The 122,434-nt window shown below is 36.6% G+C and overlaps 1 protein-coding gene across 1 annotated transcript; it reads left to right on the top strand.

Annotated features, from left to right (window-relative positions):
* The first annotated feature begins 17,357 nt into the window (after positions 1-17,357).
* PSPC1 (paraspeckle component 1) lies at positions 17,358-96,477 on the top strand. Its single transcript, XM_055317258.1, has 9 exons — positions 17,358-18,436; positions 25,777-26,078; positions 42,158-42,253; positions 47,065-47,261; positions 54,505-54,589; positions 63,944-64,049; positions 80,933-80,990; positions 84,240-84,409; positions 86,680-96,477. The coding sequence occupies exons 1-9, from the start codon at positions 18,071-18,073 to the stop codon at positions 86,863-86,865; spliced, it is 1,566 nt and encodes a 521-aa protein (XP_055173233.1). The 5' UTR covers positions 17,358-18,070; the 3' UTR covers positions 86,866-96,477.
* Positions 96,478-122,434: the final 25,957 nt, after the last annotated feature.

Here is a 122,434-nt window from a genome sequence, read left to right as displayed (position 1 = left end):
GTGGTTTAGCGCCTGCCTTTGGCCCAGGGCGCGATCCTGGAGAACCGGGATCGAATCCCACGTCGGGCTCCCAGTGCATGGAGCCTGCTTCTCCCTCTGCCTATGTCTCTGCCTCTCTCTCTCTCTCTCTCTCTCTCTCTCTCTTTCTTTGTGACTATCATAAATAAATAAAAAAAATTACATCACACTCACAAATTTAGTCAGTTAATGAAAGATTGGTATGTGCTCCTCATCTGGAGAACCCTGGAATATGGAAAGTTTACAGACAAACGCTGTGCCATCTGATGCAGAGAATGGTCAAGGTTCCTTGAAAAGGGTGATAAGCAGACTCAATAAAGAGCAGGAGGACCTATGAGAGTCTGTGAAACATAATGCATATTCAGAGGGCCAAGAAAATGGAAAACACAAAAATTAAGCACGGTATCTACATGTGTTCATTATTCCCATTTTGTTTCAGAAACAAAAAAAAAAAAAGAAAGAAACAACAAAACAAAACATACCTATAAAGAATTGAGTTTATTTATGAAAAGAATAATAGAAAAAGAATGAATGTTATATCTTGACCTTTTATTTTTTTTGGTAGGAAGAACTCTTTCATTCCAAGAAACTTCTTTTCTTTTTTAAAGATTTAATTAATGTATTTATTAATGAGAGACAGAGAGAGGCAAAGACATAGGCAAAGGGAGAAGCAGGCTCCCCACGGAGAGCCTGATGCAGGACCCGATCCCAGGACCCCAGCATCATGACCTGAGTCAAAGGCAGACGCTCAACCACTTAGCCACCCAGGTACCTAAGAAACATCTTTTCTTTACTAAACAATAAATAAGGTTATATATTTGATATACCTTCCTCAAAGCTCAAAATATTAAAGTGAAAAAAATGGCTTTCTTAGACTCTATAATCTCAGAACATTCACTTAAGTTTCTTGTGGGCTATCCTTAATTTGCTGCTAATATAGACCAATATTTCCTACAGTTTTCTCAGAAAAACAATTACTGTTTTCACAGATTTGGAGAAGTGTTCTTAAACTTCAAGGAGCCTAAGAAAGACTTTGGGAGCTTGTTTAAACTGCAACTGTCTGATGTATGGCCCTGGATTATTCTGTACTCTTACTGTACTGTAGGGGATTCTGGTGCAGGCTGTCACCACATCACACTTTGAGAAACACTGGGCCAGGGGAACTGATTCCTTGCAACCAAATTTGGCATATGTGTGCTTCCTCTTTTCTGTTTTTGCTGCTGCTTATGACAATAAAATCCTACCTGCCACTGCTGAATTTTTGTGTTCTACAAGTTCCGTAGCTATTTTTTATGCATACCTAATGTATATACTGTGTTTTATTACCTTCCACTCTCTATAGGCCTTAAATTGAATTTAAGAGATGGATTTTTTTTTTTGAGAGAGAGAGAGAGGGAAGGAGGGAGAGAGAGAGCGAGAGAAAGCAAGCGCATGAGCAGGAGGGAGGGGCAGGAGAGGGGGAAACAGACTCCTCACTGAGCAAGGAGCCTGACACGGTTCAATCCCAGGACCCCAAGATCATGATCTGAGCCAAAGGCAGACACTTAACAGACTGAGCCACCCAGGCACTGCAGGAGATGGATTTTTAATTATATGTGTACAACAAGTAACAACCTATTTCTATTTCATTTTAGTTTCTAAATATGAAGTGGAATATATTTTTTCCTAATTTGTGACCAAACCAACCAGTTTAGTTGTTTCAAAGAAGATCCTGTGTTTTGTAGTTTTCAACGTAGCAGTCTTTTATCTCATCAGTTAAGTTTACAACTATGTATTTTATAATTTTTTAAAAAGACTTTGTTGGGATGCCTGGATGGCTCAGCAGTTGAGCATCTGCCTTTGGCTCAGGGCGTGAACCTGGAGTACCAGGATCGATCAAGTCCCACATTGGGCTCTCTGCATGGAGCCTGCTTCTTCCTCTGCTTGTGTCTCTGCCCCTCCCTCCCCGTGTTTCTCATGAATAAATAAATAAAATCTTAAAAAAAAAAGATTTTGTTTATCCACTTGACAGAGAGCACAAGCAGGGGGAGTGACAGGCAAAGGAATAGGGAGAAGCAAAGAGCCTGACGGAGGACTTGATCCCAGGACTCTGGGATCATGACCTAACTCAAAGGCAGATGCTTAATCAATGTGGCCGCCCAGGTGCCCTGTATTTTATAATTTTTGATGCTGGGATTATCTTTTTAGTTCCAATATGCCAATGCTCTGAACCATTTTCAGAATCCTGACTAAAATGCTGCCCTAAAGCTAATAGGGTTGACTCACTTCACCTGTCTTCTGGTTTATCCTTGAGGTAATATACCTCAGCTGCCTCTGCTCTAATTTTATTTCTTTTGTTTCCTTTCCTTTCCTTTTTCCTTTTTCCTTTCTTTTCCTCTTCTTTTATTTCCTTTTTTTTTTTTTTTTTTTGACAGAGATAGCCAGAGAGAGCACAAGCAGGGAGGAGAGGGAGAAGCAGGCTCCCCACTGAGCAGAGGCTGAGGTGGGACTCAATCCAGGGACTCTGGGATCATGACCTGAGCCAAAGGCAGATGCATAACCAACTGAGCCACCCAGGTGCCCCTGTTCTAATTTTAGTCCTAATTAAAATGGTCCATATACACAGGTGACACTCTGGTGCTTTTCTCAATTTCTTGGCTCTTTCTATAGTGCATGTCTCTTCTCCTTCTACCTTCCCCCTGCCAAGACAACAAGAGATCAAATCCTACAGATTTTTCCTCCATTTTTTCTTGAAATAAGCCTTTCTTCTACATGCCCACTATTCCTTTGGTCCGAGGCTAATCATGTTTTTCTTACCCTTCTGCCATAATTTCCTATACAAGATATATCTCCCTGATATCTGTGTCTCTCCACTATTGCCCGTCCTTCACTCTACTACCTAAAAAACAAAGGCAAGCTCGTCCAGTCTTCTGCCTTAATACTTCTATTAGCTCCTGTATTAGTCTGCTAGGGCTGCTATAACAAAGTACCACAGTCTAGGTGCCTTAAAGAGCACCTATTTTCTCACAGTGGTGGAGGGTAGAAGTGCAAGATCAAGCTGTCAGCAATGTTGTTTTCTCTTTCTTTTTTTTTTTTTTTTAGTGTTGTTTTCTCTTGAGGTCTATCTCCGTGTCTTGCACGCGACTGTCTTCTTCCTTTGTCTTCACAGTCTTTTTTCTGTGTATCTGGGTCCTAACCTCACCTTCATATCATATTAGGATTCACCCTAATGACTTCATTTAAACTTAATTACCTCTTTAAAACCTCATCTCCAAATATAGTCACATTCTGAGGTACTGAGGGTTAGGACTTCAATATATGAATTTTGAGAGGACACAACAGCTCTTGAGCTTAGTACAGAAGGACATTTACTCCTGGCTCTACCAGCCACTATGAGCTTCATCTTTGATTACTTCCTTTTTTTTTTTTTCTTTTTTTTCTTTTTCTTTTTCTTTTTCTTTTTTTTTCTTTGATTACTTCCTATCACATCCTTCACAGCCTTGCATTTCTAAACTTCTTCCTGTTTTCCTGTGAGACAGATCTTGTCATGACTCCAAGTTTTGTATAAGTTATGCCTCTAACTTACTTCTGTTTCCTCTCCTCCCTTATTTTTACTTGTTTATTTATTTGAGTGCATAACACTGCTTTGTGTTAATTGATAAGTTTGAGGAAATGGTGTGTGTATATATGTATATTTATGTCTATAAATAATATAAAATATATATAGATATTTATAGACATATAGTTCTAGATATATATATATTTAGATATAGGTATATATCTATCTAGATCTAAAAATCTACTTTTTTTTTTTTTTTTGTAATTCACAAGGAGATAATTGACAACGTTAAAAGGCATTGGGGAGGCCCAGAGCACCCAATCTTTGTTACAACAGGCTGAGATCCATCTTCATACAGGCCATTTCTGAACAGGCAAAAGGCATGATAAAGAGGTAGTGCTGAAGATAGAGCTCTAGGATTCTAAGCAGGAGTGATTCTTCTAATATTAAGGCTGGTTTGAATTGTGATCATAACTGTCTGCAGATTCATATTGCTTTCCTTGTACTGTATAATCCAATGTGATCTCTTTGTGTTCTTCCCTAAATAGCTCCATTGAACCCTTAAAAACTGGTAGGTCCTGAATCGTCTTCCTTTTATGGGTGAAGTTTTGTTTATCCAGTAAGTCACCAGCTTCACTGGTATCCTAGATTTGTATTCCCCGTACAGAATGCCTTGGAATTTTTGATGCATTTGTCTGATCAGGCCCTCAGGGAACCCCATGTAAGGAAATGTTGTTAATATTGTGGGCATGTAGAGACTTCTGCAGAGGAGCATCTGAGATTTCAGGCCTCTGAAAGGAGTCCTGGAACAGGGCAGGTGTTCTGGGCTGACAAGTGTTGGAGAATGCCAAGGCACACCCTTCCCCTGGAAACCCTAGCACTGGACACCCTCCACACTGGGCTGCTGACCCCAGAGGTCCATCACTTCAGCTTGGCCCTTCCTAGGTTCTGGCTACAATGTTGATTTGTGGAGCCCCGTTAAGACAAATTGCAGCTGGTTGGTACCAATCATGTCACTTGGTCCTTCCTGCCCAGCCTATCTTTACCTCCTCTAGGTTCGGAGCCACTACCTCATTAGCGCCATTTGCCCAGGCCGGGAGTGGGACAGTGTTGTCTGCTGTCTCTGGACCTGAGGGCATCATTCCCTAAGGGTCATAGAGAAGGCTAGGTGTTCGGGGATCTGAACAACTTAGTCACAGCCTCTGGTTGTGGCATGGACTGTGGAAATGGGTCCCTGAGCTGTGGATTACCACTTGAGGCACCTCAGAGGCACAGGGTAGAGGGGGCTGTTAAAGGGCCAAGGGATGTGGTGGCCAGTTCCTTTGTGTTGTCCAAAGCCGCTGGGCCAAGCAAAGCCAGACAAGTGGTTCAATCTCACTTTCTCTGGGAGGCTTTTTCTGAGTCCCCAGGGCTGCAATTATTTGATTTATATCTGTATGGATTCACAGATTCTTATTTAATTCTATTGATTAGAATCCATTACTGTCAGGATGCCTGGGCGACTCAGCAGTTGAGTGTCTGCCTTTGGCTCAGGGCATGATACTGGGATCTGGAATCGAGTCCTGCGTTGGGCTCCTTGCAGGGAGCCTGCTTCTCCCTCTGCCTGTGTTTCTGTCCCCCACCCCCGTGTGTGTGTGTGTGTGTGTGTGTGTGTCATGAGCAAATCTTTTTTTTTTTAAAAGAAAACATTAAAAGAGTGGCACTTTGGGACACCTGGGTGGCTCAGTCCTTTAAGCTTCTGCTTTTTGATTTCAGCTCAGATCATGATCTCAGGGTCATGAGGTCGAGCCTTGCATTGGGCTCTGCTCTGGGTGTGGAGCCTGCTTAAGATTCTCTCCATCTCCCTCTGCCCTTCTACCCCTCTGCCCCTCCCCCTCTTTCTCTCAAAAAAAGAGGGGTGCTTGGGTGGCTTAGTTGGTTAAGCATCCGACTCTTAATTTCATCTCACATCATGATCTTAAGGTTATGACATTGGGCCCCACATAGGGCTCTGTGCTCAGTGGGGAGTCTGCTTGAGATTTTCTCCCTCTCCCCATCTCTCCCCTCTAAATAGATTTGTTCAAAATAATAGTAATGATGTATGCAATTACACATAAAAATATATGTTAACATATAAATTAAATGAATGACAGCAATGATAAATGTAATGGGAAGCAAGAATCAGGATTGTTTTATTATTAGAAGTCATTCACACTACTTGTGAAGTGCAGTGTTATTTGAATGTGGTCATGGATTAGCTGTAAATGTATGCTGCAAGCTCTAGAGCAACCACTTAAAAAAGTAGAGAAATACAACTTATATGCTAAAAAGGAGAGAAAATAGAATTGTAATACCCTCAATTAATCCCTCAAAGGCAGAAAAAGATTGGTATACAAAAATAAGAATTAAGAGTAAGGGCAACAAATGTAAAGCATAACAAATGTGGTAGATAAAAAAAAAAACACAAATGTGGTAGATATAGTAGCCCAACTATACCAGTAATCACTTTGAACATCATTGATCTAAATGCACCAATTAAAAGAGATTGTTGGGATGCCTGGGTGGCTCAGTGGTTGGGTGTCTGCCTTTGGCTTAGATTGTGGTCCCAGGGTCCTAGGATTGAGTCTCACATCAGGCTCCCCATGGGGAGCCTGCTTCTCCCTCTGCCTATATCTCTGCCTCTCTCTGTGGGTATCTTATAAATAAGTAAATAAATAAAGTCTTTTTTTTAAGATTTTATGTATTTATTCATGAGAGACACAGAGAGAGAAAGGCAGAGACACAGGCAGAGGGAGAGGCAGGCTCCATGCGGGGAGCCCGACGTGGGACTCGATCCTGGGATTCCAGGATCATGCCCTGGGCTGAAGGCAGACACTCAACTGCTGAGCCACCCAGGCATCCGATAAATAATCTTTTTTTTTTTTTTAAGATTTTATTTACTTATTCATGAGAGACAGAGAGAGAGAGAGGAGAGAGAGAGGCAGAGATACAGGCAGAGGGAGAAGCAGGTTCCATGCAGGGAACCCGATGTGGGACTCGATCCCGGGTCTCCAGGATCACGCCCTGGGCTGAAGGCAGCGCTAAACCATTGAGCCACCTGGGCTGCCCTCGATAAATAATCTTTTTTTTAAAAAAGATTGCTTTGGCTATTTGAAGTCTTTTTTTGGTTCCATACAACTTTTAGGATTATTTATTCTAGTTTTGTGAATAATACCATTGGTATTTTAATAGAGATTACATAGGATTTGTAGATTGCTTGGAGTAGTATGGACATAATAACAATTTTAATTCTTCCAATCTGTGAGCATGGTATCCCCCTCCATTTATTTCTGTCATCTTCAATTTATTTTATTAATGTCTTAGAGTTTTCAAAGTATAGATCTTTTACCCACATGGTTAAATTTATTCCCAGGTATTTTGTTCTTTTTAAGCAATATTAAGTGGAATTGTTTCCTTAATTTTTCTTTCTGCTAGTTCATTATTAACGTATAGAAACACAACAGAGGGGCGCCTGGGAAGCTTAGTTGGTTACACATCTGCTTTCAGGTCATGTTTCAGGTCAGTTCAGGTCATGATTCCTGGGTCCTGGGATCAAGTCCCACATCAAGCCCTACCTTGGACTCCCTGCTCAGTGGGGATACTGCTTCTTTCTCTCTCTCTCTCTCTCTTCCCCTCACCCTACTCATGCTCTCTCTCTCTCTCATATATAAATAAAATCTTAAAGAAACAAAACCAATGGATTTCTATATATTAATTTTGTATCCTGCGAATTTACTGAATTCATTTATTAATTTTCATATTTAAAAAATATTTAAGATTCTTTATTTCCTCTTTTTTTAAAGATTTTATTTATTCATGAGAGACAGAGAGAGAGAGAGAGAGAGAGAGAGAGAGAGAGAGAGAGAGAGGCAGAGACACAAGCAGAGGGAGAAGCAGGCTCCATGCAGGGAGCCCGATGTGGGACCCTGAGATCCTGATCTGAGCTGAAATCAAGAAGCAGAGGCTTTAATGACTGAGCCACCCAGGCACCCTTAAATATTTAGGATTTTTTGCTTATAGTATGTCATCTTCAGATATTGGCAGTTTTACTTCTTCACCAATTTGAATATCTTTTTTTCTTCTTGTGTGGTGCTTTGTCTAAATCTTTCATGGATATCTGCAATAATAGGGATGAGTGTCAGCATCCTTGTTTTATTCCTGATCTTGGAGGACATGCTTTCACCTTTTCTCTATTGGGTATGATGTCAGCTTTGGTTTATCATATATGGCCTCAATTTTTTAAAGATTTTATTTATTTATTTGAGAGACAGAGCATGAGTAAAGGGCGGGGCAGAGGAACAAGCAGACTCCCCACTAAGCAAAGAGCCTGATATGCGGCTCAATCTCAGGACCCTGAGATCATGACCTGAACCAAAGGCAGTCTCTTAACCAACTGAGCCACCCAGACACCCCTCATAAATGTCTTCTATTATGTTGGGATATGTTCCCTCTATACTCAACTTTGTTGAGAATTTTTATCATAAATACATGTTGAATTTTGTCAAATGCTCTTTTTGCATCTACTAAGATGATCATATGATTTTTTTATACTTCATTTTGTTTATGTAGTGAATAACATTGACTGATTTTCCAATATTGACCCATCCTTGCATCCCTGGAATATATTTCACTTGATCATGGGAATGATCCTTCCCATGTATTGTTGAATTTTGTTTGCTAATATTTTAGTATGTATTGTTGAGGATTTTGCATTTTGTCCATCAGAGATATTGGCCTGTAATTTTCTTTTTTGTAGTGTCTTTGTCTGGTTTGGTATCATAGTAATGCTGGTCTTGTAGAATGAATTTGGAAGCATTTCTTCCTCTTTAATTTTTTGGAATAGTTTGAGAAGGATAAGCATTAACTCTTCTTTAAATGTTTGATAGAATTCACCAATGAAACAGTTTGATCCTGGACTTTTGTTTGTTGGGAGCTTTTCGATTACTGATTCAATTTCACCACTAGTAATCAGTCTGTTCAGATTTTGTATTTATTCCTGATTTAGTCTTAGAAGATTGTATATTTGTAGAAATTTGTCTATTTTTCTAAATTGTCCAATTTGTTCCAAATAATTTTTTGTAGTAGTTGCCTATAATCCCTTGTAGTTCCATCATGTTGGTTCTGCCTCCTCCTCTTTTGTGTCTAATTATAGTTACTTAGGTCCTTTATATTTTTCTCTTGATGAGTTTAAAGATTTATCAATTTTAGCTTTTCAAAGAACCAGTTCTGATTAGTTCTTTTGAATATTTTCTATCTCTTTGTTAAAATTCTTGCTGAGTTCATCTACTTTTCTCCCAAGTTCAGTGAACAGCTTTATGACCATTACTTTGAACTCTTTATCAGGTAGATTGCTTACCTCTCTTTTGTCTAGTTCCTTTTCTGAGGTTTTTGTCTTGTTATTTTGTTTGGAACATATTCCTCTGTCTCCTCACTTTGTCTGAGTCTCTGTGTTTCTATATATTATGTAGGTCAGCTACATCTCCTGGTTTTGAAAGTAGTGGTCTTACATAGAAGGTACAGTTTCCCCCTGATTACCAGAACCAGCCAGTCCAGTGGTGTCCCCTGTATGGGTTACATGTGCCCTACTATTGTGATTGGGCCATGACTGCTGCAGATGTACTGGTGGGCAGGGCTGACTCTGATGCTTGACTATGACTAGTATGGGTATGCTGTTGGGCCAGGTTGGCTTTCCTTCTGTGAGAGCAGGAATTGCTTTGGAGGGGTGATGTTCCCTGCTGAGGCTGTCTACTGGTTGCAGCAGAGCAAAAACTGCTTTTCAAGGGGTGAGCAGTGCTAGCATGTTAGATGTAGAGTATCAGAACTGGTGTACATCAGCATGAGGTTAGCTAGGCTAAAAGAGGGCAAGAAAAATGGCACCCATCAGTCATCCTGTTCCCAGAGAAAATTCTGCAGATCCCTGCCCCTCTGGCACATGCCTTAAAATTAGTAAGTCTTCACTTTTGGCCCAGGCCCTTTTCACACTGCTGCCTCTGTGTTGGATCTTGGAGGGAGTGAGATTATGTGCAAGATCTTTAAGAGTAGAGTCTTGGTTTCCTCTAGCCCTCTGGCTCTCCTGGAGTTAAGCCCCACTCATTTTCACAGCCAGTCATGATGGAAGCTCATCTACCTGGTTTAGATCCTCCAGGGCAGAGATTGCCCAATATGAAGCTTGAACTCTCACTCCTCAGTGATACCTCTATGCCAGTGACATCCTGTTTATAAGTTGCCATGCCAGGAATTTGGTTCCTGATTAGACAGCGTGTTTGCCCCTCCAATGCTATGGCTTTTTCTTTATGTCGTCAGCTGTGGAAGAGCTGTTCTTCTAGTCTTCAGGACATTCTCGGAGAGAATTTCTCTATATGTAGTTACAGCCTTGGTGTGTCCATGGGAAGAGGTGAGCTCAGGATCTTACTACTCTGCCATCTCCCATTTTTCTTGACATTCCATAATTATAAAGGGGACATTTCTCCCAAGAATACATACCAATCCTTAACTTTCAATATGCCTCACAATAGAGCATCAAAATACATAATGGATAGAACTGCACTGAGAGGTAAATGAATCCACAATTACAGTTGGAAACTTCAACACTTTTATCAGAAATGGATGGATCTAGCAGGCAGAAACTCAGTAAGGATAGAGTTGAACTTAACAATACCATCATTCAACTGGGTATAATTGACATCAATAGACTATTTCATCCAACAATTGCAGAATACACATTCTTCTCAAGATCACGTGGACCATGGGGCAACTGGGTGGCTCAGTCAGTTAAGTGTCTGACTCATGATTGCAGCTCAGGTCATGTTATCAGGGATGTGAAATCAAGCCATGCATCAGGTTCTGTGCTGGGGATGGAGCCTGCTTGGGGTTCTCTTTCTTCCTCTCCTCCTGCTCCTTCCCCTTTCTAAAAGAAAGATCACATGGACCATTCACCCAGATTTATCACATTGTTGGTCATGAAATATACCTTAACAAATTTAAAAGAATAAAAATTGTATGTCTCCTCTCAGATCACAGTAGAATTAACCTAGAAATCGATAATGGGAAGATAATTGGGAATTCCTAAAGTATATGGAGATTAAATAGCATACTTCTAAATAACACTTGGGTAAAAGAAGGAATCTCAAGAGAAATTTAAAAATATTTTTAACTATGGGAAAATTAAAATGCAACTTCCCAAAATTTCTGGGATGCAGCAAAACAGTGCTTAGAGAAACATTTATAGTGTTGAATGCATAAATTTAAAAAATCTTGTATCAATCATCTAAGTTTCCATGTTAGAAAACTAGAAAGACAAAGGCAAATCCAAAATTAGCAGAAGAAAAGAAATAATAAGAATTAGAGTAGAAATCAAATAAACTGAAAAGCAGATAGTAGGGAAAATCAATAAAATCAAAACTTAGTTCACTAAAAAGATCAATCAAATCAATAAGCCTCTAGCCAAACTAAGAAAAAAGAGAAAGGACAAAAATTACTAATATCAGAAATGAAAGAGGGGGCATCATTACAGAGCCCATGGATATTGAAAAGATAATGAAGATATACTCTGAACCATTCTATGCCCACGTATTTGATAGCCTGATGAAATGAACTAATTCCTGGAAATAAACCATGTGTCAAAAATCACAGAAACACTAATAGACAATCTGACTAGGCCTGTATCTTTTAAAAAATTGAATCCACAGTTAATAATCTTCCAAAACAGAAAGCAGTTGGGTTTCACTGTTGAATTCTACCAGATATTTAAGAAAGAAGTTATACCAATTTTCTATAATCTCTTTCAGAGAATAGAAGCCGAAGGAAGGAATTCTCCCTGACTCATTCTATGAGTCCTGCATTACCTTAAGTCCCAAACTAGACAAAGACATTGCAAGAGAAAAAAACCACTACAAACCAATAAGTCATAGGAACATAGAGGCAAACATCCTCAACAAAATATCAAATTTAATCCAACAATGTGTAAAGCGATTGGTACACCACAACCAGGTGAGTTTATCTCAGGTATGCAAAGCTGGTTCAACATTCAAAAATCAATATAATTCATCACATCAAAAGGTTAAAGAAAAATCACACGATCTTATCAATAGATGCAGAAAAAATTACAGAGTCTAACTTTCTTTTATCATAAAAACTTTTAGTAAACTAGGAATTAATGGTTACCTCCTCAACTTGATAAAGAATATCTACATGAAACCTACAGCTTTATGGTAAGAAACTCATAGCTTGGGCAGCCCTGGTGGCTCAGTGGTTTAGCGCTGCCTTCAGCCAAGGGTGTGATCCTGGAGACCCGGGATGGAGTCCCACATTGGGCTCCCTGCATGGAGCCTGCTTCTCCCTCTGCCTACCTGTCTCTCTCTCTCTGTCTCTCATGAATAAATAAATAAAATATTAAAAAAAAGAAACTCATAGCTTTCTTGTAAGATTAGGAATAAGGCAAAGATATCCTTTCTCTTCACTGTCATTCAATGTTCTAGAAGTCTAGAAATGCAAGGTTTGGAGACTGGGAAAGAAGAAATAAAACTGTCTTGGTTTGCAGATGACATGATTGTGTATGTAGAAAATCTGAAAGAACTGACAAAAAATAAAGTTGACAAAATTATAGCAAGGTTGTAAGATACCAGGTTAATTTTCAAAACTCAACTACTTTTTTTATATACCAGAATGACCAAGTGGAATTTAAAATTAAAAGTACAATACCATTTACACTAACATCCAAAACCATGAAATATTTAAGTATAAATACAACAAGTTATAAGATCTATATGAGGAAAACTACAAATTTCTGATAAATGAAATCAAAGAACCAAATATATGGAGAGATATTTCATGTTCATGGATAGTAAGACAATATTATCAAGATGTCAGTTCTTTCCAATTTGTATAAATTTAATGCAACCCCAATCAAAATCCCAGCAAAATTTATTTTTGATATGGACAAACTGCTTCTTAAGTTTATTTGGAGAAGAAGAAGACCCAGAATAGCCAGCACAATGTTGAAGGAAAAGAAAGCTGGAGGACTATTGCTACCCAACTTTAAGACTTGCTATAAAGTTACACAAATCAGGATGCCTGGGTGGGTCAGTGATTGAGCATCTGCCTTTGGCTCAGGGTGTGATCCCGGAGTCCTGGGATGGAGTCCCACATCCGGCTTCCTGCATGGAGTCTGCTTCTCCCTCTGCCTATGTCTCTGCCCTTTTTCTGTGTCTCTCATGAATAAATAAAATCTTTAAAAAAAAAGTTACACAAATCAAGAGAATACTGTATTGGAGAAAGAACAGACAAATAGATCAATGAAATAGTCCAGAAGCAGACCATCATAAATATAGATCAACTAATCTTTGGCAAAGAACAAAGGCAGTGCAATGGAATAAAAATTGTCTTTTCAACAAATGGTGCTGGAACAACTGGACATTCACATATTAAAAAAAGAGAGAGTGAAAATCTGTACACAAACCTCATACCCTTCCCAGAATTTAGCTCAAAATGGATCACAGACCTAAGTGTAAAACACAAAGCTTTAAAAATCTAGGAGAATAATTGAAGAAAATGTAAATGACTTTTGATTTGGTGTTGACTTTTTATTTTTATTTTATTTAAAGATTATTTATTTATTTATTCATGAGAGACAGAGAGAGAGGCAGAGACACAGGCAGAGGGAGAAGCAGGCTCCATACGGGAGCGGGACGTGGGACTCGATCCAGGGTCTCCAGGATCACACCCCGGGTTGCAGGCGGCACCAAACCACTGTGCCACCGGGGCTGCCCTGGTGTTGACTTTTTAAATAACACCAAAGATATGATTTATGAAAGAATTGATAAGCTAAAAAAAAAAGAATTGATAAGCTGAACTTCATTAAAACTTAAAACCTGTGCTCTGGGCAGCCCTGGTGGCTCAGCGGTTTAGTGCCGCCTTCGGTCCAGGGTGTGATCCTGGAGACCCAGGATTGAGTCCCATGTTGGGCTCCCTGTATGGAGTCTGCTTCTCCCTCTGCCTCTCTGTCTCTCATGAATAAATAAAGTCTTAAAAAAAAAAAAACCCAAAAACCTGTGCTCTGCAGAAGACAGTGTAATGAAAATAAAAAGACAAAAATGTTTCAAGAAGCAAGATGGTTAAAGCAGCTTCATTCTTTTTTTTTTTTTTTTTTTTTTTTTTAAGGCATAGAGAGAAGCAGTCTCCATGCAGGGAGCCCGATGTGGGACTTGATTCAGGGTCTCCAGGATCACGCCCTGTGCTGAAGGCAGGCACTTAACCACTGAGTCACCCAGGTGTCTCCAGCAACTTCATTCATAATTGCCAAACTTGGAAACAACCAAGATATCTTTCAGTAAGTGAAAGGATGAATTAATTGTAGTACATCTAGACAATGGAATGTAATTCAATATTATAAAGAAATGAACTACTGAGCCATGAAAAGACATAAAGGAATCTTAAATGCATATTACTAAGTGAAAAAGGCAGTCTAAAAAGGCTACATACTTTATGATTCCAACTATATGACATTCTAGAAAAGGCAAAACTATGAAGACAATAATAAGATCAGTGATTGCCAGAGGTTGGATGGGGAGAGGGATGAATAGGTGGAGCACAAAGGAGTTGTAGGGCAGTCAAAGTGTCTAAGGGAGTCTGGGTGGCTCAGTCAGTTAAGCTGCTTAGGTTATGATCTCAGGGTCCTGGGGTTGAACACTCAGCAGGGAGTCTGTTTGTCTCTCTTCCTCTCCCTCTGTCCCTCCCCCCACTCATAGTTTGTCTCTCAAATAAATAGATAAAATCTTTAAAAAAAGAAAGCACTCTGTATAATACTGTAATGATGGATACGTGTCATCATAAATTTTTCCAGACCATAGAGTATACAGCTCTGATTGAACCTGATTGGACTCTGTGTGATCATGATGTGTAAATATAGTATGATGTAAAAATATATGTGAAACAGATGTATTATTCTTGTGGGTTGATAATGGGGAAGACCACATATGTTGGAGCAGGGAGTATATGGGAAATCTCTGTAGCTTCCTCTTAATTTTGCTGTGGATCCAAAACTGCACTAAAAAATAAAGTCTAAAAGTAACAACAATATCTCCCTTAAGAGATTGTTTTGAAGATCAATGAATTAATAAGTGAAATGCAATTAGAATAATGCTTGGCAGGTTTTGCTTTGTCACGACCCGGAGTGGGGTGCTACTGACATCTAGTTAAGCACGACTGGTAGAAGTCGGTCATGCTGCTAAACATCCTCTCACAACAAATAGTTATTTGGTCCAAAATGCAAATAGTGTTGAGGCTTAGATAATCTCCTCTAATGCTTTTGAGGCACCTTGATGTGGATGATCTAACCCAGGGAATGAATGTAGCTGAGGAAGAGAGGACTTAGAGCTGTAGCTTGCCAACATCCTGAAGATTCTTAAGGAAGGTATAATGACTGAGGAATGGCCAAGGAGGTGTAAAAGTTCCAGGAGAATATGATAGTACAGAAGACAGAATGGTGTTTCTAGAAGGTAGGAGAAAAGTGAGCAGTAATAATGATAACACTCAGGTTATCAGAATATTTTCCAAAGATTATGCTGTAATTCATTTACTGTGCTCAATAACTCTGTTAAGTAGGTATTATTCCCAAATGATACATGGTGACACTCAGGCATGGATCTAGTGTCAAATGCTGCTGAAAAGTTTAAGATTTGACAGGTAGGGATGCCTGGGTGGCTCAGCGGTGAGCATCTGCTTTTGGCCCAGGGTGTGATCCTGGAGCCCTGGGATCAGGTCCTGCGTTGGGCTCCCTGCGGGGAGTCTGCTTCTCCCTCTGCCTGTGTCTCTGCCTCTCTCTCTGTGTCTCTCCTGAATAAATAAATAAGATCCTTAAAAAAGAAAAAAAAAAGATTTGACAAGTAAAGTAGAAGCCGTCACGCATTGTGTCAAAAGAGGTTTCAGAGAGATGGAATGTGGGTATAGATATCTGATTAATGTAATTTGAGATATCAGATGATGAGCAAATGGAGACAGAAAATATAATCCTTCTGCTTTTTCTTTCTAGAAGAGAAATAGCAAAAGGACAACATTCGTCTAGGAAGGCTTGTTTTCTTTCCTTTTTTTTTTTAAGTGAAAGTTGTATCAGCAGTTTGTTTTGTTTTGCAGATGAATATAGTTGAATACAGATCAAGTGACTGACCACTTGGGACGGTGACTAGATAACTGCTGAAGCAAAGTGCTTGGAATAAAGATGTTATCTAGTGGGTTGGCCTTAGAGGGCATCATTGGTAATTCATTCTTGTAACAGGAGGGAAGGCTACATATTAAATTGGGTTAGTTGATTGGTGCTGATCAAGTGAGGCAATTTTATTCTTTTTCTTCAATGAAGTTAATAAAAATGGACAATATCAGCTATGAATGAAGTAGGGAGGAGTATTGGTTTGAGCACAGAGAAAATAGTTTGAAATTATTAGGTGAGAAAAATAAATAGGGACTAAGGTACTACCTCACATTTCTGGTTATAAGTTTAGAGTGGTGAGAAAGTTATTACAGGGAAGAAGGGAGAGTAAAGAAGTGGTAGAGCTGGAGATGGAGCATAAGTTCATGTTTATGTTGGCATGAGCTTTTTGGAGCTGATTTTTGCCAAGGAGAGGGCAAATGTTCTCCAGCTTGCAAGGTATCGTGGAGAATGTCTGTGTTTCATCCTCAAGTCGAGTGACACATAAGATGTAGGAAAATGTCCAATTCCAGGGAGGGCTGGGAAAGCAATCTTCAGAGGAAAACCATGTTCTAGTTAAAGCACAAAGGTGAAGATGTTTGGAGAAAAAATTAAAGATAAGGGATTTTGCTGATGACAGTGAGTTTCCAAGCACTCAATAGAAGGCTTTGGAGCAACTGAGAAAGGGGTGAGGAATTGGTCAGACTCAGGAATTTACAGAGCTATATGGGGATTAGAGTCTGGGTGATTAGAATTTGGATGATAACTAAGGTAAATAGGGATTAGTCTTGATGGTATTTTATTTTTTTGGATAGTTTAAAAATTTATAAGGCATAATTTACAAACAGTAACACTGGCCCTTTTAGTGCACAGTTAACCAAGTTTTGACAAATGCATATAATTGTGTAGCCACCATCTCATCCCAGATATAGTTTCATCATTCCAAAAATCCCTGTATCCCTGTGTAGTCAACCGCTCCTCCCATCTCTCATGCCCCACTCCCAGCTCCTGGCGACCACTGATCTGTGTTCTGTAGTGCATTCCTTTTTATTGCTGAGCATATTCTATAATATGAATGTACCACTGTTTACCTGCTTGGATTTTTTTCCAGTTTTTGTTGATTACAAATAAAGCCCCTGTAAACATTTGCATATACACAAGTATTCATTTCACTTGGATAATTAAGTCAGCATATGTTTAGGGTTGTGAGAAACTACTGAAGTGTTTTTCAGAGACTTAATTTTTTTTTTTTTTACACTCGTTGAAGAGTGCCTGCCCATATCTCAGGAGAGATACTGAGCAGAACTGGGTAGTTCGTCAGATGATGTATGGCTCACAAATCTTAAAAATATTTGCAATCTGGCCCTTTACAGAAAATATTTGTTGACCATTGTTATAGAGTATGGTCCATAGGAATTAAGAATTTCATAAGCAATTTCATGGATCCTTCTCTGAGATGAATAATCAGCAGCACAATTACTGTATACAATGGGATAATCTTTTTTAAAAAATATTTATTCATGAGAAACACAGGGAGAGAGGCAGAGGGAGAAGCAGGCTCCACGCAGGGAGCCCTCTGTGGGATCGGATCCCACAGGATCATGCCCTGTGTCAAAGGCAGACGCTCAACCCCTGAGCTACCCAGGAGTCCCTAGAATAGAATAGTCTTATCAGTAAATATACTAAAAACCTTGCTGTTGAACCGGGCGGAAATAAATGTTTATACGTGTTTCAATTACTGGGAAATATCTTTTTTATTCAGTGCGATGCATAGAATCTGCAAGTCCTCAATTTTTCCATAGTCACTGAAAATTGAGCTGGATATTTAAAAAGAATATGGATATTCCCCAAATCATTGTATTTTCACACCCGCTGCAAACATACAATTTTTCTTCCAAGTGCAATTCAACAGTCTAACTGAGGAGATAATTGAACAGCTAATTGAGGACGACGGGCAACCGCATTTCACAAGAGCCTGAGGCAGGCCTTGGCTCGGCGGCCCGCGTACGGCGGTGCTCCAGCGCCCGCCCGGTAGCCTGCCGTTGGCGCCAACAGTGCGCAGGCGCCTTGGCCCCGGCGCCGGCCTTTGCGGAGGGGCGGGGCCTGCAGTCGGCGTCTCCTCCTGGAACTGCGGCTGGCGGCAGCGCCATTTTGAACGTGCAGCTCCCGCAGCCGCCGGCGCGATCGTAAGGGCGGCCGCTGGGCGAACCAGCCGTAGTCTCGGACTTCGTCCGTCCGTGGCTCGTCTGTGGGTATATACAGAGACGCGGCTGTAGCTCTAGAGTTGTGTCTGCTACCCGAGGTGAACCCCCAAGATGATGTTAAGAGGAAACCTGAAGCAAGTGCGCATTGAGAAAAACCCGGCCCGCCTCCGAGCTCTGGAGTCCGCGGCGGGCGAGAGCGAGCCGGCGGCCGCCATGGCGCTGGCGCTGGCGGGGGAGCCGGCGCCGCCCGCCCCTGGGCCCCCGGAGGACCACCCTGACGAGGAGATGGGGTTCACCATCGACATCAAGAGCTTCCTCAAGCCGGGCGAAAAGACGTACACGCAGCGCTGCCGCCTGTTCGTGGGGAACCTGCCCACAGACATCACGGAGGAGGATTTCAAGAGGCTGTTCGAGCGCTACGGCGAGCCCAGCGAGGTTTTCATTAACCGGGACCGCGGCTTCGGCTTCATCCGCCTGGTGAGCGTGGGGCCTGGCCGCGGGCGCGGGCCCCCAGGGGAGGGGAGGGCGGTGCGCGCAGGGGGCGTCGCGGGCGAGGGGAGGGACCCCAGGGGCCCGGGGGCGGGGAGGCCGTGCGCGGTGGGGGCGCCGGAGGCGAGGGGAGGGACCGTAAGGGCGCAGGGGAGGCCGTGCGCCGACCGAGTTCCGCGGGCTGCCGTCTTGCCGTTTTCGGCCGCCTCGGAGCAGTCCTTGGTCACGGCTGCGGCCTGGGCTGGGGCACCGCGGCGCCTCCCGCCCTCTCCTTTCCGCCGCTCTGGCCGTCTTCCCCCCAGAGCGGCGTGTAGCCTGGTGCTTGCGGTGAGCGGACTCAGTTTCCCGCCGCTCCGCGCGCCTGGCCTCGCTCGCACGGCGCTGGGGGTTCTAGTCGTCTGCCTCTGACGGGTCACGGGTGGGGCTGCAGCGTTCTGCGGGGAGACTGCTTCCAGGCAGAATTGTGTTGTAAAGGAAATGAATTCGATCGGAATTTGGAACGGAAACTTCGGGTTTACCGGAAGTTTCATTGGGCATGGAGGACCAACCAGCGGACTCGCTTCTTAAAAATTTTCCAAATCATCTTGGTTTCAACCAGACTTGCATGCGTTTGACCATAAACCGTGTTTACCGCCTCAGCGCAGCCTAGTTCTTAAACTGCAGTATTGGAACGGTATGGAATTCTTAGGTATCTAACGTTCCGGTTATTTCCACATTTGGAGGGGGGAATGAATGCTGTACTATTTTATATTTTACGTGGACATTTTACTTTTTTTTTAGTCTGTCTTAAAATTTTGTTTTCCAATAACATGGAAAGATTGTGCCCCTCTTAAATTAAAAAAAAAATTGAAACAGTGAGGGTTTACTCTTAAAGGATACAGCATACCCTTTATTCCGTTTTCTTATGTGCTTTGTGGGGAATTCCATCAGTGTCAGTGTCCGTTACATACAGCTTTATCGTAATTCGTTATTTAAATGCTGTATTTTTTTTTCCAACAGAATATTTTTACACAAGTGCTTTTGTGTGTGTGTGTTGCCTTTCTATTTCTAATTTGGCCCTCAAGTTTTTTTTAATATTTTTTTCTTTTTTTATTTATTTATGATAGTCACAGAGAGAGAGAGAGAGAGAGAGAGAGAGAGAGAGAGAGGCAGAGACACAGGCAGAGGGAGAAGCAGGCTCCATGCACCGGGAGCCCGACGTGGGATTCGATCCCGGGTCTCCAGGATCGCGCCCTGGGCCAAAGGCAGGCGCCAGACCGCTGCGCCACCCAGGGATCCCCTGGCCCTCAAGTTTTATGTGCATAGTAGCATTTGTGGAAGCTTTCTTACAGGAGTTTAGCATTCGTGCATTCGTGTTTTTTTTTTTTTTTTTGAGGTTAGCATTCGTAATTGGGTTCTCTTTATGAATGACTGGGGCAAAATTTTAATATGTAGACAGAATTGATTGTAATTTTTTTTTTAAAGATTTATTTATTTATTTATGATAGACATAGAGATAGAGAGGCAGAGACACAGGAGAAGGGAGAAGCAGGCTCCATGCCGGGAGCCCGACGTGGGACTCGATCCCGGGTCTCCAGGATCACGCCCTGGGCCAAAGGCAGGCGCTAAACCGCTGAGCCACCCAGGGATCCCGAATTGATTGTAATTTAATGACATTGTATTTTTTAGGGAGAACATTTGAACATTTAAAATCTAAATGGCTTCAAGAGAGAAGAGTAAATCTTGGTAGAGTATTAATAAGACCTAGACATTTCCTTAAAATTGAAGTTAAGTAATCAGTGTGTTTTGAACATAAAATTATAAATATCTTTTGGACATTATAGAAACCATTTGTCATTTGGTAAAATTATTTTTAATATAATTCCAGCGCTATCTTAAAGGAAGTTAGGTTTCTACAATGAAGTATTTCAGAGAACTTTTAGTAAATTTTTCCAAAAAGATGTTCTCTAACATTTTCATAGTCTTTAGCCTCTGTCACCATGTTGGTCTGTTCTAAGGTTGACATTCTGGAGGAAGAATGGTTTTCCGCAGGGCTGGAAATGCTATGCATATGTTCTGTCCAATGTAGTAGCTACTAGCCCAGCCCTTATATGACTAATGAGCACTTGAAATGTAGCAATTGTGCCTGAGGATTTAACCTTTAAGTTTTATTTATTTTTAAATTTAAATAGTCACATGTGGCTACTGGCTACTATGTTTAACAGTGCAGCTCATTGTTTTTAGTTTTTTTATTTAAAGTCTATGGGATTATGAAACAGGGAGGTGAGAAGGACTGGACTACTCTTGTCTGTTGCTTTGGGATATGCTCCTCCAAGCCTATCATGCTATATTTTTTGTGTAGTAATGTTAAAAATATGTCAATGGGAAATTCGAATTAGCTTACAGGATTTGACCTTATAGATAACTTTCCTGTTTAAGCTGAGCTCTATGATTAACAGGTACATACCCAAGCTTTAAATATTTCTTTTTTTTTTTTAATTTTTATTTATTTATGATAGTCACAGAGAGAGAGAGAGAGAGAGAGAGAGAGAGAGAGAGAGACAGAGACACAGGCAGAGGGAGAAGCAGGCTCCATGCACGGGGAGCCCGATGTGGGATTCGATCCCGGGTCTCCAGGATTGCGCCCTGGGCCAAAGGCAGGTGCCAAACCACTGCGCCACCCAGGGATCCCAATATTTCTGAACTAATACATATCTTTTTCTACTTAGGAAAATCATATAGTGTATACTTGATATGAATGTAAGTAATGGTGAAGTGGCCCTCAAATAATGGTGTAATTTTGTTTGATTTATATTTTTAGAAGTACTTTTTGCCTTTTCAGGAATTAATCTTTACAATTAAATTTTATTACACTGGTGGTTGTAGTTTTCCAGTTAATTGATGAAGTGAGACAACATTTTGGGGATGGTATAGGGTCGTCATCGCTGTATGTAATGGTGAGGAAAAAGAATTTAAGTGGCATTTCCTCATAAGGTCCTAATCTGTATTGTGAACCCACAGTACATTATTTTGGATACATTTTGTGGAATCTTAGACCCAAAAGCTTCTTTTTAGGTTTTGTCTGGTTACTGTCATTAAATTGATTAAATTAACTGAGAAGTTGTAGTGTATTTTTTTTTTTTTTTAATTACTTAAGTAACCTCTACACCCACTAATGGCCCTGAACTGACTACCCTGAGATCAAGAGTGGAAGGCTTCTCAGACTGAGCCAGCCTGGAGTCCTAGTGGTGCGTTTTAAATTTTTTTTTTTAATTTTTATTTATTTATGATAGTCACACACAGAGAGAGAGGCAGAGACACAGGCAGAGAGAGAAGCAGGCTCCATGCACCGGGAACCTGATGTGGGATTCGATCCCGGGTCTCCAGGATAGCGCCCTGGGCCAAAGGCAGGCGCCAGACCGCTGCGCCACCCAGGGATCCCCTAGTGGTGCGTTTTAAAGCTAGCTTAATATAGTTAAAACTGATAATAGTTTGACCTGAACTCTGTTTCTCCTTTTTTCTTTTCCTCTTTTAGCTTTAGTAAACCAGACTTCTGGAGTGATATTCACAAAAGTGTGGTTCTTTTCCATCAGATTCAGATCTCTCCTTAGTGTAAGCAGGCCACTTATATTATTTTTCCTACCATTCATGCTAGCAATGCTGACCCAATACTATCTCAAAAATTGCTGAGAATTTGTTAGAAATGCAAATTCTAAGACCCTACTCTAGATTAAATCTGTTGAATCAGAAATTGTAGGGTTGGGACCCAACGGTCTTGGGTTTTAATTAGCCCTCCATGTTATTCTTATGCTTGCTAAGGTTTGAGAACCACTGTTATAATTAAAGAGTTAAAAATCAACCTAATTTACATTAATTTAGTCATTGGGGACTAAACCCTCTTCCCTTATGTTTTTGGTTTTAATTATGAAGTGCTGTGTGCTTCTTACAGAGTGTCAAATATTAGAGATGGTGTTGTAGAATATTATTAGTGGGCCTGTCCAGCATGTAATTTCAAGTACTCTTTAAGTTCAGGGAAGTTCTCTTACTACAATTTTAATTCTAGTGAAAGGTTGTCCCATAACACATTAAATGTAATCAGATTAGTGTTAAACTTTATCTGATTTTTTCCATATCAAATTGTATTATACACATTCTATTGTGATTTGAGGTTTTTATTTACTATCTCTTTGACCTCTTCTCATATCATTAGATTGAGTTTTAATGACCATATTGTATTTCACAGTATGAATGGACTGCTAGTTACCCAGTCAACTTCTGTTGATTGACCTGAAGGCTATTTCCATTTTACATCAGTGATTTTCCTTTTACTAATTAGTTTAGCACTCTTGCAGGGGTGAATTTTAACCACTAGGGAACAATGAGAAAAGATCAGGTGCTTTGGAAAGAGCCCTTGGAGATCCTAATTCAAGTGGTCTCTCTTTTGGGGTAGTCCCTTAGTTTCTTTCTTTTAAGTAAAAGCCTATGGTTTTACATTTTGTGTAGAGTGATACAGGAACACTACCTGGGAGGAGGGATTTATGGAGTATTGGTAGAGATTATAAATTCAGTATAGATCTGAGGCAGGTTACTTCAACCTATTAGGCCTATTTCCCCAGATGTGGAGTGAGAATAATAACTCTTTATAAGAGTTATTATTTTTATATAAGAGTTCTTATTTATAATTATTATTTATAATAGTTTATAATCTCATTTTATAAGATTGTTGATGAGGATAATGGAAGCTAATGCCTGTGTATGTATATATATACATATACATTTATTTTTTATTTTTAAGTAATCTCTCCTCCCAGTGTGGGGCTCAAATTCACAACCCCAAGATCAAGAGTCACATGCTCTACCAACTGAACCAGCCAGGCACCCCACTACTCTGCAGTTTTATTTTTTTTTTTTTTATTTTTTTTTTTTTTAAGATTTTTTTTAAAGGTTTTTATTTATTTATTTATTAATTTTATGATAGTCACAGAAAGAGAGAGAGGCAGAGACATAGGCAGAGGGAGAGGCAGGCTCCGTGCACCGGGAGCCGGACGTGGGATTCGATTCTGAGTCTCCAGGATCGCGCCCTGGGCCAAAGGCAGGCGCCAAACCGCTGCGCCACCCAGGGATCCCTACTCTGCAGTTTTAGAAAGTCCTCACTGGGTTCTCTTTATCTTTCTACTCCTAAACATTTTATTATGAAAAATTTCAGATATATAGTAATGAACATCCATAGATCCACCATCTAGATTCTATAATTAAGTTTTGTTATATGTGTTTTTTTCACTTATTTATTCATCTCTCTCTGCCATCAGTTCTGGACTTTTTAAACACTCTAGCATGCTTATCATTAACTAGAGTCCAGTATTAATTTTTGAGGTATTTGAAATCTACATACAGTGAAATGTGCAGATTTTAAGTGTTGGTGATTTTAGATAAATGACATTTAATTCAAACTCCTATCAAGATATAGAATATTATCATCAAAAAAAAGAATATTATCATCACCGTGTGAAATTTCCTCATGCCCCTTCCCATTCTCAGTTATACCCAACAGCATTTTATTTTATTTTATTTTATTTTATTTTATTTTATTTTATTTTATTTTATTTTATTTTATTTTGTTTTTTAAATATTTATTTATTTATTCATGAGAAACACAGGGAGAGGGAGAGAGAGAGAGGCAGAGACACAGGCAGAGGGAGAAGCAGGCTCCATGCAAGGAGCCTGATGTAGGACTCGATCCCGGGTCTCCAGGATCACACCCTGGGCTGCAGGCGGCGCTAAACACCTGTGCCACCGGGGCTGCCCCCCCCCCAACAGCATTTTAATTCAAGACTCTATTCCTAAAATCTGCCTCTTAGAGTTGTTGGATTATGTGACTTCTTAGATACAAAGTACCTATCCCTTGTTAGATATTTATTAAATGTTTTCTGGTATTATTTAAATAAGAGTAATTAAAATTTTTAAAGTACTTTATTTTTGAGATTTTATTTTTTTTTAAGGATTTTATTTATTTGAGAGTGAGACAGAGAGCATGAGTGGGGAGGGTCAGAGGGAGAAGCAGACTCCCTGCTGAGCAGGGAGCCCAATGTGGGGTTTGATCCAGGGACTTCCAAGATCATGACCAGATGCCTAACCAACTGAGCCACCCAGGCACCTGAAGATTTTATTTTGTTTTGTTATTTATTTATTTTATTTTATTTTATTTTATTTATTTTATTTATTTTATTTATTTTATTTTATTTGATTTGATTTTTAAGATTTTATTTTTAAGTAAGCTCTACGCCCAAGATGGGGCTTGAACATTATAACCCTGAGATCAGTAGCCACATGCTCTACTGACAGCCAGTCAGGCGCCCCAAGAGTAATTTTTAAAGGTAGCCATTTTGAAAATCTGTAAAAACATTCATTTATCTTTGTAAAAGTTCTGTAGAAAGATTCTTGCATACATACAATAATTTAAAGCTGTCATGAATATTTTAGGGATTGAATAAGGATCTATTGTGAGGTCAAGACTTTTTTCATAAGATAGTATATTCTCTTACAAACATAAAATCTCTTTCAGTTCTCTCTGAGGAGTTCTTAGAACACAAAGAAAAAGAACATACTTATATTAAACTTAACAGTTTGTTGATTATGCTTAGATGTCCATATTCTATATGAACTTTGAATTCTTCAAGAAGGAAGTTCCCTTGAGGTTTCAGCAGTGAATGCATTTTCGAGTTTACAAATGCATGTGCAGTTGATTCTGACTATAATGGAGAGAACTTTTATAGCCCATGAATGTACGTGTTTGCTTCTCTAAATATAATGGAGAAATGTGTAGCCCTTGAAAGTATCTCAGGAGAAGTGGTTAACATTTGATGATTTTCATAGATAATATAAAAAAGAAATAAAAAGGAAAGGGGATTTTTCTGGCATTGGAGAGGTGGGATGTTTTATTAAAATATAAATATCAAAAACATGGAGTGTATGGGAAATTCTGTTTTCAATAATAGCTTCCAGTAACTGGTGCTTGGTCTCAAAAAGTAATTATGATTTTCTTTTAATATGTGTAGGAGATTTAAAAAAAATACTTCAAATATTTAACAACTGGCAATTTAGGAATACATAATCTTTTAGTAATGACTTAGGACACTGGGTTTGGGACTTCTTACAATATTTAAACATACTTATTTTTGAATGATTAATGCAATGCATGTGTTACCAAAATTGAATGACACAAAGACAAAGTGACCCTGTGACCCTATCAGCCAATTCCAAAAGCTACCCAGCTCTTCTCACTAGAAACCACTTTTAAAAATTATTTGTGTTACTATTGTCTTTAAAAAGTGATTTTTCCTCCTAAAAAGGAATCCAGGACACTGGCTGAAATTGCAAAAGCAGAACTGGATGGCACCATTTTGAAGAGCAGACCTCTCCGAATTCGTTTTGCTACACATGGAGCAGCACTAACTGTCAAGAACCTTTCGCCGGTTGTTTCCAATGAGCTTCTGGAGCAAGCATTTTCCCAGTTTGGCCCTGTAGAGAAAGCCGTTGTGGTTGTGGATGACCGTGGTAGAGCTACAGGAAAAGGTTTTGTAGAATTTGCAGCGAAACCTCCTGCACGAAAGGCTCTGGAAAGATGTGGTGATGGGGCGTTCTTGCTAACAACGTAAGTTTTAAACATCTCATCATCCTTCTGTGCAGTTACAAATGGCCTTCTCTCTGTTCTGAATTTCTTTCTTGTACAGATCATACTGTCTTGGCATATATGGTAAGTAGGTGTTAAATAAATATTCACTGGATATAAATAAGGAATTTTTGTGTATCTCCAGAAGTTGGGAGTCCTACTTCTGACTTAATGTATTGATTCATATTTGGATCTTAAATGTTTTGTATTAAGATTTTCATTCAGCAGATTGAATGTCTATTATATGCAAAGAAAAATTTTATATTTAAATAATGGATGGGGGATCCCTGGGTGGCGCAGCGGTTTGGCGCCTGCCTTTGGCCCAGGGCGCGATCCTGGAGACCCGGGATCGAATCCCACATCGGGCTCCCCGTGCATGGAGCCTGCTTCTCCCTCTGCCTGTGTCTCTGCCTCTCTCTCTCTCTCTCTCTCTCTCTCTGTGACTATCATAAATAAATAAAAAATTTAAAAAAATTTAAATAATGGATGAATGACATTTTAATCAACTTTTTAAATGCATAATTTTCATAAATTAAAATGCACCCAATTTTAAATGTAAAATTCAGTGAATGTACTTATGTAACCTATAATCACAATCAAATAGATAACATTTTCATCATCCAGACAAGTTCTTTTATGCTCTTTTGCAGTTCTACTCCATCCCTTAACATTTTACAGCTTTATTTATACTGTGATCCATTTTGAGTATGATGTGAGGTAACAGTTCATTTTTTTCCATACAGCTATTTGTTTCAGCCCCAGTAATTGAAAAGATTATTATTTCTCCTCTTTTACCTTTATCAAAAACCTGAGGGGAAAATCTGCATTCTTTTGTTTCATTTATCAGTGTGTCTATTACACCAATACTTTTAAAAAATATTTTATTTTATTTTTTTTAGATTTTATTTATTAGAGAGTACAAGAGCACTTGTGCAAGCATGAGCCAGGGGGAGGGGTGGAGGAGAAAGGGTGAAGCAGGGAGACTGATGTGGGCTCTGGTCTCCATCCCAGGGGCAGATCATGACCTGAGCTGAAGGCAGACACTTAACTGACTGAGCTCACCCCGGCTCCCCTTAAAGATTTTATTTTATTTTATTTTATTTTATTTTATTTTATTTTATTTTATTTTATTTATTTATTTATTTATTTATTTATTTATTTATTTATTTATTTATTTATTTATTTATTTATTTATTTTTAAAGATTTTATTTATTCATTCTTGAGAGACACAGAGATAGAGAGGCAAAGACACAGGCAGAGGGAGAAGCACGCATCACACAGAGAGCCTGACGTGGGACTCGATCCAGGGTCTCCAGGATCATGCCCTGGGCTGCAGGTGGCGCCAAACCGCTGCGCCACCGGGGCTGCCCAAAGATTTTATTTTTAAGTAAACTCTGCACCCCAATGTTGGGCTTAAATTACAACCCTGAGATCAAGATTGCATGCTCTACTGACTGAGTTAGTAGGTGGTGCCAGCCACACCAATACTGTACTTTTTAAATTATTTCATGCTAAAGTTTGTAATTAAGTAGTGTCACCTAACTTTTCTTTTTTCAAAATTGTTCTAGGTACTGTTTTGTATATCCTTCCTTACTTTATTCCCCAATTTGAGTATAGTTAATGTACAATGTTACATTAGTTTCAGATTATCTTTACTGATTTTGAAATCAACTTGTCAATTTAAAAAAAATTCTGGGCTTTTGATTGAAATTGCATTGAGTATACAGGTCATTCTGGGAAATATTGACATCCTCATAATTTCTTCCAGTCCATGAATGTGGTGTGTCCATTTACTTAAAAATATTTATAAGTAATTATAAATAAGTAATTATAAAAAATATTTATAAGTAATTATAATAATTATAGATTTGTCATATTAACATGCCTTTCATTTTGCCCATGACAAAGTTTTTTTTTTTTTTTTAAGATGTTATTTATTCATGAGAGGCACAGAAAGAGAGGCAGGCAAAGACAGAGGCAGAAGGAGAAGCAGGCTTCATGTAGAGTTCAGTGTGGGACTCCATCCCAGGGACTGCGGGATCACACCCTGAGCTGAAGGCAGATGCTCAACCGCTGAGCCACTCAGGCGTCCCGAAGTTCTTGATGTTCGTATCTTAGTCTTTCTGCTGGATTTGTGTGAAGATTCCTTAGTTCATTATTGTATTGATTCCTTTTATCTCTGTTAGTGATAAAGTGTTCCCACTTACTGTTTTATTGGTTGGGATCATTTTAAATATTTAAGTATTTTATTTTATTTTATTTTTTATATTTTTTTTAAAGATTTCATTTATTTATTCATGAGAGACAGAGACACAGGCAGAGGGAGAAGCAGGCTCCATATAGGAGCCTGATGTGGGACTCGATCCTGGGACTCCAGGATCACGCCCTGGGCTGAAGGCAGGTGCCAAACCCCTGAGCCACCCAGGGATCCCCTATTTAAGTATTTTAGAGTTTGGGGAACTGGATACAAAGACAATATAGAACACCTATTGACCCCACAGCTTAGTTTAGTGATTATAAAGCATTTTTCAGTTTTGCTTTGGACTGTTAAGCTAAAGCTGTAATTCATGTTACATCTGTTTTACGGCACTGCCAATTTGTTCCCTCAGATTTCTTGGTTTTGTTCTCTATGCTAAGAGAATGCTTGCAGTCCACATCACAGGCCTTGTTATATTTTATTCACCTTTTGCTAAGATGTTAACTTCTTAGAGAAGTAGTTTTATCTTCATATAATCATTGCCTCTGCAGCATCACTGATACTCTACTCTCCCAGTTTATTTTTTGTCATAGCATTTACTGTTTTAATTTGTATGTCTTTCTCTGCAGTAGGATGTAAGTTCCTCTAGGGTAGGGACTTTGTCTTGTTCAGCACTATAATCCCTAGCACCTGTATTCTTTTTTTTTTTTTTAATTTTTATTTATTTATGATAGTCACAGAGAGAGAGAGAGAGAGAGAGAGGCAGAGACAGGCAGAGGGAGAAGCAGGCTCCATGCACCGGGAGCCCGACGTGGGATTCGATCCCAGGTCTCCAGGATCGCGCCCTGGGCCAAAGGCAGGCGCCAAACCACTGGCCACCCAGGGATCCCCTATTCTTTTTTTTTTAATTAAATTAAATTTTAATTTCAGTATAGTTAACATGCAGTGTTATATAAGTTTCATGTGTGCAGTATAGTCATTCAACAATTTTGTATATTAGTATTCATTAAGATAAGTGTACTTTTAATCCCCTTCACCTATTTCACCCATTTCTGCTCCCCATCTCCACCTCTCCTTTGGTAACCATCTGTTTTGTTCTCTGTAGTTAGAGTCTGTTTTTTGGTTTCTTTTTTTCCTTTGTTTTGTTTCTTAAATTCCACATATGAGTGAAAGCATATCGTATTTGTCTTTCTCTGACTTATTTTGCTTAGCATTATACTCTCCTAGCACTTACATTCTGGTAATTCCTGACCACAAAGTAAGCTAATAATTATTTAGTGAAGGAAGGAGGGAACTAAAGCAGTAGGCAAGGCATGTGAGTAGTATTTTTTCCACTGCAGGCTTTGATTACTTGGTAAATTTTTAAAGTTACAGCTAGGCTCTGGGAAATATTTAACCCTTTCTTACTGGTAGCTTTTGGAATAACTTAAAAACAGTTTTGAGGGAATGGGCAAGGTGTTGAACATTGTATTATCTGTCATTTCATTATCATGACCATAATCATAAGCATGTTGGATTTTTACAACAATACTGGCTACTACTACATTTTTCAGATGAGAAAACTGGCCTAGAGATGTTAAGTAATTTGTGTAAGATTGCACAAATAATAAGTGGTGGATTTTAGTCTGGTGCTGCATCTCTTGCTTTTTATATTGTGCTACAGGTGGAGTTTTTTGTAGACTTATCTTTGCTTAGGAATTTGTTATTATTTAAACCTCCTAATGAAACTCAGGATGCTCTTTTCCCTGTTTGTTTGAATAATTAGTATTAGGTGAAATGTAACTTCCTGGAAAGGAATTTCCTCAATGCCTTTTCGAAAGTGGGCTCCTTCTGTTAATTCTTTCTGACAGTACTGCGTTTTTCCTTTTTAGCTCTTAAAATGATTATTTGTTTACTCCTTTTTTGTTTATTTTGGTCTTTTAGAACACTTCAGAATTGTTTTGTTTACCCTGATCCTCTAGCCCCAAGTATGGTCTTCTTGGTACATATTGGGTAGTCAAATATTTATTGACAGACTGACTGAATTTCAGTTATTGAGGATAATACAAGTAACTTATAGGAGTGGTATCATCGAGATTTAGTTTTTAAGTGTAGACTTCTTTTGTAATCAAAATCTCTTCTATCTCTTTCCTTTTTAAAAGATTTATTTGAGAGACAGGGGAGGGGGAGGTTGAAAGGGACAAGCAGACTCCCCACTGAGTGCAAGTCTGATGTAGACCCCAATCCCAGGACCCTGAGATCCTGACCCTAGCTGAAGTTAGACACTCAACCAGCTGAGCCACCAGGTAGGTGTCCTGTATGTTTCAATTCTTTTTAGGAAAAAGAAATTTTCCCCATCAAGCAATCCTTTTTTTTTAAATTTAATTTAATTTAATTTTTTATTTTATTTTATGATAGTCACACAGAGAGAGAGAAAGAGAGAGAGAGAGGCAGAGACATAGGGAGAGGGAGAAGCAGGCTCCCATGCACCGGGAGCCCGACGTGGGATTCGATCCCGGGTCTCCAGGATTGTGCCCTGGGCCAAAGGCAGGCGCTAAACCACTATGCCACCCAGGGATCCCTCAAGCAATCCTTTCATGTTAATATATATGGTATCTACATTCACTAATTGTTAGCATTTACCACATTTTTTTCCCACTATATACATACAGTTTTTGTGTTTTTTTGGCTAATTTATTTAAGAGTCAGCTGCAGATACCATACTTTATCCCTGAATACATTAATGATATGCATCTGCTAAGAGTATTCTTTTAAAAGCTACAATATAATTGTCACACTGAAGAAATTTAATATTTATTCAATATAGATGTACCTTGGAGATACTTGCAGATTCATGTCCAGACCAGTGCTGTAAAGTGAATATCATGATAAGGTGTATCAAATAAATTCTTTGGTTTTCCAGTAACAAATAAGTTATATTTACACTATACTATAGTTTATTAAGTGTGAGATAGCATTACGTTTTAAAAAATGTGTGTATCTTTTTTTTTAAGATTTTATTTATTCATGAGAGACTCAGAAAGAGAGGCAGAGACAGAGGCAGAGGCAGATGCAGGCTCCCTATAGGGAGCCTGATGTGGGACTTGATCCTGGATCCCAGGATCACAACCTGAGCCAAAGGCAGACATTCAACTGCGGAGCCACCCAGGCATCCCAAAAAATGTATATATCTTAATTAAATCCTTTACTGATCAGGTTGGTGGTTGCTGAAGGTTGGGGTGGTTGTGGCAGTTTCTTAAAAGATGATATTGAAGTTTGCCACATGAAGTGTCTTTCTTTCCTGAAGGATTTTTCTATAGCATGTGGTGCGGTTTGATACCATTTCATCCACAGTAGAACTTCTTTCACAGTTGGGAGTCAGTCCTCTCAAACCCTATTGATGTGTGTTATCAACTATGTTTATGTAATCTGCTAAGTTCTTTGTTGGCATTTCAACAATCTCCACAGCATCTTCACCAGGGGTGGATTGCATCTCAAGAAACCACTTCCTTTGCAGATCCATAGAAGCAGCTCCTCATCCGTTAGTTTTATCATGAGATTGCAGCAATGCAGTCCCATCTTCAAGCCTCACTTCTGATTGTAGTTCACTTGCTGTTTCCACCACATCTGCAGTTATTTCGTCCAGTGATGTCTTGAGCCCCTCAACTGAAAGGCATCCATGAGGGTTGGATTGGAATCAGCTTCTTCCCGACTCCTGTTCTGTTGATAGTTAGGCTTTTCCCATGAAGCACAAATGTTTTTAATGGCATCTAGAATGGTGAATGCTTTCTAGAAGTTTTTAAATTTTATTTATTTATTTATTTATTTATTTATGATAGTCACAGAGAGAAAGAGAGAGAGGCAGAGACACAGGCAGAGGGAGAAGCAGGCTCCATGCACCGGGAGCCCGACGTGGGATTCGATCCCGGGTCTCCAGGATCGCGCCCTGGGCCAAAGGCAGGCGCCAAACCGCTGCGCCACCCAGGGATCCCCTTTCTAGAAGTTTTTCGTTTTATTTTGTCCAGATCCATCAGAGGAATCACTGTCTAAGGCAGTTATATAGCCTTATGAAATGTATGTATTAAATATAAATAGTAAGACTGGAAAGTTGAAATTGCTTTGATCTGTGGGCTGCAGAATGGATGTTGTGTCAGCAGGCATGAAAACAACATTAATCTTGTGTCTGGCCATTAGACCTCTTGGGTGACGAGGTTCATTGTCAGTGAGCAGCAGTATTTTGAAAAGGAATCTTTTTTTCTCTGAGCAGTAGATCTCAGCAGTGGGCTTAACATTAATTCAGTAAACCCACGTTGTCAGTAGATGTGCCGGCATCCAGGCATTGTTGTCTAATGTATAGTGCACAGGCTGAGTGGTTTGAGCATAATTCTTAAGGGCCCTAGGATTTTCAGAATGGTCAGTGAGCATTGGCTTCATCTTTGGTCACCAGCTGCATTAGTCCCTAACAAGGTGGTTAGTCTGTCCTTTGATTCCAGGCATTGACTTCTCTGTGGCTTTGAATGTCTAAGGTGGTTTAATCTACAATGAAAATCTATTGTTTGGTGTAGCCATCTTCATTAATTAGCTAAGCTAGGTCTTTTGGGTAACGTGATAAAGCTTCTGCGTTAGCACTTGCTGCTTCACCTTATAATTTATGTTGTAGAGGTGCCTTCTTTTCCTATACCTGATGACACAATCTTGGCTCATTTCAAACTTTTTTTCTGCAGCTTCCTTAGCTCTGTGTATAGAATTGAAGAAGGTTTGCTCTAGATTAGGTTTTGCCTTAAGGGATTGTTGTGGCTGGTTTGAACTTCTACTGACATCACTGAAACATCCTTTATATCAGCAGTAATCAGTATTTTTTTTTTTTAAGATTTTATTTATTTGAGAGAGTGTGTGAGAGAGATCATGAGCAGAGTAGAGGGAGAAGCAGGTACCTTGCTGGGCAGAAAGCCTGACCTAGGCTTAATCCAGGACCAGGGGTTTATGACCTGGGCTTAGGATGGGCGCTTAACTGACTGAGTTGCCCGTGTAATGTTTTGTTTTCTTATTTGTGTAACCACTAGAGCAGCACTTTTAAGGACTTTTCCTTGCATTCACGACTTTTCAGCCTGTCTCAGCTTTTGGCATACTTTCCTCACTAAGTTTAATCATTTCTAGCTTTTGATTTATAGCAAAAGGTATAAATTTACCTTTGACTTTAATACTTAGAGGCCATTGAAGGGTTCTTTATTGGCCTAATTTCAATATTGTTGTGTTTCAGATTAGGGAGACACCCAAGGGCGGGGACTGCTCAGTGGATCAGTCAGAACACACATCACGTTTACTGAATGTGTTTGCAGTCTTATATGGATGTGGTTTGTGTCACTTCCAAACAATTATAGTAGTGACACCGAAGATCACCGATAACAGATCATAACATAATGATAATGAAAAAGTTTGAGATACTCTGACAATTGCTAAAATAGTGACACAGAGGGATCCCTGGGTGGCGCAGCGGTTTGGCGCCTGCCTTTGGCCCAGGGCGCGATCCTGGAGACCCTGGATCGAGTCCCACGTCGGGCTCCCGGTGCATGGAGCCTGCTTCTCCCTCTGCCTGTGTCTCTGCCTCTCTCTCTCACTGTGTGCCTATCATAAATAAAAAACAAAAAAAATTAAAAAAAAATAGTGACACAGAGACGCAAAGTGAGCAAATGCTATTGAAAAAAATGATGCCAATAGATTTGTTTGATGCAGAGTTGCTAAAACCCTTGTTTGTTAAAAACAAACAAAAAACAACACAGTATCTGAAACCCAGTGAAGCACAAAGCACAATAAAGTGAGATATGCCTGTAATGTTACATAATATACAGTTTATATTGAAATTTCTCCTGTTTTCTAGCAGTGTCTTTATAACTCTGTAATCTGTTATTCAATCAAAGGTCACACATGGATTTTAGTTGTTATGGCTGTAATTTCCTTTTATCTGGAAGTTTCCCCAATGAGTCCAGGACAAGTATTTTTCAGAATTGCTTCAGTTTGGATTTTTTTTTGTTTCCTCTTAGGCCTCTGAGGGTTTATGCTGTTAAACTCTTAGCTTTGTAGGAGTGAAAATTCTGAGACAATTTATTTTAGACTCTTAGAGTGATTTAGACTCTTAGTCTTAAATCACTAACCTACTTGGGATTTATTTATTTATGATAAATACAAAAATTTCTCCTTATTACTAAGCATCCTTTTCTTTTTATAAAGTTTTCCTGACTGTTACATTGTGAGTTCTTTTGATATTAAAAATGCACGATGTTTCATTATAGCTCTGCCAGACTTAATTATTCCTTTATTGAACAGTAGCCATTGTATTATTCATCATTTAGGTTGTTTCCCTTTTTTGCTGTAATAACCTTGTGACAAACATCATGGCCCATAAATGTTTGGTTGCTTTGTTCCTGGGCATAGATTTTTTTTTTTAAGTTAAATTTTTTTTTTAAAGATTTATTTATTTATTCATGAGAGACACAGATTGAGAGGAGAGGCAGAGGGATCCCTGGGTGGCGCAGCGGTTTAGCGCCTGCCTTTGGCCCCGGGCGCGATCCTGGAGACCCGGGATCGAATCCCACGTCGGGCTCCCGGTGCATGGAGCCTGCTTCTCCCTCTGCCTATGTCTCTGTCTCTCTTTCTCTCTCTCTCTGTGTGACTATCATAAATAAATAAAAATTAAAAAAAATAAAAAAAAAAAGAAACATCTGATAGCTTTAAAAAAAAAAAAAAAAGAGAGAGGAGAGGCAGAGACATAGGCAGAGGGAGAAGCAGGCTCCTTGCAGGGAGCCCGATACGGGACTTGATCCCGGATCCGGGGATACGACCTGAGCCAAAGGCAGGTGCCCAACCTCTGAGCCACCCAGGTGTCCCTTAAATTTTTAAAATAATCTGTATACATAGTGTGGGGATTGAACTCAGAACCCTGAGACCAAGAGTTGGATGCTCCACTGACTGAGTCAGCTACCACCCCCCCAGCCCCCCCCCCTGGTGTGTAGAATTTTATGTGGCAAATGTATTCTGGAATATCCATGGAAAAAGATTGAATAAATATTTCTTTCTTTCTTTTATTTAAGTTTTATTTGTTTACGTAATCTCTGTACCAAATGTGAGGCTTGAACTCAAAACCGCAAGACCAAGATTTACACGTCCCTCCAACTGATCCAGCCAAGTAACTCTTAAATGATTCCTTCTTAAACCAATTGAACTGGGTGGGACACTTGGGTGGCTCAGTGGTTGAGTGTCTGCCTTAGGCTCAGGGCATGATCCTGGGATGCCAGGATTGAGTCCCACATTGGGCTCCCTGCAGGGAGCCTGCTTCTCCCTCCGCCTATGTCTCTGGCTTTCTGTGTTTCATGAATAAATAAAATCTTTAAAAAAACAAAACCCAATTGAACTTTGATTATCCAGACTTTATTAGAAGATCAAAGATTGTTGAAGGTAAGATAAATTGTAGAGTAACTTTGAAGGAAATCTCTTGACCTGTGTTGAATGATGTGTAACTTACATCCATTAATGTGGCTCAAATTCTTGCTGTATGTAGCATTACTTTATTTGCTAATTATTTGTTGCTTTTATTTTTGTTCTTTTTGAGAGGAAAAGAATGATTTGCTTCCTATACTGGTTCTCTTTAGAGTCTTTAAGTTTACAATTCTCTGCTTTCTTTTGACTCATGAGAGACATATTTCTGGCTTTGATAATGACTTTTAGAGTTGACAGCTAGATATTTAAATAAATTTTTTATTGGTAATCAAAGACAAACCTTTTTTTAAATGAATTGGCAAAGATTTAAAAATACCCAGTGAGTGAAAGTGAAGTTACATGAGTATTTTATAAGTCCTGGTGCTGATGGAAATTGGTTACTGTTTGGGGGCGGGGGGGGGGGCGGATTTAGTTAGTTTTAAGATTCTTTTACTGTTAGAGAATTTTAAGTTTTCAGAATTTTAAGAATCAAAATTTTAAGTATTTTGATTCAAAGGTTTGGTATATCATTTTGTATCTGGTTTATCACTTTATTTCTAATAACAAAATAGTGACCAAATCTGAATTCTTAATAAAGAATTAAGTAGATCATATTTATAGTGGATTAGTATGTACTTTGTGAAGAATCCTTCCTGACACTAGGAAATGCAGTATTCATGAAAAAGATTTATTATTTTTTAAGTAATCTCAATAGGGCTTTACACTTATGACCCCGAGATCAAGAGTCACATGCTCTAATGAGTAAGCCAGCCAGGTGCCCTGAAAAGAATTTTTTAATGGCAGTATATACCACAGAGACAGCAGACTAATAGTTGCCAGAGGTTCAGGGAAATTAGGAATTGATAGCTGATGAATTTGGGGTTTCTTTTTGAGCTGTTAAAAATGTTCTGGCATTAGATCATGGTGGTGGTTTACATAGTAAAACCCACTGAACTCTGTACTTTAAAATGGTGATTTTTATGATATGTGAATTATATCAATAAAAGTACTAAACTAAACAAATTGCCAACTCCCCATCTTTTTATGGCGGAGCATATGGCTATGCATCTATGCTAACAACTGCTCAAAAACTTGTAAATAAATTTAGCATATAAATGTGCATATTTTCTATACATCTATGGAGCAAGTAAGAAAAGGGAATCAAGTCTAGGTATATGCTGTGATCAAAATTTGTGTTTATAAACTGATCAGAAATAAAAGACTGGAAGTAAAAAATGTGTATCAGCCTAAGTTCTATTTGACAAGTGTGCTTACAGGTATATCCTGAAAGTCTCCTAGGTGTATGATGGTTCACTAGAAGGACTCAGGCCTATCATATAGTTGTACAACTAAGATTTACTACAGCAAAAGAATACAGCACAAAATCAGTAAGGAAAAAATGCACAGGAGGTGAATTCTGGAGTAATATAATTATCTGTTAGGGTTGTGGGATAGCTGTTTCAGGTATATTGTGTATTTTATACACTTCATTTCCATCATTTTATTTGCTTCATCATATCTTTCCATTAAATGGAGTTTTTTAGATTCAGAAGAAATGCTTCTTTAATTAAAAAATTATGATATTGCTTTTGCTTATATAACTTGGAAACACGAGAGTTATCTGGGCATACCTGCTGATGGTGCAAGTATAAATTGCTCCGCACTTATACTGTCAGTGTCAATTGGGTCCGGTTTTATTATCTTTTTTATTTTTTTAAAGATTTTATTTATTTATTCTTAGAGATGCAGAGAGAGGGAGAGAGAGAGGCAGAGACACAGGCAGAGGGAGAAGCAGGCTCCACGCAGAGAGCCTGACGTGGGACTCGATCCAGGGTCTCCAGGATCACACCCTGGGCTGCAGGCAGTGCTAAACCGCTGTGCCACCAGGGCTGCCCTGGGTCCGGTTTTAGTTTTATACTTTCTTTTCTAAGCAGTCATAATTATTTGTAAAGATTTATATTTTATTATTTCTTAGAGGTCTCAAAACAACAAAAAGATTATTAATTTTTTTTCTTAAAATTTGCAATATAGGTCCATTGGGTATTTTATAATCTAAGATAATATTAGGTCCTAGTGATTTTATTTTCCCTCTATCATAAAATATCTTATTTCGTCATCCTAGGAATTATTTTATCATTATTCTTAAGTTCTCTATTAAAGACTAAAATTGAAAAAACCCTGCAAAGCGATATATATGTCTACAAGGATTATTTACTGGTGTAACAAATTGTCATCATTATATAATTCTTCATTTTCTAATTGCATACATGAAATGTTGCATCATCTATTAAGGCATCATGTTTTTACTATTGTGTAACACCTTTTTCTCACATTCTGCTTCTAAAGAGATATTTGAATAAGTGAGGAAAGGTTAGTCACAAATAAGTTAATCATTATGTCCCACTTAAAAAACATGGAAACCTTAAATGTCCACCAGTAAGAATGGTTAAAAAATTATGGTGCATGCTGGGACACCTGGTGGCTCAGTGACTGAATGTGTCTTCCTTTGGCTCAAGGCATGATCCCGGGTCCAGGGTTTGAGTCTCACATCAGGCTCCCTGTGAGGAGCCTGATTGTCTGTCTCTGCTCCTTTCTCTCTGTGTGTCTCATAAATAAATAAAATCTTAAAAAAAATTATTGTGCATGCATACATCTGAAATGGTGCCATTTTGTATTGAGTGATACAGGATGTCTGAAGAAAGCATGGCTAGGTGATTCATTCTGTGTAAAATTATGTATATCTACCAGAAAGGAAAATCTGAGATGTTTATGAAATATGATCAGAAGTCCTTTCCAAATCATAGGATTTGACTGACTTAATAAAACTTACTATGGATAAGCATCAATATTACAACCAAATTAATGATTGATTAATTTGGGGGCAAAGTGAGCAGAAGAAAAGCTCTAAAGATAACAACTCCAGACTTAACATTAATGGTTGACCACTTTGATTTGCTTCCTTTTAGTCTTTTTTTCTATGAAATATTTTAAATTTATAAAAGTAAATTAAATGATTGTACCTATAAAGAGAATTTAAGTTGGGTTTTAACAACTTAAACAACTTACCTGGGTAGCTAAGTTGCTTAAGTGTCCAACTCTTGATTATAGTTCAGGTCACTATCTCATGGGTCATGCAGTTGAGGTCCTCCCTGCCCCAACGCATTGGGCTCCAGCTTCAAACTCAGTGGGGAGCCTGGGTGAGATCCTCTCTCTCTCCTCCCTTTGCCTGTCTCCCCACTCTCACATGCTTGCGCTCTCTTTCTCAGACAAATAAGTCTTTTAAAAAAACAACTTTTTTTTTAACACCAAAAAATCAAAGTGAACAACAAGATGTGTGTGTGATAATAGACAAGGGGAATTTTTACAGGGGGGTGGTGCATACAGTGAAACCATAAATGTCCACCTTTTAGCATATAACCCAAGAAACAAAGAGAGTCCCTTCAAGACTACTCTTGAACATTATATATGGTCTTTTGTTTTATGGAATGTGATGAATGTGGTTATCATTGATCTTTGCTCACTTATTCATGTATCTCTTTAGAAATGGTATTCCAGGAACAAGGTATAAATTTAGGCAGAGGGAGAAGCAGGCTCCATGCAGGGGTCCCGACGTGGGACTCGATCCCGGGTCTCCAGGATCACGCCCTGGGCTGAAGGCAGCCCTAAACCACTGAGCCAACCAAGCTGCCCCTATTTACTCATTCTTTATCACACTTCTGTATTTAGATGTTGGATGGGAGTTATCACCCTTGAAATTGAATCCTCTAAGGCTCTTTTCTTTTGAGTTTCTACTCAGTTTATCAGAGGTTTCTATAATTCCATTGTGTTTATCACCCCAAGGTATTCCACACCTTCTATTTCTTTTTCTCTAAGATGTCTTTACTGGTCCAAGAATCTTTTTTTTTCTTTTTTTTTTATGATTTTATTTATTCATGAGAGACAGAGAAAGGCAGACACAGGCAGAGGGAGAAGCAGGGTCCCTGCGGGGAGCTTGATGCAGGATTCAATCTCAGGACCCTGGGATCACAACGTGAGCCAAAGGCAGAAGCTCAACCACTGAGCCACCCCGGTGCCCAAGAATAATTTTTTTTTTTTAAATAAAGATTTTAGGGATCCCTGGGTGGCGCAGCGGTTTGGCGCCTGCCTTTGGCCCAGGGCACGATCCTGGAGACCCGGGATCGAATCCCACGTCGGGCTCCCGGTGCATGGAGCCTGCTTCTCCCTCTGCCTGTGTCTCTGCCCCTGTCTCTCTCTCTCTCTCTCTCTCTCTCTCTCTCTCTCTCTCACTATCATAAATAAATAAAAGTTAAAAAAAATTAAAAAATAAATAAATAAATAAATAAAGATTTTATTTTTAAGTAATCTTTGTACCTAGCAGGGGCTCAAACTCACAACCCTGAGATCAAAAGTCGCCTTCTCCACCCACTGAGCCAGCCAGGTGCCTTTTAGGAATAATTTTTAATAATCATTTTTCATGGTTTTATTTCTCTTTTTTTAAAAAGTTATTTATGAGAGCAAGAGAGGTTGGGCGAGTAGGGGGGGAGGAGTAGAGAGGAACAGCAGACTCCATGCTGAATGTGGAGCCTATCATGGTCCTTGATTCCATGACCCTGAGATCCTGACCTTAGCTGAAATCAGGAGTCAGGTGCTTAACCAACTGAGCCACCCAGATACCCTAGTAATCATATTTAATAATAGTTTAAGATTTAAAGTTTCTGTTGATCTCAGGATCTTCATTTATTTGTACAGGGAAGCTTTTAGAATCCAGAAAGTCCCTTCACTTCTTAGCTCTTGCGTTATTGCTGCAGTAGATTTACTATGATTTGAATGGTGAGAGACTGATAGCAAGGAAAATTTTTAGCTTAGGCACAGATCTTTTATTTTTGGTTAGGCTTACATAGTTCGAAAAAGTAAACATAGTTAACAAAACACAACTACGATAGGAGGTGCTCTGGTAGAAGGCACTGATCATAAGAAAGCTGGATAATGAATCTTCATGTACAGATGCCAGTTTGATCTTGCCAAATGAATGTGCTATCTTCTGAGTGTGACAGTTGGCATTCAGGAGAAGAAAGAACCAAAGCCTCTTCTCCACTAGATTAGGCAGCCAGGCCTTTCAGGAGTATTATTACAGGTGACATGAAGGTGACTGCTATGATAGCAATGACGACATTCATAGCTATGACTGTGATGATGTTTATCACAAACAGTTTGACAAAATCTGTAAATTCTTTTTTTTTTAATTTTTCTTTTTTTAGATTTTATTTATTCATTCATGAGAGACACATGCACAGAGAGAGGCAGAGACACAGGCAGAGGGAGAAGCAGGCTCCATTCAGGGAGCCCGAAAAGGGACTTGATCCAGAGACCCCAGGATCATGCCCTGAGCCAAAGGCAGACGCTCAGCCGCTGAGCCACCCAGGCATCCCAAGATCTGTAAATTCTTAGGGTGCTTCTTTCTCATCCAGCTGATCATCCCTGATCTATTCCTTGGACAGGGCACAAAATGCACTTTTACAAAAGTGAATCCAGTGCATTCATCACTGAGAACACACCAGTCATGATATTTGCTTATTTGGAAAAATGGTAAAAATACTACTGCATCATTTTGGAAATGAGTCCAGTCTAAGCTACAAGAAAATGTATGGTTAAAAAACACACACGACTACTTTTGGTGGTGTAGCTTTAAAATCATGTGCTTGGCTATAAAAGCCCTATAAGCAAAGTTAGTGAATAATAGGAAATTTTAGTATCATCATATTATCTGATATTTATTTCATTTCCCTATTTTGTCTTCCTCAGCTTTCCCATCCTTTTGTTTTACTTAGGAAAGTAGTAAAGAAGGAGGATTTGCAAGTCATAATCTTTCATCACCCACTCTTAATTTCCCCTGCTCAACCTCCACTTTGAACATGTTTGTGTCTTCTAGTTCCTCTCCTTTTGCTTGGCTGCTTGGCTGATGTGTTTTAGATACCATTTTAGGTTTTAGAAAGGCTTTTCTTAACAAGACTGTTTAGGCACAGGAAGGTTGGGAGGTGGGAATTTGAGGTGGTGGGATATCGAGATGATGATTCCACATGTATAAAATGTGAATTAGGTACTGATTCTTTTCCTTCATAATTCGTAAAAGTTAACTAGAGTGGTTATGCAGATTCAGAGTTGTTGATTTGCTCCTCTGCCGTCTTGAATGGAGGATGCTCTAAAAAGCATCTTTGATTGACATTGATGTTCATTTGTATCTGGTGCAGCAAATGTTTATTGACTGATTTTAAGAGTATATATAGTAACTTCTAAGACATTTTTTTCAAGAGAGAAATTTCCCACATATATATCTTGGAATTATTATAAAGAATTTCTAGTGTGATGTTAGCTGCAGATACTGTATTAACTCTTATGCTTTTATCAACCCAGGACACCTCGTCCAGTCATTGTGGAGCCTATGGAGCAGTTTGATGATGAAGATGGCTTGCCAGAGAAGCTAATGCAGAAAACTCAACAATATCATAAGTAAGATTTATTAATAAAGAAATTTTAGATATGTGCTATCAAGGATACATATTATCCTGGTTGGTCTACATCGAATGCTATTCTTTTGTATATGGGTAGAACATTAACTTGGGCAGTGGGAGGTAGGTGGATGGAGACTCAGTAATTATGTTAGAAACAGTATAATCTAGATATCATGAAAATATTTTAGTATGTTTTAGGTGTACTATAAGTTAAAAGGAGACTTGGCAGGGGTAAAGCAGGGGAGATCCTAGTTATTAGGGTAAGGACAGGAAGTACTCTTCTTAGTGGTAGAAAAGAAAAGTAGCCTTTAAAAAAAAAGGATTTTATTTATTTATTTGAAAGAGAGTGAGCGAGAGAGAGCATGAACCAGGGGGAGTGAGTGGAGGAGAAGTAGATTCCCTGATGAGCAGGGAGGCCAAAGTGGGGCTCAATCCCAGGACCCTGGGATCATGGCATGACCTTGGGCAAAGGCAGACGCTTAACTTGCCAAGCCATCCAGGTGCCCTGAAAAATAGTCTATTTTCAAAATGTATATTATTCTTTTACCAGTTGCTTTTTGCTCACTATACTGGAAATGTTTTTGCATGAATTGGCTGCATGAATATATTGTGTTGTTTTTAATCAGGTACTTGTTCATTATAATAAATAAAACTAATATATTTACATGCATGAATTCAACAGATACTGGAGTGCTTTTGTGTTAGGCAGTGTTCCAGGTGCACTCAGTGAAACTTGGAACTGTTTTTGCCTTCCTGGTGCTTATATTTCTGGTGGTGGAAGTACACAAAAAAACAAAAATTAAAACATCTATTAAATTGTGAAAATTATTATTCAAAAAAACCAACTAATAAAAGGTGTAAAGGCTTAGATCAAAATGTATGCATATATAAAATTGATTAATACTGACAAATTGTTTTCCAGAAATATTATAAAATTTACACTCCTTGGTGTATGTATAAAGGTATTTTTGTTTATCGTGACAAAAGGATGGCGATGTTCAAAATGGTATTTTATGCATGTTATTTTAATTAGCATTCTTTGATTTTAGTGCAGTTGAATGTTTTTTCTGTGTAGTTAATTTAGATGAGAAATATGAGTGTTTGTTCTATGCCTGGTGTAGGAGATGAACTAGTGAACAAAATAGGCCAGAAATTCGTGCTATGTAGGGGTGGTAAGGAGGTTAAACAATAAAATTAAGGGAATCCCTGGGTGGCTCAGTGGTTTAGCGCCTGCATTTGGCTCAGGGCACGATCCTGGAGTCCCGGGATCGAGGCCCATGTCGGGCTCCTTGGCATGGAGCCTGCTTATCCCTCTTCCTGTGTCTCTGCCTCTCTCTCTCCATCTCTCTCTCTCTCTCTCTGTCTCTCTGTCTATCATAAATAAATAAATCTTTAAAAAAAACAATAAAATTAGTAAAATATAGCAGAAAGATACAGGAAAGTGAATGCTTTGGAACAGAGTAGTGTGGTTCTTTGTACAGGTGGTTGGAGAAGCCCTACTGAGAAGGTGAGATTTAATTATAGCTTGGAGGAGTGGGGAGGAAGCTAGCTGTATAGGATCAGAATTAGGATGGAGTAGAGAAAATAGTGATCTCAGCAGAGGAAACAGTAACTATAAAGGCCTTGAGAGAAGACTGGCAAGTTCTAGGAACAGTAGAGAGGCCAGTTTAGCTGGAGCATGGTGAGTAAGGAGAGGAAACAGTACGGATGAAGTAGATAAGGGATGTTGGGAGGAGAGCAGATTGTTGTGCCTTGCTGGTTATGGTTATACATATGGTTACATACATATACATATATGGTTATACAAGATACCAAGCTGATATCTTGGTTTTTGTATTTTATGAGAAAGGAAGGAGCAGAGTAGTGATTTATTTATTTTTATTTTTTAAAGATTTTATTTATTTATTCATGAGAGAGACAGAGAGAGGTAGAGACACAGGCTCCATGCAGGGAGCCCGATGCGGTACTCGATCCCGGGTTTCCAGGATCAGGCCCTGGGCTGAAGGCGGCATTAAACCGCTGAGCCCACCCAGGCTGCCCCAGAGTAGTGATTTAATCCTAAATTTAACAATAGCTCTTTTTTTTTTTTGGCTATTTTAAGAATAGATTTATAAAGAACCAAGAGTAGAATTGGAGAAGATAGTAAGTTTGGAGCCTGTTGAAGTGGAGATTGCAGTGTTGATGATGAGAAGTGGTCAGATTCAGGATATAGTTTGAAAATAGACTTTGGATTTTGTTGATGGATATGGGAGAGAGTTGAAAGCATGATTACATGGTTGTAGGCCAAAGTAACTGGAAATTTGGAAATTGCTAATGATCAGTCTGGAGAATCCTGTAGGAGGAGCAGGTTTGGGGGAGGAAGTTCAGGAACTCTGGGCATGTTACGTTTGAGACAGTTTTCAACATCCAAGTGAAGATGTCAAGTAAGTAGTTGGATTCACATCTGGAATTTAGATGAGTTCTCTGGGCTACAGTTTCCACATGTGATAGAGAACTATGTCAAAGGAGTGAGTCCCGGAATACTCTAGTATATAGACGATGAAAAACATTAAAGGAAGAGGGTTGGTGATATCATCAGTTGTAATTCAGAACCATTTTAATTTCTCATACAATGCTATTTTTCAAAGACTTACTATGACTTCCTAGTCACTTGACATTTTTTGTGGTTATAGTTTACCATTACAAATTTGAACTACAGCATACTTTTGGATTTAAGAATTAGAGAATAGAGTTTTAAGGGTGTTATAGAAAGTGGAATTTATATACATATAAGAGTGTTTGTTTATATACTGATTTAATTACCCAGAAAACCTTTTTAGATCTGGTTATATTTCTAGTTTTGCTACTAAAGGGTTATGTTCAGAAGAGAATGTTCGTTCACAAAGCATAAGAGCCATGATTCAAATTTATTCTAACTCCTTAAATCCATATTGTTTTTAGTGTTTCCCTTGGAGAAAAAGGAAGATTTTAAAAATATTGATGATTATAGTCCCAAGTCTGATTGAGGAATTACTAAGAAATATTCTTCCAGAAAAATTAGTAGGTGGTTGATTCCCCTCATTCCTTTCCCTTTTCCAATGTTTTTTTTCTTTAAAGATTTTATTTATTTATTCATGAGAGACACACACAGAGAGGCAGAGACACAGGCAGAGGGAGAAGCAGGCTCCATGCAGGGAGCCCGACATGGGACTTGATCCCGAGACTCCAGGATCACACCCTGGGCTGAAGGCAGGTGCCAAACCGCTGAGCCACCCAGGGATCCCCCTCCAGTCAATGTTTTAAAAAGAAAAAGTCCAAATCTATTTTTTAGGTATAGAATTCCGGATCATGATTAACTTTGATTTTCCTTATATACCTCTGAATATTTTTGAAGCTCTTTCTTGTTACTACATCTTTTCTTCTGTGACAACCTCTCCCTGGCTCTCCCACATTTGTCTCACCTACCCATCTTTCCCTTTCCACCCTAAAATAAAAGTTAAAATTTAGGATTGCAAGGCATCTATACTTACATTGGTGGGATAGGGATTCTATTTTTACCAGTATTTTATTTTTTTTTTTAAGATTTTATTTATTTATTCATGTGAGATAGAGAGGCAGAGAGACACAGGCAGAGGGAGAAGCAGGCTCCATGCAGGGAGCCTGACGTGGGACTCAATCCTGGGTCTCCAGGATCATGCCCTGGGCCAAAGGCAGCACTAAACTGCTGAGCCACTCAGGCTGCCCTTACCAGTATTTTATTTTATTTTTTAAGACTTTATTTATTTATTTATTCATGAAAGACACAGAGAGGGAGAGGCAGAGACACAGGCAGAGGGAGAAGCAGGCTCCATTCAGGGAGTCCGATGCGGGACTTGATCCTGGGACTCCAGGATCATGCCCTGGGCCGAAGGCAGGCACTAAACCGCTGAGCCACCCAGGGATCCCCATTTACCAGTATTTTTAAATAGAAGTTGTGATAGGCAAGAATAATTGAAAAAATTCTTTGAATTTCAAGTACATCCATAGGTCATTATCTTTTAAAAAAATTTTTGGTTGTTTGCTGATCATTCAAGAAATACATGTTAAATGTATATAGTTTGCTAGATACTGTGCTAGGTACTTGAGTTACAGCAATTAATAGATATATTTGTAAGTGAGGCCTTTGCTTTTTGGCATAGCCAATTTGCCTAGCACGTAATACTCAATGTGCTATCTGCTTTTAGTACTATCCCTGAAAGTTACTACTTTTATTTTTATTATTTATTTTTATTTTTATTTATTCATGAGAGACACACATAGAGGGAGGCAGAGACACAGGCAGAGGGAGAAGCAGGCTTCCTGTAGGGAGTCCGACCTGGACTTGATCCCAGGTCTTCAAGACCACACCCTGGGCCAAACGTGGTGCTAAACCCCTGAGCCACCCAGGCTGCCCAAAAGTTACTCCTTTTAGAAGAAAAATTTGATTCTAGATGGTTAATTTAGGGCATATTTGATTCATGTGTTGCAGATTGCCTTACATAAAATTGAGTGAAAATCAGAAAGGCCTCATTGAAGGTGATAATTAGGGGAGTGCACCTTGTAATAATCAGATTGCTTACATTGGAATCTTGGTTCTGTTCTTACTAGTTGGGTGGGCATCCTTGGGCTGTCTCTTAACTCAGGGCTATTAAAACATGCATTACGATATTGCCGTGAGGTAAACATATAGAGTACTTGCCTGACACAGTGCCATGAGCATTGCAACTGCTTAGTAAATGGTTGTTCTTGTAATTCTTATTTATTGTTTTGCCTTTTAAACATATATTTCTGTGTTTTCAAATGTGAACTTAGGGAAAGAGAACAGCCGCCACGTTTTGCTCAGCCTGGGACATTTGAATTTGAATATGCATCTCGATGGAAGGCTCTTGATGAAATGGAAAAGCAGCAGCGTGAGCAGGTTGATAGAAACATCAGAGAAGCCAAAGAGAAACTGGAAGCAGAAATGGAAGCAGCCAGGCACGAACACCAATTAATGCTAATGAGGCAAGGTAAAAAATTTTTTTTTAAGATTTTATTTTATTTTATTTATTTGAGAGAGAGAGAGAACATGAGTAGGGGGAAGAGGCAGACTTCCCACTGAGCAGAGAACCTCTCACAAGGTTCCATCCCAGAACCCTGGGATCATGACCATGAGCCAAAGTCAGCCGCTTAACTGACTGAGCCGCCCAGGTGCCCCCAAAATGGGCTTTCAAATAGATACAGTATGGTTTTTTCCCTCTGTTTTTAATTTTTTTTTATTTTTTTATTTTTTAATTCATGAGAGACACAAGAGAGAAGCAGAGACATAGGCAGAGGGAGAAGCAGGCTCCTTGCAGGGAGCCCGATGCGGGACTCCATCCCCGGACCCAGGATCATGCCCTGAGCCAAAGGCAGATGCTCAGTCGCTGAGCCACCCAGGCATCCCTAATTTCTTTTTCTTAAAGCTAAGTTTATATTTCCCAGTGTTACCTATTAACTATTTAAGTTGCCAGTTAGGAGTTTAGAGATAGTTGGGACTTCCACTTTATTAGAAAAAAAATCTCCCTTTTCCAAGAACTTCCTTTAATAAACCAACAATCTCAGAATCCCTTATTAAAATAAGTTTTTGGGTCCCTGGGTGGCTCAGTTGGTTAAGCATCTGACTCTTGATCTCAACTCAGGTCTTGATCTTAGGGTTATGAATTCAAGCCCTGCGTTTAAAAAGAAAAAATGGTTTACCTATATAAGTTGTATTGTTTAGAGGTTATTAAAGGGTTTTTAAATTTTGCTTGTAAAAATAGACGATTTGCTGGCAAAAAGAGAAGCACAGTGGGTAATTTTTGGTATGTAGATTTGGGATAAAGTCACATAATCAAGATTTTGTTTTGGTGTATACCTGACACTAATATTGCACTGGAATTAAAAACTTAAAAGATTTTGATTGATGGAAAGAAGAATTAAGACAAATGCTGGTTGTATAAGATTATACTGTCTGTCCAAAGATTACAGAAGGATATTCTTTGGCAGGAATGAAAAAGATTTCATGTATGCTGACAGATACGGGGATTCAGGAGGATTGAATTTGTTGTAGTTGGCAAGAATATTTTAAACATTTGAGATAGAACTAACAACTTTTCAGAGCAGTCCTAATGGGTGATCGTTTATTCTCATATTCATTGGTCAGACACCTAACATGATAAGCTACTTAAATATATGTAGAAGCTTGCTTTTCCTCTTATCCTCTTGTTGTGTTTCTTTTTATGCCTTTATTATCTCTTTGCTTCTTTTGTGTTCTGTAATTCTCGAAATAATTTCTTCTGGTTATTCCTGCCGCTCATTTTTTCAACTATCCATAATAGTTTGTATTTCTTAAAATAAGCATTTGATTACTCTCTATTTTGCTGTTTTTTATTTTATTTTATTTTATTTTTTTAACATTTCAGTAAACATTTACCTACATTGTCTTTGCTACCCCCAGAGATCAAGGTACCGGGATGCTTACCTAGGTTTCTGCAGTAGTTTTCTTATTGGACTGTTATTTAATCTTGGTTCTTCCAATCTGTTCTTCATACGAGAGCCAGTATTTCTTTAAAAGGTGAAAATATGATCATCGTTCATTTTTAAATCCTTTTGATAGATTCTTAATTCCTAAAAGCCCAGGATTGTTTATTTGGTTTTTCTGTTCAGTAAACATTTATTGAACATTTATGATCAAGTCATTAAATAACTGTCCTGAAACTAAATAAGTTAAACAAAATCCAGTGCAACAACTAAAGAAACTAGTCAGACATTTCTGGTTTCATTTGGACACTAAACTTACCAGTTCTGCAAGTTCACTCTTGTAAGAAAATTGAGCTCATTTATATTACATAATATGTTTCAAGATAAACTAAGTCTCTTATCTAGCAGAAAATTTTAAATTGCTTTATAAAAAGATAAGGTTACAGAATCATTGCTTAGAGATGGAAGAGAGATCTTTATCTAGTCTGGTGGTTTTGTGGTTCTAAAATTTGTTAACACATCAGAGTCGACTGGGAAATTTTTTAAGATTTCGTTTCGTAGGCTTCATGATTACTCTCATACTTCTGTCCAATATATGCATTGTTTTCTGCTTATAGCCTTCTGGGCACTTTGCCACTGACTACAGTCATGCCATGGTTAGGACATAACATTGATTAAATATGGAAGCATTTGTACTTACTACAAGATACTTGTTGATGACAGACAGTATCGTAACAGTCATTACTTAACGTATTTTTTAAGGTCAGTTGGTAGAAGACACTGAGGTATTTGAGGATATAGTGATGACAAAGAGCAATATTTCTTCAGGTCTCATAAAGCTCTTCTGAGCTCTTAGAAGATTTGTCTCATCCCTAAGACTTGACTTTTGAAGCAGAATAATTTTGTAAAGTTATGTCTCCTCAGTTTTTATCTTTTCATTGCTTTTTGTGTGTTTATAACCCTTGTTGACAATATTTCGGTTTGTAATAGAAAAGCACATCACTTAGTGTATCCTCCTTCTGGGTTTACTTGTGCTAAAGTACATCTTGTATTTATTTCAGCAAAAGACTACAGGTAATTTTTTTCAGTGTTCAAAAATTTTTTTTAATTCACAATTTTCTTTCTTTTGTTCTACAATTTTATAGTTCATACACCATTATTAAGGGTTTATTCAGATGCCAGGAGGGACTTTAGGTAATCTTTGTTCTGTGGCTGTGCAGAAACAGAAACAGGACTCTTCAGGTGACCTATGGAAATAGAAAACTCAAATAGTACAGAGAAAGTGTACTCCTATCTTCTTCTACCTTCTGCTTTCTTGTAGGAATCACAGTCTCTTCTGTATTTTAAGTTTCTTTCTTTCCTTTTTTTTTTTTTTTTTTTAAGATTTTATTTATTCATGAGAGACAGAGAGAGAGAGTCAGAGAGACACAGGCAGAGGGAGAAGCAGGCTTCATGCAGGGAGCTCGATGCGGGACTTGATCCTGGGACTCCAGGATCACTCCCTGAGCCAAAGGCAGGCACCTAACCACTGAGCCACGCAGGGATCCCCGTATTTTAAGTTTCTTTTGTATATCCCTTAATGAAAAGTAAACTCGAATATGTCATTAAGTATGTATGTGTATTTATAACCAAGAAATTTCCTATTTATCTTTTTTCTACCTTGCTATTTTACCTTCTACAGTAGATACTTACAGAAACTGCCTCATTTTTTAAATGGTTGCATGATATTTTGTTAAATGGATATAATAATTACTTTAGCTCTTCTTCTGTTGACTGATACCTACCTAGTTCTCTTCCCAGTTTGTTAGTAAAATCAATGCTTCAATGAATATTTATGTATATACCTTAGCAAGGTTTTGTAAATTTTAATTCTTTTTGATACACCAATATGTTTTAATAATTGTACTTTGGTACTTTACTGATGTTTATTTAATCCTTTCTAGATCCAAATCCCATTATACTGTTACAGGTTACTTTTTTCCTTCTTCCTTTGTTTTTGGTCATTAGCGTAGGAGACAATTCCTGAATTTTCTACATGTTTATTTTTGTATTATCTTTGTTCCTTTAGTTATAAACTTTCAGTAGATGAAATTAACTCTGCTAGGTATATTGTTATTACTGTCTTCTCTTTTCACCACTGGAATTTTACATTTATATCATCAGTGTTTATATATATGCCTTTGTACTGATAAATCAAGTAGTGGAAGTAAATTGGTTTTAAATATCTTTTGATCGGGGATCCCTGGGTGGCGCAGCAGTTTGGCGCCTGCCTTTGGCCCAGGGCGCGATCCTGGAGACCCGGGATCGAATCCCACGTCGGGCTCCCGGTGCATGGAGCCTGCTTCTCCCTCTGCCTATGTCTCTGCTTCTCTCTCTCTCTCTCTCTCTCTCTGTGACTATCATAAATTAAAAATAAATAAATAAATAAATAAATATCTTTTGATCCTGATTACTGAAGGAAAAAACAAGGAAATAGGCATAATTTATTCCTCCTTTGTTCTCCTTTCCTCTCAACTTTATTTTGCATCTGATTTGTCTAGATTAATGACATTAACTTAATTATTTTTTTTTAGTATAAAAGCTAATTTTCTCTGGTGTTGTAGAACATTCAAGTTTTACTCTCTTAATTCTTAATTATACAATACAGTGTCACCAACTATAGTCACTACATTATACATTAAATCCTCAGGCTTTATTATAGGTGAAAGCTTTTCCTCTTTACCAACCTTTTTCTTTTTACTCCACTTCCCTGCCCCTGACAACACTTTTCTACTCCTTTGTTTCTATTAGTGTGATTTTTTTTTTTTTTTAAGATTTCACGTTTAAGTTCTATGCAGTATTTGTCTTTCTTTGGCATATTTTACTGAGCTTTAATGCCTCATAGTCCATCCGTGTTCTTGGAAATGTAGAGTTTCATTTTATTGTGGCTGAATAATCTATTGTGTGTCTGTGTATATGAGTTGAGTGTATATATGTTTGTATATACCACATTATGTGGTGTATAGATATATACATACACAGATACCACATCTTTATCCATTCATTTGTTGATGAACACTTAGGTTGTTTCCAAATGTTCACTGTTGTGGATAATGCTGGAGTGAACATGGAAGTGCACATATCTCTCTGATACCATGTTTTCATTTCAGCTTAATGTTCTTTAATGATGATCTTCATGTGCTTAAATTTTAACCCAATTTTAAGTAGCATTATTTGATTGTTGTTTACCCTCTCATAATGATTTAAGGAAGCGTTCACAGAAAAAACATTCCTTGAGTTGTTGCATCTTCTAAAATATTATCTTGATCCCTATATTTTAAACTGGTGCTTGAAACTCATAGATCTTTTTCTCCTTTCCTTAAGTACTTGATAGCATGTTTCATTGTCTTCTCGCATTGAATGTTTGTGTGGGAAAGTCTGAGGTAAGCCTGAATTTTTCTTGTCTCAGAAATGACTTGAACTTTATTCTTCTTAAGCAAAGTCCAGTAACTTACCCAGGATGTGTTTTTTCTCCCCAATATTTTGTTAAGAGAAGTTTTTTCTCCTTTTTTTCTTTTTAAGTAGGCCCCACACCCACCATGGAGCCCAACACAGAGCTTAATCTCACAACCCTAAGATCAAGACTTGAACTGAGATCAGGAGTCAGATGCTTAACTGACCGAGCCACCTAGGCAGCTCTTGTTAAGAGAAATTTTGAAAATAATGTTGAAGAAATTTTAAGGTGTTCACTACTTACATTCTGTTACTAACATTTTACTGTACTTTATTACATCTTTCCATCTGTTCATTCTTGTACTTCAGATCCATCTTGTTATACCAGTGTAGTGTTTCTGCTTTTCTTTGGGACTAAATATGCCCTGTCAATCTGTAGATTCAGTGCTTCTATTTCTGGAAAATACACTGTTAGAGAATATACATTCAGTTTTCCTGACTTGAAGAATATTAAATTGAGAAAACACAGTGCAGAGCAAACTTTTTACTTACTTTTTCAAAGATTTTTAATTATTTATTCATGAGAGACACAGGCAGAGACAGAAGCAGGCTCCCCTCAGGGAGCCTGAGGCGGGACTCGATCATGGGACCGGGATCATGCCCTGAGCCAAAGGCAGATGCTTAAACACTGAGCCACTCCTGCATCCTCAGTGCAAACTTCCAAATTTGTCTGTATTCCCTCTTATTCCCTTATATTCCCATGTATTTATGATATATCGAAATTACAGATATAATTTTAGGTTCTTTGTCAACAAATTAGGAAAGCATTTTCAAACTTCTTTTGGTTTCTTAGTAAGTAGTGCTGTACCAGATGTCTTTATGTGTATGGATGGATGGTTTGGATTTTTTTAAGAAAAGTTTTTGACTGATTTACTGTCCCTTCATCAAAGGATGAAAAAACTTCATATATATATATATATATATATATATTCCCCCAGAAGGATATTACTATGGCAGTGTACAAAATGTAAGCTATGTTGAAATTTCAGGAATTTTGGATATGAGCAACTTAAATAATTTATTTTTATTTTTTTTAATATAATCTTTTTTTTTAAATTTTTATTTATTTATGATAGTCACACACACACACACACACACAGAGGCAGAGACATAGGCAGAGGGAGAAGTAGGCTCCATGCACCGGGAGCCCGACCTGGGATTCAATCCAGGGTCTCCAGGATCGCGCCCTGGGCCAAAGGCAGGCGCTAAACCGCTGCGCCACCCAGGGATCCCAAAGAAATAATTTAGTAAATGTAAATGCTGGTTTTGCTTTAAGTTGATAGTGTTCCTACTTAAATTGGATAATGTGCTTATCTGATAACTTTATTGTTGGAGTCTTTGAGCTAATTATTAAACGAGCATTACAGATGTGGAAATTCTGAGAGGTTAAAGTAGTTTTCTCAAATGGTACAGCTTAAAAGGAGAAAATCTAGTTGATAGAAAACAAATGTTTATTTTTTTTCTTACCCTTTTTTGTGGAAGAAAATGTAATGCATATTTTTACATTGTTATATATGGTAAGAGCAATTACCTTACAAAACCATGATAAAATTGTTATAGGATATACTGAATAGACTTTCTTGGGTAGTTAATGATCATAGTACACTCTCTACATTTTGGCTTATCGAAACATTTCCTATTAGGAATATGAGTAGATTAAATATTTTTGCTGTCTACTAGTTTTCTCCAGCTTAAGTAATTACCTGATAGTTAATCTTCTACTACTCTGGAACCCCTGTTCTGGATGATATGGCAAGGGTTGGTGAAGAAATTGACTTTGTGTGGGAGGAATCTTAATGCTAATTGTATCGGGAGGGATATTATTTGGATGTTAAACAGTATCCTGTCTTACTACTTTTACTGTTTGTTTGGGTTCTTATGTGACCTCTGCTCCTGTCTCCCAGTGCATCTTTTTGGGTTTTACATTCATGGCTGAAAAAAATTATAGTAATTCATTTGAAAGAATGTATATGAAAATATAGCTACCATTCTGTTTTTAGTATGTTCCAGGCCTTATGTTAAAATAGTTACTTCCATCTTAATTTCTTAACATAAGGATGAATTTTATTACTTTTCATACATAGGAAGAAACAGGTCCAGTAAATATACTAATTTGATTAATCACACTGCTTATAATCTTTCATTACAAAATGATACAATAGACAAAAGAAGTGCATGAGTATGAATAAGTTAATGTTGCCAGCAATCAATTATATAATTATTGATTTAAAAATACAGAAAGGGAAGGCAAAAATATTAATGTGTACTCTATTTTTATAGATCTCATGAGGCGTCAAGAAGAACTCAGACGCTTGGAAGAACTCAGAAACCAAGAGTTACAAAAACGGAAGCAGATACAGTTGAGGTAAAGGACATCATGGTAATATATATGTGAATATACGTAGTTATCGTTGTGATATTAATAAAATTCCCTACTGCCTATCGTAAATAAGTTGTACAAGTTTGAAAATACAGAAAAAATAACAAAATTGTCTATTTGACTTTGGGAATTGCTTTATAAATTAGCATAAATCTTTGCTATTCTTATGATTTTTTTTATCTGGTTATGGACACTTTGCATTCACTGTGAACTTACATAGGGGCTTAGGTATTGCATATAATTGGTTGTAAGAATGCACTGTGATTTACTGGATCATTTTTCTGGTGCTGGACATATGTGAACTATTCTTAGTTTCAGTTTTTCCATGTGTATAACACTACTGTGAATGCTTTTATACATCTTTGTGCGTCTGATAATTCACTTAAAGTTTTGTGGAAGTAGAATACATGGTAAATTGAGATATGGAGATTTAAAATTCAGTATAAAATAGATGACTGTGATGGTCAACTTAAAATCTTCTAGGTTAAATAAGGAAATTTGGGGGAGTGGTTGATCTAAGATGTGTAAACAAAAATTAACAGCTTTTATTTATTTTAGAGAGAGAGAGAAAGGAGCAAGCTTGAGGTGGAGGGCCAGTGGGAGAGGGAGAGAAGGAATTTCAAGCAGACTGCCCACTGAATGTGGAGCCTGCCATGGGTCTGAATCTCAGGGCCCTGAGGTCATGATCTGAACTGAAGCCAAGAGTCAGATGCTCAACTGTGCCACCGAGGTGCCCCAAAGTTTTGTTTTTTAAAGTGGGAAATTAAAAAGACTAAAAGCCTTGAATAAATGTCAAGTGTCTTTATGGTCTGGAAATAATAGGTAGTATTCAATATATATATATATATTTAAAGATTTATTTATTTATGATAGAGAGGCAGAGACACAGGAGGAAGGAGAAGCAGGCTCCATGCCGGGAGCCTGACGCGGGACTTGATTCCCGGGACTGGGACTCCAGGATCGCGCGCCCTGGGCCAAAGGCAGGCGTTAAACCGCTGAGCCACCCAGGGATCCCCTATTCAATATATTTTAATGTAGTTTTTCTAATTTTGTACCTGATTATATCAATGTATATATGTTTCTGTCTTGGAGCTACTCTGATTTTACTCTTACTTATTCTCAAATTAAGATATTTGGACAGACAGCATCAGCATTCTAATTACAAACCTCCACTTCCCTAAACTGGTGAATCAGAAATGGTAGAGTGGAGCCCAGACACCTGTACTTAGTCTTCTAGGATATTCGTATGCATCATAAATTTTGAGAACCACTATTGTTTAAAAAATCCCATATGATCATATGGAGACCTTTTCCCAATTTCTTCCTTGTGGTTTCTTTCCTTTTTATGTAAGTAAAGGTTTATCATACTTCTACAAAAAAGGAAATCTTCTCCCTCAAACATAAAACTCTGACTCCCATCTTTCCCTTATACTTGACTAATTTTAGAAATAGTACCCTTCCTTTCATTTGCCGAAAAAATAAATGATCTAACCAAATAATATGGGAGAACCCATAAGAAGGCATTTCAAAAAACCCAAACAAATGCGAGCACCTGGCTTAGCTCAGTTAGTAGAGCATGCAACTCAATCTTGGGCTTGTTAGTTCGAGCCCCACATTGGGGGTAGAGATTACTTAAAAATAAAGTCTTTAAAAAACAAACAAATGAACATAATTGCATTGAAGGTGAATAACATTATCACCCTAGAAGGGGATGAGGAAGAAAATAAGGAACCTAAATAACTTTGGAAAACACTGTCTTGACTGGACACTATAGGCAAATGACAAGAAAAACAATATATAAATTTTGTAATCTAGTTAGTTAATGTGTTTCAGGGATTTGAGTTAGCAGTTCTGAAGCTAATTTTTATATATACTTTTTTCTCACTTTGTTCACGTCTTTAGTGAAAAAAATGTATACTTTTTTGAGTTGAACTAATTAGTAAATGTAGATAATGAAATGTTTTCTCATTGTTGGAGAAAGAAGAAAAAGAGAAAACTTAAGACTAAAATGAATTCAGTGACATTTGAATTGGGATCAGGGATATCAATAGAACTCGGTGGTATTTAATTTAGAGAAATAAAGATGTGTATATATGTGTGGGTTCACATGCATGCATAGATTTCATAACCCCTGTCTGCCTATAAGCAGTGAAGTGATGCTTCAATAACAGCACACACAGAGGACCCATATTCCTGTTTAAAACACCATTCTCTACTAAAAGGCACTGAGGCTTTGTGGAGAAGTGGTTAGTTACTGAACTAAAAAGTCCAAAATGAGCCTGGAGTGTTGTGCCAGGGAATAAGAACAGATGTACCTCTGATATACTGCAGGTTTGGAACCAGACCACTAGAATAAAGCAAATATAGCAATAGGGTGTATCAATGAATTTTTTTGTTTCCCAGTGCATATAGAAGTTATGTTTATACTACACTATAGTATAACAAGTATGTAAGAGCATTATGTCTAAAAAATACATATGTTCACCTTAATGAAGAAACTTTTTTTTTTTTAAGATTTTATTTATTCATGAGAGACATGGGGGGGAGCAGAGACACAGGCAGAGGGAGAAGCAGGCTCCGTGTAGGAGCCCGATGCGAGACTCAGTACCGGGACTCCAGGATTATGCCCTGGGCCGAAGGCAGGTGCTCAACCGCTGAGTCACCCAGGGATCCCCGAAGAAACACTTTCATTGATAAAAAGTGCTAACCATCATTTGAGTTTTCAGGGAGTTGAAATCTTTTTGCTGGTAGAAGTTCTTTCCCTGATGTTGATGGCTGCTGACTGATCAGGGTGGTGGTTGCTGAAGTTTGGGAAGGCTGTGGCATTTTTTGACTCTCTTCACAAATACAGACTTTCTCTGTATTTACTTGTGTGATGCTGTTTGATAGCGTTTTACTCACTAGAACTTCTTTCAAAATAGGAATCCTCTCAAACACTCTTTCATAGACAAACCTTGGAGATGCTTGCAGATTCAGATCCAGACCAGTGCTGTAAAGTGAATATCACAATAGTGTGTCAAATGAGTTTTTTGTTTTCCCAGTATATATGTTATATTTGCACCTATAAGTTATATTTACGTATATACCAACACTTATAGTTTATAATAAGCTATAGTTTAGTTAAGTATAAGCTAATTAATGAAGTTAGTTACTTCTTTCTACTTAGTTAAGTATAAAATAGCATTACGTTTAAAAAATGTGCATGTCTTAATTAAGTACTGATCAAGTTGAGGTGGTTATGGCAGTTTCTTAAAATAAGATGATACTGAAGTTTGCCACATGAAGAGTTGTCTTTTCCTGAAGGATTTTTCTATAGCATGTGGTGCGGTTTGATACCATTTCATCCACAGTAGAACTTCTTTCACAGTTGGGAGTCAGTCCTCTCAAACCCTATTGATGTGTGTTATCAACTATGTTTATGTAATCTGCTAAGTTCTTTGTTGGCATTTCAACAATCTCCACAGCATCTTCACCAGGGGTGGATTGCATCTCAAGAAACCACTTCCTTTGCAGATCCATAGAAGCAGCTCCTCATCCGTTAGTTTTATCATGAGATTGCAGCAATGCAGTCCCATCTTCAAGCCTCACTTCTGATTGTAGTTCACTTGCTGTTTCCACCACATCTGCAGTTATTTCGTCCAGTGATGTCTTGAGCCCCTCAACTGAAAGGCATCCATGAGGGTTGGATTGGAATCAGCTTCTTCCCGACTCCTGTTCTGTTGATAGTTAGGCTTTTCCCATGAAGCACAAATGTTTTTAATGGCATCTAGAATGGTGAATGCTTTCTAGAAGTTTTTAAATTTTATTTATTTATTTATTTATTTATGATAGTCACAGAGAGAAAGAGAGAGAGGCAGAGACACAGGCAGAGGGAGAAGCAGGCTCCATGCACCGGGAGCCCGACGTGGGATTCGATCCCGGGTCTCCAGGATCGCGCCCTGGGCCAAAGGCAGGCGCCAAACCGCTGCGCCACCCAGGGATCCCCTTTCTAGAAGTTTTTCGTTTTATTTTGTCCAGATCCATCAGAGGAATCACTGTCTAAGGCAGTTATATAGCCTTATGAAATGTATGTATTAAATATAAATAGTAAGACTGGAAAGTTGAAATTGCTTTGATCTGTGGGCTGCAGAATGGATGTTGTGTCAGCAGGCATGAAAACAACATTAATCTTGTGTCTGGCCATTAGACCTCTTGGGTGACGAGGTTCATTGTCAGTGAGCAGCAGTATTTTGAAAAGGAATCTTTTTTTCTCTGAGCAGTAGATCTCAGCAGTGGGTTTAACATTAATTCAGTAAACCCACGTTGTCAGTAGATGTGCCGGCATCCAGGCATTTTTGTCCATTGTATAGTGCACAGGCTGAGTGGTTTGAGCATAATTCTTTTTTTTTTTTTTTTTGAGCATAATTCTTAAGGGCCCTAGGATTTTCAGAATGGTCAGTGAGCATTGGCTTCATCTTCGGTCACCAGCTGCATTAGCCCCTAACAAGGTAGTCAGTCTGTCCTTTGATTCCAGGCATTGACTTCTCTGTGGCTTTGAATGTCTAAGGTGGTTTAATCTACAACGAAAATCTATTGTTTGGTGTAGCCATCTTCATTAATTAGCTAAGCTAGGTCTTTTGGGTAACTTGATAAAGCTGGATCTCTGCCAGCTTCAAGCTTCTTTCCCTCTTTCTTCCCTTTTCAATAGAATTGAATAGCATTAGGTCTTGGCTTAAGGGAATGTTGTGTCTGGTTTGGTCTTCTATGCAGACTACTTAAAAGTCCTGCATTTCAGCAACAAGGCTGTTTTGTATTCTTATCATTCATATGTTTACTGAAGTACCATTTTACTGATTTTCTTGATGAACTTTTCCTTTGCATTCACAACTTTGCTAACTGGTATAAGAGGCCTACCTTTTGGCCTGTTTTCAGTTTTTGACATGCCTTCCTAAGTTTTTTTTTTTTTTTAATTTAATTTTTTTTTTTAAATTTACTTATGATAGTCACAGAGAGAGAGAGAGAGAGGCAGAGACACAGGCAGAGGGAGAAGCAGGCTCCATGCACCGGGAGCCCGACGTGGGATTCGATCCCGGGTCTCCAGGATCGTGCCCTGGGCCAAAGGCAGGCGCCAAACCTCTGCGCCACCCAGGGATCCCTGCCTTCCTAAGTTTAATCATTTCTAGGTGTTTGTTTGTTTGTTTGTTTTTTTTTAATTTCTAGGTTTTGATTTAAAGGGAGAGACATGCAATTCTTGTTTTACTTGAACACACTCAGAAACCATTCTAGGATTAGGCATCAGCCTAATTTCAGTATTGTGTTTCAGAGTCGGGAAACCCAAGGAAAAGGAGACAGAGGAGAGGGAGAGAGATAGGGGGAATGGCTTGTTAATGGAGCATTTAGAACACACAGTATTTATTGATAACGTTTGGGTGTGTTTTTTGGTGTCTCAAAACAGTTACAGTAGTAAGCAACATCAAAGATCACATATCACTATTACAACTATAATAATAACATATTGTGATAATTACCTGCCGAAATGTGACACAGAGACACAAAGTGAGCAGATGCTTTTGGATAAATGGGGCCTATAGACTTGCTTGATGCAGCGTTGCCCCAGAACCTCAGTTTGTAAAACAAAAAACAAAAAACAAGAAAACAAAAAAACAAAACTAGAATCACTGTATATCTGAAGTGCACACTAAAGCAAAGCTAAATAAAATGAAGTAGGAAGATGGGGCATGTTGAAAGTACACAAGAGGCAAACTGAAAGTGCTCCTAAATGGCCAAAGTTGGAACAGTTTCAACAACAAAATAAAAGATTATAGTATTAGTTTTCAAACTGTAGAATAAAGTACATATCTATTAGTCCATACCGAGAGAAGTAAATAATCAAATGAACAAATAAATGGAAGAGAATGGACAGCTCTTCCTTAGAGTAGAATTCCAGTTAGTCAATATGGAAGGAATGAGAGAGAAAATCACCAGTTGGACAAACACTATAGCAATAATTGTTATAAGATTTACTGAGAAGTGTTTCAGGTTTTTGCCCAAACTTTAGAAGCACAATTTGCACACTCATTTGTATTGTGAAAAATGAAAAAATAGTAAATTTAAAGTGGAGAAGTAACAGACACTATTATTACCAAATATTAGTAAATTTAAAGTGATGAAGTAATAGACACTAATCATTACCAAATGTTAAGGTTCATATCACCTGTAATAGGACATTGGTACCATGAACTGCTTGACATGATGCACTCAGCAGAATCAGTTGTCACTTCTGGGTTTTTTTGGCCAAAAATTTATATCCTCCGGCTACTCCATGAGGAAATATAACATGAACCAAAGATTGAAAGACTTTAGTACAAGATAATCAGTTCTCTTTAAAAAAATGTCAAATTCACTCTGAGGCTACTTGGGAAGAAGGTTTGCTGAGTTTCTCATGGATCACTTAATCTTTTAGAGGCTGTGGCAGTGAAGAGAAACACTAGGACAAGGTGTTGTGAAGAGCTGGTTCAAGCTGTGACTTGACCAATGAGTAATTCATTTGTTCATTTATTTCTTCATTTTCTTACCACTCTTCTGCTCACTCACCTATCCATCTACTTATTCTTTCCCTTTTTTATGTCATTTGACATAAAGATCTTATGTACTGAGCCCTTCAGTAGGTGTGGAGAGCATAGTGCTTAACAGGAACAAAGAGTAGCAGGACACTTTTATGCATTAGTTCTATCATAGTTTAGTTTCTAAATCTCCATTTTAAAAAATCCTACAAAAATACAAGAGGCCTGAAAATAATTAGTGGGTTCAAATTAAATTGTAAAATGGAGGTTTTGGCATTTTCCATTTTCCATTTTCCAGTTAACATGAAAATTGTTAAAATTTGTCACACTTTTTTAGTTTCATTTTTAATTGTGACTTAGGAAGTTCTCTATCCACCTGAAGAGACACTAAATATACATATAAAAATACTCATTAAAGCATCTTGTGAAGTAGAAAAAATTAAAAGCACACCTACATATAATAGGGAATATTTCTGAATATTGTCTGTAAGTTCAGATTTTGGAATTGTCAGTGTGCTATCAGAACTTAATTCAAAACAAAGTAGAAATTCTTAAATTTATAGAAAAAGTAGTAGAAAGCAAAAATAACTGTTTAAAGTGATTTACCTTTTTACTCCTGATTTGTAAATGTATTCTCACATTATATCAGAAAAAACGGTCCTTTAACAATAGGAAAAGTACATTACAAATTTTATTTAAAATATTTGGTTTTGGGATCCCTGGGTGGCGCAGCGGTTTAGTGCCTGCCTTTGGCTCAGGGCGCGATCCTGGAGACGCTGGATCGAATCCCACGTCGGGCTCCCGGTGCATGGAGCCTGCTTCTCCCTCTGCCTATGTCTCTGCCTCTCTCTCTCTGTGTGTGCCTATCATAAATTAAATAAAATAAAAATTATTAAAAAAAAATAAAATAAAATATTTGGGTTTTGTTTTAAAATGTTATAGCAATACATGTATAAAACAAAACTCAGTGATAAGTGTATAAAGTAAAAATTTAATGGTATGTTCCCAGATTATTCCCAGTATGACATAAGCTTTTTCTGCCCTACTCTCATACAAATGCTCATACAAATGATTTTTAAAATCAACGTAGGAATGCTGTTCTTTTACTTGTGTTTTTCCTGATAGCTGTGCTTTATTTTTATGTGTCAGTAAATGCAAATGTGTTTTGTGTGCCTGTAATAGTTAGAACTTCATAATAGTTGTTTTGTGTTCCTTGACATCAATGAGCCATTCTTGTTTCCTATTTATTATTGATGGTGTCTTCAACCTTTCGTCCTTAATGCACAGTGTATATCTATTTGTACATATATTTTTGCACGTTTTTGTAGATATTTCTTTCTAGTTTATTGGAAATGGACTTGCCCATTTAAAGTTCTATTACATGGATGCCTGGATGCCTGGGTGGCTCAGCATCTGCCTCTGGCTCAGGGCGTGATCCTGGAATCCCAGGATTGATTCCCAAATCGCACTCCCCACAGGGAGTCTGCTTCTCCCTCTGCCTGTGTCTCTGCCTCTCTTTGTGTGTCTCTCAATAAATGGATAAAATCTTTTAAATTTTTTCTGAGTGTGTTAATATCCAAGAAGTGAATTAACTACTTTTCTTTTTTTTTCTTTTTTTTTTATTAACTACTTTTCTTGATTATTCATTTTATGTGAATAGAAAATGTATATTGAGAACTTAGACAAAAATCTCAAAATAGTCTAGATTTTTCCTAAAATCCCTTAGGAACATTGTTACTTCTTTGTGGTCTGACCCAAACTCCTCTAACAGCTGGATTTTCTGCTGTCTATGGGAAATATCACCATTTTTTCATAGCCTTGTGTTTAGGGGAAGCATTATACAAGAAACAACAGAGTATCTTGAAATTTAAGTTATACGTGTAGTGTAGTAAGGTACTTAAAAGAGCAACCTAGAAAATGAGACTTAATGAGAGGGCATCAGTATTATATAGTCTTCACTATTTAAATTATTTTTTTGTTTTTGGGTAGAGGGCATATATACTTGAATTTGCATTTACATAAATGCCAATATAATTAGTGAATCTATTTGATATTTTGTAGGTTTTCTCTCTTAATCATAAGCAGTTCCTCATTTATTTGCAATTCTGCACACATACAGTTCAATATTTTTTTCTCCCACATACCTCTAGGGGTGAGGTTGGCATACTTTTTCTGGGAAAGGGCCAGATAGCAAATGTTTTAGACTTGGCAGGTCATAAGGTCTTTGTCTCAACTACTCAGTACTGCCTTGGCCCAAAGCTAGCTGTAGACATTAAGTAAGTGATTGTTTTATAAAACTTAGTTTACTAAAACAGATGGTAGGCTTACATCTGTTCCATGGATTCTTCAGTGGGTTGATAAAATGGGGGGGAGAGGGTTTGTTAAGGATTCCTTCGACACACAATAGATTTTTTTTGACTAGACAGTGTTCTTTGTAGTGACTTGTATCAGGATTAGTTCTGGGTGCCTTTAAGAACCCTGCTATGCCCAAGCTTTTCTCTTTATACAGTAATGGAGTGCGTATTTTAAGCTTTTGGACTCCTGATTTGACTGTAAAAGTATATAAAAATCCTAGTTACAGGTTACTCTATTGTTTGATTTATCCTAGTTACTTTATTTCTTTGGGTAATTTGATTTACTAAAGGCTTAGAAGGAAAGGAAATCTAGTAAGTCATTATTCACAGATTTTGCATAAAAGTAACGAGTATAAATGATATACCTGTTTTACCTCAAATAAAATTCCTGATTTTGGCTTACATGTCAACCATACTGACATTTTTATTTAAAAATTTTTCAGACATGAGGAAGAGCATCGACGCCGTGAGGAAGAAATGATCCGACACAGAGAACAGGAGGAACTGAGGCGACAACAAGAGGGCTTTAAGCCAAACTATATGGAAAATGTAAGTAAAATACTAGTTAACTAAAATTATTTCATATTGTCAGGTGGACAATGCATATTTAGAATTCTTTGGATGTTGGTTTATATATTTTTTAATCTTTCTGAATTTGTCATGCTTATGTTAAACTAATAATTTTCTTAACCTCTTACAGGTAATAACTTAAAAGTTTCTGAAGATACTGTTAATGTTTTCTGAAAAGATGTTAAATTTTTCTCCATTTTACTTTACCTTTTTTAAATATATCCTTCTGAATTACAACTCTTGATAAATCTGTCATCTCTACTTGATTGATTTTCAACATTTATTTATATCAAAAATCTTTAGGTGTGCTTGGTTATCTCAGTTGGAAGATTATGCAGCTCTTAATCTTGGGGTACTGAGTACTGAGCCCTACATTGTGTGTGGAGATGACTTACTTAAATAAACTTTGAAAAAATGAAATAAATAAAATTCTTTATATTGGAAGATTTTACAAATGTGGATATATACAAATGTAGACCAGCTTGTGCTCATCACCCAACCATGACAGTTATCAACACACAGCTGATCTTTTCATCTTTAAGTATACCCACTTTCCTGAATTAGTTTTTATTAAATCCCTGACTTTATATAATTTCATTAATATGTATTTCAGTAAGTATCCCTAAAAGATAAAGACTCTTTAAAAATATTTTTGTCATATCTTAAAAATTGTTACTACTTTAATATTAACCAGCATAAAAGCCCACATTTGCCAGGGTTTTATAAACATTTTTTACAATTGGTTTCTTCAAATTGGCTGATAAATCCAGTGTTTTTAGTCTGTAGGTTTTCTCTTTACCTTTTATATTTTTTCCTTATTTTTTTAAGAAACAGATTCCTGTTTCTCACATCCTAGATTTTGTTGAACTTATCCTTGCAGTGATGTTTAACAAGTTTCTTTATTCACCTTAGTTGAATGCCATTTTACTAGTCCTTATTCTGAAAAATATTTACTAGTGTTTTTTTCTCTAGCTATTCAAAAGCCATGATTCTTTAATAAGTTTCTGAGGCTAAAAGTATTAATTTAAGTCCGTGACTCTTTCTGACCTGTTTCCATTCTTCTGTCCCTTGAAAAATTTTAAACTTTTTTCTTTAAAAAAGAATACACATAGTAAAAGACATCCTAACTTGTATAATATATTTTTATCTTAGATTGCATCAGTAAATATCCTTTGACTAAAAATTATGTGGCATTTAAATTCAATTAGGAAAGTTCCTAATTTATAAGTCCTATTAAACGTTTAATTTAATTGATTTTTAAATTCCTTTACCAAATTCGTTGTGTTTTCACACATTGTAAATTTTCTTCTTAGTAATTTCTTCTGAGTAAATTACTTTGAGTAATTTCTAGCATTATTTTGCAATTCTCTTTTTCCTACTTGCATACATAGTGTTTGCTTATGACATATTTTAAATGTGGTCTTAGGTCATTTGGTTGAACACAAATCTGTTGGATTTATCAATGTGAGGAAATCTTACAATGTTATGAAAGTGTGTGAAATTAAAATTATTTTGGCCGGTAGTTTGAAAACTAGTGACTGAGAGTTTTTATTTTCAATTATAATCAGGGTATAAACCACATATGATACATTTCTTAGGGAAATTATTTTGTTCCATTTAGGATTAGGAAATTCTTCCTTGTCCTTTTTATGTACCTGAACATTTCTTTTCCTAAGTGCTTTCCTGTAGTCAGAATTGGTGGAATTAGCTTTCTTAATTTTCTGGCATAAACTTCACATTCATGGAGCACATATATAACTATTTTTAATAATGTCATATGCATAAATCATTTAGGGGGACTAGAAGAAAATGATAAGTAAAATGCATTGTTACATTTAAGTTGGCTATATCATGAACTTGCTTGCAGACTATTTGAAATTATTTCAGTTTTTTTAAAATGCATTCCAGTGTTATTTGCATATGTTCAGTGGCATTTAATATAGGTATAATTAACGAAGGACAGATTTTTCTTCTCTATTCAGAAAATTATTATTAAATTATTTGGAAATATTGCTACAATTTAAAATTGAAATACTGCAAATTCTTAATTTAAAAGCATGTTTAAAATTAATTTCACTGGTGAGTAAAATTTTACAGGTAGCTGATGAACTTTGAGAATAAATGAATTACATATTTAAAATATTCACTGGGGGGTTATTGAAGCATTTCAAAAATATATAATTTATTCACCAGGTTATGCTCTTAAAAATGTAGATGATATATTTTAATATTAAGATATCTTTGTTTTCAAGTAGTTAAAAGTATATTTTGCGTATTTGAAGCATCATAAGATTAATTTGGCTAGTGCAGAAGTCAGCAAACTGTAGCCTGGGACACACTGTCCGGTTTCATACCACTCTACAGCAGAGCTAAGTATTGTGTTTATATTTTAAAGAGTTAATGGAGAAGAAAGATTATTAGAGAATATTTGTGACTCATTAAACCTAAGATACTTACTCTTTGACCCTGTACAGAAAAAGTTTGCTGAACTCTGGGTTGGAGAGTTGGTGCTGGTTTGTTTTTTATGTTTTTAAATAATATTCTTGTTAGGTCACAAAGTTAGTATATTCTTAATTTTCTGAAGTGGAACCATGTTTAAAATAGTATATAACAATGGAATCAAATATTTAGGGGAAATATAGTCTTTGTCACATTTTTAGAGTTTTTCAGGTTAGAAATGAATGGATAGATGAAAGCTTTTCATCATTTTGGTATCAGTTTTATTTGGTTCCTGGCTTCGTAATATTTGTTAATATAAGTTAATCAAGCGTTAAAGAAATACTAACAAAAGCTCTCTATAAGTCTCGACCATTTTGTGTTAATAGAAACATTGAAGTAATTGTTTTATCATTTATTCTTCATTTACTTTGAAATCTGTCTTTGGAAAAAATTGTTAAATTTAATGTTTGTTTTTGTTTTTAAAAGCTTTGAAATTAGGCTCTCTTATGTGCTTTCTCCTTTTTCACTGTTCAGTTTAAAGGGAGGAATCAAATGGTAAGTGTTCAGCTTGCCCAAGTAGTAAGAGTAAAAGCAGATTTACTTGGTTCAAGATTCCATCTCTCATTTCTCTCTAATATACCTATTAGAAGTATTCCAACAAATAATAGTATGGGCTTTGAAGTATAAAATAAAAACTGAATTCCATATTTTGTGTCCTGAAAAATAATTTTTTTGAATGTAATAAAATATGAAGGAAAGCACACTTCCTATTTGGTTATGTTTTTCTTTGTTAGCTTTCAGCTTTATAATATAATGACATGAACATATTTTTAAGGGTTTCAAGGATATGTTAGCACTTTAACTAGAAGTTGTCATTTTTATTTTAGAACTTATTTCTTAGAAGAAGTTAAGCTCTGGTAATCACAAATAAAACATGTTAATTTTCACTCTTATATCATAGTGTATATTTGATTACCATAACAATGTATATATTTTTCGCTATGTCTGAAGTACATTTAGGTTTATCTTTGCTTTTACCATACTGTAGTATATTTGAACCATATTCTTGATAGTACTTACTAGATTGGAATTTTCTACTTACCACAATTTCACAGCTTTTGGACACATCACAAGAAGTTACAATGTTAGTGTAAAAATTTAAGACATTGTCTTTTACGATTGTCTTGTGATTGTTTTTATATTAGGTTGCTCCACTTACTTAAGTAGTTTAAATATTTAAGTATTGCAATGTACCAGTCTTTATTTGTGGGTTCAATTTGCATTGGAGTGATGTGGAGATTTTAATTAGAATATTTTTAAAATGCAGTTTCTTAGAGTAAACTTTGCTTTCTTTGGAAAATGCTAATATAAAAGTATCTAAATGTCATTCTAACTTTAGTAGTTGTATCAAGTAGATATAAAATACTTTATTTAGGTAAATTGGGGCAGTGCTTATATGGGATGCTATTTTGTCTTAAAACTTCAGGAGTGTTTTTTTTTAGAAGTACGTTTTTGGTAAGTTTTTGATGTGGTAAATATTAATGTTTGGTTTTTAGTGAGTAAAAGAATAGCCTTTCAGATCTGTTTCAAAATATATACGTGAATTGATACTGAAGAATTTTTACTTGTTTGAGTTGGTGGGAATAGCCCTGGATATTTAAACACATGTGCATAATAAACCTCAAAATAAATGTATATTATATGCTAAGGCAATAATTAGATTCATTTATGTTTCTTTATCAGAGCAGTTCCATTGTAGTTACCCAGTATATTATATAAGGAGGCCAAAGCATTAAGGAGATGTAGCCAGAGGCTAAGGATGTAATGCTTCTTCCATGGTAGTGTTTTTGAAATAGTGCAAGAGAAACACTCAGGCAGCTTTTTAAAAATGTGGGTTTTTTCCTGAGGTCTCCAACCTACAAGTTGATTTATTTTGTGATTTCTGGTAGAATCTGATGCATTCTCCATTGATCACATTTTTTGGCTAAATTTAGTAGTTTTCAGTCTTTGCAGCACATCCTTGGAACTTAAAAAGAAAAATGCCAGTAGTTTAATTTACCAAATATTTTTGATATGATAGGTCTGAGTTGTAGCCATGGAATCTGCATTTTTACGAAGCTTTTCATTCTGCTTATTTTCATTAGAAAAAATAGAAGATCATTAGCCATATGTTGAAATGAGACATAGTTGAAATATTGAAATAAGAATAGTAATAGTTGAGTTTTTTATGGAACCTGGGGAGTTTGAAGGGAGGACTCCGAGTCAATCAACATGGGAAATAGGTTTCATTACTTAACAACAAAAATAGTACAACATTCTATGTGAATAGTGCTCTGGGATTTTGGTGTGGCAACTTTTATATGAGCTTTCAGCCTATATGTGGAGGAGGTATTGTTTCAAATAATTCATTAACTTTTTTTTTAAAAGTATTTCATCTAGACTGGAGGTTGACAGACTAGGGTAAGGTAGGCCAAGTGTGAACACTGCCTGTTTTTAGAACGGTTTTATTGGAGCATAGTTGGGTTTATGTTTTGATTATGGCTGCTTTGTCCGAAAGTGGTATATTGACTAGTGATGACACAACTGTATGAGACTATAATCAAGGCACTCTGGCCTGCAAAGCCTGAAGAATGTACTATCTGGCCTTTTACCAAAAAAGTTTGCTGACCCCTGGTCTAGGTCCAGTCTGAGAGTTGGGAGTAATTATAAAAAGTGATTTATGTTAACCAAACTCAAAGAGTTTGTGAATTAAAATGCAAATTTATTAATTAATATGTTTTTTTTCCAGTGTTTTTATTTTTAGAAGGCTCTAAGAACAGAGCACCTTACATCCTAGAATCAAGTTTTCTGAAGAATCCTCCTTAGTGCCCTGAAGGCTTATTGATAGTCATGGTCGTAAATCAGAGCAAAACTTATTGGAAGAACTAATAAAATATCACTGTCCCATAGCTGATTATCTTAGAGTTTCTATATATTTTCTTAGTACAGAGATAAAGCATTGTTCTTTAACATGTTACCCTCTCTTGATCAGTATTGCCAAATTTAGTCTGTTTAATCAGCCAGTTCTTTATGTCAACCTTCTTTTCTGCTTCTGGAGTGGGCATTGTTTCTCTTCTCTGATTTAATTATAACCAACTTTCCCTGATGTATGTGCCATGTACAAAAATTCTAGCCAGTAATAAAATTTCATTAATAAGTGTGACAGAGAGAAGTGATCTTAATCATTAATTACTGATGAGCAGATACAAATATATTTTGATTTTTAAATTTTTGAGATTAGAAGTTGCCATTTTGTAGTTTCTACCTGGCCATTACTCCTCTTTCTATAAATTATTTTGCTCTAACCAGCGATTTGGTTGTATTGCAGAAGAAGAATATTTTTTGGAAGTCTAGACACCTGAAGCATTCAAACAAAGGCCATTTCACAAGGGATTTTTATAGCATCTTTATTATTCTGTGGAAATAACTGAAGAATTATTTGCTGTAGGGTTTGGTGTCAGATTTAGGTGTGACTAGTTGGACAGCATAGTACCTACTGCTGTTCATAATGGCAGCCCAGTTCCAGTGGTTTGGATGTGAATGATAAAGATCAAAATTGATTACAGTAGTTATGTTATAGTGATTTCCCATATAATGCTTCAGTTAGGACCAGATTTTTATTGTTTTCATTTATTTATTTACTTAAAATAATTTAATATTATTGCTCACAAGAGCCATTTTTCTGTATATTTGGGATTGGGCATAATTGGAACTAAACTTAGACTTTTGTAGTCAAATGAAAACAAAAATCAATAGATGTTTATGTCTGTAATGTTTACATATACTTTGGAAGTGATCTTCAGGATTTTGACAACTAGGGGTGTATTTGGGTTGAAGAAATGGATTAATTTCAACCAACTGTGTAAATCTTTGGTTATTTCTTAAAGGATTTTTTAAGGAGTTTTAGTAATATCTAATCATATGTAGGGGGAAACCTAACAATTTTCTTTCAAACTAGGAGAACTGAATATGGGTCCTATTTAAAGTTACTTTTTTTTTTTTTACAGCAGTCAGAAAACAGACTGTCTCACACAAACCAGGATGTATGGTTGTCCTAATCATATGTTACAATTATAAATACGTTTTTTCATTCATATTTAAGTCTTCCAAATGCTTACTGAGTCTCCCTTAAACTCTACACGCACTTTACCAGAGGACACTTTATTGTACTAATTATTTCTATGTTCTATTAGATGACTAGTATCTTTTTTTATCTTCCTTCCATTAGGGTTTCAGAGAGGCTTATAATCCAGAAAAATTTCTGTATCTCTTTTCTCCTCCTGGAGAATGTCTGTGTTTACTCAGTGTATTCATAACCTTCTCTGACTACTCAACTACAGCTCTATCATTTTCAGTACGATTCTTTTTTGTACTTACCACATTGCATCCTATTTTCTGATTTTGTCATCAGCTAATTGAGCTCTCTGAATTTCTTGAGTTTGGAGAGTCTTCTATTTGTCATATTGTAGTTACTTAGACACAGATTGAGAGAATTAAATAGTTGTGTGGTGTCCTATTTTTCAAATATCAGTGCCGCTCAGTCGTGTGATTTTTCAGTGTTCTTTATGGGTCTCCATACCTTGCTGTTTATTGAATACTAATGCCTCATGTTAAGCATCTGTAGTTTTGAAACATAGGTAGTATTAAGATCGACCATTGATACATTTTTGTAGACTTCGTAATGGAATCATATAATAAAGAATAAGTTTTTAAAAATAGTCAAATAACAATTTTTTATGTTTGGTTTTCAGCACGCCTAACTTTTCAATATTTGGATACCACTTGAATATCCCATCAGAGTGTTAGGTTTATGGGAAGATTTAGAGGTTTCTGTTTAGTAAGAAAATTTGGTTACTGTTTTACTGTTTCAGAACAGAGTACTGAGTACCATAGAGGATACAGAAGTGAATCAAGCTCAGGGTCATGTCTTTGAGAATTTTAGAGAATTGTAAGTACAGAGTACCTATGTAAAATATACAGAGATACAGCTAAAAAGCTTTTGAGAGTTTATAGAAAGATTCTCTGCTTGATAGTGTCAAGAGTGTATTGAGTAGCCTCAGCACTGTTTTGGAACTTACTTTGCATTTTTTTTTCTAACTGATATGATTGGTTTATTATTCCACTGTGTTGTAGGTATACATCATGTCTTTTCATTTGAAATGGTAAGTTTTTCTAATGTTACTTTATTGAGAATGGTAAGATCTTTTAGCTAATGTTTACCTTTTTTGAGGGTTGGAGAAGAGGGAAGTCAAGATTGGCAAATAGATGTGTTCAAGTTAAGTAATTAAACACTTTTTGAGATGTCAGATATGTGTGATATAAATAATAAAGACTTTTTATGTATTAAATTTGAATTGAAAAGATTCTAGGAAGACATAAAAATATAACTTGTTAATTTTGTTTTATGACTTCTTAATGTAATATTTAGAGCCCCCATTAAACAAGAATTGTTCTACAAGGTGATCTTATTAAAAAAATTTCTTTTAGAAGTTTCCATCTAATATCTTCTGTATTTTCTATTGAGGAAATGAAGTTCTGTAGTATCCCCTGAAATGTCAGACTACGTAAATGTGAATGTTGATATCTCTGTGTAGTTCTTATCTAACTATTAGTGATAGGGGGTAGAAACTTGGGTTTGTGAGCATGTTCTGATGAAATGCATTTATTTCTGTTTAAAATTTCAAGTAATTGAAAGTATATGGGTAAGTTTGCCTATACTTTGTCTTAGGATATCCTGTAGTATATTGTACACCACTTTTCAAATCCTGTTTTCTGGTTGTAAATTTACTGTGTTACTCACAAGGTAACTTCTTCATTTGGCCTATTACTGCTTTTTTAAAATTCTGCTTTTAAACAACTGATACTCATATTATAGTAGTTTCTCATATAATTGTGTATTTTAAATATTTGAATTTTATTTAGTTACCACTTAAATAGTTTTAAAATTACTATAATTGTACTTGCTGCTTTGAATTATCTACTTACAAAAATACATAATTTGTTAAAACTTCAAGCCTTCTGGCATACTACTAAGGTTTGTTTACAAAAAGATTCCCCATTAAGTACATACTTAATTCTTTAAACATGGTAACATGTGTGTTTTGTTTGCTTTTTCCACTGCTTTCTTCTGTTGATGGGGCCAGTTTGGAATTGCTTCTTGTACGGGTTATATTTGTCCTTTAGTTTCATCTTTCACACCATAGTCTGGCAAGTCATGAAAGTTGTTTTGACTTTGATAGGGAAATGTACTAGTTAAGAGGTTACGGGTGAAGAAATGCAAACCAATTATCAGTAATAATAAGAGCTTTGATAGATAACTATTAAAAACCTGTATTTGTGCTGTCGTTGATACCATCATGACAGATTTAAGAGTTTAGGATAAAATAAATCTGTAGACTAAATATTCCTAATCATTTTCAGTTTTTAAAAGCATCTCTTCAGGATTTTTCCATGACAATTGAAGAATGGTGATGATAATGATAATTTTGAAAATGTCCCTTGGGTGTATGATTAAAAATACTCTCAGCTGAATATGAATTTGTCTCTTGAATACATGGTAATTATAAATACTTAGATTTAATTAATCTTCAGTTAGAAAACCACCTTATTTATTAAGAAGCAGCAATTTCGGAATTTGATAGTGACACCAGAATAATCTTTTAAAGGTACCCAAAACAGGCTTTAAAAATATATTGAGTGAATCTAGATTGAGAGGTATGTCTTAAGGTTCATGAATACAGTGAGCTAAGGTATATTTGTTGTTTCCTCTATTCCGAATTGAAATTTAACAAGTAGAACAAATTTTTATTATTTCATGACTAAAATTTGTAGTATAAATTTGTATATATAATTGATTATTCAAAAAGAAACATTAAAAATTTTAATTATTTTTTAGAGTAGTTTTAGAGTCATAGCAAAATTGAGCTGGAGAGAGATTTCCCATATATCTCCTTCCCCCAACATCCAGACTCCTTCACTGTATGACACATCCTTATCACCCAAAGACAATAGTTTATGTTAGGGTTCACTCTTGGTATTGGATATTCCATGGACTTTGACAAATGTATAATGACATGTACCATCCTTATATAGATAGTTTCACTGCCCTAAAAATCCTCTGTCCTCTGCCTGTTCATTCCTCTCTCCTTCCTAATCCTGAGCAACCACTGATGCTCTTAACTGTCTTTATAGTTTTCCCTTTTCCAGAATGTCATGTAGTTGGAATCCTATAACATGTAGCCTTTCATATTGACTTTTTGGCAATAAGCATTTTAAAGTTACCCTGTGTCTTTTCATGGCTTGATAGCTCGTTTATTTTTAGTGCTAAGTAATGTTTCATTGTCTGGATGTACCACAATTTGTTTATCCATTCACATACTGGAGGACATCTTGGTTGTTTCCAAGTTTTGGCAAATATGAATAAAGCTGCTATAAACATCCATGTGCAGGTTTTTGTGTGGTCCTAAGTTCAACTCCTTTGTGTAAATGCCAAGGAGTATAGTTGCTGGGTTGTATGAATGTAAAGAGTATCTTTAGTTTTGTAAGAAACTGTTAAAATTGTCTTCCAGAGTGATTATTTCATTTATAATTTCTATCAGTAATAAGTGAGAATTTTTATTTCTCTACATCCTTGTCAGCACTGCGTGTTATAAGTGTTTAGGATTTTGGCCATTCTAATTGGTGTGTTGTGGTATCTCATTGTTGTGTTAATTTGCAATTCCCTAATGATACATGGTGTAAAATTTCATTTTGACAGTCATAAAACCGAGTAGCGTTTTCTCAGTATTCATGGGTGCAGGTGTCATGGAATGCATGTATTCAAATTGAGGGTAAAAAACCATCATAGATTGTATTTATTGAAATACTATCTTAGGTTGCTTAAAACACCCCCCTCCTTACAACCTCCCCCCACGCCCACAGTCTAGTAGTGAGTAGTATGTTTTGGAAATTATTGTTTTTAATTATTTGAAGTAAAAACATTAAGTCTTCCAGGCATTCTCTGTTCATTATATTTGAAAGTTTGCATGCTATTATTTATATCAGTGGGAAAATGTCTTCTTTCCCTTTTTAGTTTAAAATTACTTAATTTTTATTAGGAAAAGATTACGTGGTTGATATGTATCCTTCCGTATTGTAACACTTTTTAAGTGAGTGAATATTTTCTTGGCAGGGAGGCCTAATTTATTTAAAATTTTTTATACCTATTTTCTTAATATTTCATGTAATTGATTTTTCGGCCATTTTTTACTTCTAGATATGTTGTTTGTTAGTATTTCAGCTGCTGATAGTTTAATTTCTTGAAAGTTTGACTAGCTATCTAATAATCTTACTATTCTTTTATGTAAAATTCCTAGTACTATAGATTATTTTAGGAATATTTAATGATAAAATGGTTGAATCTTGTCACTTCCCAGAACTAAAGACATTTCTCTAGAATTTTATTTTCTTTAGTAGATTTAAATGTTCTGTGTATTTTTACATCAGGAATTTTAGCATTTTCTTTAGTAAGACATTGAACCTAAATGATAATAACATGGTGATCCCTTGACAATCCCTTAGAGGCTTCTTCAGAAATGATGTGAAAGATCTTTACAAAGTAAAGAATAATGATCGCGGTCATTAAGACTGCATTCATTCAGACAAGGATTTAGATTAACTAGTGTTTGATGAATATATCTTTATTATTGATTACAAAATGTTTGAGTTGATAATTTTAAATCATTATGTAGTTCACTGTTTCCTAAATCTCAGGCATTCGTGTTATACCTTATTTTAGCCTTATCTTTGTACCGTGTTAATCCTTTAAATTTGGTTATCTTTAAAAAAAAGAAACTTTAGTATCTTTAAATTGATATCTTGAGTATGAAGGATTAAAGGGAAAAGATCCTATTCTACATAGAATAACGTCAGGTTCTGCACTGATTTAGTTCCTTTACATTAGTGCAAATTTTCTACTTATATTTTCATGAACGAATACTGACTAGAACAAAAAAAGTGATTCTTAAACTTTTTGGTTTTGACATTTTTTTACACTAGGCAAAATTTTTGAAGACCCATAAGAGCTTTTGTTTAGGTTATGTCATTGTTTACCATATTAGAAAATAAAAGAGAAACTTGAAAGAAGATGAGTTGTAGTGGGAAGATTGGCCTTATTTTACATTTTTGCAGGTCTCTTTTATGTTCCACTTTAGTGGTAAGAATGGTAGTGTTTTATTGTTTTGTAAATTAGTTTGTTTGGCTTTATAGAAAATGGCTGGCTTCTCATTTTTGCTTTTGCATTCCATCTCTTTGCAGAATGCTTTTTTGGTTTAAGTGTATGAAGAAAATCTGGCTTCACTTAGATAAGTAATTGGTAAATGGAGATAAGTATATTTTAACCTTTTTAGATAATTGTGGATGTTTTTGTTTAATACTGCGGTAAAACTTGGACAAGCAGTGATTTTCATTGCATTACAATTCATTGAGCTGCCTTTTAATTTCAAATGGATTTTTTACCCATGTGTGATTTTATGATGTCATATACCAAACATTAGAAAAATACTGCTCCATTGAGTTATGCACATCTTTCAAATTTTAATGCACTTTATTATTACATAAAATTAAAAACAAGTCATCTTTCTTAGTATCAACCACTAATCTTGTCAGAAAGCGTCTCCCAATGCTATCCCAAAGTAGAATGTTCCTGTGATACCTTTTGTAAGCCAGAATGTCATATACAATGAAAAAGCAATTACCATTAATATTTGGATGAAAAATATTTTGAGAGTTTCCAGACCCAAAAGATAACCTCTCAGGCTTCTCTGATACCTTTGGACACACATCTTGCTAACTGATGGACAGAATAAGTCCAGATTTAAAGCACAAATGTTTACATGTAATTCAAAGCTCTGGCAGCTTGATGCTGAGTTGCCAGGTATAGTTCCCAGGGAAGAGCATGGTGGTAGTACTCTGGCTGTTCTAGGTTTGTGGTGCCTCTAAAATTGCTTTCTTGAAACCGCACAACTTTATATTCATTTTTTGCTTTTTTGCAAAATCCGCTTTGGATGTTTTTTGGTTAGCAAAAACAGGTACTACAAATGTAGGTATTTCATAAAAGCTAAGTGGCATACTGCACACTTTTTTGAAAAACAAGGGATACTTGTACACAAGCCACTCAATAATCATAGTTTGTAAGATGCCATCTTGTTCAGTTTGCAGCCGGTTCATAAGGATGGTTTTTCTTGAAGAACCACCGTATTTCAGAATGCAGCAGAAGTGCTTTATGTGAATATCCTGTTTTGTTGCATAGATTGTTAAAAAGACATGTAGCGATTCAATAAAAATAACTGCTTCCTCTACGTAGTCATCTACATATTCCAGTTGAAATGTTAAAACTGCAGTAGTTTGGGCAGACAACCTCTTTACTGTCCTGCCTGCTGTTTCCTTCTTTCCCTCCCTCCCTCCCTCCCTCCCTCCCTCCCTCCCTCCCTCCCTCCCTCCCTCCTTCTTTCTTCTTCTTCTTCCTCTTCTTCCTCCTCCTCCTCCTCCTCTTTTTTTTTTTTGGTAAGATTTTATTTATTTAGTCATGAGAGACAGAGACAGAGACACAGGCAGAGGGAGAAGCAGGCTCCATGCAGGGAGCCCAATGTGGGCTCAATCCTGGGACTCCAGGATCACGCCCTGAGCCAATGGCACGCGCTAAATGACTGAGCTACCCAGAGTTCCCCTCTCTTTTATCTTCTTAAAAAAAAAAAAAAAAAAAACCAGAAAACCAAAACTGCAGTTGTTATGTGAAGAATATGATAGTTACTAGTTAAAGTAAAAAAAGGCTAGTTACTAGTTTTGAATTGTGCTAAAATACCTAGATTTTTGCTCCATTTTCTTGTGCACCATCTCTACAAATGTTGATAGTCTGAAAAGCCCAATTAGATCATAGTTTTATAATTGTGTCCTAATGTTTGGTAAGACATGAGACAGTTTTAAATTTGTGTATTTCTTGGAAGGGTCTTGAAGACAGTACTCCATCAAGCACACTCTGAGATCTGTTGTTTTAAGGGGATGCTGCTTTGATATGTGTTTTTAGAAATCAGTCATACTTTGCTTGGTTTTTTGGTCAGCTCTAAGTTCAAGGATACTTCAGCAACGAGCTCAGGAATACATATTTATAATTCTTTTAATGGAAAGGTACAGCTTCTTATGAATATAGTAAGAATAATTTAAAACATTGCCTTTTGTTAGGCTTTGTTGGAATCCTTGAAAAAATTAGGGTGCTTTGTGAAGGTAGCAACTTTATGAACTTTAGGCAGAATTTTATAGGTCATTTCAGCCTTGAGTAAGTTATTTAACAGTGCTGTACCTCAGTTTTATGATCTCTAAAATAGGGTAACAGTAGACCTACTTTATAGGGTTGCTCTGAAGAGTTAATTAATTAAACCAAGTTTTAATCATAGCTTTATTATCTTATCACAGTGTAGTCATTTGAGATTTTATATATATAGAAGTTGTTTCATGTCAAACCACAACTCTAATTTTTGGTAAGGTAATAAAGCATTAAAATTTATATTCCAAAAATAACATGTATATTATATACCAGTTGTAGTTTCAAATATTAGAATTCATAGAAGTGAGGGTCTTGTGTATTGCTTTTTGGGTAGGTACACAGTTAATGGTGAACTTCCAAGTGTTTGTCCTTACTGATATTTGATAAATCAAGTTACAATGAGAAGTAGTCTTAATTTTCATTGCTAACACTACCCTTAAATGTAATCTCTGATCCTTGCATTTTACTAGAAGTATGTAACAGTGTATTTTTAGAAAATAACGGTAATCTTAGGACATGACTAGGAAGTTGAAAACTTCTTTTGCTCCTTCTAAAGTAGTCAAAAAATGATATATCTAATAAAGCCATGTCTTTTTCGTCATGTGTGAAGCTGTACAAAATAGTACTCAGTAATTTTCTTTAAGGAAACATCAACAGTACTAAATAAATTGAGTGTATATTTAGTGGAAAATGTTGTATTTTATCCATAGGTATTTTAGTATAGTGATAGCTGCATTAGCATGGATTATTGTTAGATAATCTGATTATCTCATTTAAAGAAAGGTATTTGGAACTGGAAAACCAGGTTTTTTTTTTTTTTTTTTAAGATTTTTTATTTTTAAGTAATCTCTATATACATTGTGGGGTTTGAACCCACAACCTGAGATCAAGAATCACATGCTCTTCTGACTGACCAAGCCCCTGGAACCAGGTTCTAGTAGAGCATCAGAAAAAGAATGATACGGCCACTGTTGAAAAGTTGACTTAAAAAAACAAGAATCTTGGGGCGCCTGGCTGGCTCAGTCCTTAGAGCATATGACTCTTGATCTTGGTGTCATGAGTTAGAGCCCCATGTTGGGTGTTAGAGATTACTTAATAAATAAATAAATAAAAGCTTTAAAAAATTCATAAATATCTTTGGTATATTAATCTCTTCAGAAATCTCTTAATGAACAAAATGGAATAATAGAATAATTCAGGTATGATTTTTTTAAAAAAGTACTGAACTTTGTGAATAATAAAGCTAAACGTGATTTTGGAAAGTGATAGATACAGTACGATGAAATTATAAGTACATAATACAAAAGTCGTCTCTCTCATTGGTCCCACCAGTGAATCATAGGCATCCAGTTAGGATGTCAGAATATATAAGGAGGATTTGAAAATTAAAGTCTCAGACAGTAAGACTATCATAATTACCCTGTTAGTGATTAGATACTGCATTCCTCATCTTTCATGGTTAAGGCAAATACAAAAGTAAAAATAAAAATTAAACCCTTGTTCCCAAAAGATGTCATGATCAAAAAATCCATGTATTTGTGGTGTTGAAATGGAATAACAAGTATCTGCTATAAATAAACCTGGAAGATTTTGGATATGCCAAAGCAGTCTACATTTTATCTGGTTTTGGATGATGAGGAAATGACAACTTGGCTTGATTTATTGATGATAGTGCTAAGTGTGATCATAACATAGTATTTTCCAAATGACTTCATCAGAAATGCGTTCTGTGAAATAGTCTAGCTATTCTGCTAGTCAGTAGTACCCATCACTAGCCAAACATTTTATTAGAAGAGACAAATTTAGTTTTAGGAAAGTTAAAAAAAATAGCTTTGAGAAATATTTGGGATTTACTTTTTCTAAATAATGTGACAAACATTTCTTCATGATGTTATGATGTAAGTGATGTTATTATGTAAGTGACGTTTCTTTAACCATAGCTTCATTAAAGGTTACATTTTAAGACCTGTCCATTATGTTAGGTACGGGCAGTTCATAACTGCTTAGTGGCATTTATCTACCATAGGCTTTTCTTTCCTTTATTTCTAGCTTTTATAGGTGATTTTCACTAGTATTTTGTATTGCTAAGTGGAATTTCAAGCACATTTTAATAAAATTGTTTTAAGGGGAAAATTTTGCTTTAAGATTTCGACATTGCTACTTTTGTCTCCGTGTGTTTTATTATTGCTGCATTTAACACACTGGTCTGATAATGGAAAAGATCATTAAATAAGAGTACAAATTTGAATTACAGTATGTTGAGTAATTTCACCTAGAGATTTCATTGAAGTTAATTTTATATAACTGTAAAAAATGAGTTTTTAGAAGTAGTTGAATTTTACGGAAATTTATGTTATTTGCATGACCTTTTATATCACAGTTAACCTCAAGAGCATTTTGTTTCAGAACTTGCTGACTGTGTAATAACACTTCTATTTAGATTTCCAAGTAAAACCCTTGTTCAAATAAATGAAGCAGTGTTACGTTGAATTTTTAATAATTGTGTGTTGTGGAGACTTTCATGGCATATCTTTAGGTCTTGGGTGCAACAGTGCTCAACTATTGGAATAAAAATGGAAAGGTGTATTAACAAGGAGAATTGTCTATCACTTTATTTTTAGCTTAGTGCCCCACAGGTGTTTGTGTTGGATGTTTGAATACATTTGAATATAAAAAGGGTAATTGTCATTTTTGTTTTAAGACTTTAGTGTCATGGGAGGAAAATATAATTGGTCCTCGTGGTTATTAATACTAGATTTTTCTTTTTTTGGGGGGGGAATCTAGGCATGTGTCTTTGATCTATTGAAATAAAAACATTAAAAACATTCTGCAATAGATTTTGTGTAATCTGACACATTAATAATCTAGTAGTATAAACGGAGTGCTCTAAGCACTGTGATACATATCAGACCTGGGAGACTGAAGTTTCTTTTCAGTGTTCGTATTAAGTAAGTGATGTCGGAAAATTTTAATTTCTTTTAATGGAAAGTGATGTCCCAATTTATTCTTTTCTTTTTGATTTTAGATGGGAAATGTAAAGTCATAAGATCGATAGGTTGACTGTGACAACTATGCTTACTTACAGAGAGAACAGGAAATGAGAATGGGTGATATGGGTCCCCGTGGAGCAATAAACATGGGAGGTAGGGATTTGAAGCAAAAGCCTTCTGTAACTTGTAATTCTTTGGGGAATTGTACATGCTGTTTGTGGTATCTACATATCAGTAACAAAAATTTGGAACCATCATTTGTAATGGTGAAATCTCTAATATTTATTAAGTTGAAAAATACAAGTGTATTAAAAATAATATGACTAGGAAGAATTTTGTTTCATTGAAGGCTAAAAGGTATATCATGTTTTAATAGATTTAATGAAAGAAACCTGTAACCAGGTTTTGATATAACTTGAAACTTATTCAGTCATTGCATGGTGTGATGCAGCTATGTTGCATTTTCAAAAAGTCAAATTTCATGCTTTCAGATTGGCTCTTTACCTTAGAAATTTGGTAGTTTCTGAGTTTGCAGTGGTTTTAAAGTTCTTGAGAGTAGTTTTTAAATTTCTATTGGTAAGGTAACTGTTTGTGTAAGTGGAATTACTTTTATTCGTTATGCTGAATGTTTAGCTTATTTTGCCCTAACCTACCATATTTTGCACTGAAGCGCACTGTTTGGAGGCATATTTGACATGTCAAGGAAAGGAGATATCTTCTACATCTAGGCTAATGCATATCTTCAGAGTTGATGTAAAGGTTTTAAGAAACTGCTTACTTTAGCTTCTCTATTGTTGAGGGAAACAGTAAATTTGAAATGTTACACACTTAAAAATTAGGTAAACTTTTCAAGTATTTTTTATACATTCATTTCATATTGTCCCACAGAGGCTGTCACAAAATTAAAATCTTCACATAACTCAAAATGTACATAGAGTTGTAAAGATTACATTATTGGGGCATTCTAATATGCATAAATATGGATTGTACTTAGGATATATAGTGTATGGAATAAAAAATCTTAAAGCATCTAGTATGTGGAATGAACATTTTCTGCGATCAACCCCCCCCCTTTCTCATGCTTTTTTTTTCCCCCCCCTCTTTCCAATCAGATCATCTAAAATTGTTATTGCTGTTTATTTGGTCATTTTTCTCACTATCAGTAAGAAGTTACTGAGCATCTCTGGTATATAATGGAAGCATGATACATGATACATGATCCTTACCTATAAAGATCTTAGTTGTCAAGTTAGTTACAATGGATACATGAATTAATTAGCGAACAAAAAATACATAAGATTTATCGCCACAGTTCTAAGAAATACATAACTTCTAGAGGCACAGTTGAATATGTAGTCATGTACAAGTAGTTCAATTTTATGTCTTTCCAAAGTAAATTGTAGAATGGTGTATGATATAATCCAAGTGGTTTTAAGGGTTGTAAGTGTGAGGTTATGGATTGTAGGTACTTTGAAATGCCATTGTAATTATTAGATTGTCATAAACATCAGAAACAAATGAAGTGTTTCTGATGTTGCAGAGACCTTGAAAACATTCTGTTTTGGTTAGCAACTTTATCAGAAGCAAATGGAGAGTAAACCTTTAGATACTTTATTTAGTTAGGAATTTAAGAGAATTAAAATTTCTTGTGGCATTTTACTTCACCAGAGAACCATATTACAATTGACAACTTCCTCAACTCCCCTTCAGTCCAGTCCATTTAATTTTCTCCTATATACATTTTATTCAGTCTGACTTTGTTAATGGTTTATTGGAGTTATGAATCATTATTCATGTAGTTGAATATTGCTGTTCAGTCAGTAAATTGTCATGTCCTATCAAGTTACACTGATAGACTCTGGCAGTAGATTTTTCTGATGTATCACCAGTGTATCTACTAAGCAAAACATAGATTTTAAAACTACTTTTCAGGGAACCAGATAATTTACATTTCTTAGATATTTAAGTTTAGTTTAATTATAATTATGTGATAGAAAGCTTTATTACTAGAAATAAGACTCTAATTACTGATAGTTGGAAATGTTTATTTTTTATTTTATTATTCCCATAGTTATACAGGTATATTTGAATCTTATAAGTTAAATGTAACAATTGTTTTATTAAAAAGAAGAAAAACTTAATCCTTGATCTGTTCTTTTTAGGGAAAGTTAAGATTACTTATAGATAGTGTCTTTATTCTTCCTCATTTCCATGTGGGACATGTCGTGGAATTCTAGTAAAGATTTTTATTTATAGCTATGCTAAGGGAATAGAAATATTCTTGGATAGTTAAAATGTTAAAATTTTCAGCAAGAACATTTTGGGATTAAGGAAATAATTTCTTCCCATGATGTGGCTAGGTTCTTGAGAAAGAGTGGTAGTCTTACTGCTAGGGACTGGTCGTGGGGTGAGACTTTCTCAACTCTCACCTGCTTCCTGGGCTCAGTCATATGTAGAGTTCAGCTGCATTAGATACTGTGTAGGGTTCTAGATTGTCATTTTCTGTTATTATGTGTTTTTGAGAAATTGAGTTCTGAGTCATAAAATTGACCTATAGAATGAAATACTAGAAGAAAATTCTTAAGTTAGAGCTAGGCTTTGTTACAGATTTTTAATGCAAAAAAGTATGAATATTTTAAAAATAAATTCAAAGAAAACCGAAAAATGTTGTGGTTGAATCCATTATAAATATAGTATTTCAGATCAAATACTGTTGCAATTAACATGAGGCCAGGTGGATATCTTTTTGATGGAAAAATATGAAGTATATCTGATTGTCTCCATTTCCAGAATTTTATTAGCATGTCAAAAAATTCAAATAGCTTTATTAGTATTTTTCTATTTGCTTTTAAAAAATAAGCTTCATCATGACAAGCCTTTTCAGTTTTTTTGCTTATATTGCCTCTTTCTACATAAAGTTAAAAAATAGTACCTCGTATACTTCTGGGGTTATGTTCAGTAATTTATATTAAAGTCAAGAGTTTAGTTTTAATGAACTTTTTATATTTATAGTTTCCTAAGTGCTAATCCTTTCCTGTTAATTGAAACTGGTATAGTTACCATTGTATGGGAGTAGTTGGTTAAAAAGCAGGCTATTAGCAAGTAATAATCATTTTTAAAATGATTTAATCATTTTAATAATTTCAAGTTTTGACAGTCTCAAATATCCTAAAGTAATTGGTAGTTGTCTCATTTGTTTTATGTACCTTTGATTTTGGGATGAATATTCTATAGTGTAGGTAATCTAGAGGTACATATCATAGAATAGATAATTGAGTGTCCCATTCTCAAGGAAAGTGATTTGATAATCGTCTTGCTATATAGTCTGCATAAGTATTGTTAAATTTTTAATGTTTACTAAACTAAGATAGGACAGCTCTAAGTATAGATTGTTTTGCGTAGATGCATTTAGCCCAGCACCTGCTGGTAACCAAGGTCCTCCTCCAATGATGGGTATGAATATGAACAACAGAGGAACTATACCTGGCCCACCAATGGGTCCTGGTCCTGCCATGGGACCAGAAGGAGCTGCAAATATGGGAACTCCAATGATGCCAGATAATGGAGCAGTGGTAATGTATCATAAACATTATTTTGATTATATTTAGTAATATATACTTTTCTGCCCCAAAGGTAACTTCACACTTTACATAATTTGGCATCATTTTGGTGGTAAAGATAATATCCATTGAAGAAAAAGTAATTTTGTGAAGTTTATATGTTGACTTAGGAGAAGCAATTTTTAAGTATCACAGGAGTTAGGATTATCATTCATGGCATGCTTTTGTACTCAAGTATATGGCAGATACATGTTAATTACAGTTATTTTTTTTATTTTTTATTTTTTTTTAAATTTTTATTTTTTTATTTATTTATGATAGTCACTGAGAGAGAGAGAGAGGCAGAGACATAGGCAGAGGGAGAAGCAGGCTCCATGCACCGGGAGCCTGATGTGGGATTCGATCCCGTGTCTCCCGGATCGCGCCCTGGGCCAAAGGCAGGCGCCAAACCGCTGCGCCACCCAGGGATCCCTACAGTTATTTTTATATTGCTTTTAGTTTGTATCCATTTCTTACCAGTATTCACTGTAAAGGTGTCAAGTATTTTAAGATTATATTCTTTTCCTTGTGGACTCCTTACCTTTGGTTGGGAATGAAACTCCCAATATGTGTGAAAACACAGTTTTCAGTAAGCATTTTTAATAAAAAAAACACTTAAAATTAATTTCAGGGATTTTATTTTAACTACAAAATAAGGTACATTAAAGTTTTAAAGTGTACTTTAAATTTACATTTTGAAGTCTTACAGAATTATTAATCATAATTGTTACAAAATTTTAAAATACACAGTTTATATCTTGGTTTGAGAGTGTGAAGATATCTTTGTGTGGGTTAAATAATTATAAAAGCAAAATTTTTCAGTAGTTCTTATTTTTACTTGAATACTAGTAGCAAGACTGATAACTTTTCTCATTTCCCTTAAAGTCTGTCACTGTTTAAAGAAGCTATTGTATTGGCAACACATTTTCTCATTTGTTTTTTTTTTGTTAATGATTGTTCTAAATAACATTTAGAAAAGGAAAATTGGTTGAGTGTATATTTTGAAAAGGCAACATAGTTTTGGAACTATCACAACAAACATTAAGGCGCCATGCTGATACAGCACTGCATAGCATATAAAGCACTGCCAATTAAATTCAGACATTCCACTGAGTACTTGTTAATACATACTGATTTCAGAGATGTTAGAAGTGAATGTGTGTCTTACAATTGATGGAGACAATGTTTCATCATTTTAAAATTTATTTACTTTAAATGCAATCTTTTAAAAATTTGGAAAAATTAGACATGCTAACATTTTTTTTTATGAATGTTTGTGTATGGAGATAAAAAGGCAGTGCCATAATATCTACTATGATCAGATGGCGCATGATATAATTAGTGTATTTGTTTCCTTCTCTGGAGGCTTTATTTTATAGAAAAATGTCTGAAAGCTAAGTAAAAACTTTGACTACTTTGGTTAACTTTTTCTATAGCATATAATCATTCGTAGTAACTTAAAAGTTAATATTAACTGGCCCATTTTCCCCTACCCACCCCCCTGAAGTTGTAATCTTTATTTAAATATCACCCTTGGTCTTTTTACAGTGATATTTTACTACTGCATGTGGAGAGTTCTGTTCAATCTTTGAGATTAACATAGGTGGTTATTGTAAAATTTTCCAAAGCACAGGAGTCAGGTATTTACTTAATTGTGCTATTAGTAGTACATGTTCATAAATTGTGAATTTTAAAAAATTATGTCTATTTTCCCATTAATAGTCTTTCTGGAAAACCGCCTCAAAAGTTTTAATATTGAAATTATAACTCTTTCCGTATTTGTACTAGTACTTTTTCGTTAAAAGCATTACTGTTGAAATTTTTTAAATGTTTATTTTTTCAATGTGATGCTGCTCCCCAGTTTTACTCTTTGATTTTCAAAAAAAATTTTTTTTTATTACACATCACAGTTTATATGCAGTATAACCTTCAGAAAAAGATCAGAACAGTATTGTAATACTGATTAGGTTTAAATGGCAGTAGCTTATTACTTCTTAAAATCATTTCTTTTTTTCATGAAATTGGGGCATAGCATTAGCAATTGTAACTCTTCAGATGCTTTTTTTTTTTTTTAAACGTAGTAACTAATTAAATTGCTCCTTTCTTCCTTCTATGTGTGATCCTGATTCTGCTGGACTTTCTGCTGAACTTCATGACACCACCACTTGGGATTTTGCCAATTTTTCTTGTCACTTACATTTGGCGTGTTCCAAATGGACTTCATATTTATTATGTGGCATTAGCACAATGATAGATTTCCGCAAGGACCATCATCTCAGATGGGATCACCTATGGGGAGTAGAACAGGTTCTGAAACCCCTCAAGCACCAATGAGTGGTGTAGGTCCTGTTAGTGGTGGTCCTGGTGGTTTTGGTAGAGGAAGCCAAGGGGGCAACTTTGAAGGCCCTAATAAGCGTCGTAGATATTAAACATTCTTTCATTCCTGGCTTACTTAGAGAAAAAAAAAAGTCTCTGGTATGCCTTTATACTTTTACTTGTTTCCTGGAAGAAATGGTTTTATTGTTAATGTATGTAGACTTTAAAGTTTTTCTTTTGTAAAACTTGAGGTTTTTGTATTTTTCTTTATTCATACATAAGCTTTGTAGATTGGTAATGATGATGCTCATCATTGTGAATGTTAAAATGTGTTTGTGACTTTAGCTAAATATAAGTATGCCATAGAACTGTGAAGTCTATGTAGTTAATCTCAATAAAGAAATCATTTTGGATAATTTACAAATGTTACTAGTAGTGTTCTCTCATAGTTTCACTAAACATTGCTGTAACAGTAATACTTTGGTTGCTTTAATTAATCCCAGCCATTTAAAAATGAAAATGATTTTCTGCTTTTTAGTAGCACTGAAAAGATAGAAGCTTAGTGAAAGCTAATGTCAATAGGGGTAGATAGAATAGTGCATTGGGGAGGGGGTGTGGGAACGGGTTTACATTTGTAATAAACCATTGATGTTCTTTCTGTGAAATCAGAGTTGCTGTCTACATTTCATATAGATTCTGAATATTTCAAATATTCTAAGAAAGAATATTAAGGATATCTTTGTCCTGTGCTGAGTTTTTCAAATAAACCTTTTGAATCTTGGAAAAAAACAACCTGTTTGGAGGCAAATCTCTTTTGCTTATAAAATAATGTCTATTTTTAATCTTTTCTACCATTATTTGGTGTATCTGGATCTTACCCTTTAAATTTTCTTTTAAAATCAAACAATACAGTTAGGTTGGATGTTAAGTGAGGTTTGGTATGCTTTAGAAGAAATTAGGCATTTCCTGAGAATGTTGTTTATCGAAGTACTATAGATGGATTAATTCTGAGGTGTTGTAAATATCTTCATATAGTTTGGTAAGTCTCTCCAGTAAACTTGTCTGATAGGCTAGTTGTATTTCCAAGGAATACAGTTTAAGTGGTGATTTAAAGAAACAAAAACAGGGAATTAACTTGAGAAAGGCTAAGGTCATTGGAATCAGATTAGCTCCCTCTACAGTCTACGTATTTTGAATTTTGGTTTTCAGTATTAGGGAGAAACAGATTTTATCACATTATAATTGTTATTCTGAAAGTCCTTGCTATATTTAAAATTTTGTGTGTTAGCCATATTTAATTTAAAATTGCATTTAAGGAATTACATATCCACCTTAAACTACAAATCTAATGCATCAGCCATTGATCATAATATGGTTATTTCTCACATAACATTTCAGTGTATTACTGTATCATGCTTTTAGCATTTCCATGAAATATTCTGTTTTAAAATGAACAGTATGTAAAAATTAATTTTTGCATGGTGTATGTTTATGCTGGAAGGCATAATTTGGAATTTAAATTTGGTTAATTTAAAATCTTGCATAAAAGCAGTTGTAAAGCAAAATTGAGGTGCATTCTTTTGTAACATTTGTCTTGTGTATTATTTCACATTATCTTTTTTAGAAACAGGATGGATGGAATTATTTTATAAAATTCTCAGTATTCACAGGCTTTGTTTTTGGCAAGTCTTCGAAAACATGATTTGGATATTGTAAAATAACAGTAAAAAATACTGTTCTCATCACATTTTTCCATGCGTATGAGTTGGCATGGAGTGAAATTTGTTTTAATTAACTGATTAATTACAGTGTAGGGAGTTTTACATTGATATTTAAATGATTTAAATGATACCTGTTGTACCTAAATATACCTTTCCCATCATCTATAGTTTTATTCGTATAATCCTAGGTAATTTCTAGCACTGTATTTTGCTTCAAAGCTGAATTTAAAGTGGGAAAAACTTGATCCTTTGATGTTATTACCAAGCTGTCTTTGGCCAAGGCTGTGAAATTCTGTAACATTGATTCAAGAACATTTGAAAGCCAGTGCACAGAGATGTCCTAATCTCCTGAACATTCTAGTGTCCGGCTCAAATCTGGCTCCAAGAACAGAGTTCTACACAGCTTTTTCCCTGCATCAAGAAAATCTTTGTTCCAGTACTTATCAAGTTTACCCTGGGAACAATCAGCTTCTGAGTGACAGTCAAGTGGAGCATCTGTGAACTCCCAGTTATTCAGGTTTTAGTGTTTTTGTATGAACAACTTTGTGGCTGGTTCAGTCAATATTTTTTCTTGTGAATTAGCATATTTGAATGTTATTGCTTAAAAGCAGTAGATACAAAAATAAATACTAGTATTAGCTTTTCTAAATAAGTGTGGAATTGTCACATGCTACCATAATTCTTTCCATAAAAAGGTAATATGAAACAATCTTAGATTTCTAACACCACAATATTATGTTTCCTTTTGTATCATGATTTGAAACACTGAGTTTAAAGTCTGTAGGATTTAGATTCATATGCTATTAATATGTAATTAATGTACATAAAATAAAGGAACACCCATTTTCCTAATTATTTTGTCAAAATTCCCCCATTTTTGTTTGTTTTGAAGACAAATAATTTAGGTTTTATTCTTGACAGATATAATTTTTTTTTTAAAGATTTTTTATTTATTCATGAGAGAGAGAGAGGCAGAGGGAGAAGCAGGCTCCATGCAGGGAGCCCGATGTGGGATTCAATCCTGGGACTCCAGGATTACTACCTGGGTGGAAGGCAGGCGCAAACCGCTAAGCCACCCAGGGATCCCCCCGACAGATCTAATTTTTAAAGAACTTTTGGTTCACCCATTTGTCATAAAGCCCAATTTATTATTCCTTGAATTTTTGGATTTTTCTATTTAAAATACTGAGCTTTCAGTGAAAGAGGTGAAATATTTGTTTTTAACCCAACAGTATCAGGAATATTAGGGAAAAAATAACCGTTTTCATCAGAATTGCCATTTACTAGAAATAGAAATTATCAAGGACATTAATGAAATATATTGGATCTTGTTTCTCAAGTATTAATTGAAATTACATCTTTATGTTTTATTAAAAAACATACTTGTTGAATATTTCAGTAACTTGGTGTTTATATGTAAGGTTTATAGTAATTGCAAAGTATTTCTGAATGATTAATGGTCATTAATTAATGTTTGGGGTTTTGTTGATAATTACAGCCTAGATTCTGAATGAGGAAAAGATATATGTGTGATTGAAATGTGTGTGATTGAAAAAAAAATGTCTTACGAATATGATGAAATTATGTTTAAGCTCTTTTAAGAAAGGTTTGAAATTTAGTGTCAAATGGGACTCTCAGAAATAAAAGGGATATATTATTTTGCAAAAATAGAGGAAATTTCCTGGGGGAGTATTGGGTATTTAAATGTTTTTTTTGTGTGTTGTTACATTATAATATCCAATAACATGTTAAAATATGTTCCTGAAATAATGAGAGGGTGGTAATGATTTGAAAAATCAGACATAACATTTTCAAAAGTAAGTTAGTGAACACCCACATATCTAACTCCTAAATTAAATACTTGTAAATATTTTTCTGTGCTTACTTCCTACATAGATATTTGTAGCCATGGACTTAACTTGGGGCCAGGGGTGGGGGAAGAGGTGGGAACTACTTCAAAGTAAGGAGCAAGTCCATCACTGAAATTGATGGGTTTGTTTCATCCTAAACAAATGATTAAATAAATTGAGAGTAATTTCGTACTGGACAAGAGTATTTCCTTTCCTGTACCCTTCAGAGCTAAATTTTTTAAAAAACAGGAAGCAATTTTAGTGCGCTCATTTTACATAATTGCTTTTCACTGTTGTGTAAAGTGGAACCACGCATAGCTTCCCAGTTGAATGTGGACAAGTAATTTATAGAATCTCACTCTGGAGAAATAGTGAAGAATTTAATTATTTTTATAGTATCTGATATTAAATTGTTTTAATAGTATCCGATTACAATCTATGTATTATATATTAGCTTTTTTTGGTCAAAACCACTGTCTTCTAAGTACAGAAAAAGCATCTTGAAATTTTGTTTTCTTGATTACTGAAAAACAATAATTGAAGTTTGAATCTTTATAAGACACAACCAGAATGCGTTACCTTAGGAATATTACTGTACTTCTTGTCTTTTTCCATATAATCATAATTTAGATTATAAATACCTCCAGGGGTTTCTCTTCGTTTTTTCATATAGTTTTCCTTTTCAATAAAAGAAGCTTATATTTTCTAGATGGAATATACTGCATTTCTTAATCTAGTCAGAGTTTGTAGTACACATTTTAAAGAATTATTTTTCAAGTATATTGTCTTATTGTTTGAATCACTCACTGTTATCTTACCAACTCCTCCCCCCTCTGCAACAGTTACTAGATATTTTTGACTGTTTATATAAAAATCTTGTTAGAATTACTGTTTCTTTCCAAGTTAATGAAATGGATTTTAAAAGATGGTATTCTGCTTCTACATGTACATAAAATTTCAGTTCTATTTATAAAATATAATCACCCAAATTTTATGTAAGGCGCTTCCACCTCAAAGTTAAGACTAATTAGTGAAGAATTAATTAGTGTACTTAGTAGGAATACATGATTTTATTTTTTTTTTTATTTTATTTTTTAGGAATACATGATTTTAAAATTTTCAACTTATTTTTTAAAAAAATATTGTCAATAAGTGGTTTTTATTAATTAAAAACAAGGTTCCGGCATTACTTCAATAGTAATATGTGGACTTTACTTGAGTTGTAATGTAATGGACCTAGAGTTTCTTAATGATCTATATAAATGTGTTCTTGGTAGTGTTGAAGACTTTGGAATTGGTATTTGTATCTAAAATTTGTTTCTAGCTCTGAAATGAACATTTCAGATATTTAAGTTAGGAAATACATGGATATGAGGTAGTGTCAAAACTTAAAGGAGTAGCTGCAATAATATGTTATATTTTATATTTATATCTGTGACTGGATATTTTAAGACCTATTCGTCCTTGTTCCATCTTATTTATGCAGAATGTCGACCTGCCAGACTTTTGTGAATGTGAATGAGAGTTTAGGTATGTTTTGGGATTTAATCATATATAATCTTATCACTATTAACTTTGCCAACTTTGGCCTATGAGTTATTTATATTTTTATTTTTGTATGCTTATGTGAACAATTTATTTTCTGCAAATTATTGTTGTATGCTTTGTCAGAATAATTATAGTTAATTTTTCTTCAGGCTATTTTCAGATTAGATAACATTAAATCTGTATCAAATGTAACACATTGCTTCGATTTACAAATGTTGCCTAGTGTTTTTATGTAATGAAAAAAGTAAGTGATCTCACACATAGTAATTCTCTTTTAATTTCTCACCTTTTAAAGTGTTGGAGGCAGTAGTAACTTGCTCAGTGGTTACTTAGTCTTTAATGCTAATTTTTTAGAATTGCTTAGAATATTTGCATGTTCATGGACTGGGTAGAATATTTTTTGAGGGGGAGTAGAATATTTTAAACATTAGGAACTAGCAGTTTAGCAAAGTGAACATAAAAATCGGAGTAATTGCAAAATGATACTTTCTCAGTCATACAGAATTTCATGTATTCTGAGCCATGTTATTCAGAATTGTACTATATTCCTTGTACCAGAATGTATTGAGGGGTCCTATTGTTTGCTCTTGTGCCCTTTCCTAAGGCAGAGAGATACAGTAGTGGAACAACAAAATCCCTGCTCAAGATTAAACACCAGCAGCCATGAACGTCCATTCAGATTGGTGGTTCTCAAACTTCAGTGTGCCTTGAGGCTCCTGGAGGGCTCATTAAAATATCTCTGGGCCCCATCCTACAACTTCTGATTTCAGCTGGTCTCAGATGTGGCTGAGTAATGTACATTTCTAACAAGTTCCCTGATGATCTGACATTGGGCTTGGGGACTCCTCTTTGAGAATTTCTGTTCTAAAATATTAAAAGAATCACAGTAATATTTTGGTTGGTTGATTTTTGGTGGTGGCAGAGGTGACTGTCCTGGTACATTATATGCTGCTTAGGATCCCTGGCCAATCATTGAAACCATTCAAAAAACTTCCAGCTACTGCCAGTTGATAAGTACTGCAAAAAGTCCATTATTTTTAAGTAGGCACTCTCACGGCTATTAAGTACTAAATCTTTTGCATAATATGTAATTATTACCTTCATTTGAACTAGGATTTCATTTTTGTGTCACAAGCCTAGTTATTTCAAGTGAATATAGAAAAGTACAATTGGAAAATTTTATAAAACTTTTTCACTTAACTGATTTGCAACTGCTTACACCAGCATGAGAAATGAAACAGTGTGATAATGTTTTAGTATCAGTATATTTGAAGATGCTTGGGACACCTGGCTGGCTGTAGGACTATTGCTGGACCTTGGGATTGTGAGTTTGAGCCCCACGCTGGGTGTTGTGGATATTTAAGAAAAAAAAAAAAATCTTAAAAAAATCTTGAAGATGCATATGCCTGACAGGTGAAGGTTTTAGAAAACTTAGTCTTTGCTTACTATGTTGATAAATATGAATACAGTGACACCATTTTGGTGGATTAAAATGATGGCTCAACCTTTCTCTTGTGAACTGGTCTTTAGCTATTCTAGATTGAAGATAAAGATTTGATAAATGCATATTCTAAAGACCATGAGTATATTTATTAAATTGTAGTTTCCTTTTGGTTTTAAACTTCCATTTGCATTAGTCATTTTAGAAAGTAATGCCGTCAAGGAGTTCAATAAATGGAAATTGTTGAGTAATTTTATGGTAAAAAGTTAGAGCCTGGCTTGTGAGACTTTACAAAGATTAACATACATATATATGATTCAAAGTCTATTCAGAATTATGCAGTACATTAAAACAATTAAATTGGGCCATAATGAGAGGACATAGTATATTGATTATGGTTCTTTTCAAAAGTTTTTGACTATGTTGGTGCAAAGAAACAATCACCTGGTTTGTAGCCTTCTGAATATCTTAGGTAGTTTCTAGAACATTGTGGTGTATGTCTTCTAAGAGTATCTGTGTATAGGAAAGGAGGTAGACTTTTTTTTTTCCCTAAGATTTTATTTGAGAGAGAGGGGAGAGAGTGTGCACAGAGAGACAAAGGGAGAAGCAGACTCCCTGCTGAGCAGGGAGCCTGGTGCAGGGCTCAAATTTAGGACCCTAGGAGTCATGATCTGAGCTGAAGTTAGATGCTTACTGGACTAAACCACCCAGGCAGACTTGTTTATAATAGTAATTTAGATATCACCTAGATGCCTGTCTTCTCTTGCTTCCCAAAGATTACACTAGCATAATGTAATTTATGCTAGTTTTGCCAGGAAATCACACTGACCAGCATTTTGTGTATTTTGTGGACTAGAAATGGGTTTGACTCTGAGAGGTTACATATCTGTCAACAAGGAAGTCAATTCATCTACCCTTTTATCTTTTAACTTTGCACCAACCTACCCCTCCCTCATTTTTTCTTAAGTCAGATTCCTTACTCTGTGGAAACCCAGGACTTAAGAGACTACTAGATTTCTTCCCCAAGGTGGCTTATTAACTCTTTTCCAACTGAGGAATTTTCATGCAGTCTAATGAGAGTAAAACGTCGTTTCATCTATTTAAAATTACGTGACTAGATTTATTACACATTTATTTTTCCTGTTCAGTAATTTATTACTAATTTTCTTGAAGAAATGATTAACTTCTGTACTTGGACACTACAAGTGAATTACAGTTCTACAAAAATCAGTGCTTAACTTTATTTTTTTAGGTACACAAATTCAGAAAAAAGATAAAATTTGAAAAAGGAAGCTCTTAAACTATACATTACTGAAGTTTTCTGGCTCAGATTATGGTTTCCCTATATAGTAGTGTCCCCTTATCTGAAGAGGAAAATTCTAAGACACATCCCACCCCATAGATGTCTAAAGGTGCAGATAGTACCAAACCATACATATACCTTTTTCCCCCATTTCCATGCATGTCTGCGATAAAGTTTAATTTATAAATTAGGCACAGTAGTATTAATAGATTAACAATAATGACTAATGAAAAATACAATAATTATAACTGTATACTGTAATAAAAGTTATGTGAACTTGGCCTCTGTCTCAGAATATTGTACGCATTGCCTGTGAGGTGATAAAATGCCTATGTAATGAGATGGAGTGAGGTGAGTGTTAAAGGCATTGTGATATAGCAGTAAGCTACTACTGACCTTCTGACCATCTGTCAGGAGTGTCGTCTGCTTCCAGATTATGGGTAACAAACTGGGAAAGCACAACCGCATATAAAGAGGACTTTTATATAATCCCTGCACACCTGACCCCATATTTAACAGCTGCTGTCATCCTACTAGGCAGGCATAAAAACTTTAGATTTGTATTTGATCTGTTGCTACTATTTAGAATTATGCATGATGATTAATTAGGAAAATTCAAAAAACCTTATTTTTTTGTTTCTTTATATTATGGTACATTGACTTTTATCTGGAGCCAGTAAATCTTTTAAAATATTAGAGGAGATCAGAAGGTTTTGGAAAATGGCATGCTCCAAATTTTAGGGATAGGAAGTATATAAAAAAAACAAGTGTTCAGATTGTTAATTTCTGCCTTGCCTAGATCGTATGTTCATATTTTTAGGGGAGTAAATTTTATGTCCCGGTATTCATGCTACAATGTTAGAGCTGAGGTAAACTAAGATGTAGTTAGGTTCATATTATGATCTTTGAGATCTCTTAGTGGATGAGAGCAATCTCTAGGTTAATTGAAATTATAGATCTTAAAATTTGAATTAGTTTGCAGCTACTTGAACCAAGCTACTGTCACAAGCAATTTCTAGTCTCTTTTATAGATCACATAAGTATGATGTACATGTTAAATAATTTAGCAAAGTGTTCAATGCTGGTTTTCTGCAGTTGCTATATTGACCGTTTCTTGCAGTTTGGGCACTGCAGATTAGCTGTGCACAGAGTAGAACAACCCTCCGTTCCTATGGCACTAGTGTTCCAGACCTAGAAGAACAAATAAGAGTCGAAATAATTTATAAGGTAAAAAGGGTAGAAAAAATGACAGCTTCTGTTTTAGATAAGAGGACTGGAAAATGCTTATCTCAGGAGACAGGGGGACAACATTGTTTAATTTAGTCTGCGCTGATAAAAGACAACATGTAATAGATGAAGTGGAAGTCCTAAGTCTGTTGGAGCTGTGCTGTTCAGTGTGGTGGCCATGTGTGAACTGTTGACTCTTTGGAATGGGACTAGTGAGATTAAGACTTTTAATTTTATTGTAATTAAGTTGGATATAGCAATACAGTGTGTTTAGCATATTTGGAACAACTTGGGTATGCAAATTTCCTTTTGCATCTTAAATATAATGAAATCTAAATACACATAAATATTGGAGAGAATTTACCACTGACTTAGATGTGTAAAGTACAGAATTGCAGACTTGGTATGAAGAAATGAATGTAAACTATCTCAGTGTTTAATATGTTTGTTGAAATATATTTTGGATATATTGGGTTAAATAAAATATATTATTTAGCTAATTTCATCTCTCGCTTTTTTTCTCTTTAATGTACTTAGAAATTTAAAATTTCTTACATTGCCTTATTTTTCTTCCAGATAGTGCTGGTTTATAATAGTAACTTTGTCAAATTTTTCTTTTCCTTATGTGAATGTAATCCCAGAATCTCATTACATGGTGTAATTATCCAGTTCAGTTATTTTTATCTTTTTAAAAAATTAATAATTTGAGTTGAACTCTATCTAGAGTTTATGTATTCACCATTGGGTGTTAGTGAGATTGATTTCCTGGTAGTATAATTGCTTAGTGTTTGTATAGGAGTGCAAGAAAGAAATTTGAATAACAGTTTTAGGAAATAAATTGTGCACATTAAGTTTACATTTATTCCTTTCACTTTTGTTCTCCCCCCTTTTTTTTGTTTATTATCTACTTGATACTCCATAAAATTTAAGTCCAAAAATTGTCATACAAGATTTCTCTTAAAATCTTTGAAGTTTTTGTGTTCATGTTTATTTCATTCTCTCCACGATGTCAGCTCTATGAGAATAGGATCTTACCATTTGTGGCTTATCCTCATTTTATAGTACATCTTGATTAAATGTTTTTTCAGCAAATGATTGACACCAGTTTAGGGCAACACATGGTGTTTACATGAGAATATAAAATGAAGAAAATATGGTCCTTGTGCTCTTGGGATTTAGAATTTAATGATTTTATGCAAGCAAAGTGTAAGGCCAGTTGATAGGAAGGAAAGGAATAGGAAATGTTCTGAAAACCTTGAGGCAAGTATCTTACCTTGAGGCAAGTATCTTACCTTGGGAAGACTGGGAAGAATTCACTAAGATAACTTTTGAGCAGGTCATTAAGGTGAGTAAGTATTTGCCAGCTGTAGGGTTTTTGGAGGTAGACGATAAGGAAGGGGTGGGTTGTGGGATGATGGAATGGTGTAGTCAGAAGGACTAATAAGTGAAGAGTTAATAAGGAGCTGTCTAGTGTAGGAGGTGAGAGTAGAAAAGGGAAAAAGTGTTCAGATGAAACTGATCTAAATTGAATTTTGATTTTTACCTTTTTAGGTCCTGGGTATCAGGACAAGAATTAAGTGGATCAGAAAGCAGAGAACATAGATCATTGGTTCTCTCCCACACTCTCCACCCTCCACCTTCCACATGATATTTGAAAAGATCTTTAGTGTCTGTGATGATTGTTCAGATTCCAGACAATGATTCAGAAGTAGAGTGAACTTAATAGACTAGTTTGGTGGAAGAGGGGAAGATGAAAAGTGTTCTGGTTTTCTAGTTTGAATGATGGGGTGATGGTGCTGAGAAACATTAACTGAAACACAGAAGGTAAGTGTGTTCAGGATTGAGGGTTGGGATATTTAGTTGCTTGAGGTAGAGGAAGGTATTGGATTTTTAAAAACATTTTGGTTTGAGTAACTGGTGGATTATTGGAATTCTAAAACTCTGCTGGTAAAATACGTCATCTCAAGGCACAGTTGTTTGTAACTGAAGGTGTCTGTAATACCCTCCTAACTTGTCTTGCTTTTACTTTGGTTCTTGTAATTTATTTTCCACATAGTATCTAGTGCACCCTTTTAGAGTGTGAATTATATGACTGTATGTCTGCTTTTTAGATGCAGTAGTTTTCCATTTAAATTAAAACCCAACTATAGGGGTACATGGGTGGCTCAGTTGAGCGACTGACTCTTGAATTTGGTTCAGATGGTGATCTCAGGGTCATGGGATTGAGATTGAGGCCCCAGTTGCACTGTCTTCCCCCCAAAAAATATATATTTCATATAAAATATATTTTCATATATTTCATATATCCAACTGTATCGTAGGCCCCAGGGCTTTTTTTTAAAAAGATCTTTTTGGAGTAATCTCTACCCAGCATGGGGTTCAAATCCACAACCTCAAGATCAAGAGTTGTACACTCTACCAACTGAGCCAGCCAGGTGCCTCTACCTTACCAACCTCATCTACTTTCCACCCCTTCCCTTGTTCACTAAACTCTAAAGTCGTTCCTCTGTCTCCCCAGATATTTTTATAGGTTTCAAAAGAAAGAGTCCCCAATAAAATTTTCATTCCTGTCACTTTCAGTATATGATATTTACTTATTTGCTCATTGTGCCTACATTTTATTCATCTCTTATCAGTGTTTCCAGTATTGTAGCATAACATTTGACACTCAGTATTTCTTCAACCAGTCTGAGGGAAAATCCAGAAGACCATCAGAAGAGTAATGGCATAGATTTAAATGTAGTGTCAGTACCAATTGAAGTGTGTGGATGAGAATCCCAGTTTGCATATGCATTCCCTAAATTGTTATTGAGCATTTTTGTCTCAGCAACATTGTACATATAATAGTAAAGGAAATACAGTTGGTCCTTAACCTTCTTTGAGCTTGAAGTCCATTGGGTGGCAAGAGAAATCATGGGAAGAAATGATAAATTCTTAGTTCTGTCATTGTCGTTGTATTGAAGGTAAGAGCAAGAAGAGCCAGTGGAGAATGTGAGTTAATAGCCCAGTTTTTAAATAGAATTTAGGAGAATATGTACCCTTACATATACCTATATAGAAATATATCTAAAGAAAGTACTAAGAGCTAGGGAGGGAGGGAGAGAGGAAATGTGAAGGGATAAATTTCGAATGGATGACCTAGAGGTTGGAGAATGGATGAGGTTGGTGGCATGAAGACACATTTTTAACAGTAAAGATTCTTAAATTTTTAAATTTTTATTTTTTAAGGTTTTATTTATTAATTCATGAGAGACACAGAGAGGGGAGAGAGGCAGAGACATAGAGGGAGAAGCAGGCTCCATGCAGGGAGCCTGATGTGGGACTCGATCCTGGGACTTCAGGATTACGCCCTGGGCCAAAGGCGCTAAACCACTGAGCCTTCCAGGCGTCCCAGTTTAAAAAAAAACAAAAAACAAAAACTCAAAAAAGTGTTTTGTGCATTGGGTGTATGAAATACAGTGGTGTTTTGGTGTTGGTGGAACTGTAAGCATTCAGGAGACCAGAGGAACGGACATTTCAGCCTTCCTGAGATGTCCAGAGTGCCTGGGTTGCTCAGTTAAGCGGCTGACTCTTGATTTTGATCTCAGGGTTGTGAGATCAAGCCCTTGTGTCAGGCTCTCCATTGTGCATGAAACCTCCTTTAAGATTCTCTCCCTCTCCTGCCCCTCCCCGTCTTAAAAAAACCCTCCTGATGTGTCCAAATCCTATTTCCAGAAAAAAGAACATTTGTTTTTCTAATTGAGTGTAAAATGAAAGCTCCTGGTTTTAAGAGTTTACATGTTTGTTTTTCTCTTGCCCTTTTTCTTTTTTAAGATTTTATTTGAGAGCACATGCGAGAGAAAGTGTGAGTGCGGGAGGGGCAGAGGGAGAAGCAGACTCTTGCCTAAGCGGGGAGCTAGATGCAGGGCTCAAGTCCAGGACCGTGGGATCATGACCTGAGCCGAAGGCAGACACTTAAGACTGAGCCATGCAGGCACCCTTCTCTCCTACCTTTTTTTAACGTTGGTATAGATCAAGAAGATTAGAAGCGGCAAAAGTAGGACAGGTCCACTGCAAAGAGCAACTGTTCAGGAGGGTACCCTATGAAAGTGCAGCTCATTGTTGATGTGATTGTCCATACACATTTTTATATGTGATCCTCAGATAACACTTGTAGAGATGCTGAAGTTCTGATCATGGTAATTCTCTAGTAAAGAGTTAAGATTTCCAGGAGAATTCATTCAGTAAAGCTTGGATGTTATGAAGGGAACACGTACTTAGTCCTCTTTTATACATAACTTGGGTATTGTATCAAGAGTTGAAAAAACTTGTTCAAATATTGGGAGAGGGGCACCTGTGGGTCTCAGTCAGTAAAGCATCTGCCTTCTGCTCAGGTTATGATCCCAGAGTCATGGCATCCAGTCCCGCATCAGGCTTCCTGCTTAGTGGGGTGCCTGCTTCTCTCCCCCCTACCACTCCACTCCCCTTCAGTTGTGCGGTCTCTCTCAAATATATAAAACCTTTAAAAAAAATAAAAACATTGGGAGAGAAAAGGCATGTAATACAAAGTTTGAAGAAACTTTTGGTCTTTCATTAACAGCTCCTATTTAAGATGGAGTAATTATTCCAATACCCTAAAGGATTTCTTAAAGACTACCGATTCCCTTCCATTCCTTTATCATGGTCTTTGAGTTAACATTCATTACTGTTCATTTTGATGGATTATAGGGACTTTTAAAATCACTTATAAAAGAGCCACTATTTGGTTTTCTTAATTACCTTTACAATAATATTGAAATATTTCTAAGAAGATAAATGAACATTTTTTGTACTTATATTGTTGACATTACTGAGTTCCTGCATTTTGATTTTTACCTTTCATATATTTTATAGTAAATGGAAATTAAGTAAGGAAAAATGGAATGCCACTGAGTCTGTGGAATCTAAAGAAAACTTCCTGTTTTGCCATTTTTTTCCCATCCTTCAGAGCTGATGAAAAGTTGGGAGATAAATGTCTAAATACTGGGGAATGATTTAAAAATTTTCCAGTTTACATTATGGCACAAATTTAGTTAGTAATCAGCATGTTACAGTGGTACATGTCATCTAACATCTACAAGGAGGACAAATAAATTGAGTCAGGTTAGCCAAAGTTCTAATAACATTTTTTTTATATAGCTAATATGTACTATGTGAAATACAAGAGTGTGTATATGTGTTTTTTAGTTTTTGGTTTATTTTAAAGCCCAGTGAATGTGGAACTTGAACTCCGGACCCTGAGATCAAGACCTGAGCTGAGATCAACAGTTGGGATTCTTAACCTACTGAGCCACCCAGGCACCCCTAAGTATTTCCTTTTTTTTTTTTTTTACCCCTAAGTATTTTAATATTTACTCGAACTTTAGTTAGATTTCCACACTCACTAGTGTGGAAAGAGAATTGGTTTTTAAGACCATAATTGCTGTTTGAACTAATTTGTGTAAATTCTTCATAAATTTTTTCCCTGACATTCAGTGTCTTTAACATTTCATTTATTTCCCATGCTCATCATCCTACTTTTTGTGTCCCTCCTCATCACAGGATTCCCGTGGAGGCTTACTTTTTTCCTGCTCCAATCTGAGCTGTTGCACTCTAGAACAGCTGCATCAAAACTATCCAATAGAGCCTTAGTGCTCTTCTGGATTGTATGTTCTCTTTGCTGGATCATCATTAAATGAACACTAGAGAATTTGGCAGCAACTATTTTTGTTTGTTCTTTAATAATTATTTTCTTTTGGATAGTACTTGAACATATGCATACACAATAGCATGGGTGCTAGTACTACAGTGAGTTTTCTAGAATTTTGTCACATCGTTAAAAATAACAGGTATTAAAATGTTAATATAATTTTTGTGTGTTCTGTCATACTTGGATATATGCTAACATGTATATGGTTTGTAAAGTTTTTTAAAAAATGGGGCCTATGAATTGTACGGAATTACATCATTGTTACATTTGGAAAGAGCATAGGTTAGTATAAAATAGAGGTGCTCATAGATCATGAATAACTATTTCTACAGAGGTACTGTTGACATGGACCATCTGCTCTATTCATTAAGTATTTGGTACATTTAAGACTAAGACTCTCAATGTGGTCTACCTTTGCTTAAGACTTAAGGCATCCAGTGCAGGCAGGGTAGATACAAAGTGCTCCTGTTGTTGAGTAATTCCAAAATCTGGTGGCAGAGGAATGGAATATAGCACAATAATTATGATACAGGGATGAAGAAAAGGCCTAAAGGAAAACAAGAGGATGGTAAACACCCGTAGGAGCAGCACTTTTGAATAATTTGAAACTTATATTTGCATGACGTGTGAGGCAGGCAGAAGAAAGGAAAAATTAACACATAAAATAAGTCTTGGAATCTTTGTTATCAATAAAAATGCATTTTGTTGTGATTGATCTGGAGCATCACATGGAGTAGATTATCACATACTCCATTACCCATTTTTTAAAATGTGTGTTCACCTCAGTGGCGGTGCTGGTTATATTTGGGTGACTTCACATACTACACATGAAATCTGTTGTTCAAAATTAAGTGTTACAGATAGTTTGGAGAAGAGAAATGTATAGAAGATAAACTAATTGGGAAGGATGAGAATGTTTTTGCTTAGGCATGGGAGATACAAAGGACCATTCAGAACAAATACTTGTTTGAGATCTGGAAATAATCCTTAGCATGTTAACACCTAATAAAAATCAACCAGCCTTCAAATACTGCTGATACATAAACTAGTCAATATATTTTTTGAATTATTTGAATAATAATAGATATCTGATATACAAATGTGGAAATACGGTATGTAGTGAAAGTAAATTTCTCCATGCCATGTCTACCAGTTGCCCAGCTTCTCTGTCCAGGTATAATCATTGTTACTAATTGCTTGTGTATCCTAGAAATTTCTATGCACTACAGGCATATTTGTATTCATTCTTAATACATATGTAAAGACACGGTACACACTTTTGTTGCCATTTATGTATTTCCTCAGATACTCCGTTTTGGAGATTGTTACAAATGGATAAGTGAGAGAGATCCGTTGTTTTTACACCTGTTGTTTTAGGTCATTGTTAGGTATGTTACAGATCTTTTTTGGCCAGTGATTAGTTGATGTTCTTCCCCTCCCCCACCTGTTACATGCATGTGTTATAAAGCATGTGTATAAATGTGTATATAGGATAAAATTTCTAAGTTAAATTGCTTGGTTACGATTAGTATATTTTTTAACTTTTTTTTTTAAGGTGTTCCCTATCCTAACTCTGAACAGTAAGAATTTAACTTTATTCCTTGTAGTCCCCAACCAAATACATAAAGTCAGTCAAGATCAGGGGTTAATAAAAACTGATGGGATTGTTGCAGGTCTTTAGAAGTTTTGAAATAGAAATTATGTAATTGAATTTGGGATAGCTTTGATGTCTAAAGTTAGCTAATAAGAATTCTAGGAATTAGAGACCTAAAGTCTTGTGCTTTAAATATCAGATTACATTAAGTAGATGCCTGTTTAATTAAACTCTATTGTCTTCGAGAGGGTTATCAATATGCTAGATTTTTAAAAAGTTTATTATAGAAGGAAGCGAGAGAGTGTGATGGGGGGCAAGTAGGGGCAGAGGGAAAAAAATAATCTCCAGCAGATACTCTGCTGAGCGTGTGGAGCCTGGTGTGGGATTCAGTCTCATGACCCTGAGATCATGACCTGAGCCAAAACCAAGAGTCAGATGCTTAACTGACTGAGCCACCCAGGTGTCCCAGTACGTTAGATTTTTAAAATGACGTGGTGAACATTAACAGTTTACCTTATGAGAGGCATTACGCTCAATTTAATAATGGTTAGCTTAGTTTTTTGTGGTAGAGAAGGAGGGTATTACACTCATCAGAAATCTTTCATTTAAAAAATTTCCACAGTTCTCCAGTGATGGGAATGGGCATTAACATTGCTGTGCCCAAATAGCTAACTTGAATTTTGTTTCTTAAATATCAAGAGTAGGAAGAAACAAAATTTTCTAGAAGAATTCCCATTTTTGGTGTTCATATTATAATATCACTTTTTTTTCATATTATAGTATCACTTTGAATTTCAAATCTTATATCGAAATACTGGAGGGAGGTAGATACTTCATTTACAAACCAGAGGTTGGAGGCTCTAAGCTATATTTGAGGTTAGTTCTACTTAGAATTAATAGAATAACTAAAGGACAATTGTATATATTCCCAAAGAATTTTGGTTTTTATTCAGTGAATTATTATTCTTTTAAGATTTTATTTATTCATGAGCGACAGAGAGGCAGAGACATAGGTAGAGGGAGAAACAGGCTCCATGCGGGGAGCCCGATGTGGGACTCCATCCCAGGACCCTGAGATCACAACCTGAGCCAAAGGCAGATGTTCAACCACTGAGCTACCCAGGCTTCCCAATTCAGTGAATTATTATGTAAGTTTGAACACTCAGAGCAAAATGAAATTATTTTTTTCATTAAAATTATATCTTCAGATAGTAGCTTTTAACAATGATGTGTACATTGTTTGCCCAGGGACTTAAATGAGCAGTTTGCTGTTAGCAGAACTAAAGTTTCCTTGTTCAGAGGTCACTTCTTCCACCTACATCCTTCAATATTCATCATACTCGTGGAGTATTCTCTCTCCAATGTATTACTGGAGAATAAACATTTTGTTTCACAAACACAAGATACAGCCGGGCTGGGGAAAGGGACAAGTCCCTTGTAGCTAGGATAGTCAGAGGAAGCTTCTTTGAGGAGACATTAGAGCTGATTGGTAATCTGAATGATCAGAAGGAGGGGACTTGAAACATTGGAGGTGTTGAAGTTTGTGACCCTAATTCAAGCTGAGGGCGTTATTTATAGCACGGGGTAGGAAAATGTTGCTGGAATTCAGTGAACAAAGCAAGGGTGTTTCTTAACCCCCTTTTTTCCCTTCATTGATTCCTCTCAGGTCCCCCATGAAATTTTTTGACCCCCACCTTCATGAAATTTTAACTCAACTGTTTATATAAATATATCTGTTATATCTATGCTTTTATATGTTGGAGATTTTTGCCCTCCCCTGCTCCCACCTTCAATTATCTCCCTCTGGGGGCAATACTACCCCATTGAGAACGCAAGATGTAGAGTAGTGTGTGCCACAGATTTTTTTCTTGATGAGAAATCATCATAAAGGCTTGGGCCAGGTAGTGACATGATATAGTTTATTTATTAGAAAAGCGTTTTAGCTACTCATGGAGATTGGACTCCAGGAGAGCTAGAATAAAAAGGCGAGCCAATTAGACCAGTAAGGAGAGGTGAAAGGTAATGGTGCTTGACCTACAAAGATTATAAAGAGATACGGAAGAGTAGAAAGAACAAAAGAGGGAAGAGAGAATAAATGGATGTAGCATTAATGGTCATAAAGTAGGTCTACATATGAGGTTGTTGAAAGCTTGGGGAACAGTGTGCCCTCCACATTACAAAGACAGGTTGCCTATAGAACCCACTGAAATGAAGGAAGGAAATAAATGACCCTTGGTAAATATGAAACTTGTCTGATTTTAAACCTCTTGTTACCGTTTGAAGTTTGTTTTTTAGTCATTTGGGTATAAGTATCAAAAAGAATTGGGCAGCCCGGGTGGCTCAGCGGTTTAGCGCCACCTTTGGCCTGATCCTGGAGACCCGGGATCGAGTCTCATGTCAGGCTCCCTGCGTGGAGCCTGCTTCTCCCTCTGCCTGTGTCTCTGCCTTTCTCTCTCTCTCCCTTTCTCTTTCTCTGTTTCATGAATAAATAAATAAAATCTTTAAAAAAAAATCACAGAATTTAGAATGGCCAAAACTCCAGATTTATATCAGTTTTGTTTTTTATTCCTTAATAGGAATGTACTGCCATATTTTGTGCCTTTTGGTCCATACTTTTTACTGGGGAGTCTTTTAAAAAACCTACCTAGTTTGTGTTCTACCATAGTGGTGATTATTAGTCTATGAACATGTTCAGTTAAAGTTTCTGTTAGGATTAAATGATTCTTATCTAATAGGCAAATCTTGGGCCCTCCAAGATATTGAGGGATACTATTGTGAATTCCCTAAGGCATCAGGACTCTCCTATAGGTGCTTACTGCGGTTTATTGAATTAGTGAACAGGCTGTTTTTCCAAGATCATACTGAATGTTATTAGCAGAACCCAAATGAGATTTTATACCTCACAGTTTTGTCTCAAAATTGAATATAATGAATATACTGAATGCAGAATTACTGGGAATGTTTAACAAACCCTGATGGTGACTGAAAATGGCAAATAACATGAGTAGCAAATATGGTTTTAAAATGGGACTGCCGGGAATTGCAGGGAGTTCTGAGATTCACACACCATTCAGACCCTGTAATTCCTTGCCAAGGAGAGGTGTGAAGTCCTCTCGGGCTCTGATGAGACAGCACAGGCATCTGGAGCTTTTGCTGATAAGAGTATGTTGTATTTACAAATGATGTGGAGGCATAAAAAGTTGAGAAATGAGATTTAATGACTTTTCTTATGCCTTGTTTTTGTGTTTTCTGTTCTGTTTCTGCAGCCTAATTTCTTATAGCTGCTGGTAAACAAACAGGAAATTTTGCACATTTTTAAAATGTGACAAAAAAATTTTAACTCGTCTGTTTTTAGTCTTTTCAAAACCCTTTTTTAGAACATGTGTTGGCATCCAGCCATCCTGGCATACATGTCCGGGACATAGTATTTTCATCACTGACTTAGTTTAGCACCTGTTTTCTACCCTATATTTAAATAAATTTAAATAGATAACACATAATAGCGCAGATTATACTTACATAATGTTTGAGTAATTTCTCCCCAGTGTAACCACTTGATATTTACTGTGTATGAACATGGGATGGAATCTGTAAGAAATGTTTTTCCTCTTAAGATGATTTTATGTTCAAAGTAAGTAACATGTTATTTTGTATGGTTTTAAGTATATGGTGAAAAATAAACTTGAATATTATTTGCTGATTCATTTCCAGTGCTTTTTCATTATATATGAACTGGTCAATACATTAAATAATGGATTCTTTGATGTGGCAATAATTTTCTTGAAATACTGAACTTTTAAATAGTGGAAGCCATACAGGTAAGTTCATAATAACCATCTTTCATCTTGAACTGAAAGTGCAACTTATTGTTATTGTACTGCAACTTGTTTGAAAACTTAACTTTGGGGTACTTCAGACTCTTGATGTCAGGGTTATGAGTTCGAGTCCCATGTTGTGCTTAGAGATTACTTTAAAAGAAAAAACATAAAAACCTTAACTGATTATGCAGTGATCAGATACATTATCTTTGGCTTTTGGGGAAGGAGTGCTTGAGAAATCTTAGGTAATCACAAGAAGATAATGCTGCCTTTTATTTCCTTTTCTCTCTCTCTTTCTCTCTCTCTCTCTCTCTCTCTCTCTTTTAATTAAAATGCCTTTGTAGGAATTTGGGGACAAAATTAAGTTTGAAATATTTCAGTGGTGTCTTTCAGTCCCAAGTCATTGCTGACATCATCCCAGGTCCTTGCAAATACATACAGGTCTGAGACCTTGAAACCGTGAGTTAGTTACAACTTTTCTTAGACGTCATGAATTCTGTATGATAAAAGTCATCAATTTGTACTTTATTAGATTTCATTTGAGTCTGCTGAATTTTACATTTCTTTGATAATGGCAGTAAATGTTACGGCCTTTGGAGAAAAAGATGGTGTTTGTGTGTGTGTGTGTGTGTGTGTGTGTGTGTGTGTATCAAATTATTTTCCTGAAAAACCTAGTTGTCCTCAGTAAAGCTGAAAAAATAAAGATTTATAAAATCTTTATATATTTATAAATGGTAATTCCTATTTACTCAAACACAACCTTTTTATAGATACTTATTTCTTAATTTTGAGTTGTTATATGAACTTTAATCTCTTTCTCATTCTTTAATTTAAAAAAACTTAAAAATCCTGGGGCTCCTGGCTGGCTCCATCTGTGGAACATGTCACTCTTGATCTCAGGTTTGTGAGTTTGGGCCCCATGTTGAGTGTAGAGATTACTTAAATAATCTTTGAAAAAAATAAACCTTAAAAATGCTGCTTTTTAAAGACTTGGAATAGCCTGTCACTTAAATCTGTGAGTTTGGTTTGGCAGCCACTTTTTTCATAAACTTCTGGGCTCCTTTCTAGTTAGTACATCCTGCGTCAGAGGCAACCCCTGTTTTATTTTGATCATCATAGATTAGTTTTGCCTGTTTTTGAAGTTCATGTAAATGGAATAATAGAATATATACTCCTTGCTTCTGGCTTCTTTCATTCAACATAGTGTTTTAGAGATTTATTCTGTGTTACATATATCAGCAGTTGTTTCTTTCTCATTGCTGCATAGTGTACCAGTACATGGATATGCCACATTTTTTTATCCAGTCTCCTATTGATTCTTGGGATAGATCCCAGTTTGAGGTTATTATTAATAAAGCTCCTATGCACAATCTTGTACACATCCTTCACACACCTCACACATCTCATTTTTCTTGGGGCAAATATCTGGGAGTGGAATTGCTGAGTATAGGGGATGTGTAAGTTTCTTAGAAACTGCCAATAGTTTTCCCCAGTGTCTCTCCTACTTTTACATGAGCAGCGTATGTGATTTCTCTTGTGTTCTGCATCCTTGCGCATCATTGTGGTTTTTAATACACATTTCCCTAGTAACTTCTCATACACTTTTTGCCCATTCAGATACCTTATTATGGGTGCATTTTTGCCTTTCATACCCTCATTGCTATTTATACAGTAGTCCCTCCCGCCACTTACCTGAGAGGGTAACACTTTTTGAAGACCCCCAGGAGATGCCTGAGCTGTGGATAGTACCAAATCTTATAAATAACTATGTTTCTTCCTGTATTACATAACAGTAATAAAGTTTAATTTACAAATTAGGCACAAGAGATTAACAGCAATTACTAATGATGGAACAATTATAACTATACAGTAATAAAAATTATATTGAGTATGGTGTCTCAAAATGTTTTACTGTACTATTATCTTTGTGTGATGATGTGACATGTCTACGTGATGAGCTGAAGTGTGATGAACAGCGTAGGCATGGTGAAGTAGCATTAGGGTTTTTTTTTATTTTTTATTTTTTTTTAGCATTAGGTTATTATCAACCTTCTGACTTTTCAGAAGAGGGTCATCTGCTTCCACACCACCTTTAACTATAGGTAACTGAAACTGCAGAAAGTGAACCTGGGGGTAAGGGGGGAATGACTATCATAAGGCTGTGTGGTTTCATCACTTGTCTATTGTAAAACTCATTGACCTATGTATAACCTATGATTTTTTTAAAAAATTGGGAAAAAAATATAAAAATTTTTAAAAATTGGGTATCTTGATTAGAATTCTGGAAAGCCAGATGATAAGGGAATGCAGAATTGAATGTTCATATTATGGACTTTTGCTTTTTGTAAAATATCAGTTGGAAAATAGGTGTTATTATATAATTTAAGTTTTATTATGATGTCTGGCAGGCTAATGTAGGTAGAAGATACACGGGTTGACTAAAAAACAAAAAGCCCTCAGTTTGCTATATTTTACTGACAATTAAAAAAAAGATTTTATTTATTTGTGAAAGAGAGAACTAATGGAAGGAGCAGAGGGAGAGGAACAAGCAGGCTCCACACAGCAGAGAGCCCAATGTGGGGTGGATCCCACGACCCTGAGATCATGACCTGAGCTGAAACCAATAGTCAGATACCCGACCGACTGAGCCACCTAGGAGCCCCTTATTGCCAATTTTCAGGCCAAAAGAGTCAGTGAAAATTTAAATGTTGAGAAACTTTCTATGTCTTTTTCTCAACTAACTGTTCAGTTAATGGACTGTATTCCATGTGTTCATCACTTGAAATTGTATTACATCAAAAAGATGAACTTATACGTCTGTATTGTCCATTGTTGTAGAGATTTGCCTCTTTCATGGGTGTTTACTCAAGTTTCCTTGGGAGATGATGGCTTTTGAATTTTTGGCCTAATATTTTTGGGTATGTTATTCACTTAAAAACACAGTATTTCCCTACACTCTTCGGAGATTTATTATCATTACTATTTTAAGGATTTGAGAGAGAGAACGAGAGACTGTGCTTGAGTAAGTCAGGGGAGCGGCAGAGGGAGGGAGAGGATGCTCAGGGAGACTCCCTACTTGAGTGAGGAGCCCGATGCAGGGCTTCATCCCAGGACCCTGAGATCATGACCTGAGCCAAAATCAAGACTTGGACGCCTAACGGACTGAGCCACACAGGCACCTAAAGATAAATTCTTTGTTGCTTAAAGAAAACCTGTTAACATTGAAATAAAATTACTTCACTAAGGATTATGTTACATATTTTCATTGTTGTGAATTGCCTATAATGATACCATTTGGTTTATTTATTGCTTTAGCAGCCAGTATTGTGGTCTGTGTCTTCGCTGTGAAAGCAAAGGATCAGATTGAGTTGTGAGCGCTCTTGTATATAAGCTTGCTCTGATGGTAATGTTTGATAACATGGATATCCTCCCACTTCCATACCTCAGACTTCAGAACATATGCTCCTTGGAAGGGAAACCCCATTGCAGAGTGTGTCAATAAAGGTGTGGCTCCTTTAGGGTTTGATACCATGGGAATGTACTTCAGAGGAAACAGTACCATTTACATTATTTCTGGCAAGGTGTTTTTCAATATGAACCATTACTAAGCAATACTAAGAGTATTGCTCACCCCTCATGCTTGCAGAAGTATAATCTGTATTTTATACATTTCTTTCTTAGAATGTACTTCTATTATAATTTATGTATTACATAATACAAATTATATGTAATGTAAGGATGATGGTAGACTTGTGTAGTCACTGGAAAAGGATACCTTCTCTCACTCCAAGAGGGAGGAGAATGTTAGGTGCATTGTTACATAATTGTTAAGAATGGGCTTTCCATATCTTTAATGTTTTATTCTTTAAGAAAAGTCCTCAGAAAAGCATATGTGGTATTAATGGGTGTTTACATTTCTGACTATATGAAAAGTATTAGGGTGTTAGTTTAGAGGAGCCGTCTTTTCACTCTCAACAGTGCATAGTTCTGGCAGGGAGGGTAAAATCCGCATAAACTTGTGTAGTTTTGATGCAGTTTTCTCTTAAAATAAAAAATGGACCAATTTCATCCAAAGTGGTATCATGTAGTCTTGTTACAGTTATGCTTTAAGATTTCAGTTAAGGGAGACCTTTTCTTTTAATGTACTTATTGGCTGCCGCCCCCCCCCCCCCATATTTGACAGTATCACTCTGAGACAGGTGTTATGATGCTGAGCATCAGGAAATGTGTGTTATCAGCTGTCTTTGTGTATTAACTTTCTAGGACTTTATGGACTTCAGATCCAAACTGGGAGTATCATGGAATGGCCGTACATGTGCCATAGCTCACTATAATGCTATTCTTAATGGTCATTACAGCCCAGTGTACAATAAGCCTGGTCATTTCTTTGTAAGACCACTTTAAACAGAATGGTAGTGATTTTGAGTATTGAATTCAGATATTAAGCCACCCTTTTAAAGACAATATTGGCAACTAAACTTGAATAGTTCTAGAGATGATGTTTCTAGGTAATATTGGTAATGAATGCTTTGTAAACTGCAGGTTCACATTTTTGAAAAGTTGAGAAGATAGTATTTTTTTTAAACTTATTTATTTATTTATGAAAGAGAGAGAGAGAGGCAGAGACACAGGAGGAGGGAGAAGCAGGCTCCATGCCGGGAACCCAACGTGGGTCTCGATCCCGGGACTCCAGGATCATGCCCTGGGCCAAAGGCAGGTGCTAAACCGCTGAGCCACCCAGGGATCCCCAGAAGATAGTATTTTTAGTATTTCTTGTATCATTAAGAATTAATAATATAAGAATTAATAATCCAGTTGTACAGTTTGGCTTCTGGGTCTTCTTATCTGCCTTCACTTTACCAAAGCAATACAGAAGTACAAATATATACCAGACTAACCTAAGAATCTTCAGTGACTTTGCTAATGGATAACCTCACAAGAATCCTTTGTAGTAGAATATTTGTAGGTGGAAATATATAAAAGATAATTTTTGATTTGTAGTATGTCTTGTTTGAAAAAATGTTTTAAGGTTTTATAACTGAGACCATGGGTACTGTTGGATCATTTGGAATCCCCTTAAATTACATGCAGAATTTCATGTTCATATTCTTTTACATGCAAATTTGCTATAGATAGGTTCATACTCCATCCAATGTCCAGGCAAATTTGAGACCCAAATGAGTTTTGAAAACAGTGCTAATTTAGGGTAGATATTTCCAGTATTTGGGGGTCATGTACCCTAACAGTTTAAAAAAATTGAGCGCAAACTTGTATATTTATTTCTAATCTCTGTGTTATCATTGTACTAACCTTTTAGATAGGTTTTAAAAAGCATTCTGTAAGGATAATACACCCAAAACTGTATTCCAGTGGAAAATCTGGGATTAATAGTCTTTGGAGAACATTGGTCCAAGGGATTACTAGGGTAGTTAAGAATCTTTTTTCTGATTGAGCACAGCAGACATAATATTTGCCTGTCCTGGTACAAGTAGAATAAAGTACTATAGAATAGAAATCAGGATCCTCTGTAGAATTTTGGATTACAAGATATCAAGCACTGGTGTGCTGAGGCATCACCAGTGCAGACAAGAGGGCCTATCTATGGAAATGAAAAGGAAGGATTTAGCAAAATAGGCTCTTAATATTTTAAAATTATTAGTAGACTTGGAGATTCAAAGTTTAGGATGTAGTAGTGTTTAATGCCAGAACATAAAAATTGAATAGTCCACTCATCTCCAAGAATTATGAGTTCAAAGGAAAATCTTCACTGAATGAAAACTGATGACTGTAAAGAACTTTATATAGATTTAACACTTCTGTCACTTTATTAATTACTGAAGCTGGCTAAATTTGATTTTATTGTATTCCTAGGAAGGTGAAAGAAAACATGGATGAAGCTTCCTGAATTTCGGCTTCTGGCATGAATCAAGTTCAGAGATAGGAAATGCTGGTGTCAGTATTCCCTTTCAGGTCAGTCAGTGTCTATTAAGACAGTGTTCCTTGCTTCTCTTTCCTTAGCCATACCCTCCCCGCCCCCCCGATCCTGACTCTGTTGACCTCGTGAGTCTGTGTTGTCCCATGTTTTGAATTAGTGGAGTGTTAATGAATAGTTTATGGCGGCAGCCGAGACCTCTGCTTCTCTGCCTCACCAGGATCACTGCCCTTTTCTCTGAGCTAAGTTGGAGGTGATGTTTAGCTCCAGACTGCCCTGTCTTTCCTCATGATTAGTATTTATCTTCAGGGAAAAATGAACTGAGAGTAGAAATCACATATTAAACACGTCTTTTTTTTTTAATTTTTATTTATTTATGATAGTCACAGAGAGAGAGAGAGGCAGAGACACAGGCAGAGGGAGAAGCAGGCTCCATGCACCAGAAGCCCGATGTGGGATTCGATCCTGGGTCTCCAGGATCGCGCCCTGGGCCAAAGGCAGGCGCTAAACCGCTGCGCCACCCAGGGATCCCCATAAACACGTCTTTTTTTTTTTTTTTTTATAAATTAATTTTTATTGGTGTTCAATTTACCAACTTGCAGAATAACACCCAGTGCTCATCCCGTCAAGTGTACCCCTCAGTGCCCGTCACCCATTCACCCCCACCCCCCGCCCTCCTCCCCCTCCACCACCCCTAGTTCATTTCCCAGAGTTAGAAGTCTTTATGTTCTGTCTCCCTTTCTGATATTTCTCACACATTTCTTCTCCCTTCCCTTATATTCCCTTTCACTATTATTCATATTCCCCAAATGAATGAGAACATACACTGTCCTTCTCCGGTTACTGTGGCCAAGTTCAAAAAGGGTGTTGCCTGAGTTCTCCTCTGGGATTTTGATGGAATCTTGTCTCACATTTAGATCTTTCATCTATTTTGAGTTTATCTTTGTGTATGGTGCAAGAGAGTGGTCCAGTTTCATTCTTCTGCATGTGGATGTCCAATTTTCCCAGCACCATTTATTGAAGAGAGTGTCTTTCTTCCAGTGGATCGTCTTTCCTCCTTTATCGTATATTAGTTGACCATAAAGTTCAGGGTCCACTTCTGGGTTCTCTGTTCTGTTCCATTGATCTATGTGTCTGTTTTTGTGCCAGTACCACACTGTCTTGATGAACACAGCTTTGTAGTACAACCTGAAATCTGGCATTGTGATGCCCCCAGCTATGATTTTCTTTTTTAAAATTCCCCTGGCTATTCGGGGTCTTTTCTGATTCCACACAAATCTTAAAATAATTTGTTCTAAGTCTCTGAAGAAAGTCCATGGTATTTTGATAGGGATTGCATTATACGTGTAAATTGCCCTGGGTAACATTGACATTTTCACAATATTAATTCTGCCAATCCATGAGCATGGAATATTTTTCCATCTGTTTGTGTCTTCCTCAATTTCTTTCAGAAGTGTTCTATAGTTTTTAGGGTATATTTTGAGAACCATTTGAATGGTAAATGGTTCTCCAACCTTTTATTTTCAGGTTGTAGGTGTCCTTCTGTCTAAAATGAGTCTCTTGTAGGCAGCAAATAGATGGGTCCTGCTTTTTTATCCAGTCTGAAACCCTGCGCCTTTTGATGGGGTCATTAAGCCCATTCACGTTCAGAGTTACTATTGACAGATATGAGTTTAGTGTCATCATGATATCTATTTAGTCCTTGTTTTTGTGGATTGTTCCACTGAACTTCTTCTTAAAGGGGAGTTTTAAGAGTCCCCCTTAAAATTTCTTGCAGAGCTGGTTTGGAGGTCACATATTCTTTCAGTTCCTGCCTGTCTTGGAAGCTCTTTATCTCTCCTTCCATTTTGAATGAGAGCCTTGCTGGATAAAGTATTCTTGGTTGCATGTTCTTCTCATTTAGGACCCTGAATATATCCTGCCAGCCCTTTCTGGCCTGCCAGGTCTCTGTGGAGAGGTCCGCTGTTACCCTAATATTCCTCCCCATGAAAGTCAGGGACTTCTTGTCTCTTGCTGCTTTAAGGATCTTCTCTTTATCTTTGGAATTTGCAAGCTTCACTATTAGATGTCGAGGTGTTGAACGGTTTTTATTGATTTTAGGGGGGGATCTCTCTATTTCCTGGATCTGAATGCCTGTTTCCCTTCCCAGATTGGGAAAGTTTTCAGCTAGGATTTGTTCAAATACATATTCTGGCCCTCTGTCCCTTTCGGCGCCCTCGGGAACCCCAATTAAACGTAGGTTTTTCTTCCTTAGACTGTCATTTATTTGCCTTAATCTGTCTTCATGGTCCCTTAATTGTTTGTCTCTTTTTTCCTCAGTTTCCCTCTTTGCCATTAACTTGTCTTCTATGTCACTCACTCGCTCTTCCACCTCGTTAACCCTCGTCGTTAGGACTTCTAGTTTGGATTGCATCTCATTCAATTGATTTTTAATTTCTGCCTGATTGGATCTAAATTCTGCAGTCATGAAGTCTCGTGAGTCCTCAATGCTTTTTTCTAGAGCCACCAGTAGCTGTAGAATAGTGCTTCTGAATTGGCTTTCTGACATTGAAGTGTAATCCAGATTTTGTAACTCTGTGGGAGAGAGGGCTGTTTCTGATTCTTTCTTTTGGGGTGAGATTTTCCTTCTAGTCATTTTGCTCAGTGCAGAGTGGCCAAAAACAAGTTGTATTGGAACACGGGGGAGTATCACTGGTCCGTCTAGCTGGTCTTCTGGGGGAGGGGCCTGCTGTGCTGATTTTCAGGTGTTAGCACTTGGGGGAGCTGCTCTGCCCCTGCCTGCTGCCGGGCTCAGCGGGGGTTGTTTACCCCGTGGGGCCCCAGGAGGAACAGCAGCAGTTGCTATGGCAACTCTGGAAGCCTGGATTTAGCCTCCGCAGGAACTACGGGGCTCTACGGGGCTCGGGGCTCTCGGTTCTCCGTCTGCAGGGCCTGGAGGCTCCGGGGCGGGGCCGCTGATCTGCTCAGCTCGGGGCAGGAGCGTCCTCGCTGTCCTGGGCCCTCCCGGCCTCTGCCTGTCCCGGGGGAGGCCGGATCCTGGGCTGTGTCCCGGCGCCCTGTGCTCCGGGGCCTGCGCTGTGGGATTCGCGCTCCCGCCCCGCAGCCCCCTCCGCGGAGCCGCCGCCCGAGCCCCCCCGAGCTGCTCCGGTCGGTCCCGCCGTGCGAGCTGCAGCCCTTAGGGAGCTCGGCGCACTCTCCTGCGCTCGCAGGTGTCTGTTAGTGTCCCCGGGAGCCCGAGGGCATCCCCGCCCTCCTGGGTCCTGCTCCAACTCCCTGCGAGCCCCTTTCCGCCCGGGAAGGTTGGTGCAGCTCCTGCTTCTCCGGGACGGGGCTCTCCTGTCCTGGGGACACTCGCCCCGGCCTCAGCCCGGCTCCTCGTGGGGCCCCTCCCCCTCGGAGGCCTTTTGTTTCTTTATTTCTTTTTCCCGTCTTCCTGCCTGGATAGAAGCGCGGACTCTTCTCACTGTAGCATTCCAGCTGGTCTCTCTTTACATCTCAGGCCGAATTCGTAGATTTTCAGGATTGTTTGAAGGTTATCTAGGTAATTTGGTGGGGACAGGCGATTTGGGGACCCTGTTCTTCCGCCATCTTGCCCCTCCCATAAACACGTCTTTAAGAAAAAACCTTCCTCTGGGTTTTTAGTGATCCCAAGTCTAGAATTTTAGCCTTAAGTTTCTTGGAAACTGTGTAATCTTAAAAATGGTTTAATATCATAAATTCAGACCCATACTAGGGATGATACTAGCTCTGTATCTTGCTTGCTGATTTCTACCCTTTTGTAAATAGGTAACAATTTTCCTAGTATTTTGTTAGATATAAAATTTTTTGAAATATTTACATTGTGACCTTTATGACACAATTCCAGTGACAGTATACTGCCATCCTAATAGATCCAGAAAGTATTATTTTAAGGATATTTCCTTCCTAATCACATTATCTGGTGATGATATACAATCTCTTCTGTTCTTGCTACTAGAAAAGTCGTCCCAGGGACCAGGAGCTTCAGCCTCACCGGCTTCTTGAGAGTGCAGTCTCAACACACAGCTCACCAAATGAATTTGCCCATTTTAACAAGATCTGAGTGCACGCTGACATACTTGGAAACTTTGAGCAATTCCACCCTTTTAAGGTATCTGATGCCCATGCAGCACAAAAATGTGAGAGCTCTGTTTTGCATTCTGTTATCCAACTCTAGAATATTAACTTTGAATAGGAATTCTCAAAGCTGGTCCCTAGACCCTCTAGGAGCTTAAGAATACACATTCTCAGGTCTAGCTACTAAACAGGAATTTGAGGGTGGGATCCAGCAATGCAGTGTCTTATTTCTTAAAAGACCTCCAGGCAGGAGTGCTTGGCTGGTCCACTCAGATCATTTGACTCTTGATCTCTGGGTCAGGAGTTCAAGCCCCATCTTGGGTGTAGAGATTAGTTTAAAAAGTAAGTGGGGTGGTGCCTGGTGGATGGTTTAGTTGGTTGAGTGTCCAATTCAATCTCAGCTCAGGTCTTGAGCTCATGGTTGTGAGTCGGAGCCCTCCATTGGGTTCCATGCTGGGCGTGGAGTCTACTTTAAAAAAAAAGAAAAAGAAAAAAGAAAAGCCATCCAGGTAAACGGTTTTCATCAGAGAGCCACCAATCTAGAGAATTACTTATTAAAAAATTAGAATTGCCTTTTGAAATTAGAGAATGCTTGTATTGTATGTTCTGTAGACCTTTTGTTGGTATTAAATTTTCAGATTGCTTAATTTGTGTTCCTTACTTAGAATATGAAGAAATAATCGCAAAGTATGTAAGTGGAAAAAACTTAATGTGCATAGGCTAACTGTGCCACAGATCAAAGCTGTGGCATTATGTGGCTATTAGCTTGTCAGGTGGATTTGTCATTGGAACTTTAGGAATTTGAAGTTGATTTTGGAAGAGGTGAATAGTATTTAAAATAACTGCTTTTCATCACAGATATCTTAGTGAAAAGAAAGTGGTTCATTTCAGGAAGATACTAACTTTTACAGTTTATGGAAGTTAATAAAATGCAGAAGTCTTATTAAAAATTCAGTATCTTTTTAAAGTGCTTCTCATGTTTTCAAGAAGTAGCAGAACCCCCTGGGGCTCATTTTGAACACAGACCCACCGTTTGAGATTTACAGAGCCCGAGAATTCCAGCAGCCTGGTGTTGCTCTGGTGTGGGGACTGCATTTTCAGAGCCACTGTTTTTTTAAGCATTAACATATTTAACTCTTCCAGCACTTAATCTCAAGATGAGCTCACAAGATACTAGTTTCAGAGAGAGATTACTGAAGAAATATAGGTCCAGTGTATTAATTCAATTCTTGAATGTTTTAGGTCTGTTACTAGTGACTGTAGCCTAGCAAATTATTTTCTTTGTAACTGAAACTTCTGTTTCCAATAGAATATATACAATAGATACTAATTTCTGTTTGCTAACAAAGAATTTATCTTTTTTTTCAGGTCATTTTGTGGGAGAAATGCTTATAAAGACAGAGGAGAAACAAGCCAGAAAACAAACCTTATTTCATTTGTGAATTTATTACTCCATATAAACAACTATGGATATATGAGTATCCTAACATTTGACATTATGCCTCATGGAGTTTTCTTTGGTTAAAATACTATCTGGAATAGTGCAAACTTCCATTATCATTCAGTTTTTTGTTAAGATATATACTTACCCCTTGGTGTGGTCTTTGCCATGGAGAGTAGTACGGTAGTAACCCACAAATACAGAATAGCCAATAAACTCCCCTTTCAACTTCCTATGAGAAGCATTGGAGGGATTTCTTTTTTTTTTTTTTTAATACCACCCATGTGGCCTATAACTTTGGGTTGGTCCCAAGATAAGGAGCTAGTCATGAAATCTGGCAATGTTGGGAGAAGAATCCTGTTTTACTACAGTCATATATATTTTAGCCCAAAAAAAAGCAAAGAATGGCGGATATGAGCAAGGCAGAGTTTTAGAGTAATGGAAAATTCCTTTCTTCCAAGTTAAACTGATGCCCAATATTATAGAAGTGGGTTAGATTCCAGCTGACTGGGCTTCTTGGGAGCTTTGGATGAGGGCAAAGGACTATTTCCTGATTTTAATTTGGTCCTTAGTTGTGACTCCTCATTGTAATTACAATTTTCTAGCTTACTAGTTAGTTACGCTCTTCTGTACTTGGAGGGAGATACAAGGCTTAGAATCCCAGATTTGGTCTGAAAGAACTATCTCAAGTCAGCACAGGACAGAGGAAAGCAGGGTGTGTTCTATCAGTGGTTCTCCTCATTTATTTAGCCAACACTTGGACCAATAAAGCTTTAAAATTTTAAAACAATTTTAGGGCTTTATGATATAGTATTGGGATATAAAACAGTAACTGCATTCCAAATTCTTTTAAGGTACTTCATAAATCCTTTTTGATAATTCTGGTGTACATAGCCTTCTTTTTCCCTGGTCTTTGCCCTCCCTTCCTTCCTTCCTTCCTTCCTTCCTTCCTTCCTTCCTTCCTTCCTTCCTTCCTTTCTTCGTCCCTTCCTTCCTTCCTCCCTCCCTCCCTCCCTTTTTCTTCCTTCCTCCCTTCCTCCCTCCCTTTTTCTTCCTTCCTTCCTCCCTTTTCCTTCTTTTTTCCTTCCTTCCTTTTTCCCTCCCTCCCTCCCTTCCTTCATTTACCTACCTCCTTACTTTAAGACTTGCTTGATAAATGCTCTTTATCAGGTCCTTTCACTGTTAACATTTTGGATGCTAAGTCTTCTTCCAGCACTAATAAATTCTTGAGAGCTAGCAGTGTTAACACAGTTCTAAAGCACTTGAGCTTCAAATTGCAGCATCCTGACATTTTACTGAATAAGGTGAGAATGGCTTGGGAAGACAGTGTATGAAAATGACCTGTTCTCAGAGTGAAACTGAACTCCCTTATAGGTGTTCAACATTTTGGTAGTATTGGGTACTAGACGCTGCTCTTTGAAACTATTATGGGTAAAAAAGTATGTACTTTCTATTATAGCCATACTCAGAGTGAGCTAGATCTGAAGATATAGAAGTTAAATTATTGACTCAGTTATGTTATCCTCAGTACCATATGGACTGGAATAATGGCTGACAGGTGATTTTTAAAAATGTATTAGAGAAAGCATGAGTGGGTGGGAGAGGGAGAAGGAGCAGAGTCCTGCTGGGGGAGGGGGGGCAGCGGCTGATGCAGGGCTCTATCCCAAGACCCTGAGATCCTAACCAGAGCTGACGGCAGATACTTAACTGAGCCACCCAGGTGCCCCTGATAATTTAAGATAAAATGGAAGTAAAAATGTGTACTATTTGCTTTTCAGTGAGTCTGGCCAAAGAATGATATATCCCATTTGTGATGGTCTGCTTAATCAGATTGCCCATGGCTTAGATATAAAGCTCTGTATCGTGTATACTTTCGAAGAAGACTGCTTTGGTTTTGAAATGAAGTAGCAGGCGAATCTGTAAACCATTTGGTAAGGTGCTCCTTGAGAATTGCTTTGTCTTCCACAGAAATCTGGCTCACACTTTGTACACACTTTATTTGAATGTCAAAGTAGCAGCATTGTCAGTATCTGGTGGAATGAGCTGCCTCATCAGAGAACCAGCAAGAAACCACTCAAGTGCAAGTCTCTATACAATTCAAGTCGTCTTCTACTTAAGAAACCAGAACTTTAAGAGTGGACAAGTGTGCAAACTATAGAGCAAAAGGTATTAAATTGTTTGGCTCTGCTTTCAATTCCCAGTAGACACTACTGTTTTATATAATTTACTTCCACATCTGGCATAAAACTGGTAAAGATGAGACGGACAACTCAAGGGTTGTATTACCCCCAAGTAATCTTGGACTTTTGTCTTCCTTCCGTGACCCTGCTCTTCTGTCAAAATAACTTGCCCAATTTCCCATAATTAAGTTTCATCTGGTACAAGATTTTTTTTTTTTTAAGATTTATTCATGAGAGAGAGGCAGAGATACAGGCAGAGGGAGAAGCAGGCTCTGCACAGGGAGCCTGATGTGGGACTCGATCCCAGAACTCTGAGATCATGCCCTGGGCTTTGAAGGCAGACGCTCAACCACTGAGCCACCTAGGATTCCCCACGATTTCTTTTTTAATCCTTGCTGACTTCCTAGCTTTCATACTATGAAAAGAAGAAAGTTTATCTTAAGTCTCTTAAATTTAGAAGCCTAAACTTCTAAAAGAATTACTCATCAGATTTTCTACTTGTTTTCTAGCCTGGCCTTGCCTTTTTTTTTTTTTTTTTTTTTTGGTATTTATTCATGAGAGACACAGAGAGAGGCAGAGACACAGGCAGAGGGAGAAGCAGGCTCCATGCAGGGAGCCCAATGTGGGTCTCAATCCTGGGACTGGGATCATGCCTAAGATGCTCAACTGCTGAGCCACCCTGGCATCCCTGGCCTCGCCTCTTGGATAAACAGTATGTTACTTTTTCTTTTTTATGTTACCTTTTAATATGTGCTTATAAAGCTGATACTATCTTAAGCATGATTTTGAGATAATAGAAATTTTCTTTAAAAATCCATTTCTTGGGCAGCCCAGGTGGCTCAGCAGTATAGCACTGTCTTCAGCCCACGGCCTGTCCTGGAGACTGGGGACGAGTCCCATGTCAGGCTCCCTACATGGAGCCTGCTTCTCCCTCTGCCTGTTGTCTCTGCGCCTCTCTCTGTCTCTCATGAGTAAATAAAATCTTTAAAAAAAATAAACATGAAAATCCATTTCTTGGGACACCTGTGTGGCTCAGTGGTTGAGCGTCTGCCTTCAGTCCAGGGCATGATCCTGGAGTCCCAGGATCGAGTCCTACATTGGGTTCCCTGCATGGGGCCTGCTTCTTTAGGTCTCTGCTTCTCTCCGTGTGTCTCATGAATAAATAGAATCCTTAAAAATAAAAATCCCATTTCTTATATATGTATTAGATGAAGATACCATTTCCCTGACCATTCCTGACCTATCCACTGCTGCTTTTTTTCTAAAAAGCTATGAAATCAGATACAGTACATGGTTCAATATAGCTGAAAAAATTCCAGTCCCAGCCATTATTTAAAAACTTTTACACATTAGTATCCCCTTGAAGTCCTGACACTTGAGATACAAAGAAAATAGATCAACATTTGGGGTTTTATTAAGAACGGTGTAGGAAAAGGCAGTAAGTAAAACTGTCTCTCTGAAATGTGTATACAATGAATGTATATGGTCTGTGTGACATTCTGAAATTTTTTTCATTAAAATTCTAACCTCGATAGTCCAGAGTGAGTTGGACTTACTAGTTTGCCATATATTTCTTAAGAGAGTATGAGAGACCTGTAGGAAATCTCTAGAAACAGGTAACTTAACATGATGCACTATGTGGCAAATAACCTTGGCTGGCCTTTTTAATTTCCAGTGTTTGTAATGAGGGCACAGGATCTGGCTTTTGAAAATTACTTGATGGATTCACAAGGATAAAAGTTCACGAGTATCTTCTTTTAGGCCCCAGTGTCCCGGTTTATATTTTTTGCTGTATCTTAGATTCTGATTTATAAGAACAAGGTAA

This window comes from Nyctereutes procyonoides, unplaced genomic scaffold (assembly GCF_905146905.1).
Source record: "Nyctereutes procyonoides isolate TBG_1078 unplaced genomic scaffold, NYPRO_anot_genome, whole genome shotgun sequence".
Taxonomy (NCBI): Eukaryota; Metazoa; Chordata; class Mammalia; order Carnivora; family Canidae; genus Nyctereutes; species Nyctereutes procyonoides.
Note: the sequence above shows the minus strand (reverse complement) of the source record. Positions and strands in the feature narration are given on the sequence as shown.

What these genes read in the sequence shown, in the direction of transcription:
- PSPC1 (XM_055317258.1), top strand. Translation starts at nt 18,071, where the DNA reads ATGATGTTAAGAGGAAACCTGAAGCAAGTGCGCATTGAGAAAAACCCG. An exon ending in GGGGCGTTCTTGCTAACAAC is followed by an intron (nt 26,079 to 42,157) that starts GTAAGTTTTAAA and finishes TTATCAACCCAG; the next exon opens with GACACCTCGTCCAGTCATTG. An exon ending in TGCCAGATAATGGAGCAGTG is followed by an intron (nt 84,410 to 86,679) that starts GTAATGTATCAT and finishes ATGTGGCATTAG; the next exon opens with CACAATGATAGATTTCCGCA.